This window comes from Populus nigra, chromosome 13 (genome assembly GCF_951802175.1).
Source record: "Populus nigra chromosome 13, ddPopNigr1.1, whole genome shotgun sequence".
In the NCBI taxonomy this organism is placed as follows: Eukaryota; Viridiplantae; Streptophyta; class Magnoliopsida; order Malpighiales; family Salicaceae; genus Populus; species Populus nigra.
This window is the reverse complement of record NC_084864.1, coordinates 11,640,339-11,764,520: the sequence shown is the minus strand read 5'-3', so window position 1 is coordinate 11,764,520 and position 124,182 is coordinate 11,640,339. Positions and strand designations below refer to the sequence as shown.

Sequence of the window (124,182 nt, the reverse complement as noted above, 5' to 3'; positions counted from 1 at the left end):
AACAAAAACCAGTTCAAACTGGTTTGGCTCGATTTTTTTGGTTTGGCTAGGTTTTTTTTGTTTGGGTTCAGTTCAGTTCTGTTTTTCAATTTCAAACTTATAAAATAAAAATCAAACAGAACCAATCAATTTTTTTAAAATTTTAATCGGTTTAATTAGTTTTTTTTCATGATTTGATTTTTTCAGTTATTTTTTTATTTTTTTTAATTTAATTAGTTTTTTAATATTTTTACTCACTCCTTATATACTGCGTTTGGATTAGAACTCGATACAAAGTTGAGGAATATTTTCAACTAAATTAATCAAATCCTAATATCCCTCCGGCTAATTGAGTTCAGGCAAGGAAAACTTGGGTCACGTAAGAGTATGATAAAGCCAAAAAAAGTTACATGCATTGTTAACATTGTTTTCACCGTAGAAAAATTAAATTGCAAAGTAAAAAGTTAATACATGTATTTAATAAAATAAATTAAAAATTATATATATTAATAAAAATAACTTGGAAGGATTCAATAGGAAAAATTAATATAATTAACTTTAATATTGCCAAAATGATTATAATTCAAGCATCATATTTGTTTCTAGACATTGCAAGAACCCATATTAAGCCAACATAAACAAATCACCAAACCCAACCCTAAATTAACTTATATTAGGATTGAATTGAAAAAAAAAATACAAATAACAAAAAAAAAACCCAAAGTGAGTCACTGTTTATATGAGCAATATTTTCACTTGAAGTTTTTTAATTGTATTGATAATTAATTTTTTGTTTAAAAACATAAAGAGGTAAAAAGATACAGTATGAGAATTTTATTTATATATCTAGTAATTTTTCAAGTTTTATAAGTAAAGGTTTGGTAGTTTGCAAAATACTTCAATAAATATTCTAATTTTGACAATCAATTTTAACCTAATCAATCCAAAATAATAAAATAATAGAAATTCTCTCACATAGATAACTTGTATCTTTATCTGTATCTACATTATGATAATGATGGGATAAAAAAACAATTTATATTATAGGAGTGTTTGATAGTATTATAATAATTATTTTTTAAAGTGTATTTTTACTTGAAAATAAATTAAATTTATTTATTTTTATATTTTTTAAAAAATATTTTTGATATAAACAATTTAAAACAATCCAAAAATATAAAAAAAATAAAAAAATAAAATTTAAATTTTTCATGAAACGCTGGAACACAGTTCCAAATTTCTCCTTTGATTAGTTTGTGCTGAAACCGAAGGCACGTTTTGGACTCTTTCTAATCTTATGTTTTCAATCACTATAGTATTAGGGGTCCAAGCCGGCGAAGCATCGACGAAAACCACCAATTACTTTATCATGGCCCATTTGTGAAGCTTACAATTCGATGATCTTTGCCCATTTCTTGTTCCAGAAAACAACTTGTGATAAACAAGGCATTTGTCTTATTCATGTCGAGTGACTTTTAAACCTTCTTGGCAAATCAAGTGGGCTATTTTATTATTACTTCTCAGGAGACCGAGCACGAAGAAGATCAATAAAAACAGAAAATGGCATCTTTGGTAGGTGTGAGATATAAATAAATGCTTTTATATCTTATTTTTGTACGCAAGTTCTGTGGAAATCGGCTGCCAGACCGATTCCTGCTCGCCGCCCGGCAACATCATGATGTTCCTAATGCTTAAGCGAGGAATCTTATCACAGGCAGGTGTATAGGTATTTGAGAATTCTGGACCTGCAATTTGCTTCCTTGTTCCTCACAGACAATGGTTCAGTGGAAAACACTGGCTCTGAGTAAAACGCCTTGCATGGTGCCAGCTTGAAGTTTGGCGTGTTCTATGATGAGATAGCAGCTAGCCTGGTGGACTTGTGGAGATTCACTAGAGACTGCATTTCCCTCGCATCTCACCACAAGCATAGTAAACATCGAATTTGAACACCATTGTTGAAAAGGGATATGTTGTTTCAAGGTTTCGAACAACAGACTTGAAAGTCTGTTTCAAATGTTAATATCTTAAAGCTTCTACCAGCTTATTAGGTGAAGGAACATGAACTGAATTAATATGTCTAGACTGCTATGGTGTCAGTAAGTTTATCTTTCTGAGCTACTTGACTGAATGAATAGAACACACAGATTAATGCTTTAAAATATGGAAAGAACACATACATAAAGCATTTGGAAGCATCTTAATTGTCTGTAGATCTGTATGCAAATCTGGGGACCATGAAGGCTTATTCACTATTTAGAGATTTGGTTACATTTTCTCTTGAAGCAGATGGTATTTTCACGAATGTTTCATAAATTTGTTCCAAATTGACTTCTGATGTGCCTGCAAAAACAAAAGAAGAAGCTAAAAGGCTTCATCCAGCTCGCTTGGACTCAGCCTAGGCATGCACAAATCACTATTAAGTCTCCATGAACATTATCTTGAGATACTGTAACTAATTATTTCTAAGGATCAAGGATTTTTCTTAAAAATATTGATAAATTTACATGAATAAATTCCAAAAAAGGAAAAATTTGTAAGGTTTGTCTTTAATCTTTTGTCAGTCGTTAAGCCTTTCAAACATCTTGTCTGAAAGGTTTGGGAGCAAATGATGTGCCAAACAAATAAAAAAAATAGAAGCCAAAAGACTTGATGCAATTTTCCTGGGTCAACCTTGGTGAGCTGGGCTATCTCAAGGTAGCAACCTACCTACGGAAAAACCCAAACTTTTTTTGTGCTTTTTTTATGTATATTTTTATACATATTTTCTCTTACTACTTTTTTTTATTGTGCAAATATTTTTTTTATTTTTCTACACACAATTCCATAAATTCTTTTCCTTTCTTTTGCACACAATTTCATAAATTCTACTTATTTTCATGCCAAAACTTTTATCGAGAAAGAAGTATGATAAATCAGGCTCCATTCTCCAAATCAATTAAAGCTCGCCATGATATATGTTTTACTGCCTCTAGTTTTATTTTTGGAAAAACACAACCACTTGCCTTGCTTGCTAGAACTATCATCTTGAAAAATGTGAGCTATTGAAATTTTTTATAAATATCAATCTTTTTAGGGAAGTGCGAAATGGTTATGAATCTTAAAAACTACTTGAAAGCAAGGTTATCAATTTCATTTTGTTTCACTTAGAATGATTGAAACATTACATATAAATTCAAAAAATGAAACAAAACGGAACAATTTTTATCTCATTTTAATTCTCGGTCTGTTCTAGATTTTTTAGCTAAATTTCGGCCGGAATGTTATTGTTTCATTCCACATGTTCCGTTCCGCTCTTGAAAAGCCATTGAATCAAATTGAACCTAATTCAATTTAATTAATTAAACCACCCAAGTATAAAAAGCTATTTTTCATTACTATTTTCAATAACAATGATAATAATAATAATATTAAAAATTATTATTATTATTTTCATTAACAATGATATTAATTTTTTAAAATTAGATTTATCACTAATATATATGGTTTATGAATTGTTTTTTTTTTCATATTTATACTTTGTAGGAATTTGAGCAAAATAAGGGAAGTTTTAGATTCCATTAGCCTTGATAACATTGACCTAACTTTATATTTAAAATATTTTACTTTCATAATATTTTAATATTTTATTTAAGTTGAATTACTTTAAGTTAAAGATCTATTTAATCTTGACTATTTAGAAATATTTTAAATTTTAAAATTATATTTGTTTGGCATTGTGTCTGTATTGCATAATTTATAATTAATTTCTCTTGAATTTGAATTATATTTGTTGAATATATATATATATATATATATATATATATATATATATATATATATATATATATATATGAACAGTACAACTCTGAAACAGTACGCCGAAACACTTCAAAACTGAAACATTCCATTTCAAGTAAGAAAATGATACACCTACCAAAACAGAATTGACAACCTTCCTTGAAAGAGAAAGAAAACATTTTTTCATAATTATTATTTATTTATCTTTAAATCAACCTAACATTTAAAATTAATTTAAGTATTAGGAAATTCTCATTAAAAAAAAAACAATTTATAAGCTCAATCATCTAGAAAAACTCAGTTGGATTTCCGCCGTCCATGAGCCAATAGAGATTTGATAGAGATTAAAGGAAGTTGATCGTTTCAACTTTTTTTTTTTTTTTCAACGGGAGAGCAATTTTGGGAATTAGAATTACAAGTAGGGTGTAATTTTTTTAAAATAAACGGGCAAGGCTAGCCCACCATGAGCAGCCCAATTCGAAGCCCAAATCCAACATTCCGTCGAGCTAAGGGAAGCTGTTCGGCATAGGAATTGATTTTGTAGAGTAAAAGGTTAAAATCTTTCAACCCTAGAAAACAATTTTTTTAAAAAAATTGATTGTTGATCACTATTTCTTTTTATAAGGATGACCCATTTCCATGGATTTCCATACGGTTTGGCATGAAAGTTTCTTATTCAGGGTTTTTTCTTTTCAAGGAAAGGATTAAATGATCACGTTGTACCTTTTTTTAATTTAGATAGGAAAACCTTCACCATGTTCATGATTTTAAGCTTGAAAGGAATCATTGTACCTTTTTTTTTACTTATTCAACAAATGCAATTTTTAAGCACTTTTAACAATTTGTTTTCTCTGATAAACTTCAATGAGGCCCTTGAAATAATGAATCATTGCCCACTTTCGGCACTGGCTGGTGTGGTTCGAAAGCTATGTCTGAAGTGCCTGAATACTCATTCAGGCACTGTTATTAGTGGAACTTGAGGGCTCTTAAGTACCCGTCCAAGTATGACCAAGACAGATTCATTGTGAATGGTGATTTCTTGGATCATCCACAAAGATTAAGAAATTCCTGGGATCGGTAAATAGTTACTCTCTTGGATCATCCACCACCTCTATTGCCTCTCCAAATAAGATATTTTTCTGTTTTCTTGTCACCTCTCTCTGTCTCTCAGCCCTATTATGTGCTTTAAAGAGCCTTCTTGGGATCTCGAATCATGACTTGAATACACAATGAAAAGTCTTCTGATCTTTTGAGTACATATGTGGTAATCATTTTACAATCATATATCATGATGTCTAATCCCTTCGAGTATAATCCTTTTAACAAGTTGAACATGGCAGATGAAGGAAGCATGCTCTACTTATACTTTATATATTTCATATAAGTTCTCTTGCAAAATCTCTAGCTGGATGAAGATATTGGAAACAATGTCCAAGGAATATCAATTATTTGTTCAGTTTCTTTAAGATACGGCAATCAAGGCACCAAAATGATTATTATAGATGCCACCGAAATGTGTTAACAATATAATTAATCGTCATAAATGCTGTTCATATCTGCAGGCACATGACTAGTTTTATTACAAGTGTCTCTCGGACTCTCCAAAAAAAAAGAGAGAGCAACCTAAAATCTTTTTCAGGCATGTAAGAATCCCACAAGGAAATCTGGTAGCATGAAGGGATTCATTTTCAGTTACCTAATTTTGAATGGTTTAGCAAGAGATGCACTTTTTTCATGTGGCTAGCACCATGCAAGAGACATGATTAAGTAGTTGGCATGCATCCCATGTTCAACATATGGAACTATGCATGTAGGCAGAGAGAGAGAGGTGAAGTGTCATTATGCACCAAACTAGATGATCAAAGTTTTATGAGAAGGGAAAAGAAGAATGTGACTTTATTGCATATTTGATGCTGAAAAAATTATGACAGGGGATATGAGGGAACTGAGGATGGACTATACATCCCAGAAACTCGCCCACAGGAAATTTTGTACTAACCCCTCTATTATCCAGCTACTTGGACATTATCCCTCCAATGGCACAATTTTCCCCTCTATATACAATCTGGCCATTCAAAAATGAACCATTATAAATATTTTAGTGAGACTGCTGAAGAAACTCATGGATGAAGTCCCTGGTTCTCCTTGAATCCAACTCGACGCAAGCCTCTGCATATAAGTCTGCAATCTCCATGGAATATAAATTAGGGCATCTCCTTTGATGGATATGCACTAGCACCAGGTATTATTAAGGATGACCATCTCATTGGCATGACTAGGTTCATGAACTTCTCAATGGTTCATCTAACAGTTGCAAACACTCTAGTGGATTGGCATAGAAATAATCTTCTTCCTTTGGTTTATCTGGTATAACAACCCGTGCCTTTGGACTACCCATCCGATCAGCATGAGCTTCCTTCACAGTAGAAGAGAATTCATCCCAGCTCAATGAGCCTTTGTTGTATTGATCAATTAAACCAACCAGAAGCTTTCTGTCCAATGAAATAGTCTTCTTGAATCCTAAGAATCTGAAAGTCGTCAAAAGACAACGGAAATTAACCATCTTCAATTGATGTTTTCTTTCTTTCATTCATTTTTCTTTTGGAACTCTAGACACTACAAAGTAAATTAAATCTATCAACTACAAACTCCAGATTATTTAACACCAATAAGTCCTTCTTTAGTTACTTCTTTAGTTACAGCTAGCAGTCCTCTATTTTTCAGATTATACCTGAATTAGTGGCAAGGACTTTTATGCTGTACGTGGTATAATGGTTACAACAGATGTTCATTTAGGACATTTTTAGTTCATTCTTTATAGCTAAGCTCTCAGTTCAGTTGAGAATGTGTATTAGACATAGCAGCAATGAATTACCTGCGATGACCTTCAACAACTTTAGCCATATTGCCATTATATGTAGGAACAAATATGTCACTCTCCAAGGACACCAGATAATCTAGTGCTGCCATTTGAGATGAATGATTCTGGAAAAACTTCAAATCTGATGGTCCCAACAGAGTTTCTTTCCTGACCTGTTTCAGGTTAAAAAGGTGGATTAAGGCATTCATTCATACAGATGTTAGAAGAATTTGTTGCTTCCTTCTACTAACCAAATTAGGAAAAGCGGATGCCAAAGCCTTCATCCTTCTTTTTCCACCATATATTTCTCCAGCAGCAACATAAATTTGAACATTACGGTCAATTCCAAGTGCACTTAACACAAGGGCAGTTTCCTCAGGTGTCAAAGGACACAAACCTTCTTTCCTTTTCATTTCAGAACTAATATCTTTTTCCTTCCACCAGGGATAAGCATATCTGACCAAGTGACGTTTGCGAAAGTTAGTTGTGTTTGAAATTAACAACATATTAAGAAAATAATAAAGAGAAAATTACCTCATTCTTGTCAGTTGTTCTGTTTCCTCATCATTGCAACCGTGAGTGCAGCCAGAGAAAGCCAACATGTCCATTTCATATCTGAGATGAAGCACCAGGAAAGGGCCTCTCTCCCTCAATATCCTAACAACCCTTCTACCCAGTTCTTCTATCTGTGATGTAAACTTCAAAGCATTAAAATTTACACGGCAGCGCAACTTTTGAATCTCAATAGGAAGTCCATTATTTGCAAGACGAGCATCTGTCTTGTTCAAATGTACAACTTTGTACTTTTGCAGCAGAGGAAGAATCTGTTGGCAACAACATTCTAAAATTAGTCGCACTAGTCCAAATACATAGCAAAATGAAAAGGAAAATGAAAAGGCTAATGCTCGCTTTAGAATTCTAGTGAACTAACCTGATGGGTGTAGTAAGAAATGTTTGACCAGCTAACAGGAGGTAATGAGTAGAACAATCCCAATTTTACTCGTGTTTTAAGCCTAGGCGGTAGCTCTTTCAATATTCGAACTTCATCCCTCAAGGAAGTGATGAAATGATCAACATCAAATATGTCTTGAAACTCACTGCCCCACAGTGAAATCAATGGATTGATCAGATAGATTACAAACATTTCTGAATTGAATTTGGCAGATATTTCAAAGAAAGAAAAAATCAAGTGTTTTTCAAGACTTTATACTAGTAAACATTACCTTGGGTCATTCCAAAATGAGGATTTATCCAACTCTGGGACAACAAGAGTAACATTTAGATATCTTGCAATAGCGACCATGTCACATATCTGCATAGCATGTTCAGAAGTGTCAACAACGCAAATGGTTATAGCAGCAAATTATAGAGACCATTCAGAATCAAAGGCGATTTCAATATAGATAATTTATGATAAGTAGCAGTCAACTCACTGCTGCTCGCATTTGGTTGAGTCCTCCATTGCAGGAAACCATGAGATATCCATTATTCTTGTAGATTCCTGCAAAGCAACAATTACCAAATTTAGAAACTAGAGAAGAAATTTCAGAAATTTAAAGGGAAACTAAAACAACAAAGTTAGAAATGATCTATAAGATGAACAAATTAAAAATCTTGATTTTAGTTACAGGCAAATCAACAATGGTGCAGAAACATTAATTATAGTCATGATCAGGAAATCAATCCATGTCAGAAGAAAAAATGTATAAGCAGAATGAAAGGCAATAACTCAATAAAGCAATTTTATCCAAAGAATATTTAGTACAAACGATGAAAATAAGGGAATATATAAAGCAAAGCACCTTACACCTCTACTTTAGTGAATATCAGCAACTTTTTAAAACTGTGTCATTTCTCAACAATAATTAAGCTGAGAATGATGAAATTATGAACTTACTCTTCGGAGGCAGAACAAGTTTGGCAGGAACAGAAGTTAGCTCAGCATCTTGATTACTAAAACAAGAAGGCCAACTCTTTAACAATCTCGGCCCCCAAATCTCTCCCAAGGCCAGTAAATGGACCACGCAAGTCCATAACAAGACAGTTGTGATTGCCCTTATCATCCACAGCTTCATTGAAGACCTTGAAACCACAGAAGTTTTCAACTTATCAACCTTTCCACCACCGAATAACTTCACTTTCATCTCCCATTCCTCAACAGAGTCCTCTGTCTTCCACATTTTTAACATTTCTTTCCCTCCAATATCACCAAACCCACTTTAACAACTCCCTCAATACGAGTCAAATTAAAGATTTAACAAAATAGATGCTCTCTCTTTCCCTCTCTCTCTCTCTCTCTCCTTACTTGATCTTTTGTATTTAAATGTATTGTCGGATATTGCTCACTCTAAAGGAAACGGAGGGATTCTTTGAACTTGATTAAGATGATGAAAACAAAAAAAACCTTGAAGGTCTAAAACCTTTCCTTGTTTCTATAAAAAAAATTCAATCAAAATAACCAAAGACACCAGCTTCATGTTCTTTCATTACTTTAATCTCCAGAAACACCGAACTCCGTCAGCTTACAGAACTCCTAAGCAAAGAACTACACTATCCAAAGAAATCCCACAAATGATATGCAAGGATTTGAACAAAAACTTGACAAATAAAAATCCCAGTTTGAGCTCTATATTGACAATCTCTCATAAAAAGCTCGCTGATCCGGCAATGAAATGTGGTTCGACTTGAAAAAGAAAATGTGGGTTTTGAAGAGTGAATGATTTGGAGAGAGAGAGAGAGAGATTTGTTGTTATTATTTCCCGACGAGATTCCCGGCGATTTGCCAGAGAAACTTGTCGGAGAATATGTGTGTGTGTGAGAGAGAGAGAGAGGCAATGCTGTAATGGGAGATGGAAAGAGAGGAGAGAGCCGGTAATTAAGGAGGAGAGGTGAGTGTTGAGGTTTTTAACTGCTCTGATCTACTGTTACGTTAATGTTGAAACCGTATCCATTAGGATTTTCTTTTACTTCATCATTCATTTTGTCTTTGTCTGTCAGAATAAGTTATGACTCTCTTTTCTTAAAAAAACAGAACAAAACATTTCGCAAGGATTACCAATTATATATCTCCTAAAAAAACAAAACAAAACAAGTTATAAATCATAATTTTTTTATTTTAAATTAATCTTTTTAGTATTTTTAGATAGTTTTCATTTATTAATATCAAAAATAAATTTTAAAAAATAAAAAAATATATTATTTTAATATATTTATAACTAAAAAATACTTTAAAAAACAACTACAACTCCAATACCAAATAAGTTATAAATCATCTCTAAGAAGATATAATAGTTGGCTTCACTCCATCGATAATTAATTAATATTATTTGGAAAACTAATTTAAAATGAATAGCATTTAGACTATGAGTAAATGCAAAGTGTAGGTTAAAAACCTTATGAATTTTTTAAATTATGGATATAATGAATATAAATTCCTCGCTACATTTAGTTTCCGTACGAATGAATAGTCTTTTTTTTTCCCTTTAAGATCAATTGCCATTGATTATGATGAGATGGAACTCAGAATTCCCAACTTTTTTTTTATTTTGCAAGATAAATTTATTAACACGAATAATTTTATTTTTTCTCTCTCTCTTTTTCACAGACCGGGACGATGAATCCACTGTGAATGGTACACGTTACAACCGACCATATATATATATATATATATATATATATATATATATATATATATATATATATCACAGTGCTTTCCATCTATATTTCGAGGGTGTATAAAATTATTTTTTAAAATATTTTTATTTAAAAATATATTAAAATAATATTTTTTATTTTTAAAAATTATTTTTAATATTAACACATCAAAATAATTTAAAAATATTAAAATAATATTAATTTAACTTTTAAAATATAAAAGTATTTCTTACAGAAAGGGGGACAGAATTACAGTACAGTTTTTTTTTTTATTCTTGGTAATTAAACCACTAAAACGGGGGTAGATTAGGAAGGTGAAAGCTGAAGAAAGCAAGTGGCTTGGGGAGGAAGGGCCCACCAAAAGAGAAGTTGATTTTCATTAAGGTTGGAAGCATTGGACAACACGTCAGCAAATTATTGGGTTATGCTGTAGCTTTTGTAATGGCTGACCATGAATGATAGAGGTGCACTACTCTCTTGGGATTGCGTTTGACACTGCATAAAATCAAATTAGATTTAATTTAGGAAAAAATTGAAGTTATCGGAATTATGGTTGTTTTTTAAAATAATTTTTTTTAAAATATATATTTTTTAATTTTTAATAATTATTTTAATATTATCATATGAAAATAATTCAAAATCATATAAAAAATTAATTTTAATTAAAAACATTAAAATTTTATAAAATATAACTTCAAAGAGCGCCTAGAAGAAGTTATTGAGAAAATGATAGTAGTTTTTGACACTGCGGTTGGAAAGTGTTTCTAAAAATTTTAAATTTTTATTATTATTTAAAATTAATATATTTTTGATGTTTTTATATCATTTTGATGTGTTGATGTCAAAAATAATTTTTAAAAAATAAAAAAAATTATTTAAATATATTTTAAAATAAAAAACACTTTAAAAAACAATCGTTACTATATTCTTAAATACCCTTTAAATTTGTCTCTATCTACCGACTAAATCTCCTTTTCTTTTAGATGACTAAATACCCAAGTAGGTCCTTCTCTTCTTAGCTACATGAAGTACAAGAATTTTTATAACACCAGCGGAGTAACTATTTATACATACTTTTGAAAAGAGATAGATAAAATAAAAATGTATATATTTTCGGTTTATATAAAAATATTCTTATCATTTTTAATAAATTTCATATTTAATTTAAATATTTATACTTACTCATTGAGCATTATAAAATATTGTTAACGATGAATGGATGGAAAATACAACTAAGATAATTGATGAATTAATTTTACTAATTGTTGATATGGCAGAACAAATCCAAATCAAATTTAAGAATCCAAGAGTACTCTAGGAAAATATATAGTGATGCATTTGTTTCTCTTAATTTAGTGATTGGTTTGGGTATGAATTAATTATTTTTTTTATTTTTAAAAAATTCAATTCCTAACAAATATTTTTTTTATATATATATATATATATACATGTGTGTGAGCATGCGAGCGCGTGAAGAAACACGGATGCCTCGGTCCTACTGCAATAACAGTGGGTAGTGTCACTCGTACCAAAGAAGAAAACTGTGGTGCAGCATCATTATTATGAAATAAATGGAGATCCTAAAAAGAGAAGAGATGGTCCTAATCCCATGTTAATTGATGTCTGCAGGTGGAATTACAAATTGTGATAGACATTACAAAATGCTATACACTTTACCTTACAATTGCTACAAATGCCTGGCTGGGATTCTCGTGCAGGGTCATCTCCAGCAAACATCTTTCATCAGTAGATTGAAAAGCTGCTTAATTAGCTAACTAGTTTATTCATTAATTGATATATATATATATATATATAGCAATTAATGAACAATATCCAGTTAATTACAAGCAAACAGTACTTAGAGGTTGAAAAATGTGCATTATCCTTCACTCTTGAAATTATAAATGTGTTGAATCGTCTGTGTTTTTATTGTGATTGATGACACTCTATAAGACTTGATAACACAGTGACACAATTTCTAGCAACTGTGATTTTTTTTTGTTTGTCTATATTAAAATTTTTAGATTTATTGATAGAATTTTCTAGTGGTATTTATATTTTTAGTTTATTGGCATGAATTTATGTGGGTAATAATTTTATTGATAGATTTACTAACGCAAAAGCACGTTAAAAAATTTCACTTGTTTTATTTTTTTGGTATTTTTATTAGTATTTTTAAAACCAAGTGTTGAGTGGCCGGATTTATAATGAGATGTTGATTTGTGATAAATTTTGAAAGGTGATGTTTGTTGCATAGAAAAATGATAGAAAAAGAAAAAAAAATGAAAGAGAAAAATAAAAGAATCGGTCGTCAGATTATAAATTAAAAATAACAAGTTATCACGCTTTTTTTTTTCTTTTTTTCTCCTCCTTCTATATATAGTTGACTTGTGATATGAAGGGTAAAGCTTGGGATATTCTAAGTGAACGAGGCTAACTAGATGTAGATAAATCATTTCATTTCACCAAGAAAACCAATAATCTAACATGTACTTAAAAGGGGAGTGACTATAGAATTCTACAATGCTCTGCCATGTCTTGCAAAACGATGTTATTCTCTGAAAAATAAATGAGTTTATGTTGAATGAGCAGTTATAAGTGAAACAACGTCCTTTGGCTGTGATTTTTTTTCTTTTGTTGTGATTTTTGTTTCAATATCTATACATAAAAGGGCCAGTTAAGAGTTTATATAGAATAGTCCCTTTCATGGCTGCATATAAAGAGAAAGGAAGGTGGTAGGAGAAATAGAGAGCAACCGGGTCTATGTTTTCCGGCCAACTGGGAAGCAATTTCAACCACCATCTGAAAAAACTAAGCCTTCGGAATTCAGCGGAGATGTTTAGGGTCGCGAAGAGGGCAGGAAAGGGGGCTTCGAATTGGAAATGAGAGTTGAAAAGTGATTTGAACATTTGTTCTTTAAAATTGAATAAAAATGGACTTTTCTGTCTAAGATGGGTTAGTGCAGCTTACCTGGATGAATGGGAATGATCAAAAAGCCAGTTTTGGGGTAAAAATCTACTGAATTCTGACTATGATTGTCGAACTCCAACCAGAGAAAAAACATTAGGCAAGACTTCATAGGACATAGCAAACACCACGTTATCTTTCTCTCTTTTTTTTCAAGGCTTTATTCGGCTTTGTGTTCTAAATGGGGATATGATAAAATTGGATTTTTTAAAAAAAGATATTTTTTATATTTTTGGATTGTTTTGATGTGCTGATATCAAAAATAATTTTTTTAAAATAAAAAATATATCATTTTAATATATTTTCAAGTAAAAAACACTTTAAAAAATAGCTACTATCATATTTTCAAATATTTTTTTAATCTACTCGAGGTTGAACCTCAACAACGCATGAGAGACTCAAAATTTATCATATTTAATTCTTTTGTTTTTATCCGTTCTTTAATTTATACTTTCATGTTACATTTCAAGTAAAAATATTATATTATATTATATTTTTGGATTTAAAAAAATCTCACCCCCTGAAAAACATATTTTTATGAGTCCAGGTGAGCGAGTAAAACTCTGCCTATCCCAAACTCTTACAAGAGATGCACGCCCTGACTCGAACTCGAAACCTGCTGTGCAGATTTCAAGCCCTTTGCCATTACACTACGCTCTTTAGGGACTATATTTTATTTTTGTTATTACTAGAAATTTAACAAATACAAATAAATATTACATGGATGAAATTTTTCCATGAATAACACCAAAGTGATGATTTATACTTGGATAATCTATTGGATACTAAATCACTTTGATTCCAAACTCAAATTAAGAAAAATAAAACGCGGAATAAAAAAATTACGCTCGGATAATTTATTGAATCCGAATGTCTTTGGATATCCATGAGGCCATTATTTTGCTTTTTAATAGCTATGAGTATGATGTGTTTCTAGATTGTTTATTCGATATTGAAAAATCAATGTTTTTAAAGAATAACATTTAATTTAATATAAGTTTACCATAATTAATTCATAAAGAATAATCTCGAAGACATTAAACACGTGGGCACACTTGCTATTTCAAAATAAACGAGAGGCCGCCGACCCAAACTAGTAAAGTTACGAAAATCAGCAGTCGCCGTAAAGAGAAGAGGCAAAGGATAGTGCAAAGCGAGGGAGTCGTTACTTAAATCAAGAGGGGCACTTATAGCTTCTGTATGCAATCATGGAAGTGCGAGTTTACCTCATCTACAAGGAAGTGAAGGTGACATTCCTTTGTAATTGGTTCGTATGTATCTCTGTGGGATCCCTTCATATGCGTGTAAGATTTGATTGATGGTGAAGGAAGAACTGGAATAAGTAGTGAGACTTCAATGGCTTTCTTGAGTGCTCTCACATGGCCTTTAATTTGTTCCTTGCAGAGATCTACGAGAGGTACAGCTCCTGTGTTGGCAAGGAGCCTCCATGTTAAGCACAGGCTGTCACACTCTTTATTATTATTGAATTGAATTGAATGCGGGTGTTGTAATTCACACCTACCAAGGTTATTTATTCCGTGGTGATGGCATTCTTCACTCCCTTTTTTCAAAGAAGGTTAAAAAGAGTATAGATCCTGGTAATTTTGCTCAGTGGAGAATGATGTAGGCAGCCATTAGTTATGGCCTGGAGATGTTTTGGAGCTGCTTGGAGTCCGACCCTGAATTGGGATTTTGGAAGAGAAAGTACTAAACAATCTGAAGTCCAATCTCCATCAGGAAAATGAAAAATATTCCTGCTAGCTTTTTCAAAGTAGGTTAAAAAGAGATAAATCCCGGTAATTTTGCTCAGTGGAGAATGATGTATGCGGCCATTAGTTATGGCCTGGAGATGTTTTGGAGCTGCTTGGAGTCCGACCCTGAATTGGGATTTTGGAAGAGAAAGTACTAAACAATCTGAAGTCCAATCTCCCTCAGGAAAATGAAAAATGTTACTGCTAGCTGCTGCTGCTGCTCTATGAGCTACCATGTGGAAGTTTGTTAAAAAGAGAAAGAAAGCCGGCCAAGCAAATATGCAAGAACACCACCCTAATGGTCTTAATTATCCATATTTGGACCTTTTCTCTTGGGATCTTCAGTAAATTATAATGGAGAAAAAGGATAAAATATAAAACCGGCCGTTTCTTCATCTAGGTTTTTTTTAATAGCAGGGCTGGGAACATGATCCCAACTAAAAACATTTCTTGCAGAATTGTTAAGGAGTTTTTTTCTTCTTCTTGAAAGTGAACCCAGTCCAACACTTTTCAACAATTCTTATATTTAGAGTAAAATAGTGCAGGTGGAGCATAGGTTATAAGAAATTATTGAACTTTTGTATTTCTATCTATCTGTCTATACACACATATATGTTAAATTGCATGCTTTTAGATATAATTTAGGTTCTGTTTTCTAGAATGTTGTGATTTTTTCTTAATTCTATTGTCACTTAGTCTAGAATAACATGTTTTTTTATTGATAATATCATAATCCAATTTTACATTCCTCAAAATTATCTAAAAAAAATAAAAAATGGACAAAGAAACTTAATCAAAGGTTGAAGAATCAAATTGAACTGAATGGCCGAGATTGGGAGCTCGATTGCAATAATGGAGAGTCTAATTGAAGAAAACAATGAGAATTTAGGATTAAATTAAAAAAATATTGAAGATTGGAAGAGAGTTGCGAAGTAATTATATTCAGAGACTTAATCAAATTGTTGATGAATCTAATTGATTTAATCAAGGGCTTGATCAAAAGTGAAGTTAAGTTATAAAGTTCATTTGGATAAAATTAAAAGAATTAATTAAGTGTAAGGAAATAATTAAATTTTTGATGGGTCAAATTAATTTTATTAAGAATTTAATTGTGAAAAATTAAATTTAAAAACTTAATTTAGACTTAATTAAGAAAATTAAAATTTTAAAGAACTAAATTTAACCTCTACAAGTTTAATCAGATGAAATCAAGGATGAAAGTGTAAAAACCACAAATTGTGAGGACTAGATTTGAGGTTTTATAAATTAATTGACTCAATTAATAGTGAAATTGATTGGATTCCCAAAGGTTAGGTTGAATTGAGAACTTAATCGTAAATTTTTAATAGTTTAAAAATTAAATTTTAATTTTTTTTGTTTTTAATCTTCAAGTTCTTTTGGTTTTTTTTAATTTTTTTAGTTTATTATAAGCCCACCCTGTTTTCTTGACAATAAAATAAGAAGTCAAATGATTATATAATTGATTATATGTCGGTCTAAATTGTTAAATAATCAATCTCAACTTCAAATCTAAATAAATTTAAATTATTATGCTACCAATCTTAATATAAAATTTAATTGAATTAAAATTATAAAATTACCACCTTCAAAAGTTAAATCTAAATGGAATTTTAAAAAATCTAAACAATTAGAAATCTTTCAAGCAAAGTTGCTCTAATTGTTTTAGCTGTGCTTATCTTTTCCATTAATCATCAAAAAATATATATGCTTCATTATCATTATTTTTATCAAGAGCTTTACAAATTCAATTAATAAAAAAATTTATTATTAAATAATTTTCCTTCTTGTTTTTTAATAAACCACCTTTCTTGTTTTATAATCATTACTATTATAATTACCATTATCATAACGATTATCATTCAACCATAAAAAAAAATTTATTGTATGTTATTATTATTATTATTATGAGTATCACAAGGAACTATCATTTTTTTTATAACCGTCACTATTATAATTACCATTTGTATCACAAACATTATTTTTTTTTATTATCACTCAAAAATCATAAAAATTAATTTATTTTATAGAGAAATATTTGTTTTAACACGTCTAAACAATATAAAAAACTCATTTTTTTATAAAAATATTTTTCATAAATTTTTTTTTTGTAAAACTAATGGATCTAAGTTTTTACCATGACAAAAAGACTTCATAGTTTTCAAGCAAATCATCATTTAATAAATTTATATCCTTATTTGTTTTTTTCTCTGAATGAATTAGCATATATGTTTGACCCTAATGTGCTTATAACTAGAACACCTTGTTTACAAGAGAAGTAGGAGAAGATATGTTTCTCCGGTAATCATTTTTTTTTTACCTAAGTATATTTCATGGATAATAGTTTCAAAACAATTTATATTTTATTACACCAAAACTATATTAAATAAAAATATGTTGGAGCTCCTAAAAAAAGCCCAAGCCCTTGATTAAAGCTTAACTCCTATTTGCCCTCCTACTCCTAAGCCGAGAAGGCAGTGAGCAAGGGGCCTAGCCATAAAGCCGTCGGTTGGAGATAGCGTGATGCGCCCAGTACTTGTTATTTTAGGGTTTAACGCATACATCCAGAAATACCCTTCTTGGAAATCAAGATTTTAAGAGGTCACCAAGACAGCTTCCCCTCTGCTCCCCTCCGAAAAAGCAAAAGCAAACAGTTTCTTTAGGGTTTACAACCGGTCTCTCTTTGCAGATCCGTTCTGTATTGTTACAGCAACAGATTCATAAAAAATGAGGAAGCTTAAGTTTCACGAGAAAAAGCTGCTCAAGAAAGTAAATTTCTTGGACTGGAAAAGAGAGAACAACCATAGAGAAGCCCATGTTATGCAACGTTACCACATCGTTGAACGCGACGATTACAAGAAGTATGTTGTGTGCATTGAAAAAGGCCCTTTTGTGTTGTTTCCTGACCCGTGTTCTTTTAGTTCTCTCTAATTTCTTATTAAAAAATGCTCTTTTTTGTGTTTCTTGAACTGTGACTGTTTAAGTTTCCCGTGTTTCTTGAAATGAGCTTATTTAGTTTTTCTCTAATTCTTGGTAAAATTGTGAAAATGCAGGTATTCTAGTGTGTGCCGGATGGTGCAGAAGCTGACAAATATACTGAAGCAGATGGACCCTAGAGACCCTTTTCGTGTTGAAATGACTGACGTGCTTTTGGAGAAGCTGTAAGTTCGTTCGTCTTTTTTTAATCTTGTCATTAGTGGAAAATGTTATGTTTGTTAGTGATAACTTGAGCTAATTGATTGTTGAGACTTTGATATGGTAAAAGTATGAGCTCACGGGGTCAAAATTGTTCGATAAGCATCTTAATCTTGGTGGAAACAAAGTAATTGGGCTGCTCTTGATTAAACTAGTAGCAAATTGATGTCACCCTTTTCGAGTCCTTGATTTTTAAGCTTCGCTCTTCTAACGGCAATATGTATCGTGTTCAAGTTCATGTTTTGCTTCTTGGTTTTAAGGTTTGAACATGAGACAATAAAAAGTCAAAATCTACAAAGATTGTCTTCTTAGGTTGGTCTTGCAAGTGATGTTCGAAGCAGTTCCCTTTTTCTTTCATAGTTATTGCTCTGCTGATATTCTGGTTGTTTCTTTGTGAATGACAGCTACAACATGGGTGTTATACCGAGCAGGAAAAGCCTGGCGTTGTGTGATCGCTTGTCGGTGTCATCCTTTTGCAGGTAGGATAAGGCTTCCTGAAGTGAATTCATTTGCTGTTCAATGAGACCCATTTGTTCACAGCCCTCCCCCCCTTCTTTCCTCATTCAGACGATGTGTACAGAAAATGTACCTGGTAGAAAATGTTTATTTATAGTGTGAAGAGAAATCCCAAACTTCCACTGGAATTTAGCATTCTCCATAACTATCTGATGATACTTTTGCCCTTACTGGTTGCTTGGGATTTTGTTCTTTCAATTCCTTGTGAATGGTGAACTTTTTTGCACGCACCTATTCTGTAATTGTCTTGTTGCTACGCTGAACTACTTGCATAATTGTTTTGTTAATGAGTGTGTCTTGTTGCTCGCAGACGTAGGCTTTCAACTGTTTTGATGAGATTGAAGTTTGCCGAACACTTGAAAGAAGCTGTAACATACATCGAGCAGGGGCATATTCGTGTAGGTCCTGAGACAGTTACCGACCCAGCATTCCTAGTAACGAGGAACACGGAAGACTTTGTTACTTGGGTAGATACATCCAAGATAAAGAGAAAGGTGCTTGAATATAACGAGAAGGTGGATGATTATGATGCAATGAACTGAGAGAGCCATGAAATTGCTGCGCAATTTTTTTTATAATGTCTTGTGTCTCTGGGTTTAAATGCTGGGCATACATGATTACAGCATGGTGCAAGGCTTATATCTCAGAGCTACTTTTACTCTAGTGCTAAGATCAAGAATTTCTGGTGTTACAATTTACACTTATTTTGTGCTTGTGAAATCTTATTAGCGACCTTCTCTCCTTATTCTATACACAGCAGAATTGCTTTTTATACATATGTGTATTAAAATAATATTATTTTTTTTACCGTTTAAATTTAATTTTGATATTAGAATATTAAAACAATTCAAATTCTAAATAGCAATCCCAGTCGGGAGTTAAAAGTTCAAATGCATATAATTTACACCAAGTAGTATTTTATAGATTCCTGATGCCAGCCAGCAGGAGAGGGATTAGCCGATGCTCTATAACGCACAAGAGAATATTAGAGGGAATCAGCCATGAGTGAGTTGAGTTCGACATCGTGGAGAAAGGACAGACTGGTAAGAATCAGTAACGTAAAAATGAGACCACTAGTCTTTGGGGAAAAACAATTTCATTAACAAGAGCAAATTAACAAGAGCAATATGTGTTCACCATATATTCGTTGTCCATTATCTTATGAAGATGCTGGAAACACCCAAGTTCGTAGGATTTGGACAAAAAAAAAGAACAGAAAAAAAGATACAGATACAAGAAGAATATTGGTAAAAGCAGAGAGGACAAAGCTTACAACACAATAGAACACATAGCATGCTCCTGATTATCCCTGCACCTTAGCTTTTCCCCGCGTTAATTGCAGCATGCACAAAGTCCTCACACCGTGCAATCCCGCCAGATAATACATCAGCTAGAACACCGATAATATCAAAGGCTTCCTGCAAATCAGTGGCCGAATTCATCTCATCTAGCCACGACAGCAGCTCCTTGGAGAACCCCACCATTTCTCTCACATTTAACAGCCGCTCCTTCATTATGATCTCCCAACCCTCCAAACTTCCACCCTCATCTTCCCCTTCTGATCCTGTAGAAGTTCCTTCAGCCCCAGCAGGTGGCACATTTGATGACCTTTTGACCTTGAAAAAGTGCTGCAGCTGCTCAATCACGCCTGCGTAGACAAGCATAGGTCGAACGATAGAAAATAACTCATCAGCTCCACCTTTTTCAGCTGCAGGGCTTCCACTGGGACTTCCAGATTCTATTCTGACTGTGCTTGATGAAGTGGGTGATGCACGACTCGATGGACGGCCATGAGTGTGCTGCATGTAAGCATGGTATATTCCACGTTGCAAGAAGGAACGGCGGTGTTGCAACCATGATTCATAGGACTCTGAGAGAAGGGAATTCACCATCATAAATTGGACGGTTTCCTCGGTTCCTAGAGCAGGTTGTGCTACAGGAGTAGAAGGTCTGAAATCCAAAGAGGAAGATGCTATATATGATGACACAGCTTTTCCCATGCTACGGCGCTGGGATGGGCTTCCCTGTTCAAGAAGGTGACGAGCCATTTGGATCATGAAAGGCAAAAATCGAGAATTGCTTTCCCTTCCACCACCTCTACATTCTGCACTGAATGATGCTCCTGTGGCAAACCGAGCTAGCATCTACAGAATAATAAGTAAAACTATTAAAAGCATGAGCTCTGATTATGAATTGTTCATGATTTTTTTTTTCAAACTTCAATATACAGGATGAATATAAAACATAATGGAAGGGGAGAAGATAAATGATGGTTCCTTACCAGAACAATGTCATAGGTCAATAGCCGCAGCCGGCTTCCATCAGCACGTCCTAGAGCATTAAGGTTATCCCAATACTGGTCTACATAGCGGATATATTGTGCTAGTGGAACAGATGGCCCATTAACAGGAAATAAAGAATTGCAAAGAGATTCATTATTTCTGAGGGTAGCCCCCTCCCACTCTTTCTTTGGATTCTTCAGAGCTGCATCTGCTCTTTTTGCCTCCTGATGACATTGGAAATGAATAATGTTAAAATAACTGACAGTGGTGTAAACACACTCCCCACGAGCACTTCCTGAACTGCCAACACCCAGGTTCACTCGTTTGCTGAACGAGTAGACACCCAGCAAATCAGTGGGCCTCAAACTGTATCCCTCTCGACACACCATGCATGCCAATCCATCTTCTTCCTCCTCTACATCTTCCAGACCTTCCAGGATTGGTCTAGCAACAACAATTCGCTCACCACCATCCGAAGCCAGTTCTTGTCTCATGCCAAGTCCCTGTTAGAATTAACAAAAGAGAACACAAGAACAATTAAATTGCAAGCAATGTTAGATTCTTTCATGTTATTATGACTAGCAATACAGGGAACACTGGTAATCTGCTGTAGATTTTGAGTCCCATTTTCCTTTTCTTTATAATGAAACACAGCCATCTGAAAAAAAATACAACATAGCATAGCAGTTGGTGGGGCAGGACATTACCTGAAGCAACTCTTCTCTCTTCCTCAAAGCTCGGCGCCTCATTTCATCTCTAGTGGCACGGCGCAACGTACAGACCTTCTCCTCCAAGAATCCATATCCTTCTCCCTCCTTATTAGATAATGTATCTAATAAGTTTTCAGCTCTCGCCCCAATCTCATTCTCTCCAGCGACTCCTTCCAGAGCATGAAGCAGTGGTAAGATCCCTCCCTCATCAATACTCCTTTGTGTAGCCAGGTGCCCCATTGACAATCCCCTCAGCATGGACAATATATGAGGGACAGATGGCAGTTTTAAACCCAAGGACCATTCAGCACTAGATTTGAACCCAGCCTGCCCAGTCACTGCAAAACTGTCCCTAAGATGTCTAACAGCAACATCTATGATACCTTTCTCAAGGATAATATCCTTTAGGCGCTCTCCACAGGAACTTGTCTTCAGTGATTCAGAAACTCTAACAAAATTTTCCACAGTAAACCTCTGCTTGGCTGCTTTTTGAGCGATGTTCTCATCTTTTGGGTTTTCTTGATGCTGTTTCTGCAACTGGTCAAATTCCCTCCAGTCTTGTAAATTCGGGTTGAAATGCTGAATGAGGGCTTCCATTGCAGCAGGTTCACCATATGTCAGATATGGCAAGATTCTTGCAACCATTTCTGTGTTCCTCTGCTGCTTGTTTGACTTTTTTAGTCCTGAAGGGTGGCACAATCTTTCAAGGAACATGACAACTATTTTTTTGGCCTGTTCTCCTGTCCCAGTTTCCTCGCTAGAAACAGTAAGAGCACTCTGTGCAATATTAATATTATCACTCTCATTAGCCTCCAATGTCAAGCTCTCCACAATCAAAAGGATGCCTTCAGCTGGCTCCATGGCATCCACAGAGAAGGCACGCCTTGCTGTTTCAAGAAGAAGGCCCAAAGCTCCTAGCCTTAACAAAGCTCGTCTATTCTCTCGTATTTTGCAGCAATGCATTAGGAGATTAAGAACTGCGACCAATTGCTCCTGATTGGATTTGAAATCATCTCGCAAACGCTGTACAGTCAACTTAGAAGTCAGACATCTCAATAATGAAAAGAAATTTGAACGAACTTAGTTAACTTTTATAATTAAAAGCCTATATACATTTCCTTGAAACAACAAATAAAGAATGCAATCAAAGTCAGACTCTTATCAGATAATTATGGTCTGATTAAGAAAGATTATATCTTACACAACCATACATTCCTCGCATGTCTTTGCATGTCTTTGTATATCCACGATAATACAGAATAATAGTCGCGTTGTAATTCAGCCAAACATTAAGACTTTAATTTTGACAAACAAACAATAAACAAGCAGCTAAGAACATGAGAATTTCAAGATCAGCATGAAAGTCATGTACTTTGATCCAGATGTGCTTGTAAATAGAAGCTGTTTGAAAAATTTGAGCCATGCATAAGGCATACATCAGTAAATAAAAGGAAAAGGAAAAAAAAAACTGATTAAAGACAGATATAGCAAGTCACATAACTTGATTTTACACCTGTCTCATAACCTAAAAAAGCATACAAGGAATCAAAAGAAAAAACTTTTGAAATACTGAATTCATGCTTGAGTTCATCGTATGACAAAAGTCACCAACATCATTTCCCAAATGAAATTATTGGCGATGTTTTTCCCTATATAATAAAGCAACTAGCATTTCAGTAGTGGATTCATGCTGTTTAAAACCCCTGTTTTTTTTTTTCAGTCGTACAGATAGAGTTCAAACTGTAGATGTTCCAGTCTATGGCATATTCATGCTCACCTTGATCATGCCCAACAGAATTTCTAGTCCACCACAATCTCGAACTGCACCTGCTATTGCAAACTCAACTTCTGGGTCTTGAGATTCCTCTCTATCTTCCTCCAGTTCTTTAATCATAGGTTCAGTTGCTTCACCATCTAATCCCTATCAGATATACAAGAAAAAGGATGGGTTGAATATAATATCCACGAGATCAAAGTCATAATACATACTAAACTTTTGTTCTCAGCAAGGACATAAGAACTCAATCAAAATAAGATGAGGAAGGGATTTCAAGGTTTCAATGCATCTTATCCTCAAATTCCTCATCATAGCACCAATTATGGGTCCAAGTGTTGGAGACATACTTGTTGGACCAATTTCAAGATACAAATTCCATAAGAAAAAACCATGCCAAGGCAAACCACAGTTATCAATGACATAATGCAATGGTTGCTTATTATTTTCAATGGCACACCCTCGCATCTCGCATCTCTCATCAACAAAAAAAATATATTAAATATGAACAGTCGTCAATCAAGATGGTATTAACAAACCTGAAGCCTATAAGTCACAGTCATGGGTGGGCAATCTCGGGCTGATGTAACAGCACTTGCAGATAACAAAGTAGAATTAGCCACGGCATTTGAAGATTGACTATTTGACTTCTTCCAAACTTGCTCATAAACTTGAGCAACGCTCAAATCAAGAGATATAATATTCCCAGCAACCAGCAACTCCATCGCATAGTCATCTTCAAGAAGGGCTAGCAGATCCAATTGGTTGCAAATTTTATTTTTAACATCACGCATCAGCGGACCAACTTCAGTGCTGGAATATGGATTCTTAGTCATGGATCCCCTGATGAACTCTTCTTGTGTGTGTGCCTTGTTTAGAACCAACAGATAAAGAGACTCTGGTTTTGAAGGGCATATCAAATTGCAAAGCTGCTCCAGGATAAACTGTACAAACAGAAGAAATTCAAATGGAAATGAGGATTTTTAACGACCCACACATATTAAACTATACACTTGCGAATGAAGAAGAAATGGCAACTGATATGGAGTATAATTAACTATATACTTGCAAAATAGTGATCAGTTACACCCTGGGATTGAAGTTATATGTAACTGGATAAACAAATTATGCAAAGTGACAGAGCAGCACATATATGAGTCAACAAGACAAGGTAATGCAACTCATTAATCCATACCAAACAAGCTCGTCCTTTCCTCTCTTCTCCATGGATTTGCAGACCACAGATACAAGCGTGGATAAATTGTCGTTTATTTTCACTGCTTTCCAGAAGTAGACTGTCTAGAAGATCTTTCAGAAGGCGATTGCAATCACTGATCAACTTTGTCTTTTGCACTATCAAGCCACGGATGACTATAAGAGCCTCAAGGACATCAGACAGCAGATTATTTCGCATAAAACTGCCATCAAGATCAAATTATTTAAAAGATAAAACAAACAGTATAATCACAGAATAGAATAGGCAAGCAAGCATTAATACCTGGATCTGATATTCGGAACCTCCAAAAATTTTCCAAGTAGTTCTATGAGCTTGTGGAGAATGAATCCCTGTGAAATGTCTATGTGCAAACTTCTTTCCAGAGATTCAACATTACCCACTTCTTGGGTTATCAATTTACAAATGCTAGTTAAACATCCACGCACAGTCAAGAACAGACGAGCATCTTCAGAATCGACCATCTTGAAAAGCAATTCAAAGTACTCTGCTGCACTTTCCCCAGCAGCAAGAGTAGCTGGTAGCAAAGCCATCAGTAGGTTTAACAGCCGGAATCGTCTTGAGGAACTCTGAGCACAAAGTAAATTAATGAGCATGCACATCTCTGATCGAATAGATTGTGAACAAGCACTCAGAACAAGTTCAGTCACCCAGGAACCCAGCTCAAATGCAAATAAACCACCTTTAGAAGTCTTACTAGCACGGCGCTTCCACCTAAGGCCATATTTGAGTGCCAGATACTCATTTCTCTGGGTCCTAGATCTCTGGCCTAAGCCTTTAACTGCTTGAGACACCTTGTACTGCCTTCTGACAAAATCAAGATATGATGCTCCTTTTTCCCACTCTGAATAACTTAGTAACTGAATATCCTGAGTCTTTTTAGAAGCATCCCAATTTTTTTCTGTATGTTCTGGTGCAGACTTGTTACCACTCACAAACCCACTCAAAGATCCAGAACCACTTGCGTTATTTTCATCCTTCAGTTGTGCTGCAGAAACAGACTTCCCCGTTCCTTGCTCTTTGTCTACAGTATCAGGTTTTGGAGGAGTACAAGCCTGAGATATAATTCTCAGACAAGGGAGAATAATATGCTCAGCTATTGCAGGATGCTTGGCACCTAATTTAATTGATGAAAATAACAGCTGGAAAACAACACGTAATCTTGATTCCCAAAATTCATCAGCCAGTGAACATACTTCTGAAAGCAATAGCAACTCTTCACGAGTAGCTAAGGCAATGTCCATGGAGCGATGATGTTCAAGACAGTACATGACTTTCTTCTGTATTAAACTATTTAATTCAGTTACTGCATTGATATCACCTTCAGAGAAAGCACAAAGTACAGCTCTAGCTTGGACACGAGCTGCTTTTGGACCTTGATGAATATTATTCTCAAACAATTCAGATAAGATGCCAGCTGTAACAAGTTGTTTCTTCAAATTAGGAAGCTTTGATAGCACCTGTAATATCTCCAAACACTGTGTAACAAACGTAGTTGCGCAGCCATAGCAATTATTTGGAGACCTTGAAATCACAAACCTTGATGCTGCAACTGCACCATCAGATTGTTTTTGGTGCAGGTAACTCATCAAAACCCGACGAAGCCCCTGCAGTGTCTGAACACTTTTGCTGACAGAGTCAAAAGCAGCTTTGCATTTTTCACCATACAAGACACCAAGAAGAGCAATCTTACGATTTATCTTACATGACGGTCCAGGCAGAGATACCATCATCTGCTGAACAGAGTCCTTCTGTTGTGAATCCATTTCATTCTCACCAATGCTTGAAACAATCTTAAGGAGGGGCTTTTTGAAGCCCAGAAGTTGCTGGTATCTTCTGTGAGCATTTTCTGATTCCAATTCAATGGCTGCCAACCCCCTCTTCATATCATCATCATTCTCCATGCTATCAAATGTAAAACTTGGCTTTGCCATGAAGTTGAACTCAAAACGACCATATTTGCTGTATCCACACTCATTGCACAAAAATGAATCCAAATTCTCATAATTTATGTTGCGACATTGCCTGCACTGATATGCATTTTCATGGCAATTGCCGCAAATTCCATGCTTATCAGTGACAGGTCGACTACAACGTGGGCATTGCAGTGGTTCAAGGGATAAAGCCTGAAGATTTTCATAGAAAGAATCCAGTTCAATCATGAAGTTACAAGCAGTGATTGGAATGGGAAATTCCACTTTCAATTCAGTCTGGTTGAAAGCAAGATGACAGCTCTTTGCACGCTTCCACAGGGACCAATTATTTTTCAACTCCGACAAGTCAGCCACAGGCCGATTGTTGTAGTACAGGTTCAACACTTTCACTGATTTAGACTTGCGTGCATCGTGAACATTCATCGTCACAGTTTGGATGGTGTAGCTTCCAGTGCATTTAACTATGATACGATTATCAGTAAACTTCGTTTCAGATTTCAAGCTCTCCAGCTTCATTCTACTATATGGTACCTCAGGAGAACTGCAGGCAACACAAGGCTCACTCTCAAGATAGTAACCATCAAATTCTACCAGACCACTTAAAGTATTATATATGCGAGAATTTGGATGGTTAGCTATGAGCTCATTTTGTGAATGAAGTGTCTCAAAGATGCACCTAATGACATCAGGGGTTAAACATCGGTCAATAAGTCCAGTGCTCTGTTGCTTTGAACTGTTATCGGGGGCCTTCCCCAGCAACCAGGTGACCAGTTCAGTGAACTCAACAATGTTCTGACCATACATTGGCAAATTTTTCACCTTCTGCAAGAGGGCCATTAACATTGTTTCCTTGAATGGTTGTTTCCCATGATGCCATGCACCATAAAGAACTGACTTGGCCTCTGTACGCACAGAGCTTGAGTTCCATTCCAGTAAAAAGCAGTCAATAAATTGCCCCAAGACATCTCCACCCTTGTCAGAAAAGATATCTACAACTGCCTCCATATCCAAAAAGGACTTCTCCAGCCCAGACTCAGTTCCATCTTCACCCTTCTTCTTCTTCTTAGAATCCAGAGCCTGTGCCACTGATTTATTTGTACTTGTTCCAGAGTCCCCTGATTCAGCTTTCTGCAAGGAGTGGCTCATGTCTTTTCCTGAATAAAAGGCCAGATTTAACAGTTTGAGAGTCTGAATGACAAACTCTTCACCAAAATAGAACACTCCATTCATGAGAAATGATAGAACATCGCCATGCTTCAAACAGTACTTCTGCCAATTTCGAGGCCTTGCAGCAGCCACCTCAGCCATTGTAGACAAGCACTTCACAATTTTCACACTTCGCTCATAAGAGATGGGACTTTGAAGGCCACCAGATTTGTTTATGTGCTTGTAGAATTTTTTCACTTCACTTGAGAACTGCCATGAATCTCGAACACTGTAATAGTGGGTTTTGCTACCACACAGATGCAGAAAAAGCCTCCTTGCATATCTTCTCACAAATGCAGTATGAGGATTATTGATGTAATTGCAAAGGACATCTTGATATCCATCTAGCTTCAAATCCTTTGCAGATGATATCTTGTAAACCTTCTCCTTCTCACCAGTCTTGTCTTGCTTCTCTGGTCTAACTAAGGTGTACACCAATCGAAAAGCATTCTCCAATAATAGCCTGTGGTAGTCCATAAAAATATCACTACGGTGAGCTTTTGCATACGAATCCGAGAAGAATGGAGCGAAATTACCCGCTGGTAAATCTCTCCGCACTGTTAATAGAGCCCCACATCCAGAACTAGTGTTCACACCATGGGTGGCCTCAAAATTAGCAGTAGAGGACTTAAAAACATGAACCAGCTGCTGCAGTATGTCCATAAGATAATTGACAAAATTTTGGTTCCTGAGAGAACTGCAGGCTTGTAGCAGCTGAGATGCAAAGTCATTTTTCTCTTGACATTCCAAGGTATACTGAGAAGAAACAGAAGCCGCCTGCATAATGTTCTTATCATGAGTTTCTGTGTTTCCACTTGATTTCGGAACAGAGGCATCACTCCCAGGCTGGTGCCAGTTCCGGAGCATCAAGGTGAAGAACATGAAGACAAGGATTGCAACCTCTCCAAAAGTGGAACGGGTTCTGGCAACAAAAGGTTTGTCGAGATCAATTTCATCCAAGAACCACCTAATTAGTTTCTCTAGATCTAAGGTCTCAGGCTTGGAGCTGTTCACAAAAGGTCCTCCAGCTGCAGATGACAATCTATAGAACAGTTGCATGACAGGGATTGCCCGAACACCAGAGGTTGTCTCCATCCATCCTTTCAGCTGCTCAAGAAATTCAGAAAGAAGCAAGGAATTCACAGCTCGTTTTGAAGCAGAAATTGAGACAGTATCAGTCACCGAAGCGGAAAAGTCTCCAGATTCATTGGGTTCTAAGACATGAATTGATGGAGTGGAACTCTGCATGCTTACATCTGTAGTGGCTGGCAACAAGCTCGAGTCACTTGCATCATCAGTGGAAAAGTGTATTTCATTGCCATCTCCTCCCAAAGATTCCATTTCAATTGGAATAGCAGTCATAGGATGATCTCTAGAATGGGGTGGAGGAAGCCGATCTGCATCCAGAACCTGATAGCAATTCTCACACAAATCAAAATCGGGACAAACAGTGCAATGCCATCTTCGCCTGAGAATAGGCACAGTGGAACAGCCATCACAACAATATTGAACTGATGACGTAATAGAATCTTCTTCAATCATTACTTGTGCATTTCCCCCAGCTGTCTCAGCTGGTCCAGATGCAGAGACCATGCTATCCACAACATCATCTGTTGCTAACATAGTTTGCTTTGGGAATGGAACCTGGAGCAATCTTGATGATATAGCAAGGCTGGAAAAGCAAACAAAAAGATACACATGATGACTTGAATACCTGAGGAATAAAACTTAATAAAAAAATGGGCCAAAAAAAACAAGAACTGCAACCTGCTGGAAGTTCGAACTGCTTCATTGGGGGAGAACAGAAGTTTCTTGAACAATAGGACGGCAGGGGCAACAGAGCGCCCTGTTGTGTCTTTTCCATGTAAAGCCAGACATTCAGCATAACAGTAAATGAGTTCTACAGAAGAGATAACAATGTTGTTCAGAGTTTGAGTGTCAGGCTGCTCCAAGTCCAAAATTCCCCAAAGAACTTGCATAAGCCCATCCACCACTTCAGAACCTACAACAGTTACAAAAGCAAATGTAGTTTGTATCAATTTATAAATGTAAAAGTGCGTATAATCACTACTATGTGCACACACAACCCACTCTCCTAGGGAACAAGGCTTGAGGAACACTGCAAAGTAAATTTTCTGGGGATTGAAAGATCATGTGACACAAGAAGGCCCGTGGAATCTAGATATGAGAAAGCATTATTTTCATTGGCAGGGGTATGCAACTTGAACATTGAACCCCACCAATTATGACAATATACATGGAATTTGTAAGAAATCCGTTGAGAACAAATACCAGGCTAACTAGGTTTGTCAAATAGCATGTAAAAGAACTGTTGTGTTACATGTATGACACTTCATAAATGTTAATGGTGCTTGGTAGAATGAATTTAGTATTGGTACAATATCTGTATGAAGTGCAGTCTGAATCTAATTTATGACATCATGCTTGTGCATGGCTGCATGCCATGGGTTCAGACAGATATAAAAAGGGGTTTGTGATACCATTCATCTCCAGAAAAAAGGCTAAATTTGATCGACGGTGCAATGCAATCTTAGATACAGCACGCATCTGAGCAGTGAACTCTTCAATAATCCATCCTCCAGTATTTCCTCCAACTCCTAATCTTGAAGAAAGAGCAGAGGTTGATTTCACCACCCCATGAAGCCGCATTGCATCCTTGACCTAATACCATCGTATTTATATTCATGAGTACTTGGAGTGCGCACACAAATAGAGGGAAAGGCGTAAACAGTGTTACATGGAATAATCAAGTTATGAGATTACCTGGTAATATCTCTCTTTCTTGGGGAAAACAGCCTGCAAGACACAGCAAGCAGCGGCTTGCAACAACGGTTCTCTGTCACTTTCAAATATAGTTTCTAACAGCAACTTGCACTTGAGTTCACTAAGCTCCAGTTTTACTTCATCTTCTTGTGATCTACGCAGTGAATATATTCTTGATAGAAGCTTCAGACCATCTGATACAGCCTGCTCTTGAACAGAAGTAGACTGCAGCGACCGACACTTCTTTCCAGACCCTGCAAGCAATGAATTGGAGCCAAGCACACGAGCTTCCATGTCCAGCACTGCATCCATTTTCTCCTTCCATCCAAATTCATCTTTGGCTCGGCCATATACTTCAAGCGAGTCAATTCTAGGAAGTGCAGTGCCATTGAAGGTTGGCCCAACAGAGATCGTAAATTCTTCATCAGCAAGGAGTGATTCGGCAACAGTAAATGGTATATCATACCAGGATCGCATGCCCTCATCTAATTTAATTGCTCTCTGGAAAATGGTAATATCAGAGGGTATATGACTTGCTGATATATTCCCCACATACACTCGAAAGCCAACCATAACAATATCAGGGTTTGAATTGGATACAGATATCTGAAAAAACAAGGAGCATGTTATGAAAGAAAATGCCAATTATAAGATCTGAAAAAACTAAAAAAAAAAAATCAAAGGAAATAATGATTATAAATAACGAATTGTGAACTAGGATAAACAGCAGTGACATTGATCACCACTGACCTGCAAAAATAGTATGATATAGATGCCAAGCAGAAACTATAACAGAAAAAATACTTTAACAGCTGATAACCAAGAAAAGTACAAGCTAATCTTAAGTCTGCACAAGTAACAGAATATGTAGATCCCCCTTTAGACTTGGAATATGCTTCTTTCAACAGAAACATCATTCTGAATAATCATATAAAGTAAAATCAAGTTTCTCTTTTCCCTTGTTTGACAAGTGACATTCAGCATTATCGCACACACTTGCCGTTGTGTCAAGCAAAATGTCAAAACAAAAGTACACTTAGAAAAGGTGCTATTTGCCACCACTTGAAAAATTTGCTGTCCAAAATCCAATGCTAATTACAAATTATGAACACTAACACTATAATCTTGCCTTTAAAAGGCTAACTAGACTTACTATTGATAAAACCAATTCCCCATGTGCATCATTATCCAGCAAATTTTAGCACCATAGTGTCCATAACAATAAAAAAGAAAAAACCCACCAACATATCATCAAATCTTCCAACACTGCTAAGTGGTTAAAAGCTGACTTTCAAATAATAGTCCAAACAAAAACATGATTTGGGGGAAACAAAAGAGAAAAATATAAGGACATAGGTATAAATATTTGGTGCCACTAAAAAAGGTATGTAAAATCAATAACCATAACTTCATGAGCAATACCTTAAATCCTGCAGGACTGGGGCTTTCTAAAAAGCCATCCTCTGAAGCCAAGGTGTGCTTGGCTGCTTCAGCATCACCATTTCTGATGGCATCACCACCCAATTTAACATCTGCTGTGATGCAGACTGTTTTCTCAAAGAAATCGAGGGGGAATTCTGGCTTCACACCAGCATAAGCTTTATTGAGAATACCAGAACCCAACTTTTTTACTTTCTCAGCTGTCACACTTGCAGTAGTATCAGCTCCTGCAGGGACATGTGAGTATATCTGAAGGCTTCCGTCATCATGTAATACAAGACAGTGAACTTTGTCTTTTGACAATGGCTTATAAGCAGTTAATCCAACTAAAAGCAAGGTTGATCCCACTGTATGCCGCATGTTCTGGGAATGTAGCTCATGAGGCCCCAAGGATACAGCAAGTGCAGCATTTGATTTCATGCTGGAGAAGCAAACAAATAATCCACTTCCAACAAGCAACTCTTTCCATCGATGCAGACCTGCTGGTGACTTCCTACCATCTTGTTCATCCTCATAAACAAAAGAGATTTCAGTTAGAGATGTTGCATCAGGGCTTAGCCGGCCCATCAAAGTAGTGCCATCTTGATAGGATAACATGAGTAACTTATATGTAGTAGAGAAGTATAAAGATGAGCCCTTTGCATTGATTTCCCTGTCCTGAATTGCAATAATGTCCTTCAATGGCGTGGCCCCAACATTACCTTCCAAAGATAATTGCAGCCTGAACAAGTTCCCTTGTTCTGAGAGTACAATAAGAAACATCCTTCCCTGAGAAGCCATAATAAGGGTTGCATCCACAATCATCTCATTTGGCAGTGTGAAATAGTGCACTGGACTTATGTTGTCCTGGGCTAGGTCATATATTTTAATAAACCTATTAGTTACCACCATTAATCTAACCTGAGAACCCAGAACCCAATCAACCCGCCTAATGTATGCACCTTGCAGAGCAAGTTCAATGGCAAGCCGGTCAGTTACTTCACCACGAGGATTCAAAGTGAGGACATGGCAATCTTCATATCCTGCCACAGCAAGATAATTCTCTGCCACTGAATTGAAAGCAAGATGTACAATTTCAAAGCGAACAACATTTCTTGAGAGAGGCTTGACATTAGTCTTATCTGCCGTTACTGGTGCAGTGGTGGCTTGTCCAATTAATTGCCCAACATCAAATATAGCAACTTTGTCCCCTTCTCCAACAGCAAGTCGACCTCGATTGTTGACACTGAGCAAAGATTTGAAAAGAGAACCACTAGCTAAATGTGATCTGAGTTCCTTGGCATTTGAATAATCAGCCTTTATTTTCAAGTCCAAAGACCCACTTTTATACGCCTTCTTCAACTGCAACAGTTCAACACCATATGAAAGCACCTTGTCTTTCCCTAAAATAACTTTTTTATCCACGGACAGATTTGGATCTCTTTTGCTGGTTATAGAAGACAACAATGAAGAGCAAATTTGAAGCACCTGACCTTCAACATCAACTTCTTCAAGTAACATTGGCATCCTATCCTGAAGCTCTCTCGGAATAGATAACCTGAGTGAATTATCTGCATCTATAGCTGCATCCTCATCTAGCTCAGAATCACTCTCTGGCAAATGATCTGCATCTGCGGTAAAGGGCAGAAAAGACTGAAAATTGCTTGTATTACGAATAGGTGCACTGTCACTTCCAGTGAATTTTCGAGCTTTCAAGCATTGACAGCTGCTACCCCTAACACCACCAGCTCCACAGTCACAGAAAAAACGACTTGAGCGAGAATAAACAACACGATGACCACGGTGACAAACTTTTGCACAGACAGAACAACAGCCTTTTGATCCTGTCAGGTCACAAGTATAACAAAAATACCAGTGTTGTTCCATAAAATTGCTGCCACTGGATGTAAATGTACATACTTTAGAGGCAAGGGCCCTTTCACTGTTGGTATCCTCCTCCTCATCTTTGTCTATGCTAGCTACCTCACCATCAGATGTTCCATCATCCTCCTCATCATCTACAGAATTTGCATCACATTCAAGGGCCGAGGATCCCCCTTCTTGATTTGCAGAAAGAACCAAAGTGTCAGAATTCTTTCTTGATCCGAGTGATTTAAAAGCGACAGAACCTGCTCCAAGACTACCACTCAATACAGGCTTCCCTAAAGACTTCTCCAAGCTGCTCGTAGTGGATCCAAAATCACTCAAGAGAGATCCAAGAAAGCCAAACAGAAATTTCAGTCCTGGAAGCAGATGTTCATCACCAGCAAGCTTCTCCATCAGCATTATGGTCCTCTTCAAAAGCAACTTCATTGAATATTCCCCTCTCGATAGTTGAACAGCAAAATGGAAGTAGGACTTTGCAATATGAACATCAAATAGCAAAAATGCAGCATCGAGTGAAGCCAGCACTGCTTCAAATAAATGACTGTGTTCCATCAAATGTGCCTCAGAGGGTGAGGATACAAGAGAGAGAATAAAACTCATGGTTGTTTCTCTGAAAGAAACAGAATTCCCTTTTGCACAGTTGCCACCCTCTGAAGCTTCCACCACACAACCTAATAACCGCTTCTCCAACCATTTTGACAAATCATGCAAATCCATTCCAAAGAATTTTTCCCTTATCTTCTGTTTGAGATCTGGACAAAAATCTCCAGATAAGATATCAACAAAGAAACTAAGCACCTTCCCATTTACTGATTCAGAGCAACAATCATCCAGGGAATCAATCAGAACTAACAAATCACCACGTTGCAACCCACAGAAATCCTTGAGCATTTCAGGCATATCCTCTGCACCAAGATAAAACTTGAAGATGACAGATTTTATAGGATCTTTTTTAAGGCTATCTGCGGTATTGATGATCTTAGTAATAATCCATTCATAGATACTGCTGTCACTCACTCCTCTGCCATTGATTTCTCTTAAAAACCCTTCCATGTGCTTCATCATAAACAGGTCAGTATAATCTGACAGTTCTGATCCAGTACCGAGGTTACGAACAATGTCTTCACATTTCCCTTGAAGGCTCTCAAAGATTCTATCGAACTTGACAGTCATCACTGAATCTAGAATCTGGCGCATTACCTCAGTCTCCAGGCTAACTTTTTCTCTCAGATCTTCTACTCTGAACAACTTATCTAGAAGGAAAATGATGCCTCTTATGGTGAGAGTACAAGAGAGAAAGACTGCACTAGGAGTTCGAAGATTAGAGGGAAAACCATGCAGCATACACTCCCAAAACACCTTACATTGAATACCTGGAGCCCTTTTGTCGACAACCACATCCAACTTTGATAGGAGATCAAAAACATAACCAAGATTGCAAAAACTGGTTCCATTCTTGAAGACTTCATCGAGCAGGCATTTGTCAAAGCTGGAATGTTTGAGAAGCAGGAGAGACGGGAAGCTTTTCACATCATGCTGGTCATTATCAATAATTGCAAGGAAAGCTTTCTGATAGGCCAGTAAATATCTGCTTAGCAAGGTTGATAACATCCTAACCAGCACTGAGACTTGGCCAGCTTCAATTAAGCAGGAAGTCAGACCTTCTGCAACAGCGACAAACTGATTGTCACTTGCAGTGTTTTCAATCCAGAATGGAGTCACTCCAGGGACTTTAATCTTCATGCAATATCTGCAGAGGCCAACATTGAACAAGGAAAGTACTAGAGACAACCACGACCCAGTTCTTAAAAAATCCCATCCTAGTTCCTTGATGTCCTCGGGTATGTTCAAGGCACAGATTTCGTGCAGAACACCAACTATAGCATCTGTAAGGTTTGAACCCTTGCCAATATTATTGCCATGGCCCAAAAGTGAGCGACTGAAGCAAAAGAAATATGCCATATTAGATATGTCCTGAGCTAAAGGCTCACTCCCAAGTGAAAGTTGATCGTCTGCTGCAGAACTCATGGCAGGAATATCTGAGCAAAGTGAGAAAATATATCTTTCAATTATAAGGTCTTCTACAGATGAAGCTCTTTTACCTTTCCAGAATCCCAGAATCCATGAGAAGGTGGCATATATATCATTCCAACTCAAGCATAAGGATTCAATGGCCAGTTCATCTCTGCAAAGTGAAGGAGGAAGAGCAGAAATGTCAACCAATTGATTGATCAAGGTACTGACAAGAGGCTCTTCCTCAGCACATGCACCCAATAAATTCTTCATGGCAATCGACACCCAAGACAACAACTGATCATTAACCCTATTTGGCAGAAGTGAACCACAAATTGGTGCTTCCCTCAACTTTGAACGCAAATCAAGAAGAAATGATGAAGGGCAATTACGTGGATAAAACATCATATGGTGAAGCAGCAAGATCAACCTTGAAACAAGTAGAGCCCAACATGACAATTGTGTGCTACTAAAACCCACAGATGGAGCATCAACTGCTCGAAGGGAAGAAAATATTAAGTTTGCATGGGCTGCCTTTTCCCCTGTGGATGATAAGTGGAATGCCATTAGAAGAATCTCAACATGAAACACTGATGGAAGATTCGCAATGAGTTCCTTAAAGCAAGGACATTTTGAACCAACAATTTTTGCCTTGTCAACAATGAAACCTGCAAAGCCTTCATAAAGTTTGGTTCTCAACTGGCTACCAACCACACCCACTCTGGAAAAAAGAGTGTGAGCTAGTAAGGTGAGGGTCTGATCATTGTAAGCAAATGCATCATTTTCAACTTTCAGAATTTGCTCAACAAGGTACTCTTCAAGAGAATCAGACAAAGCATGGTGAGTAAGAAGATTCCGCAATAGTTCAAAGCAAAGTTCATGGATGTGCCTAGTTTTTCTCTGTTCATGCAAATTAGCACAACTGTCAGAAGAATTATCTTCCAAAAAACAACAGCCCTGACAGTTGAGTATAGAAAGCAATGTATCAATATGGTTCTCTTGTAGCCTTTTGCACCCATCCTCAAAAATAGAAGGAGACCATTCATGAAAAAAGACAGAATCCTTAAGAAAGCTCAATGTTTCAGTAGCAGCTTGCATTGGCAGATTGCAATTGCTGGAGAAAGAGTTGATGGCTGCTACTGGTTGCTCATACCCATCCACGGATCCCACCGACCGACCACTTTCGGAGAAAAGGTTCCCGAAAAGGGCTTCATCTTCATGGCAAACTGCATTTTCCAGTTCTGCGGAGCAATTAGCTTTTGAACAACTGGAATGAGATCTCTCCACTTTTGGCCTTAATTTTACTCCTTCAGAGTGCAGAAAAGAAATAAGATCCATCAAATTGTCCATCCACTGAGTTGATGGAGAAAATATAATTCTCAATAATTCATCGGCTGTGAACCTTTTAAGCAAAGGGACACGCTCAAAATGAGCAAGGCATGAAGGGCAATCATGTAGAAATTCAGCAGAGCTACCAACAAGATCCGTGTCAAACTCCTTCAAATCAAGAGCCTGATGTGCTTGTCTCTTGATATCCAGAATAAGATTTATTACATAAAGGACAGTTCGAGGAAAGTATACCAGAGGAGGCTTTATATTAGTAGCAGATTTGTCGTCTCTCCATATAGAAGAGTCCAAGTTGTCCAATATAGAAGCAACCACACATGCTTGGATATTCTGAAAAGCACTGGTATTGCAGAAAATAACTTGGACCACATGAAGAAACTCTTCCAACAGAGACAGGATAATACTCTCCAAATTACCCTCAACAGCAGTGTGACTATTTACAAAGTCAAATTGAAGTCTAAACAATTTAGGGAATGCATCAGCACATGAAGCACCCTCCTGTAACATTGAAGCATCATATTCAATGTAAGGGACGTCCTTTATCAAATTTCTGAGCAGCTTCAATATCCTCAAACCAACAGATAGTCTGTTGCAGAAATCTGGACCTGCAATTTTTTCACCAGGCATATCTGGCAACTCTATCAGTTTGTGACAGCATGACATTAGACGTCGGACGCAATCCACATGAACAACAGCCCAGTGCTGAGACAGGAAGATCAAATTGTTCAAATCTTTGTCATGCCCGCTGATCCCAGAAGCCTGCCACTCAGGCTGAATGCACTCAGATTTTAATTTCATTAACAGCCGGTCCACTGGTTTCTCCCCTATTGAGCAACCAACTCCTTCTCAAACAGAGAAAACAGCAAAAGAGAGCTTGTCTTCAGTACAAAATCAAAGCATCAGACAAAATCAATATATATATATATAACTGCATTGAGCTCAGAATACCTTGAAGACTACATTTTATGTGATCATCTAACTCAATACCACAACAATCACCAGAAACCATCGGCAATTCCAGAATGCTATTCTCAGAGCAAGACTGCAATGTATTTGTGACTTTATCTACTCCATCAACCAATGCCAACTCCATAAGCAAAGCCATATTGTTCTGGAAAAGACAAATCAACCAAACATCAGTTAAAGAAGCTTATATGTAATAAAGGTAATGGAATCCCTAAAGCACAACAAATCAAGAGGGGGGCAGGAAGGCTGGAGCACACAAAACCACTACCTGAAAAACAAAGAAAAACAAAGAACACAACATCCAAACAAATTATCTAAAAGAGATGATACTGAGTGTTGTAGCTAAATATCACTACAGTATCAATAGTCATTCTAAATGTATATCTAAAGTACACATGAGAAAGAAAGAAAAAACAAAAATAAATCTATATCTTCAAGGACTCAACCAAAATGGGCAAGATGATTCTCCACACAATTCACCGAGTACAAAATGACAAGCATACAATATCCTATCCTTTGATAAGAGGAAATTTTTATATGTTTATGAAAATGCTAAAGGTCACAAAGTTAGTACAGAGAATAAATCATCCTACTAAATAAAGCAACAAAACAGAAAATATTTAGAAGTGCATCTCCATTTCCTTTGAATATCACCCAAGAATTCCCCATCACCACCACCACCGGAAGTGTGGCATGACAGGGATGCAAGGAGAACTATTGCTTGCCAAAAGGAATTCTAGGAATAACCAATTCAATATCTCTGTTGTTCTTGATTTCTTTTTTGCAAAGTTTTTTTATGTATATTCCCTATGAACTAGGTCTGGATCACCATAGCATTAATTATTGCAGGACTTTTTCTTACACAGCATTAAAGACAATCCTTAAACCTTTGGCAAACAACTATAGTAAATTTAAAGCATTAGATTTCATGTCTATCTCCTTTGGAGCATAGATCGACCTGAACGCTGATCCATTCTCACATCTTGCATAGTGCTTGCAAGAATCATAACATGGAAAGCATCTCAACAAATTAAGCTCAACTAGTAGGCCACGGTTTGGTTCCATAATGTTCCCACCAAGACAAGGTTCTACAAAACCCAAACAACAGGGTTTTGTTGGTTAGCCTGAAGTTGTATGGAAAACATACAGCAAGAAGCGTATGGATATTGTTCCAAAAAATATTCCTACGGGTAAATATGGAGAGTTGTTAAATTCTGACTTCTCAATTTATTTCAGAATGAGTTCTTGAATATATACAGCATCTACAGATCAGCTTCAAATCTGCCTTAATTACTTCAGAATCTTCAACAGTAAATTATGTGTTTTCTTCTAGAGCCTGATGCATTGGGGCACAAGGTTCTCCAAAGCTATGTGCAATCTTCAGCTGAATAGCTAAGAAGCCAAGCTTGGATCTTCTGCCACTAATGCAATTCCTTGGAAATTCATAATGCTGATTTCCTCATTTTCCCCTTCAATACAATAAAACCTTGGTAATGTATATTTGATCCATTTTTTGCATTGACATTTGAAGGGGAGGGGATTGGTTCCTTGGCTTTATGATATGGATGGATTTTAGCTCTTGAAGTTTCCATTTCTTTCAGAACCTAAATGAGGGGGAAATACACTATACCTTCTACCTCTTTAGATGCTAACATTTTCTCACATGTTGACGTGGGGCAGTTTTTTCATTATTCCTGGCATAATAATGTTTATTTTATCATTTCCTTAATTGTTAAGATTTTCTAGGTTTTGAAGAATTTGATAAGAGTACAAGTCATAGTTTAGTAAAACAAGCATAATTTTTAATCCGACCACTAGCTCGAGCTAAAATTTTGAGAGAAAATTTTGAAGGCCCTATTCTCTTATGAGTTAAATTTCATGATGATCAAAGATCAACAAGGCCTAGAAGTTATTGTTTGGGACTTCTTATATTTTCCTAGTTGATTTAGGTTTTTTACATAGTTAGATTAGAAATCTTTTATTATTTTTCCAACTTTGTTTAGAACTTTTTATTAGTATATAAGCAGCCTAGATGAATAAAATAAACCTTTCAAAGTTTCTCTACAATGTTAGGGTTGTAAACTTAAGAGCTTGAAAACCCTAGTTTTATCCACACTATAAGGAGTGTCAGTTGGTATCAAAGTAGATTAGCCTCTTTGATGGACCATTCCACGATGTAGGAGTAGAGGCCTTCTGGGGTGTCGTGTAGGAGTAGAAACTAGATCATTGGAAACAGAGGTTTGGTCACTTGGATCAAGCCATAACAGATCTAATTTGGCTAATGGGAGACGCAAACAGGAATCGCGAAGTGGGGAGAACGTGCCTGGAGACTTATCTCGAGGTCGGCCCAACCCTAGACCTATTCCTAAAAAAATACAAAGTTATAGACAACCACTTGTCTATGTGATGGATTTTGGTAAACAAAAAATTACAAAGTTATCGATCACATTGAAGATCACGTGGTCAAGGAGGGAGCTGAAAAACAATTTCAGTCTTATGACGTCAAGTTGAAGAATACAGTGTTCTTTCAAACATGGATAAAGATCTTGCAATCAACATGAAGGACACTGTAATTTCTTAGTTAACAAGTGCTTAACGAACTTGTGCAAAATCTTGCAATGATAATCCCTAGATTTTTAACTCTTGCCATGCGCAGTATGGAGACTTGCATTCAAATAGTACTCTCTTTCTACACTGTCTTTCCAATGAACTAGAACACGTGGAACAAACTCTTTTGGATTTTGCTAAGACTCGTATGTTGTCACGAGAAAGGTTAGAGAGTTCGGTTTATGTACTCAATAGGTTTCAAGTGAGGCGAGAATAAAAACAATCTTAAATATATATGGTATCTTACGTAGTTAGAGTATTTAAATGGAGCAAAATTCACTAAATCCTCAAAATTTGCATCCTATCAAAACAATTGTTGTGAGATGCCAGTTCTTGCATTTCTTAAAATGTCTTGCTTCCTAGTTTTCAAGGAGTGTCAATAATGGATTTTTAATGGGAATGGCATTTGAACTTTTCATTTCTTTCATGAGATTGAGAATCCATAATCCTTCAATTTCTAATTGTTATTCCCCTTCCTAATACTTCTTCTGCTTATATCCATCCAAATATTATATATTTCCAATAATAAGTGAGCCCTTTCAATATCACCTCTTCTTTCTCCACGAGGCAACTTAGTTTTATGATTGGTTTTTCTTCAAAAAAAATTTCCCATGAGACAACAATATATCCTACATTGGATTGAGTAATTCTTTAAACTGGGTGCGGTGCAGGTTTTTGGGACTTCCTATTTTTTTACTATTTCTTAAACCAATCACTCTTTGAATGGAATAGAATTTCTTCCTCGTTACTTCAAAGATTATTGACCAGCATCTCTCTTTCCATGTGAGATCTAAACAACAATTAACTTAGAATGAAGAATTTAGTTTCTCTTCTTATTGATGTCCTCTAAATACAAAATTATTTAGTACAATAAGCAGTTAGCGAAACAGATTTTTTTACTTTATCTTTGGGATTTTAGCAAGCTATATATAAATTTTGTAAACCATATTGATTAAGCGCTTGGTTGAGTTCTTTTGGCATTCCTGGGTTTTTTCAAACTTGGGTTTTGAAAATAAATTGGTTAAAAGAGACGTTCTTTCACCTGGTTAATACCTCACCACCCAAAAAAAAAGACAAGAATCATAAACCATGGTTCAAGTTCAATGACATTTTATTCCAATTAATATATAACATAAAGTTAATCGCTTCAGCTTGTGATCAAACACACCAGTAAATACCAATAACTTCCAAACTAGGCAACAAAGAGTAGCAACATGCACCATGCACTATTCAAAGTCAGGAAAGAGAGATTATGAAATGCCATAGCTAAGAAGCCTTTTTTTAGATATATAAATACATTTCCCTATTTGCTTACAGCAACCACATTGATATATTAAAAGACTAAGCCCTCGAGCAAGAACAAGATAACTTCCTCGAGAAGCAGAAAGGGTATGCTGGAAGTCAAATTCCTACTTCACAAAGGACTATAAGGTCATACCAATATCATCCAAGAAAGATGATTGGACATGGATATTCCTTTTTAGTAATATGGTTCCATTTTTTGTTCACATAAAAGAACAACAGAAATAAACCAAACGCAATCAATGAAGGCACACAGCATAACTTAACGAATATTCACATACCTGGATACTGAAATCATTGCCACTGAACTCAGATTTCTCCAGATAACAAACAGCAAATTCCACCAATTGGTTCACAACAGCAACTACTATCGGCTCTGCTTGCTCTACTATTTATGCACACAAAAAAATATTTAGAAAAAATTTTTTTAAAAAAAAGAACTGAACATGTTAACTACTAAACTGCTAATTAAAATTCAACCATACAAAAAAAAGCGAATTAAAAAATTATCAATAAATAAAAGAAAATTGAAATTATTAGCAAGTTAACTACTGAACTGCTAATTAAAATTCAACCATACACAAAAATGAATTAAAAGAAATTATCAATAAATAAAAGTGGAAATCGAGTAAAAAAGACAACCTGACAGAGATCTAGAAGACGAAACGATGGCGATACCGAGTGAAACGACAGATTGAATTTGCGAATCGGTCCATAATTGAAACCCTAACTTCAGTTCACTATTATTAGCATCATCATCGATCAGTGAAACGCCGCGTTTTAGAATCGAGTAGAATCGTTGGAGGGCTGACTTGATGGAAGTATCAGAACGGAGTTTTTGTAAGAAGAGATCGGTGGCAGAGAGTTTGTCTTCGAAGAGTGATTTGTGAAGTACTGACAAGTCGTCTGCTTCCATGATCAGAGAGTGAAGAAATTATGGAGATCACTGCATTCGAGAGAGAGAGAGAGAGAGAGAGAGAGAGTTCGCGTTTGGGATGTTTGGAGAAGAGGAAAGGAGAAAGAAAGAGTGAGGTTTATAACTTTGTGAGGAGACGGAGAGTGAGGAAATGGGTTTTTGTAAAAGGCTGTGTGATGGTGGAATCTTTTTATTATTATTTATTTTTTAATTTTATAAATGCTGTTAAATGCTTCTTATTGGGTTTAGGGATTTCTTACTTGGCAAGAAAAGAGTTATTCTTCTGTAGGATACTCTCTCTTTCCCTTTCCTACTTTTGGGATTTTTTCAAAGCAATAGTTTGAGGTTCCAAATCTAGAGAGGACGTAAGAAAATAATTTTATTTTTGTAAATATATAGATTATGATGGGGATAAATTTTTGAAAAACCTAAACATATCTTAATTAAAATCCAAGAAAACACTTGTGATTATTTTTATTTATGTTTGTAATTTTTTTATTAATGTGGGTGTCTAAACTATTTTATGCGCACCTTGATTAATCTCACGAGCTTTAAAGTTAACGACTATATAACTTTCTAGTGGCTATCATATGAGTAACTACAGGGCTCAAACCTGAGATCATACAAAGAACAAATTCTTTAATCTTAAACTCTTATTACTAGTCTACCTTCTACATGGTTATGTTTGTGATTTGATTATAAAGGAAGGTGATTACTACATTCAAATAACTCTTGGGATTTTCTTTGTAATTTTTTATACAATTTATATGAATTTTACTTCTTATATGATTTAATATCAAGTAATTAAAATAGTGTGTGTGTATATATACACACACCAACAAATATTGTTGTTCACTTATCACGGGAAAAAAAATAGTGGTAAATCATTTATTACAATATTTTTTATATATAATATTAGGGGGGGTGAACATAATTACAAGATTACACAGCATTATATAACATTATAAATAGGTCAGAAATAAATTTATCAAAAACAATTGCAAGAAAAAAAAAATAATAGAATTACAAGAGGAGTTGCTCAAAGATCCAAACAATGTGTTAGGTGAGATCACGAGTTGAGTTCATTATGAAAGCAAATCCTTTTGTGTTTGGTTTAGAGGTCGCTATTGTAGTTATGTTTTTAAAAACTTGTTTTATAAAAAGTATTTTTAATTGGGATTGATTTAGAAAAATATATGTTTGGTTAAAACTGTAGTTAAAATTGAAATTGAACAAAAAGTAATTTAATGTGTTTAATTAAAAAAATGCTTCTCAAATTGAGGTTATAACATAATTTAAAAATACATATTAATATTGTAGATTAAACTACAGTTATTATATCATGAAATAAATAATATTGATATTAATTTTTTTTATTATTCCATTAAACTATATGCAATGTCATCATATACAAAATCTATCCAACAAAGACTATATTTTTCATGGTTTCTTAAGTGCGCAACAACAAAAATTGAATTTTTTTAACTGGGTTGGACCTGGCAAGAACATAATTGGAATTGCGATCAAACTCCACAAATGCTACGTCATTATGCGATATCCTTCTAATTTATATAGTGTTATAAAATAATATTAAATACTAGTTTTTCGAGTCAAACTTAATTTTAAAAAAAAAACAATTTTATTACGTACAAAATTCATTCGACAAGAACTACAGTTTCCATGATTTTCTAAGCGTTTAATAAAATTAAGTAAAATATTATCAGGAATGAAATTTAGATTACAATACGAGTAAATTTAATTCACCTTAAACTAATTTTTTTTAAAAAAAAAAAATTATTCACATGAACAGTGCGAGTGAAATCAATTAATTGCACTAGTTTTTCAGGAAAAAAAAAACTTTTCAAATGAATAGTGCAAGGGAATTAATTTACTCGCACTGGTTTTTTAAAATAAAAAAAAATTGTTCACTTTAGTGAACAGTGTGACAATGGGTCCTACCATGAGAAGCAACAAAATGATGCTTCTCAAAACCCGTGTCACAATCTTTGATTTTAGTGGGTTCTACCAGCATAAAGCATTTTTTTCTACGTGACTAAACAATATTATGTGTGGCTGCGGGTGAATCTCACCCGTAACCACGTTACCAAACTAACACTTGATAGATAGCAGATAAATTGTTTCGTGTTTCTTTTTTTTAAACAACCAAAAAAAACTAAGGTACGTGGGTCTCTCTTGGGCCCATATGTCTAAGCTTGTTAACAATCCATGGCTTTTTCTGCTATTTATTTTGATTTCTTGTATTTTTTTTTAAATCTTAGACTTTTTTTTTCTTAGGTTTTTTTTCTTTTTATCATTTTTATCAATTTTATTTTTTATATAAAATTTTTATTTAATTTTATTATTTATTATTGAGTTTGTGGTAAATTAATTTTTGTACTTTTTATCATGTGATAAAAAAAAATCAACAGTTTTTTTTATATATATATATTTTTTAAAATCTCATCATTTAATATAAAATTTTTATTTTATTTGGGTTCTTAGACTTTTTTTTCTAGTTATCTTTGGTTTTTTCCATTTCCTTCCTTTAAAGAGGGCTTTTATTTATTTTTATTTTTAAGTGTTGGGTTGATTTTTTCTGTAAACTTACTTATTAAATAAGTTATGTTGAGATAATTTTCATATAATTTAATTTAAAACTTGACCTTAATAAATATTCGAGTTAAGAATTTTTAAATTTAAATCGTTATACTGAATTTCATTATAATGCTAAAAAGTTTCCTACAATCCAGATATTATTGTTTTACATTAAAAAAAAAAAAGAAGATACAACTCTTCAACACGGCATTTTGCATCAATCAATTTAACTTAATTTCCTATTTTTGTTACTTGAATTAAGATCTCGAGCCTTCGAAAGAGAGAAATTACACTCACGAGAGATCCTGGGAAGTTTCGTAAGAGGATTTGTTTGGACCCCTTCGTCCTTTAGACAGTAAAGCAATGCATCATGCTCAGCTCAGTGTCATTGTCACCTCTATTCTCTCTGTAGTACAATCTTTTAAAGCCAAATGTAATTTCATTGAATTACAGAGTAGGAGTTAATATTGGAGTATGCTTCTTCCTCTCACAATAACAGAGTTTATAATGGCTAACTTAATTCGACATGTTTTTGTTTCACTTAAAAACATAATAGGGACATATGACATGCTATCTATTTATTTATTTTAACATGAATATCTGGGTTAGGTTACGGGTATCTCGACTAATTCTACGGATTCTGGAGTTAACGATCATATAAGTTTCTAGTGATATTAAAAAAACTCGAACCCATAATCATTAGAGAATAAATTTAAAACGTGATTAGTTGAGTTACCCTTCAAAATTACATACTATCCATCTTTTAAAGAAGAAAAAGATGCACAAGGGCAAGACCTTCAAGGTCCAAGAATGCATAGGTAGGTTTTTAATTATAAATCAAAATCACAAGCATATTTTCCCAACCCATGCGCTCTTAGCCCTTCAATTTTCTTATTAAATTAGATTGTTTTAAAATAGATTTGTTAAAATGATATATTTCAAATAATATTAGTGTCTTTTATAATACTATTAACCATTATATGTGAGCTTATGCAAAATTTTCTAAAAACTTTACTCATAACATTGAATGCAATTGAGATATCTATCTTTTCTTATTAAAAGTTTTATATAATTTTTTTGAAGTTTATTATTTTTATACTTGTTAATATATCTGGGTTAAAATTATCAATTTATTATTTTATATTTTTTTTATTATAGAAACTTGCTTCTATAATTATGATAAGTTTTTATTTAAAAGAAATACTTTTGATAAAAAAATGTTTCGGTAAAAAAAAGGAACACTTCAATAAGGAAAATGGGAAAATGGTGTGTGTATATATATCATCATTATTTCAAATAGTTGATGTTTTTTGGATATTTATTTTAATTGCTTTAGTTTTATGCAATAAACAACATAGCTAAAAAAGATATGTTTTTTGGTTAAAGAAATACATTAATATGAAAAGAGGAATTTATACTAAAAAAAATAACAATTTTCTACAGGATTTAAATTATTACTTTTTTTATAAAAAAATATATTCTTATTAACATGTAATTAAATAAAAAAATGAAAGACACTATACATAAAGAGATTAATTATCTTCATGTGTATTTATCTTGTGCTCTTTAAAAGAGGTATAAGCTAGTTATTTTAGCATTGAGTTTGCCTTATTAACTTTTTTACTATTTATTAATTCATACATTATTCAATTTATTTTATTAAACATAGGCATCAACATGTTCGCATTCTTCTCTAAAAATTCTAGAAGGATATCACTTAGCTAGTTAGATGCAATCTTATTTTGGTGATGTGTGCCATACAACAAGGATTATTTACTAAAAATATGTTTCCTTGTACTATTTATTTTAAAAATATAAAAATTCATTCAAAATTATTTAAAAAATATTTTATATTTATATTTCTTCAACCAAACAAACTTTTATCACCATTAACTTTATTTCCTTTTATTCTAAGATTTTTGTTTTAATTTCAAGAAAACAACAAAACACTATCCAAAAGTTATCATTACAATCACAATTGAAAACACTATTGAAATCATATTCTCTCAAAATTTATTTTTATTTTTGTAATTTTTTATATTTTTATATCAATTTAATGTATTAATTTCAAAAATAATTTTTATAAATAACAAAATATTATTATATATATTTTAAATCGTAACCACTATCAAATTCCCGAAGAATTCCCGAAAAAGCCAGTACCACAACAGAAGGCTGGCTGTCATCATGGGTCCAAAGACACCTAGGAAAAGTACTTGATCGATCAATTCCAGAAGGATGTTTCTGTTCAACAGTGAGAGGTAAGCGTGGCGAATACTCCACAAATCACCACCGCCCTTGTACTGCTGCTTGGATCATACAGCCCATTTTCCGGAAAGTTATTCACAACAAAAATTTTAAAAACAAAATAAAAAATAAAAGCATGCAAGTGCAGGTTTTCAATCTCTCCATCAAAAGCAGGCATGTTACCCATGGTAAAGTATTTCAACTACCCAATCAATCCAAAACTTGATCGCAAAAACAATAGTGAAATCAAAGGGGAACAGCAAAAGCTAAAATAATCTAAGAAAATTCCTTTCGACTATAGCTTCTGTCCAAACTCCAATAGCTTGCTAGAAGCTCATGACATTCTCTGTGCAGCCTCCTTAGCTAAGACTCTCTCCTTTGCTTTGGTCTTAGCCAGAGATTTGGAACCCATGATGCCACCACCCCATTTCTTTCGGTGCTCGTCAAATTTGTCGTTGAAGTTAGCCTGCAATTGGAGGGATCAAAAGTGGAAGATGAAAAGAAAGAAAATTTGAGAAATAGGTAAACAAATTACAGGATATTCAATCAGTAACAAACATCAAAAGCATTACTGCTGGACAGATTCAGTTCACTGTCAGATAATCAAATCAAGTATCAATTGCCTAAGCCTGATAACAAAAGGCCACTCCTAGGAGGATTACAAAAAAACTGAGACACTCATTTACTTCTTTCAGAGGGTTGTGACTTTAAAGAAAAAACATGTGAGATACCCTGGATAAAGAGCAGGCGTACGATAGTAAACATGAAAGGCAATCACACTGTAGTCTTTGGGCATATAGATATTACCTTGACTGCCTCCAAAACCTTGCTAAATTCTAATTTATCCTCGTTCTTCACTGATGTAAGGCACAAAACTGATGCTGTTTTCTTGTGGACAATCTGATTTAAAACATAGAAGAGTCAAAAAAATATATTGATACCATAGGGTTTGTTTTCCAAAAAAATCAATGGATCTTTTAATGCATAGGAAGAGAGTAGAAAAAATCACCGCTCCAAGACGTGACTTGCCCTTCACGATTGCATAAGGAACCTCCATTTTCCGGCACAATGCTGGCAACCAGACAACAAGCTCAATTGGATCCACATCATGTGCGATGACCACCAACTGGGCCTTGTTCTACATGAATCATGTAGAGTCTTAGGAAAAATATAAGATAACCTTAAACAAGAAGGTATTAAATCTGGCATGCATGTTGTTAGCATCCACATCTGATGACAACCAAAAAAAAAAAAACAGAGGGACAAAAAACAACACAGAAACCAGCCAAGTGACTGAAAGAAATGAGAGGAATAAGAGTGGGAGACGAGAATGTGAAAGTAAACAAATTGAAAGCCATCTTCTCCTACACAGCCATAATTACAACAGAACTCCTACATAGATTGATCGAACTAGCTAAACAAGGTACCAAATCATCCATCATCTTATTGCAACCTAAATAATTTACAGAGTTGACCACCAACGCCATGGAAACCAACATCCGTACCTGCTCAATGAGGTAAGTAACATGGTTAAGACCATATTTAACGACAATAGGCTTCTTTGATTCCACAGTCTTCCCCTCCTCAGCAGCTTGTGCTCTTTTAAGAAGCCTTTCCTTCTTAGCAGCCTTGTCCTCAGGTCTATATTTTAGCAACAACTTAAAAAGTTGTGTGGCTGTAATACAAAATGAAGAAAGTATGACCACACATTAACATGGGACGAATCATCTGCAGTTATGGCTAGGCATTGATGAGAATGACGCATGTTAAATTTAAGCCTGCACATCCATGATCCTCGGGTACAAAGTTTGCTAGCTTTTCTAAAATAGGGATGAAAAACTTACCAAGGTTCTTGTCAAGGGTTTTTGTGAACTGGTTAACAGCAGGAGGGACCTTCAAACGCTGTTTCAGAATCCTTCTTTGTCTCTGAATACGAACAACATGCGGCCACTTTACAAATCTAGTCAAATCCTTCTTGGGTGGAAGGGCACCACCAATTCCAAACTGCTTTGGTCGCTTCTCAAACAAAGGATTCACAACCTTTTCCTGTAATTAATCAACATAAATGCACACAACTTTAGTGGAAAAAGGAAAACACATAAAGGCCAAAATTGACAGGGGGAGAATTATGATCCATCACATGCAAGATCTAAGAAGTAGGCATAATCTATACACATTTGAATTCTTGATTCCCAAGAATTTATTGTTTCACTAACACAAGCTTATTTTGTGTGTGTGCATACCAGAGAGAGAGAGAGAGAGAGAGAGAGAGAGAGAGAGAGACATACAGGTTTTTTCTTTGCTGCTAGCGGGGCCTTCACACCTCTTTTGGGAGCCTGTCGTCAACATAAAAACAAGCTAGTGAATCAAAACTGGGAAAAGAAACTCCAAGAACACAAACTTTTCAATGAAAATTTCATAGACACACCATTTCAATATATACGGGGCATTAAAAGTACTAATTCAAACAACACAGAAAAAAGCAGCAGAACCTAACATATATCAAGTGTCTGTAAATATAACTATTCTACACATACATAATTCCACCTTCTCAAAAACCACATAATGAATTTGTTGAAAATCCATCTAAATAACAAAGTTAGTGAGCTAGGACTTTTAGCTTAACTTATAACCAGTACAATGCATTTTCTCACAGCCCACTTTGAAACTTCTACTGCTCAACTTTTAATATAACCTCAAGCATATACTCATTGCTTTTCAGGGGCAACTATCAATTGCAAGTTATTATCAATAAATTGGTCATCGTTCACCAAATCATTGCCACTATAAAGAGCCCTACATATAAAGTCATGTTAAAACTTCAATTCAACTGAAAAAGCAAAAGCACCAAAGTTCCTTCACTCCAACAAGTTTTTAAGCTATATGGGTAACTTAAAATAAAAATCCCGAATGAAGAAGAAAACAGATAGAGTCCTCCATTCACTAAGAAACCAACAGAGCCATCATGAAAATAGCAAACTATATCCCAAACAAATGAAACCAAACAGAAAAAAAAACACATTATATGGACGAGAATATGAAATGGGGATGCAAGAAGTGAAGTGAATATCATACCATGTGGAAGAGGAGATCGAAAGAACCCTGGCAGATGTGTTTGTGAAGGAAGGGTGAGAGCTCTCTGGAGCGTAGCGGAAGCGGCTGGTTTGGTAATTAGGGTTTTTATTTTCTCCATGTTGCGTGGGACTGAAGAAGGCAAGCCCATAAACCTCCCAAGCCCTAATTTCTTTTTCTAATCGGGTCATCTTTGTTGTTTGCTTACCAAAGTTTAGTCGTATTTTCTACTTGTTTTAATCTTGTAGCCTCAAACTTTTATTTATAGTTTTGAAATCCAGCTTATCAGGCTGATTGGGATTGAAATCGAATAGGATTGAAAAATAAATAATAATAAAAAAATTTAGTGTAATCTGACGGGTTGATCCGGTTAAAAACCCGATTACAATCCGTTAATTGTTTTTTTTAACTAAAACATCGTCGTTTTAGTTAAAAAAAATTAATCCGGGTGACCCGATGACCCGGTTAAAACTCGGAACCCGGGTCTTGAACCGGGTTGGATCTAAAAACCATACTTTTATCTTTTGTTTTTCTTTTATTGATTTTATGCAATGAAAAAATATTGTTTATATCAAATCATTTTTATACCAGTTTCATAAGTTCCCAATTATATTCTATATACAAAAAATATTTCTCTTTTAAAAAAAATCAAGAGTAAGAATTCTTTCAAATTTATATCTAGAACAGTGACAAATATAGATAATTTATAATAAAAAAACCTATTTTTACTTAATCTTTAAAAACTCTGAAATAGATTTCTAAAAGCTCAACTATTAATTTGAATTAATTAATTTTTAAACTGATTAAATTTAATTGAGCTATAGATAAATGCTAATAAAACAATTAATCTAGAGCAAAGAATATAAAGCTATATATTTACCTTAAAGTTACCTATTATTTTGTTTGAAAGAACACTTTCCTTTCAATGCATTGTTCACACCCAAAATAAAATCCTCAAAATAATTGTGAGTAATTGGGCTAAATTGCAAGAATTTAATCAATAAGAACTAAGATGGATGTTAGCATCCGTTGCCCAAAGAGATGCGAATGCGGAGGCATTCAATCTTTTGACGTTGGTGAAAGACCAAACCCCCCATAAAGTTAAAACAAGAGTTTTACATTGGGCCAGATAAAAGTTTATAATTAAAAGAATTTTTTTATATATAATTTTAGATTTAAATTTTATAGTTGCTAATATAATAATTATTTAAAGCTTATATAATTATTAATTTCAGAACTCATATAATTAGTTAAAATATGTGTAATCTGACTCGGACATCCATATTAATAATTAAAAAAAATAAAAATTTTACAATTTAGAAAATATTTTGACAACTACATGATATCAATAGCAAATTCGGAATCAATATTAAAAACTTTTATTCCTAAATTTTATTTTATTGTTTAGAAAAAAAATATTGTAATAGTAAAATTTATATTTTTATTTAGTACCATTTCTGTTGTGCTTTGCAATTTGTTTTTTTTATTTATATATAATCTTATACTTTATTTTAATGCAATTTACCTTTGTAATTTTATTATTTTCTTTACCATTTTTCCTAGTGTAATACCTCATTTTCTTTGATTTTTCTTTTTAGTTTATTAAGTAATTGATTTTTTTCCGAATCTTATCCTTTGAATGTTCTTTTTTAGATTCAATTTATTGTTTCCTTTTTTTTTTTGGTAACCCAGGGTGTCCGGGCCAGCTTACACGCACCACAACTAATCCCCGAATCCACTGAACACCATGTAAGCCCAGTAGATAGATAAGATATCGTGGATGTGACAAACGTGCACGCTGAGGCTCGAATCCAGAAAATATAGGTAAGGAAATCTTGCCAAAACCATTAGGCCACAAGCCTTGGTGCTCAATTTATTGTTTCCTCGGTGCTCAATTTATTGTTTCTTGTTTATATATAAAGATAGAGATAGAGAGAGACGGGGGTTATTAAGAATTGAATTTTGTAAATTTATTTTTTATAATGTTGTCTTAATTTTATATCTCAGATTGCTTGTTAAATAGATTAAAGGTTTATTTATTTATTTTTTATTTTTATTATTTAATATTAGTTTGATTGGAGATTAAGTTTTATAATTTATTTTGATTTGTTTTTTATAATGTTATCTTAGTATCATGAATAGTGAGTGTGGTGGATTATTCAAATTCAATCCTTAAATTTCATATATTAACATTAACAAAAAAATAAAAAATAAAAAATAAAATAAAAGAAGATGCTCTCACATTTCGCACTTCCATTATTGAACTGTTCATGAACAGCAGGCAGTTGTTGTTCTTGTTTCATCATGTAGTTTTGAGTAAGGTCTCCTTTCAACTAGGAAGGATGACAATGGGGTAATTTTGTTCTGTTTCCTTTCTGAAGTGGCTACACCAAAGCATTCAAGAGACGTAATGAAGGTTGAAGGGCTGGCGAAAGTAAAGAGCCGTTTACAGGTAATAGAGGTTAACTTTCAACAATTTCCACTTTGAATATTCTGGTGTTCTTGTGAGAATTTCAATTTTCAAGAGCTCAAAATCGTCAGACTTCTGTGGAATTGCTCCTTGTGTCTACTCACTCTGCCCTCTCCAATTCAAATTTCCTTCATATCATTAAAAGACTACTTGCAGTAGAGAATTGGGACTGACATATGAGCCATTAATCTTGATATCCCTCAGGAAACCATTTGCAACTATGCATTGCACACAGATTTCTCCACGTTTTGGCACCTAACATGTCATGAAGCTTTTGCAGGATCTTTATTGTCTTATAGTGCACGTTCTTTTTTCCTAATCTTTTTGGAATATGTTCTTATGATTGATTACAGAAGCATCGGCTTAGTACTAGAAGAGCTTCAGCAGACATTGCAGATCCTCTGGGAAGTGGGAAGCGCAGAGAAGTATCAGGACCCAAGGCAAGATATCAGAGAATGTTATGGCATAGTTTTGATGTTACCAATCTAGAAAGTGTTTCATAAACCTTAAAATAGTATTGGTTGGGTTGTTGTTGTTGTTTCGTTTATGAGATGTAAAGAACATTTTTTCATATGTAGAACCTCAAGACTCACATTTCCAAAACCTCTGATAATTTAAAAGAAAAAATGGAGAGTTCAAGTGGCCTGTTTATCAGACAAGCTGTTCTCATAGACTACCGAATTATCTACAAAGAAATTGCGGTTCAACAAAGTAATATTTCCATTCACAACAAGGCAATGCACCTGGCAGCATTCAGAAATTGCAATGAGTTCACAGATTGCGCCGTAACAGTTGACTGCAATTGATAGAAAAGCAAGATCCATATACTATTTTTACCATATTAGAGTGGTTAAGCTTCTTTTCTGAAGCGTTGTCCTGGCTACATTTCAGGACACCAAGAGAGGGTTGATCACAGCTCCGATGAAGAATGTCATTCCTGATTTCTCCTCCCTGATCAAGAATAAGAAAGGATGGTCAGCTACAAAACTTGGAGGATTCAACCGGCGACTTTGTCTAATCAATCTTGGAGCAGTACTAGCTGCTGCTTCCGTGCCTTCTTCATTAACCTCAATACAGGACGCATGAAATACATTTGACAAGAACAGGGACTTAGCAGAATCAACCATCTCCGACAGTTCTCCAACTGCCTTGAAAGGTAGTTCCAGTCCCAATTCCTTCATAGTTTTTGAGGCTTCAAACTTGAATGAGAACTTAAATCTTGGAATCCAAAACTCAGGAAGATCCTCTTCTCGTAACTTGAATTGCATAGTATAGAGTTCAGGGCTGGATTTGAATACTTGAATCAGACTGTGCAAGCCATCTGTTGCTTCTGGAAGAAAGAAGTACATGGAGAATTGCCTGGTGTCTTGATCATTTTGGTAGGGAATTTTGAGAATCTTATAGCCATCAAAGCATCCATAAAGATGTCTCTGGTATCTCTTGCTGGTCATGAAAGGAACTTGAACAATCTGTCCACCAAGAAGATGGAAGTCATTATATTTAGTTTTTGATGCATCGAATTTCCGATCCCATGTTCCTTTGAAGTAGAGTGCATTTGCAAGGACTAAAGCTGTATCATCGCCCAAACACTTCGAAGGGAGAAGGTTTTTGATGATTCCTCTGGTTTCAGTCTCCACCCACGAATTAATATCATTCAACACTTGATTAGCCTTCAAAGAAAATGATCTAGTGTCAATTGCCAGTATCAGCGGGAAGAAAAATGTAGCTATCCATGGCCAAAATTTAGAACTTTGTAAAATCACCTCCAGATTTGACAAAGCTACTGAGTTAAACTTGTCAGTCGGATGGATACAAATTTCAATCAGCTGGCAGCTAAGTTGCCAGAAATCCAAAATTGCCATGTCTCACAAGGATATACTATCAAAATGTGGATACTGAAGTTTCAATTCTATCAAAGTGCTATTCTTTATGATCTTCAATGGTTTGACGAAATCAAAGACATACCACAATCAATACTAGAATAGCATAAAGAAGCATGAAAGTGATTGCAACATTACCTCATTTACAAAGTCACCCTCTTTGGTTGTAGCACAGTAAACGCCTTTCACCACCTCCTGAAAGGAAGGCTTCAAACGATAACTTAGATCCACCCAAGCACCATTGACAAATGACACGATTGGACTTCCGGTTTGGTCCTCGCTCCAGTTTGATGGCAATAATACAGAAGTGATAGCCTGCGAAGCCAAAGATTTCAGCTCATCGAGGCTTTTCAGTTTTAGAAATGAAAGCAGCTGCTCCAGGGTAGACCCACTTGAGCCTACAGCAACAAGGCCCAACATACAATGGAACGAAAAAGGCGAGAACACAAAGTTTGATGCGCCGTCAGCTTCTTTCAGAAAAATATGGAATGCCATATCCAAGCAGAAGCTAGTATCAACATTTCCTGATGGGATCTGTACTTGGCCCTCCATTGTTATGTCCAAAGTATCAAGTTAACAACAATTTCTTTTACATATGTTTAAACATACAATTGGTAGGTACATTGTAACGGAGCTTACAAAGTGTGTTTATTTAACGACATTGTCGTTAGTACGAGTTGATGCAATTCCTGATGTTTTGCCGTGTCAACAAAGCAGACAAATGCACATATAAGATAATCCATAAAAAGCTAGTCGGCAGAAAATAAATAAAAAACTAAGTATAAAATAAAATATAACCTTGGAAGCCTGCCGAACCAAGCTTAACACAAACAATTATACTTAAAATAACATCCATATGAAACAAAATGTAGCAAATATAACCTAGAAGATTGCCAAGCCAAGCGTAAGAGTGTTTGATTGTGAGGTGCGCTGCGCTTTCATGCTTTTCCTCTTAAAGAAACACACTCTAAATATGGATGATCTTAGTGTCTCATAAAATTAGAAATTTATTTCCTAGATTTCTTTTATTATCTGAATCTGCTCATTTAACCACATGTTTTAGCACTGCAGGAACTGCTATAAAACATTCTTCTCTATCAATGAGTATCTAAGAAATTGAGATATACACATCTTTTAAGCAGTTGGGCACAGAAAAAGAGTTGAAAACATCCATCTAAAACCCTTGCTGCTTAAGCCAGTCACCTTTAGCAACAGGGCTATGAAAAAAAGATGTCTTGATGTTAGAGATTCATTGCATATAAAATAATTAATGTATTTCTTGTCCTGCCTCCTACTATTGCTTCTTCTGTGAAAACCTCTGCAAAAGAAAATTCATCTTTGGTGAACTTTTTTTCTTCCACGTTCTTCCGCTAAAGTAGATTTTTGATCTTTTAAGCGTTGGCCTAGATGAAGTTCAAGAAACCAAGAGAGGGTTGAACAAAGCTACCATGAATAAAATCATTCCTGATTTCTCCTCCTTGATTATGAACATGAAAGGATGGTCTACTACGAAGTTTGGAGGATGCAGCCCGCCACATAATTAATAAATCTTGGAGCAGTACTAGCTGCAGCTTCTGTTCCTTTCTCATTCACTTGAATAGAGGACTCATGAAATACCTTAGACAACACAAGTGACACAGGGGAATCAACCATCTCAGAAAATCCTCCAACAAGACTAAATGGTAGCACCTTTCCCAGTTCCTTCATGGTACCCGAGGCTTCAAACTTGAATGGGAACTTAAATCTTGGAGTCCAGAAGTTCGGTAGATCTTCTTCTTGCAAATTGTGTTTTTCATAGAATTCAGGACTGGACCTGAATATTTGTATTAGAATGTACAAGCCATCTCTAGCATCTGAAGTAAGAAATACATTGAGAATTGCGTGGACTCTTGACCTTTTTGGGGCAATTTTGAGAATTTTATAACCATCAAAGCATCCATCAAGATGTTTCTGCTATATGCTTTGCTGGACATGAGAGGAACTTGAGCAATCTGTCCATTAAGAAGATGGAAGTCTTTGTATTCAGTTTTTGTTGCATCAAATTTTCGATCCCATGCTCCTTTAAAGTAGAGTTCATTTGCAAGGACAAGAGCTGTATCATCGCTCAGACACTCTTGTGGGGACTGGGGAGGAGGTTTTTGATAAGTCCTCTGGTTTAGCCTCAACCCATGAAATGACTTCATTCAGCCCTTCACTAGTTTACAGAACTGAAATTTTCTTTTAAGTTAACAAAAAAATGTCCATGCTATAAGAAATTATTTGATATTATTATTAAACTCGAATATTTTAATATTAAATTTTGTTTATCCGGCTCCTTGTCTAATCCCAGCTAAAAATCAAATGATATAGGAGCTGGCCTGATATGAACATTGTGATGCAGTTATTGTTCTGTTTGTCCGTGGCAACAAAGCAATCTAACAAACAAACACATATACAATAACAACATAAAAACAGAAGGCAGGAATTAAAAGGAACGAGGAAGGAGCCAGGGAACCCCAATGAAACCCGATGTGATGTAGAAGATTCTCGAACAAACTGAACTGTAAGTTATCGTTGACTTGCTAGAAGTTTATGATTTGATTCTCTACGGAAGTGAACAACAGCTATGAATGTGATTGACTTTGCTTGGTGTCTTGACCGTTTTGGTAGGAATTTGGGGGACTTACAACCGTCAAAGGACCCTTGTAGATGTCGCTGGTGTGCCTTGCTGGTCGTGGAAGGAACTCGAAAAATCTGTATATTGAGAAAGTGGAAGTATAGTACTCAGTTTTTTTATGTATTGAGTTTTCGATCCCATGCTCCTTTGAAGGAGAATGCATTTGCAAGGACCAAAGCTGTATCATTGCCCTGACACTGCTGTGGAAGGAGCTTTTTTATGAGATCTTTTGTTTCAATCTCTACCTAGGACTTCATCTAAAACTTGATTATCCTTCAAGAGAAAGCATCGAATGTCAGTTATTGGCTTCTCATGATTATACTTGAAACATGAAAGAAAGATAGATACTGTTGCGATCTTTGTAAGGTCACCTTCACATTTGAACACAAGAAAGCTACCCTTAACCTCACAGTTGGCTGACTACAAGACATGTGATTGCAGTGATGCTAGTGCAGATACAATGGAGAGCCTCTTTGTTATTTCTGCCTCAAAATGCTTGCCTTTGAATTATTCAATTTTTTCCCCCTGAAAAACACTTTTTAATGCTAGAGTTACATCAAAGATGCAAATAGCTAAAAAATAACCTTATTTACGAAGTCAACATCTTAGCGTGTGCCATAGTAAACACCTTCCATCACCTACTGAAAAGGGGTTCAAACGGAAACTTGGATCAACCGAAGCACCATTGCCAAATGACACTAGTAGACCTCTTGCAAGGCCATGGCTTTCATTTGGTGATAATAATACTGCAGTAAGAATCTATGAAACCAAAGAATTCAACTTGTGGATACCTTTGAATCCAAGAAAGGAAAGCAGCCATGCAAGCAGCTGGACCTATTGTCAAAATAGCCTGCAAGTGTCTGTCCCATTTCGATGTGCAAAGAATTTGTTTACTGTTTACCGTTTGCTAACCTTGGGAAGCATAAGGTGGCTTAGACCTTTCAAGCATGTTATGATGTAATTCTTCTTCTTTTTGGTTGCTAATCGTCACATAATTATATATAAGAATAACCATATAAGAGAAAAGGCAGAAAATAAAGAACCTAGAAGATTGCCAAGCTTAATTTTAACTTCATTAATTGTCAACAGGAAGTAAAGTTGTGTTGAGGTTAATGAGACAGATGCAGCCAGCATATGTCGTTATGCCTAGACTCTAGAGGCTATATTGGCACCAAAGAGTGGCGGTCTCAAATTAAAGCTGCTGTATATCTGCATCTGATACGAGTAAATTACAATTTTCACAGAAAATTATGCATTACTACTAATATCTTGCTAATGATTATATATATTGACTACTAGATAAATGACATAAAATCGAATAGTAGGTTACAAAAAAATAATATTCTTCGAAGAGAGCATTCTCAGTGAAAAAGAGGTCCCAGAACCAAAAAAATTGTTTTCAAAGGGCAAGGTTACAGAAAAAGTATTAGCTCGATCATTTTTCTGTGACAATAACTGCCCTTACGCTTCCTGAACCACGACCACAAAAATTTTCCGGAATTGCACAACCAAAATGCTAAAATACCAAATAAAAATTCAATCAGTTTACGAGAAACTGAGTTTGTTGGTTTTCATTCTTTCCATTGAATATCTAAATATTGCTCATGATAAAATACTTCCTACTACCGATACAAAACTTGTCTGTGACAACATAAAGTGCAATCAAAAGGGAAAAACATGAGCTTAAGAACATCTATGGAAGTTCCTCTCGACTATAACTTCTGTCCAATAGCTTGCTAGAAGAAGCTCATGACATTCTTTGTGCAGCCTCCTTGGCTAAGACTCTCTCCTTAGCTTTGGTCTTAGCCAGAGATTTGGAACCCATGATGCCACCCCCCCATTTCTTACGGTGCTCATCAAACTTGTCATTGAAGTTAGCCTGCAGTTTAAGGGAACAAAACTGAAATATGCAAAGAAAACAGAAATTCGAGAAAAAGGTAACAAGATTACATATATTGAATCCAAGGAAAAAAATCACTCCATTCAGTAAACCACACAAAACATCATAAGCATTACTGTTAGACAAACTCTGTTCACTGTGGGATGAGGAAATCAAGTATCGATTGCCTCAGCCTGATAACAAAAAGCTATCTTCTAGGAGGATTACCAATAAAAAACACTTTTTTTTGTTTGAGAGGGTTGTGACTTGAAAAGAACATTCCAGAGATAACCTCTGGATGACGAGCAGGGACACGATCATAATATGATATGTCATCATTGTGTAGTCATTGCTCATTAAAAATATTACCTTGACTGCCTCCAAAACCTTGCTAAACTCCAATTTATCCTCATTCTTCACTGATGTAAGGCACAAAACGGATGCTGTTTTCTTGTGGACAATCTATTTTAAAAACATAGAAGATTCAAATAAATATATAGATACCATAGGATTCGTTTTCCAAAAAAAGCAATGGATCTTTTAATGCACAGGAAAAGATTAGGAAAAAATACCGCTCCAAGACGTGATTTGCCCTTCACAATTGCATAAGGAACCTCCATTTTCCGGCACAAAGCTGGCAACCAGACAACAAGCTCAATTGGATCCACATCATGTGCAATAACAACCAACTGGGCCTTGTTCTACATGCATCAAGTATAGTATTAGGAAAAATATAAGATAACCTTAGACAATAATGCATCAAATCTGTCATTCATGTTGTCAACATCAAAGTCAGATGACAACATGAAATCTATAAAAAAGAAGAGTTGAAAGGAAAGAGTTAAAAAAAATAAAAATAGAGGGATAAAAAACAATGTGCAGCTTCCAGCCAAGTAACTAAAAGAAATTAGACGAATACAAGTGGGAGAAGAAAATGTGAAAACAACCAAATTGAAAGTCATCTTCTCATACACAGTCATAACTCAGATCTGGCCCAAAGTCTGATCCAATGAAGGGGAAGGTCGCTGGCTGAAAGAGTCAGCCCATTTTCTTTTTTACTTTTAATGAAGCACTAAAAAGACATGGATTTGAAATCTTTTTTTTACAAATTAGGAGTTGACTGGGACTCCTCATTTGGTTTAATTGCAAACCCGGCCTAGGTGAAGCCTCAACCCTCAAGTACTAGAGGGTCAACTAGCTAGGCAGGGCCAATTTTGATAATTATGGTTATAGCTCATTTATGAGTGAACTCTTTCTATATAGATCAATCAAGCTACCTAAACAAAATACCAGATCATCCAAACTAAAATTGCTACCTAATTATTTAACAAAGTATGCCATAGAAACCAACATCCGTACCTGCTCAATGAGGTAGGTAACATGGTTAAGACCATATTTAACGACAATAGGCTTCTTTGATTCCACAGTCTTCCCCTCTTCTGCAGCTTGTGCTCTTTTAAGAAGCCTTTCCTTCTTAGCAACCTTGTCCTCAGGTCTATATTTTAGCAACAACTTAAAAAGTTGTGTGGCTGTAATACAAAATGAAGAAAATAAAACGCGAGAAAAATCATCTGCAGTTTTGGTAAGATAAGAACGATGCATGCTAAATTTGATCCTGGACATCCATGATCCTCAGGTACAGAGATTGCTAACTTTTCTAGAACAAAGATGAGAAACTTACCAAGGTTCTTGTCAAGTGTTTTTGTGAACTGGTTAACAGCAGGAGGAACCTTCAATCGCTGTTTCAGAATCCTTCTTTGCCTTTGAATACGAACAACATGTGGCCACTTGACAAATCTAGTCAAATCCTTCTTGGGTGGAAGGGCACCACCAATTCCAAACTGCTTTGGTCGCTTCTCAAACAGAGGATTGACAACCTTTTCCTGTAATTAATCAACATAAATGCACAACACCTTTAGTTGCAAGAGGAGAGCACACAAATCCCAATTTTGACAAGGCGCATTGGAGAGAATTACAATCCCTCACATGCGATTTCTAAGAACTGGGCATAATCTATAAACATTTGCATCCTCAATCCCCAGAAATGATTGTTTCACTAAAAAAAAGCTTATTTTTGCGTTTGTGTGCATACAATAGAGAGAGAAAGAGAGAGAGAGAGAGGCATACAGGTTTTTTCTTTGCTGCTACTGGGGCCTTCACGCCTCTTTTGGGAGCCTGTCATAAATTACATAAACAAGCTAATGATTCAAAAATTGAAAAATAAACTTTTCAATGAAAATTTAATAGACACAACATTTCAAAATACAAGTGACAATAACAGTACTAATTCAAACAAACATATACAAATGCAGCTAAATAACGAAAATTGTGAGCGAGTGCTTCCAGCTAAACTTCCAACCAGTAAACTGCATTTTCTCAAAGTCGATCTTGAAACTTCTACTGCCCCACTTTTAATATAGCTTTAAGCATGTACTCATTGCTTTTCCGGGGAAACTATCAATTGATGGATTATCATAACAAAATTGGTCATCATTCCACAATTTCTAAGCCACATCGTTCTCACCATAAAGATTCAGTATCTACAGTCATATTGAAACTTCAATTCAATAGACAAACAAAAGCACTAATGTTCCATCACTTCAGCAAATCTATTTGGGGTCACTTAAAATAACAATCCCAAATGGAGAGGATAACTGATGGAGTCTCCATTCACTCAGAAATCAACAAACCCATCATAAACAAAGCAACTTCATACCAAACAAATGAAACCAGACAGAACAAAAAACATTAAATGGATGAAAATATGAAATGGGGATGCATGAACTTAAGTGAATGTCGTACCATGTGGAAGAGGAGATCGAAAGAAACGCTGATAAATGTGTTTGTGAAGGAAGTGTGACTGCTTAGAAGCGCAGCTGAAGCGGCTGATTTTATAATTAGGGTTTTATTTTATAAGTCATTCTGTTATGTGGACTGAAGAGGGTGGTAAGCCCACAGGCCTCCCAAACCCTAAAATATTTTTGTTTTCAATTTGGGCATCTTTGTTGTTTACTCATCAAGGTCTAGTCCTAGTTTCCACTTGTTTCATTTATTATGCCCAAACTCCTCTTAATTTGTTGATTATATGTAGCGGAAAAATATTGTTTTTATATAGTTCATTTTATACGAATAAAATTATTTTTTTAAGAAACTAAATATTATTTAAAAATTTTATTGAAAAAGGGAAAATCGGAAGTCAAGAATCTCTTACAGAATTATATCTAGAATAGTGGAAATATAGATAATTTTAAAATAAAAAAACTATTTTTATTTAATTTACAAAATTTCTCTGTGCTCAACTTCTACCATGAATCATTAAGATTTTAAATTGATTAAATGTAATTGAATAGTAACTGAATTATTTATCAAAAAGTTAGTTCATCGCACATTGAGTTATGTGTAAAAACCTTATGAAGTAAATTGTTACAACTATCTCGGAGATACAACTATAAATTTTGAATCCAAGATGAATCGTTTGGGTGTTCATAAAAATTTTAAAGAATATTTTTATTTTAAACTTAATTATTTTTTAAGTTTAAATCATTTTATATGGTGATGTCAGAAATAATTTTTTTAAAAAAAATATTATTTTGATATATTTAAAAATATATATTTTAAAAAAACAATTACTAACACATTATGAAACACCTCGTAAAAACAAACAAAAGCAAGGTTTTGGATATCTTATTAAACTTTTATTTTTATTTTTTATGGAAAAGAAAAATCGTAACTGATTCAAAAATCTATTTTTAATAGAGGATCTTAAAAAAAATAAAGAAAAAAATGATCTAAAAACATCCAAAAAATATTAATTTAAAATAAAAAAATTATTTTTTAAAATTATTTTTAAAATATAAAAACAAATAGGATTATTCTTCCACCTAAATTTGTCTACAGACCTCATGGACATTCTGATTTTTGTTTGCTAGCCCATATTTCTTCTTTTTATGTTAGGCCACGAAGCCTCACCATGCTCATGAGTATTGTGTTAGTGCAAGTGTTGTAAAATTGTGTCTGCCTTTAGATTTATCCAAAATGATATTATGTTATTTCTAAGGAGAATTTTTTATTAAAAAAAATTTTAAAAAAAATATTTGAAAAGAATCCTGGAGTGGTAGTGCTGAAATTATTTTTCTTTGAAAGGTCTACATTTGAAAAAAAATATCGGTTCTTAACTTTATAATTATTGTATTTTCATCAAATTTTATTTAACAATGGAAAATAGAAATGTAGCGAAACATGGTTTATTTTACTTGATTTAAAAATTTGTATAGCAGAATGATCTAATTTCATTTCAGGAAACTTTTACCGACAATTTTAGAGGGTGTTTTGCTTGGTGGGGTACAACTATAAATTCATTATTAAAAAAAAAACATTTGTTTAAAATTAATTATTTTATATTTTTGAATAGTTTTAATCATAGTTATTAAAATGGGACTGATCCGACAAGTTGATCCCGGTAGTGGACCGATCCGGGTAAGATAAGATCAGGATGAGTAAAAATCCAACAAAACCCAGTTGACCAATGACCCATGCAACCGCAAAAATCCGGTTGAGATTTTTATTTAAATGTGTTTTTTTTTCTGGTCAGAAATCTTTTTTTTTATTTTTTAGTTGGTTATTAACTATTTTCAAAGTTTACTGTATAAATATTATAAGAATATTTTATTTTTTAATATAGGATTTAAAGTCATTTAGTATATATAATTCATGTTCATAAAAAAAAAATATTTTTTCAATGTAAAATAAAAAATTTTCTTGATTTAAATATTTCAACTTAAAACGATAACATGCTAGCATAGTTTTTTTAATATGAAATAAAAAATCTTTTGAAACAATATTTTAAACTTCATTATTTATAACATTAATAGTTTATATTTACATGAATTATTTTTTAATTTTTTCATATAAAACATTTAAACTTCAAATATTTTTTTATTTTTTTGGATTGAATCGGGTCAACTCATGTAACCCAGAACCCGACTCCTTAGCTGGGTTTGATAACTATAATTTTAACATGTTGATATCAAAAATATTTTTTTAATATATTTTTAAATAAAAAATATTTTAAAAAATAATCACTACCTCATTTACCTCCTTACGTGACCTATCAAATACTGAAACCTTACAAAGTGGTTGAAAGTTTCAGAACAAGTAGTCTTTGTTCCAATGTTATTGGGTTTGTAGATGTTCCATGTAGAGGTGAGCAAAAAAACTGGAAAATTAAAAAAAATTAAAAAAAAAATAACTGAAAAAACTAAACCTTGAAAAAAACCGATTAAAAATTTGAAAAAACCGGCCAGTTCGGTTCCGGTTTTATAGGCCTAAAACCGAAAAAATAAATTCAAGCGAACCCAAACAAAAAAACTGAAAAAAACAGAGCCAAATCGGCAAAAAACTGAGCTAAACCGAAAAAACCTAGCCAAACCGGTTTGAACCGGTTTTGTCCTAAAAAACCGAACCGAACCGAATGAACCGGTTTCGGTTTTTTTTAAAAAATTTCAATTTAGTTATTTTTTTGATAAAAACTAAATCAAACCGAAAATAATCACCCTTACTTTCATGTTTCATTGGCCACAAGTCATGATAAAATTATGTTTCATTGACCTCTGTCATGTTTATTTATTGTTAATAATTTTAATTCAATTCAATAAATTAACTCTCATGTTAATAAATTAGCTCCTATATTAAATGACAACACAATTATATTTTTAAAAGTTTAATAGGAATTTTATTATACAAATACAAGTTTTTAGTACTTGAGCTCGCATACTAAAATATAACTTTTTACTCAAGTAAATATATCATTAAATCATAAGCTTGTCAAAGTTTAGAAGTACAAAAACCCTTTTAAAAAAAATTAGTAATGCTTTTTTTATCAATAACAAGAGATATTTTTATTTATTTTTTTGTATAAAATAATGCAAATTATTTTAGAAACATATTTAGATCTATCAAGTCTAATAATCTACATAAAAACTTGTAAAAGTAATACATTTATCTTGATATTCATGTTGATATATCTATCTAGAAATTTTATACTAAAAAAATTAATTAATCTACTTAATTATATTTATTATGAAATTTTTAATAATTAATTGATTTTTTTTATTTCATCTTATTTTATTCGTTCATTTTAGAAACAACTTTGGTTTTTAAATTGAAATTAAATTAATGATTAACTTGTCTTTATTTATGGTTTGAAAGTTTGGTTTATGATGGAATAAGTTTCAATAATTACCATGAATATAATGTAGGAATAAATTGAAAATCATTTATGCCAAAAATAAATATATATTTTGGGATTTTTATTTTATATGTTGTTCTAATATTTATTATAAATCATTAAAAAAATTAATTTTTAATCATTTAGGGCTATTCATTTGTTTTTGGGGCTGTGTAATTTTAATTCATATGATTGTCACTTTAATTTTCTGCGTGGTTTATTTACGTAGTTTTATTTTTGTTTTGTTCGGTGCTTATTTTATGAATAGTTTTTTTAAAAGCATATTATTTTATATTATATAAAATTATGTCTTAACTTAATGTCTAGTGACCTAAATAATTTTAAATGATCAGGATTAGCCACAACATATTTAATTAAATAAAATTATATGTTATGCCATGTTAAGTTCACATAAATAATTATAGACATTAATTGAAATTAATTATACTAAATATAATAAATATTATGGCACAAGAATTTTTTATATATTTATATAATTGATTAAAAAAATATCAAATTATTTTTATAATATACCTACATGAAATATAAATTAATTACATAATTTGATAGTTTTATTGAAAGGTTAAGGATAAAATATTAAATTATTTTATTGCAAGGAAAGAATTCTCCTTCATATTCATTTCCAGAGCTGTACAAACAAAATGCTAAAATTCAAATAAACAATCAATCAGTTCATGTTCAAGAGAAATTGAGGCTGTAGGATTTCAGTCTTTCCGTTGAAAATCTAAATATTGCTCATGATAAAATATTTCACCTGCCCAATAAATAAAAAAACCTGGCAGTAAAAACATAAAGTGCTATCAAAGGGGAAAAAAAGAAGCTTAAAAACATCCAAGGAAGTTCCTTTCGACTGAACTTCTGTCCATCAGCTTGCTAGAAGAAGCTCATGACATTCTTTGAGCAGCCTCCTTGGCTAAGACTCTCTCCTTAGCTTTGGTCTTAGCCAGAGATTTGGAACCCATGATGCCGCCCCCCCAACACCAGTCATGGAGGGAACTTGAACAATTTTCCCATTGAGAAGGTGAAAGTCTCGAAACCGTGTCTTGGACAGATCAAGCTTTTGATTCCATGCTCCTTTAAAGTATAGTGCATTGGCAAGGATCAACTCGGGATCCCTTTTTACAGATAGCAATGGGAGGACTTCCTTGATCAGTCCTCTGGTCTTTCTTTCAGCCCACAAATTCACTTCATGTCTTGCTTCATCAGGCTTGAGGGACAAACATAACATATGATTGTTGCTAGACCGAACATTTTTTCGCTCATTTTCGCCATGTATTGTTAACATTCAAAACTTAAGGAAGAAAAGCACCTTGTTTAGAAAAACAACTTCTTCAGCTTGAGCATTGCAGACCTCTCTTACAATTCCTTCGAATGACGGATTCAATCTGTCACGTTGATCGACCCAAACACCATTAATGAACAGCAATGTTGGGTCTGATGTCCTGGCATGTTTCTTTCCAGTTTTTTTTTCTGCAAATGAATTAGTGTTAGCAAAATACCTACGAAGATAAAATGCCTTCGGCTAAAAGACAGACCAAGTCTGTGGCCGGGGAGAGAAATCAGAGTTTATGGAATTGTATAAAACTAGCTTTATTTTTGACTTGGCTTCATAGCCAATATGCCATTAGAGTTGGCTTTTAAACCATCTCTAGTGTTGTTATGCTGAAACATTTTCTATCAGGTCCTGCTACATTACTCAGGTTATGTAAGGATGTAATTTTTCTCCTCAACACCTGTGGTTAGGTGGTCAAAATAGCTCTAGGCCAATTTTCTCTCTGCATGGAGGACTAGATTGCTAAAAACAAGTTAAATAGGAGCGTCCTCTATTCTCTCTTGAAAACAGAACATATCCCTGTAACTTTTAAACTGATCCGATGACACAGCCTATATTGGATAAAAACTTGATTAATGTCTGGCAATAGGTTAAGTATAGTCATGTCAGTGTTCAAGGATTACAACTTACAATATGCAAATGATTTAACCAAAGAAGCTCTTGTGACAAACATTTCAGATTATGTCATGGAAGTTTACATTGTAAAGAAAGCATGGCAGAGGCAGATGATTGAAAAAGCTTATTATATATATTATAGTACAATAATTTTTGTGATCATTTATTGACAATAGAAGAGAAATACAATACTTGCTACTAAATAAACAGAACTCCACCAGAAAGAAAAATAATAAAGAACAAGTAAATTTTGGTTTTAAAAGACATAGCTATTATTGGAAGTTATACAGTGCTATAGCTAGATAGTATTCCGTCAAGGATAAGTTTTCTGTGAAGATGAAGAGGCTGGGGGGATTCCTGGGATGAGAGGAGGTAAATGGGGGAGAGGAGGTAAAGGAGGAATAAGCGAGAAGGGAGGTGGTGGTGGAGGAGGATGAGGAGGAGGAGTTAGGCCAGGGATTGGTGGGAATGGAAACAATGGTGATGGAGGAGGCTGGATTGGGTTAGGAGGAAATAGTGGAGGAGGATGAGGAGGAGGAGTTAGGCCAGGGATTGGTGGGAATGGAAACAATGGTGATGGAGGAGGCTGGATTGGGTTAGGAGGAAATAGTGGAGGAGGATGAGGAGGGGGAGTTAGGCCAGGGATTGGTGGGAATGGAAACAATGGTGATGGAGGAGGTTGGATTGGGTTAGGAGGAAATAGTGGAGGAAGCTGAAAAGTGTTCGGCGGAAAAAGTGGTGGTGTTGGAAAGGAAAACTGATTAGGATGGTGCACTGCTTTCTGATCTGGTAATGTTGTGCTTTCAAAAGATTCTGAAGTTTTGGTCTTTTTGGTATTTCCTGGAATAGGTGGAAGTAAAGGTAGTCCTGGAAGAGGTGGAAGAGGAGGGAGTTGTGGTAATGGTGGCAATTTTGGAAGTACAGGAAGAGGAGGAAGATAGTTCTGGTTCAAAGGAGGGAGATAAGGTGTTGTTGGGTCTTGAAGTGGAGGTAGGACTGTTGGGTTATCAATAGAAGGTAGAGAGGCTTTTCTGGAACTGAATTCCCCGGAATTTTCAATACTTGGTTTTTGATTGCATAAGATTGGCTGTTTTTCAGGCTTGAAAGTGAAAAAACCAGCTGAAAATATATGTGTTCCTTGCTTTCTTGACTTGAGATGGAGCGATGATGAAGTTGCTGATGATGCCACAGCACAAAAAGGCTCACTGCTGCTCAGTAACTTCACCGAACATCCCTTGATTTTCTTTACATGTTTGCTCACTGAGAAAGGCAAATGAACTTCGAATTCCCCGTGCTCATCTGTTTTCACTTCTTCTCGAAAACCTGGCCTTGATTCCTCATCTTTGCATTCTACCGCAACAGATGCATCTGCACACAATACCCCACAAAAACACATACCTATATCATACTGCAAAACAGAACCCACTGAATGAATGTCAGTCGCAGTTGTCTAAAAGAACCTGAAATGAAGTGACTGTTCCTTGAGAAAGCCTCTTGGAAACATGTGTCACAGAAGACAGTGCCAACAACAACTGCAGATGGAAGTTTCTTTCCATGGCTAGCTTCTGCTGAGAGGTTATTAAATGTGCAACTAAGAAGGAATATTATGAAAAACCAAGGCATTTAAGTGTTCTTCGCTCTCGATGACCTCCTGATTCAGAGAAGAATAAGAGCTGGAAGAGTCTACTTTTTATCAATTAGGCTAAGCTCGACACTTGTTCTCTATTATTATACCATGTCCTTTGTCTCCTTATAGCTGTTTGAGATATAAAGATATTTTATATAGTCTTATCAACTTTCAATCTTTCATGGCCTTACCCACCAGGCGTCTTAAAGCCATTCATGCAAAAACCAGTCAACTACAAACCAGCAGTAGTGAATGAGGGTATGTACATATCCTACCATTTAACAGCTCAAAAGGAAGGTAAATTGGCAGGTAGACAAGGAAATACTCTAGCTCTACCCTTCATTGATTTCTTACTTCATGTAACAAAAACTAAATATTACGGGGAAATTATTTTAAATTAAAAGATATTTTATTGTAAATTGTAATAATAATTTTTTTTTGCAAGATGTTTTTTTAGTTTTTCTTTTCTTCTTATTTTTTTTTTCTGTCACTTTAACGTCTTAGATTTGACTTGGTTGCCGCAATCATGCCAGACCTAAGATACTTGAATCTGATAACTATTTCAGGTCTAGACACCTTGGGTCTGGCATGGTTCTGTTGGACCCGTATATCTAAGCCTCACAACCATGCCAAATCCAAGCATTTAGGTCAAAAATTTTAAATTTTTTTTAAATATGATTGGACTGCAAAAACAAATATTGTCTTATCAAATATGATTTTTCATTCATATATAGTAGAACTTAGTTTCAAAATCTTTTTTATTTGTGCAATTTATTTTATAAATTTATAATATTCAAAGAGGAAAAAATAAAATAAAATGTTAGGTTCTAAGTGATTTATTTCAAGTCTTCAAAAATAAACTTTTTTTTCTTGTGTGCATTGTGGATGAAAAATATATAATGAAATTAAACATATATAATTCAGTATTGTTAAAAACAATATAAAATAATGTTATCGTCGGTGAAGAATCACAAAGGACCACCCATTAAATAAATATTTTTTTTTGCGTTGAGTTTGATTAAAAAAAATAAAAATTTATAAAAAAGAGAGAAGATAAAATTTTTATTGAATGAATAAATCCATAAATATAAAAAAATAAATTATTTCAATAGGAATGTATAATTTGAATTTTTATATCTAAAACATTAAATTAGATTTTTGTGATGATTTGTTGTTTATAAATAATTTCTGAACTTGATTTCTATTTAAGATAATTTAAATGTTATTTTATAAAAATAAAAAAATATAATTCTTAACATTTTAATTATTACATGTTATTTAAATTTTTTGAGTTAGATATGAATGTTAAATTTAAGTCGTTTGAGTTTGATATAACCATTAACGTCACATTTAAAATATTCTTTATATTTATAATATTTTTTTATATTTAAAAATAAATAATATTAACCTGTTGCATTTATTGAGTTTGTTCTTTGATGGTTTCAAAATACCAATCATAGATGGTTGGGTCCCTGCTGGTTCACGAGACATGCAGAGTTGACACAAATTTCGTGCCCATACAGTACTCTACCTAATACCACCAAATTCGAGGATGGAGATTGAATATTGTTGAGTACATGCCATTGACCTTCTGAACAAAATAATGTATGGAATGTGGGTTTATTTTAAAGATTTATATTATTATTAATTTCACACCATAAAATTACTTGAGATACACATAAGTTAATTATAATATATTAATAATAATAATAATAAAATGTTATGTACAGACGTTGTTTTACTCCTGGGAGATTGAATGTGGTTCATAAGAGTAGAGTAGAGTGATCAGTGATGAGGATGAGTGATGTTTGCAGGAGCTACAAGGATATCTTTCACCCTCTTTGAAGATCATTGTTGCTCACTGGCATGGCTTACCATTGCCGATTCTGTCATTGGAGACGCCTGTGATCCTGCATGTTTTATAAGAATTTATGCTGGATGATTTCTTCTCCACCCATTAAACACTTGTTTCTCCATTGAATTTCTTGGCCGCTGCTTTCTGCAATCACTCAATCATGCCATTAGCCATTATCATTAGAAGAATCCTCATGATCGATCATTATCCATATAATCTATTTATCTCTAAGGTCTAATCATGATTTTCATAAAATTTAATATTTTTTAATTGTTTTAATATTAAAAATATGTCTAAAAAATATATTACTTTAATATATTACTTGATACATGGTAATCTATAAAGCAGAATAACGACAATAATTACCGCATAAAATACTTGAGCATGTGATCTTGAGAATCGTACTAGAGATACAATCTACAAGATACAAATGTCTTGTGAGAGTGAAAGAATTGTTCTTATATAAAAGAGTCATCTTCATGTCTAATTCCAAGCTCCATTCTTTATCTTCACGGGTGCTTGAAAATGGATATTGTAAAACTGTAAATGTAATAAATCAAATACATGCTGAAGAACTAGACCTAATTCTGGTGATACTTGAGAGCATGTCGCACATGGTGTAGCCATGCACTATGAACTTCGATTAATGAGAGATCAATCATGGAGCTAATTAACATCCTCATACATTTATTTCCAAGCAAAAACTATGGCAATGCCTGACGAGCACTCTCCAGTTTCTCAAGGCCGAGTGTAATTGAGCTTATAAAAAATTATTCATGAAAGTAAAGAAGCATGAACATGCTGAATCCATCAATCATTTCTGAGAATCGAATCCAAATAAGAAGGTGAGTAGAGTGAAATGCTTCCTATCCCTATACTAGTCGCTTCATGGGTGGCCAGTATCAAAGAATATCGAATAACATGGTGGTCTGCAGCATACTCAAAAGGCAATATTGCTATTTCTCTCCGAAACTGGTAAGCAATTTTTCATTACAGCTATATATTGAATATTTCTAGATTATGCAATGGCATCTAATGAAAACGATGATGATTCATGGCTAGATTCCTTCAGCTCTAAGCCCTAATTAGCCAACCTGGTCCAGTACTTTTTTGCCTACAAAAAATAGTTTGACCTTGTATTACATTAACTTTTCTCAAAGATTAGATTCCCAGGAACAAATGCTCATATTTTCCTTTTCTCCCCCGTTCACTGTCACAGCAATTAGAGTGGGTAGCATCGGTTCCACCGATCAGCGGGCAATATATATATATGAATATACGTGGGTCATATCTAATCTGTTTGAGCAGTGAACTCCTTTCAAGAGCAAATTAAAACAATTATTGTTTCTTGGTGAGAGATTCTTGTATCAGTAACGTGAATTCTTGTTCATGTATTTACTAGCTTCAAAATCTTTTTGACAAACTAATAATCAATAAATGTTATGCTAACTAAATATATCCTGCAGTATTCGTGTAGTTTTGATGGAGAATAATGGAGACTCAAACGAGGACTATGATTCATCACTACCAGCGGAAAAATGGTGCGGAGATGAACAACTTTATCAATGGAAGGGCTTTTGGTTCAGACTCCAATACCTGCCAGGAACTCGACAGGTTCTTGACAACTTCAAGCCTCTTCCTAGTGATGTTATCTTAGCTTCTTTCCCAAAAACTGGCACAACTTGGCTCAAAGCTCTCTTATATTCCATCATCAATCGCTCTTCTAGAGTCTGTTTGAGAACCACTCATCCTCACATGCTTGTACCAACATTAGAAGTTCAATTATATGGAGCACAACAACAATCTTTTAGTACCTTCGCCAGCACTAGTTCACCAGCCAGGATTTTGGCAACTCATCTGCCTCACCAACTCTTGGCCGACACTGTCAAACCATCAGATTGTCGCATGATTTATGTTACTCGAAACCCCAAGGACACCCTCACATCATTCTGGCAATTTGTGTTGAAGTCTAGGAGTTATGAAGAGCCATGGCCGTTGGAGGTGGCTGTCGAGAAGTTTTGTAGTGGGGTGGTTCCTTTTGGACCTTACTATGATCATGTTCTGGGGTACTGGAAGGAGAGCTTGGAGAGGCCAGAGAAGGTGTTTTTCATTACTTATGAAGAACTCAAAGATGACACCAGGACTCATGTCAAGAGACTAGCAGATTTCTTGGGGTGTCCCTTTAATGGTGATGGTGAGGAAGAGGTCTTGGATGAGATAGTGATAGGCTGTAGCTTTGAGAAACTGAGCAACTATGAGGTCAACAAGTCCAGTGAGCATTCACAATGGATGAAATTGCCGTTTAGTTCCTTCTTTAGGAAAGGAGATGTCGGGGATCATAGGAATTATCTGAACAACGAAATGGTGGAACGCATTGACACAATTACTGCTGAGAAATTTCACGAGTCAGGTTTCATGTATGGAATTAATTAGCATTCCATCGGAATTTTAGAATTCCGATGAGAAGACAAATAAGCCTTCCGATAAGTTCTTTCTCTATAAAAGGATCGAGATGTGATTGTCGATTACTATAGAATTTCGTTTCTTTTCTTGTAGCAAATAGTACTTTATATTATATCATTTCTTTTCACATAAGAGTTAAAACCACCATGACATCACATATGTGGCCTGTCCTCCCTCTTTTTTTGTTGTTGTTTTTTTGAACAAGTTAGTATTATTCTCTCACATCCTTAGCTAATTACGATTAAAATTTATGTTATTTGGTGAAAAAAATTTAAGATTAAAGAATTTATTTCTTTATAATTTTAGATTTGAATCCTATAATAATTAGTAATATAATTGTTATTAGAGATTTATAAAGTCGTTAATTTAAAAACCTATAAATTTAATTGAAGTACATATAAGCTGATCCAGATATCCAAAAAAAAATTTAGTGTTTGCTTGAGATTAAGGAGAAATGAGTTTATGATGTTGGGTTTTTTTTTATATATAATAATTTAAAGTTTTAAGCTAATTTGTGTTTCAATTGAAAGATAAATCGATAATTTTGGCATTAGTAGTTAATTAGTTATTGATGAAGTCATGAAGACTTCATACTAGTTTTGCTAAATTAATATAATTATCAAATAAGAGTAATTGACTCCTGCGGTACAACTATCCAACAGTAGTGAAATTGTGAATTTAGTTTAGTGAAGTTGTTTAACTGAACACATTATTGCTGGTTTCTCTACAAGTCTTTGCATAAAAATGAAATCCATACCCGTACTTTTATTAGCTGGAATCCACTCTGAGAAGCTTGTTGATGCTACTTTACAAAAGAAGGTAAATTACTAAAGTGTTCTTTCAAATTTTATGCTGCTGTCAAGTTGCACCTTTATTAAAGTATCTGACACCTCTTCGAGTTCATAATTGCATGTTTAATAGTTGCAATTAAATTAAAAAAAAAAAAAACAATCACAATTCTCCCATCCCATCAACCCCACGAAGCCTTGTACCATACCAGTTATGGAGAGTGAGAAAATTGATTATTCATTCCTGCCAAAAGAAAAATTCCGAGGAGATGACTATCTATGCCAATGGAATGGTTTCTGGTTCAGGCAGCCGTTCCTGGAAGCAGCCCACCAAGTCTTGAATCACTACAAGCCCCTCCCCACTGATACAGTCTTAGCTTCTTACCCCAAAACAGGCACAACATGGCTCAAAGCTTTGCTATATTCCGTCATCAATCGCTCTTCAAGGGATTCCATCCTCACCAACCATCCCCATATGCTTGTTCCCACATTAGAGATACAGCTATATGGGCCAAAAACAGCGTCTTTTGATTCTTTTGCTGGCACTGCTAATTCCTCATCCAGGATTTTGGCTACTCATCTGCCTTACCAGGTCATTTCTGGCACCATCAATTCAACAGATTGTCGGGTTGTTTACATCACAAGAAATCCGAAGGACACCTTGGTATCATCATGGCATTTTTATCCAAAATCAAAGGAGGTTAAAGATCCATGGTCTCTAGAGGATGCAGTGGAGAAGTTCTGCAATGGTGTTGGCAACTGTGGACCTTATTATGATCATGTTTTAGGGTACTGGAAAGAGAGCTTGGAGAGGCCTCACAAAGTCTTCTTTATCACTTATGAAGAACTGAAAAGTGACACCAAGACTCATGTCAAGAGGCTGGCTGAGTTCTTGGGGTGCCCATTTGACGGATCTGGTAAAGAAGAGGATGTTCTGGATGAGATTGTTAGCAGTTGTAGCTTTGAGAAAATGAGTAACTATGAGGCCAATAAGTCTGATGATGGCCATATGGGCTGGCTTAAATTTCCACTCAGTTCTTTCTTTAGACAAGGAGGGACGGGAGATCACAAGAATTACTTAACTCCTGAGATGATAAACCATGTTGACAAAATCACAGCAGAGAAGTTTCATGGGTCTGGTTTTATGTATGGCATTTAGCAGCTTCATTGTTGGGATCTTATGGAGCGAGTTTCGAAAGAGTGTTTCTTCAACTTCAGCTCTGTTCGATGCTCTTGCCTTAATTATATATTTAGTTGATCATTATATATATATAAATCCTATTATGTTGAACAGATGCTAGTGAGCATGCGAAGATTTTGTGTGCTAGCAGTGGATTGGGTGTATGGCCATTATTTCTTAAAGCTTTCGATTTCCTTTTTTAAATTTTTTTCTTCTAAAATAACATATCAAGTTTGTTCATCGTTTATACTTTGATAATACAATTAAAACAGTCCATCAATTTATATTGGAAAGAATCACGCATGAAACCAGAAACAAATAAAATGACAGCTGTCTACAGAAACAAACATTAACCTGCAAAAAATTGGAGTACATCAAGCAAATCAGCCTGCAAACTCAAAAGCTTCCTTCTACATCAAATAGCAACATTACAACACTTTTTTTAATGGCAGTATTCAAGCATGAAACTAGTGAAAAATCGTAAACATACCCATAACTCAATAACAACAGATGCCCTATCATACACTAACCATTCTGTACAAAATTAGTGGGAAAATGGGAGAATTCCGCAATCAAAAGGCAGTACAGAAACCCGCTACCGCCTCCCTAAAATGTTCTAAGCCAATGGAGGATCCCTTGATTAGTTTTCCAAATCGATGATGCTTGACTACCTCTCACCACCTCCATGTATGAAGCTCTCAGCTCGCATACCAGATCCAACCACCACCCCCCACCACCACTCCTGCTAACAAAATCAAAGGACATCCCTGAAGATCTCTTCACATTGCCAAGTGTATCCCTGCTCCAAACTGGCCCAAATGTGATCTTCCATGTTGACATGCATGTGGTAAAAAATACAACCAAACAAGGAAAAAATGCACGTTGATCTTATTCACAAGAGCTCTTTATCGTAAAATGCAAGAAGTTGCTTGACGTGATTATGCCAAGCAGCAACATTTTGTCCATCAACTGTAACCCAGTCAACAACAGTAGACGCCGGTTGCTCCCACCACTCGTCAAGCTGCAGAACAATGTCAAGGATTTATAGCTAGATTTAGAACAGAACAATCATGGAATTCTAGGCGACAAACTTCTGCAATTAAAAGAATACATTTGACAGATAACCACAATTAACAGAACTGATCGATTCTTTCCATCACTTTAAAATGAGTAAAATGACAAGTCGCACAGGAAGGGGCAGAAAAAAACATTACCACAAACCTAGACATTACGATATGAACCGAATTGTGACACAAAACAACAATTGAGTCCAAACATAGCAAGCACTCTTAAGCAAAGTCGGAATTGTTACCGCAGCCTTGTGAGTGATCATTGATGGGCAAGATCCTTCTTTTAGAACAAAATAAAGGATTTTATCCTTTGATTTAAGAAACAGATACAAACAACATTTATGTTTGCCTAAGCATTGTGTTAGGCAGTTATTTCTGGATTCCTAAACTCTTCTAATATTTGCCTCTCGAGGGTCCAGCTGGTTAGCTCTTGGAAAAAAAAATGTTGCCCCTGTCCATACACTTTATTTAAGGTTTAAGATGAAATAGAAAAAATATTAGTGCCAGTGACTAGACACACAAACCGGTCCATCTACTCAACTCTATCTTGACTTTAACATTGTTATATCTGCCTGCTCCTCACTTTTGATTCTTTTATAACAATGAAAAGGTGGCAACACCACAGGCATGCAACACCAGTATCCAAAGGAGATGTTTTATATGGCCACTGCACCTCCAACATCTTATCTTGTTAAAAACAGCTAACTAACAGCTTTTTCTTGGCCTTAGAAGCAACCTTAGCCTTCCACATTTGATTCACCAAAAGAAAGGGCCAAGAACAAGTGCTTTTCCTAATGCAATGACACAGGACTCTCCTTTTCTCACTATCTCAACTTTCTGAACAACTGAAAGAAAGAAAGAAAAAAGGGGGTTCCTCCTACAACCATGTATACAAGAAAACCATGAAAAGACATGAGATATCATCCAAAGAATTAACACTCCATCCAATCCCAAAGCTACTATGAAAGACAATCTAAGTATGTTTAAGTGATCCCAACAAGGTCACAGGTCAAGTGTGAGCTAGAAATTCCAGAAATTCACTTCATTAGAGAGTCGTATGACATCAGTACTCTAGTCCCACTAACCCACTACCAAATAAAAGAGCCTAGCAATCTCAACAGCTACAGCGACATTAACACAATACAAAGCAAACATACTTCTGCAGACATCTTCAAATTTTGCTTAAATGACATCAGTACTCTAGTCAAAGTCCAATTTCAAATCAAGGATCAAGAGATGAAATGGATATTCAAGACATAACTATCTTCATTCCAACCCAACCCAACCCAAAATCTCACTCTCTCTCTCGAACAACATGCAGGGAATGCAATGAAAAATCAATAAATTTTCGGCTACAGTTGTTACTCACCAAACCTCTCACGTATTTGCAATCTTCCAAACACTTTTGGGCATTCAAAACTGAAGTCTTAAGCTCAGGTAGCCATTTCTCCGAGACAATCTTGTCTTGCTCAGTGGCCAAATTCAAGCATAAATTTGTTGTCCTGCATGACACCAGCAAATGTGAAACATCTCATAATGTTAAAAAAAGAAGTTATGATAGGAAAGGAAATAGGGTCTGGCTAACAGATGTCCTTAAGGCACACCCTTTAAGAGATTATTTACTGGTGATCTAATTGTAATAATTAGATAATTTAGAATTTCAAACTTTTCTTTATCCAATAACGTTACAAATTCAAAAAAGATATCTTATTTCAGATAATTCACAGGTTGGGTAATGGTTGTTCCTAAAAATTTCAGAATTTAAATTTGTCCAGTCATCACAACATTTAAAAGTTCCATTAGTTACCATAGTTAGTCTCTTAAAAAGTGCCTCAAGGACACTTGTTAGCTTTTCCCAAAGAAGGTAAAAGAGAAACCACATGCATGTCCATGTGATCTAAATGATTGTTTGCATGTATGTGTGTTAGAAATAGGGATGCAAATGAGCCAAGCCACTCATAAATCGCTTGAAGCTTGGCTCGCTTAGGGCTCGGTTTGAACTTGTTTGTTTAGGTATAATGAGCTTATTCAAGCCTATTTTTAAAGCTAAATGAGCTTAGTTAAGCTTAGCTAATTAAGGCTCATGAGATGGCTCAATTAAACTTGTGAATTAGACTCTAAGCAAGTTTGTTTAAAAGCTTGGAAATAGGATCATTTATATGCATGTTAAAATTTAAAACGATAAACCACTTGTATAAGATTTCATAATATAATCTAATTTAATAAGTAATCAAAAACGTTATTTTTATGAAATAAAATTTAATAAAAAGATTTATCAATTATATGTGTGTGTTATATGCAGGAGTTGAGAAATGTAGATATATTTTGTTTAAAAATCCATGAAACAAATTATGTTTTTAAGATCTTTCATGATAATGAAATTATATAAAAATTTTATAAGCATGTCAAAGGTTAAGCCTAGCTCATTTATAGGCTCATTAAGCAGAGAAATAAATTTGAGACGAGCTTGAGCCAAGCAAATTTTAGACGAGCCAAGATTGAGCCTCATGCTTTAGGTTCATCATGAACATGACACGAGCTTGAGCCTTGCTAAAATTAGACAAGACAAGCTCAAACACATCAAATCTCAGCTTGGCCCGGCTCATTTGCAGCCCTGGTCAGACAGAGAGAGAGGAACAGAGCACATGTAACACAAAACATACTCATGGATTAGAAGTAAATTTTATCAAGGATAAAAATCAGGACAAGTTAGTCAGCTGACATAAAATGATAGAAACTAGAAACTTAGGGAAAGGTTTTCAAAGTCTAAGTCTAATAGAGGAGTTCAATGTCAACAACTGCGCAATTTAGAATAAACTTTTGTTGTCAATAAAGAAGAGAAGTGACAGCATAGAAAATCTTTACTCAAAATGCGGACCGTTTGGATAACTACAATATCACAGTAAAACAAACATGCACAAGTTCAGCTGTACCTTTCATATTCTTGTTGAGAACGGTATGCATGGTTCAACAATGCATGACCACTTTCAACAAGATCATGCCGTATATGGACCAGATTGATTGCCTTTGCCAAGTCCTCCAACACACTTGCCTCAGAACCACGAAGTTTTAAACAGAACTCAAGGGACTCTAAAACTGATGCTAAACCAGCATCTGAACCCTCCAAACCTATTTGTCCATTGCAAGTCATTTGATTTGAACATAAGGAAATAAAACAAATGCTCATACTTGGGATGTCAGGTCACTGAATGCATTTCCAATTTCCTTTTATTTTACGAAGTTAAACCAAGTTATAGTCGACAAAATTGTAGGCATAAAATAACATGAGAAGCAACCTTTAGCAGACTCAGTACTCAGAAACGCATGTAGAACAGACCAGATTGCAACTAATTGGAAGAAGTAATCAACTCAGACACTCATTTCTACTAAATATATTGCCAATGCTCAAACTAAATGATGGGTATCCACATAAACATTCAATTTATCATTATAGTAGAGACCAAGGCACAATAGTTCTTATTTAAACAACTAATGCTCAAAGGATGGTTGACTGTTATGCATTCTGATGGAATTATTTATCTTTGACTTCAACAATTATTATGCTTGAATAGTATGACAAAAATCTTAACTTTGAATGCAATCAACCAAGCTTTAATGAACATTCACTGCAAAAAACACCTTATGAACTTTTCTTTCTTGAAAAGTTGATATTAGGATATCATAGAAAAGGCACAATTATGTCATGCTATGACATGTCCAGCTCTTAACCCAAATGGATTTTTTCCTATTCAAAGATTCTTCAAAATTATTGCTCTTTTACTTTAGCAAGAGAGTGTCTATGCAAATCTTCCAACTTGTCAGATGAATCTATTTTATTTTTATTTAAAAAGATTAAAAAAAAAAAACTTTTGCATGGCAGGAATCCTTCAAGTGGATCCTTGACAATCGAGTGTCCCAACTCCCAACATCAGATATCACACCTGACACCCTGCCCAAAAGCTATCCAAAAGGATATACTATGACAAGCTTCGAAACTTCTACAGACAAGTAAGAACTTACCAGCAGGATACTGAAGGGCAGCAGACACACGGCATATTGATGGAATTGCTGATGGATCCCTAGCGCCAGCTCTTGCTGTCAATAAAGCAGCATTCTTCTCCGCAGCAGCAACAGCTTCAGGTCCTGTAGATCCATTAGAACCCATGGACTCCAGCAGTGCCTGATAGAATTCAATCACGAAATAACTTTATTTTAGCACGAATGTACAGCAAAATTTACTGCAATATTTGATACCAGAAAACATGTTGCAGCAATTTCATAAACCTGTGGAGTTGAGGGAAGCATGTAAAGACTATTATCAGGACTTCGCAAGAAAGCATTAACTTCTTTATCAATAAGATCTTTTGCACTGTTTGCAATCTCCGCAACAATTGTGCATGCTGGAATGATAGTAGTTGATGCATACTCCCTTGCAACCAGTGGTTGCTGTTTCCAGAATGCAGCCGCATCCTAAGAGACAAATGAAATTATTATAAGTGTTAATTTATCCAGTGACCACGTGTTCCTTAGAGTTGATAAAGGCTGAAATGCAATGGTTAACATAAATGGCATGGAAGCGACCTGAAAATTAACAATAAAATGTAACACATCCCACTGCTCACATCCATTTCTAGTGAAACATGGATAACTTATTGGCTGAAACAGTAGAATTATCCACAAAGTTGAGTTTTAGCATACAAAAGGAGTTTCTACTCTCGATTTGCACAGATAGCCAAAAACAGTAGAATTATCCACAAAGTTGAGTTTTAGCATACAAAAGGAGTTTCTACTCTCGATTTGCACAGATAGCCAAAAACAATTACATATGTTTAATTGCACTCACTCATTCTTGTGAAACATTGAAAATTTAATTGGCTGAGACATTAAAATTATTGGCATTGTTGAATAAGAGCATAAAAAAAGGATAAATTGAGTCCCATTCTTGTGAAACATTGAAAACTTAATTGGCTGAGACATTAAAATTATTGGCATTGTTGAATAAGAGCATAAAAAAAGGATAAATTGAGTCCCATTCTTGTGAAACATTGAAAACTTAATTGGCTGAGACATTAAAATTATTGGCATTGTTGAATAACAGCATAAAAAAAGGATATATTGAGTTATGCTACAAAAGCATGCAGATAAACACACACTCGCAGTAGTGATCTCCATGAAAAAACATTTGACCTGCAAGGCTTCATTATTAATTCCAACTCATAAATTAATAATAACTACAGTCATTCAATGGTTAATATAATGTCAAACAAACTACTGTTTTGAGTTCTTTAAAAAATTTCAAGATCAAATACCTCCATGATAACCTTCAGTAGAGCAGTATATATTGCTTCAAGTTCAGATCTTCGTGCATCGAACTCCTCAATCTTCTTCCACTTCTTTCTCAAAGAATCTTCAGCCTCTTTCCTCTCTGCACACAATTTATTTAAGCGTTCTATTTCAGACATCAATGTATTCAAGCTTGCCCTCAGTCCAGCAGCTTCTCTCTCCTTGGCCCAAACCTCCAGCTGCACAGAAAATATTGGAGAGTCCACAATTTTAACATGTATCTTTAGCATGATGAACGGATTACAAGTGTATTGGATAATAAAAATATATGGCACATTTGCATTATGATGTCTTGGGTGTAAATTTATGGCGCGTTTAATTGAAGGTACAACGGCATTAACTAGTGTTTTTTAAGCTTCTGTGAGGTCAATGCCTTGAGATCACACTAAAGAAATATGTAAATGAACTTCAAAGTGATGGTGCTGAGATCAAGTGCAGCCAGTATGGATTGTTTGGGGGTTGAGCATAAGCTTTGTTATGTTGTCTCCTTCAAGAAAATAAGTTCATGCGTGTGAATGACCTGTCACATCAATAGTTAGAAGCACTATGGTTGATGTGAGATTTTCAGAGCAAGAAAGAAAGAATGGTTCTAGATATGGTACAATTGGAAATCGGCACTTTTGCATGCCAAGTTTATCTAAAAATCACAATCTGTAGGACAAAGTGACGGAACTGCTTGATGAAATACTCAAACTTCCATAACCAAGCACTGACAACAGACTAGAATCAAAAGCAAGGGTGCAATCCAACATTTCAGCATAGCATGATTTAAGGAACCTTGGTAACCATTAACTGCAAAACAAAGAGAGCAATTACCTCAAATTGCCGCAGACTGCCCATGTTCTGTGTTGTGACTCCAATACCAATTGAGTGGGAAGAAACTACATCACCAGTTCCATGCAATCGTTTTAAGAGATTCTGGCCCACGTCCCTGGCTTCTGCAGCTTTATTAAGTGCATCTTCAGTGGCCAAAAATTGCTGAACATGGGCTTTCTGTTAACAACCACACAAAACAATGTCAAATGAAATGCTCCAGATGCAAGAGAGCAGATATAAAAGCATTAGCATAAAATAAGAGCACAAACAAAACTATCAAATGCTCAAGCACCCACTATATATCTTTTTACAAGGGTATCAGTTTTGCACCCAAACCCCTTCATCACAATGGAATAATAACTTAAAAGAAGAGGAGGTAGGAAAAAATCAAATAAAAAGGATGAATTTATAGAAAACAGATTTTTATCAATAAAACATTTTAACCTGTTAAAAAAATCAAACTATTTTATGCTACTGCTTTATATGAAAACTAAAAGGTAAAATTGAAATACAAAAGCTACCATCTACAAAGGAAGAAAACCTGTCTTTCCAGAAGCTGATTTTGAGATCCTTTGTAAGGCATGTCTATTCCAATCGTCCCATTGCCATAAAGTTGATGGTGCAATGGTGAGTTTGTGTCGGTAGAAGAAACATCCATAACTCTGTTGTTTTCATATTTGTATCTGATCAAGCAATTTAAAATTATTGATCTAGTAAATGGAACATTAATGTCAATAAAGCAACTGTAAATTTGTACAACTGACATTTACAGGAATAAACAACAGAAATCCAGTAAGGAAGCATCACGAAACAGGATACATATTCTTTTAATGTACCTTCCATGTAACAATAACAAATATTAACTATAACATCTACGTGTAACAAAACTCATAGTCTTTTGCATGTAAATACAACATGAATGTGTGATGCGTGATGGTCCTCATCAATTTGAGGAGAATAAAAATAATCGCTTTGATGCAGCAAGTCAATATTCTGACCAATGCCTCGTCAGAAACAGCTCCAAAACAGACTACATCTCACATAATATCCTTTGTCAATTCACAATCTACTAGCTAAACATACATACATTACTAAGAAAGTACAGCTTTGGTTATAGGAAGGAGCAAAGCAAGCATGTGATTGGCTTTAGGCCATTTTGTAATGGCCACAAAAAAAAACATTTATCTTGCAATTCGTTGTGTCTTATCTCCATCATATGCACTCGAAGACCAAATTCCAATTCAGTCTGTAAGCAATTATGCATCAGTGCACATTTAACACGTACAGAATGATCAAATGAATTACAGCAACCAAGCAATTATTACACTACAAGTAACAAGAAATTTTGGAGTGAGCAGGGTAAATGGACACTCGAACAATCTGAGGAAATAATGAACAAAAATTGCACTTGCATGAACCAACATGAAATGGAAAGAAAATATTAGCATACCTTAAGAGTTCAGCATCAGCTCTGACATCAATTTTTTCAATTTCTCTAGAAACCAAAGTTTTCAGCCGTAAAGTGTATGCAGTAATTGCCCGAAGTAAGTGAGGAGGGTTCTTCAAGCAATTCACAATAACAGTTCTTACATCATCAGGTATATCTCCATCAAAATCCATGCCCAACTTGGCTGCTTCTGATTGAGGATTCAAATGAATACCACTTCCTTCATAAGCAGGAAAAGAGTTGCGTATTCTCTCGACCATATAAACTGCAAGAGATTCACATGCCTTCCGGATATTTCTTTCCCAATTTGTTTCAATAAGAATGACATCATCAGCAGATTTGGTTCCCTTAACAGTTGAATAAACAGCTTCCTTAATACTGTTTGCACTGAAGCTGCTAACTTCTTCAAGAGAACTGTCAATGCTAAACCTTTGAGCATCCCTTGCTTGATTAACATATTGATGAAGACGTTTATGGTACTCTGCAAATATTTTTGCTGCCTCATCACATTGTTGGTCATAAGCCTCCAGCATGACCTGCTTGTGCCTGCAGCACAGGTGAGCGCACATTAGTAAAGGACACATCACAAGAGTTGGGATGGATTACATCCTTGTCAAAAGGATCCCTTCTTAACATTGTTACGCAATAAAACAAAAGAAACCACTGTCACTGCCTAATTGTCCTATCTCATCATAAGGCGGGGTTTGCAGCGTCCAGACATCATTAGATCTCCAATGACTATAATCATGTCAGACTGTGAATTGCTATGCCTTTCCAAAATAATTGAAGTTCAATATCAAGTTTTACAAAAGCGCTTAAAACTATTATCATCAGAAAGGGAAGGCCTTTATGCAAAGCAGCAAAATGTTGGCTTCTACTTTCAACCAAGAACTGTCATGTCATTGAAATGGCCATGTACTTGATATCCAAGTACACCAAATTTCTCCTAAAGAATTTATAGAATGAAGCGAGAAATATTTCAATTTCAGAGGAACAACATGGTCCATAGCAGTGCAATAAGAAGCAACTGAAAATGATGCATTAATAATCCTACAGTTCAATATAGACTTCAACTAAATATGTATGACGAACAAAGGAACAGCAATAAACTGATGCCAACCGTCAATATAGGTATACATGCTTTGGAATCATCAATAGCGACAGAATTCACGTAATCCTAGTTGATATTGTCGCTAACACGCCCTCTTGAACTTTTTACTTCCAGAACTGAAACATAGATTTTTGTAGCACAAATTTTACATTGCCCATGTATCTAGAAACGAGAGGTTTCAAGGTGATTTCGAGCAGGATAAAAAAACAAAAATCTTGCATTCTTCACTATGTATGCATAAAAAAAAACATGTTAAACAAACAAACAAACCTATTCTTAGCACGCTCATCAAGCATACGCTTCCTCTCGGCCTCCTCCCTCGAAACCTCAATCATTCTAGCCCTCAAATCCTTCCTCTGCCTCCTAACAATACTCCTCAACCTCTCAACCTCTTTCGCTGCTATTTCCCTCTCTTGCAATGCCACCTCCCTACTCTCCGCAGTACTCGACCCACCCCCACCTTCCCCACCCACCTTCTCCTTCCTCCTCCCTCCTTTACTCCTCCCCTCGTCTTTCCCAACATTTACCAAACCGCCACTCTCCCCGCCACCACCACCATGTACCAGTATATTCTTCCTTATATTCTCCACTGTTTTCTCCGATTTCACTCTCTTTATCAGAAACCCCCAAATGGGTATCATATTTCCACGACAAATCTTCCTTACGGCATCAATTGAGGGCAATTGAGATTTGCTAGTGGCCGCACTCTGTGGCCCTAATGGCCTATACCCCATCTCCTTGTGCAACCACTCTAGTATGGCCTCTGGTTGCGCTACTGCGCCCGATGACCCCTGCATTCTACAAAATATTTCGACACCTTCAACACCGAATTCTACTAGGACGACAGCAGCATTCTTCCAATTGAGATTTGAAGCAAAACCCAAATTTCAATTACACACAACTAGATCTGACAACCAGGAGAAGTAAACCCAAAGAATTGCAGAGAGAGAGAGAGAGAGCTTCGGGGTTTTTTTGTTTGTTTATAATTATTTGAGGGTGTTAGATTGGAAGAATTTAAAAATGGAGGTCCCGCTCTATAGTTTCATTTTTACTTCGATTTGGTGGGGGGTGTTTTTGAGTAACTGTTAAGATATGTGGGGAGTGATTTGTATTATTGTTGTATTATTATCAGTTTTTGAGTAACTGTTAAGACTCTTTTTTTAATTATTATTGGAATTATTTTTATAATTTTACATATATGTTTTTATTTTGATCGTACACTAATTTGTAAGGTCTTATAACTTTATAATTTAATTCTTTTTCTTTTTTTTTCTTTTTTTTTAAAAATATCTTTACCATCCTATATTCTATTCATTTTATAATATTTAAAATTCTTTGTTGATCCAAAATATAAGATATAATTTTCTAAATTATAATGGGCAAATATAAATTAATTTTTTCTTTTCTTTTTCAACACGGTAATCAACTAATTATTATATTTACATGTTTTTTGTTTCTATAAATTCCAATAAAAATATGAACGGGGGAGATGAGGTTTTATTAGAGAGAAGAGGGAGAGAAAACGGCTAGGGTTTGTTATTTCCAATTAATTATATGTTAATTAACTCTTATAATCTTAAGGAATGTCTATTGATTTTACTAATTTTATATTTTATTTTCTAGCTTCTCCCCTCATGATTTATTTCTCTCTTGTTATATACACAAGTGTCCGTTTATCCGTGAGAATTACCCCCTTTTTTTTTATTGTGTTCATTTCATTTTGTTATGAAGATCAATTGGATGTGCCCGGCAAGGACATTTTTTTGTAATTATTATTGGAATGCTTTTTATAATCTAACATGTATGCTTTTATTTTCATCGTAAACTAATTTGTAAGATTAACTTAATGACTTAATTTTTTTTTTCTAAAAAAATCATGCACAATATTAATAACCTTATATACCTGTTTGTTTTTATATTTTAAAAATGTTTTGATATGTTAATGTTAAAATTAATTTTTTAAAAAATAAAAAAATATATTATTTTAATATATTTTCAAATAAAAAATGCTTTAAAAAGTAATTGTTATTACACCTTCTAATATAAAAAATAAATATTGTTTTTATCAATTTAATTTCAGCTTACACTCAATCTAATAATTCAAGGTTACCCTTTACTATGAAATTAAAAAAAATGCAAAAGGGGCAGGGATTGTTTGTGTTTGAAGTAAATTTTGTGGAGACAATATGGCATGTAAATGTAAAATCTATGCAACATGACATCCATAGACATTACAATTTTTATTTATTAATATAAGTATTTTAGTTAGTTTGCACGCAATTCAATTAATTTTATATATTTTAAAATTAATGATTATATAAACCTCCAATCATTCTGAAAAGATTCAAACTCATAATAATTAAAAAATAAATCCATGAACATTATAGTTTTTTAAAAGATAAGTTACATGTGGCTTTGGCACCGTCCATCTAATTTGGTAAAAAGAATGAGTGTACGTACACTCTATGAAACATAGAAAAGATTATCATAATGTTTATATCGAAATCAAAACTTACCATCTCTATGAAGATAGCTACCATAACGGTAGAAACATTGATATGAGATTGCAATTTTGCATTTAAGAAATATATGATCTTTTTGGATTAGCAATCCTGTAATTATTAATAATTATTATTCATGTTATAGTTTTAATCAGTTTGAATTTTATATATATATAAAATACTTGGATCTTTGACTTCAAGTCCATAGCTTGATATACAATCAAAACAACACAAAAACGGAAGAGATAGCAATATCCTACCTTTTTTCACACAGGCATTAAATTTGAGATATAAAGGGTTGTATGCTTGAGTAAACAAAAATGATCCAAGTAAGATTTGAGCCCGTCACTTCAATTTTAAGGGTTACAACCATTTAATTTGATTTTACATTTTAAAAATATTTCTGAAAAAAAATAATTATTTTTACTTTAAATTAATTTTTTTATGTTTTCAGATGATTTTGATGTATTAATATTAAAAATATTTTAAAAAATAATTACTATCATAATATCAAAGAGATTCATGTACTAATCTTGCGAGGTAATTTTTTTTTCACGTAAATTATAATTAACATCGTTAATGTTTTAGTAATAATCCATAAGTGAAAATAAATAAAACATGTGGGTGGTTGATGTTCTAAAGAGGAGAGAATCACAGAGAAGTAAATACGAAAATCCTTTCTTCTCGCCTCTAGATTTGAGATAACCATGGAAGGAATGTATTACGTGTGAATTACATGAGAATCTAGTCATTAATTTGAATTCAATCGTTCAGAGATATTCAACAGAAATAATAAATCATATTCCGAGCATAATTAATTAATTAGTTTTTCCTAATTCCATAGTTAATCCAAACTTAGATAACGATATGAGCACGTAGGACTGAGTCAGCAATTATCATTAATATGAAGGCAAACAGCTTAATCTTCCAAGTTATTTATTTACTAATTTAGAAATCCAACTCGACCATACATGGAATTCAAGAGTAATCCAATTTGTCAAGCATTTTAATTAATTATGAGGACTCCAAAGTCTCGTAAATTATTGCAAAGGGCTTTTTATCCCTTATAAAGAACACCACTCTTATACCTAGGCATGCAGTAGTTACCTTGTTTCAATCCTTCAAAGATGACTGTCATTGTTGAGAATCCTGTCGAGGATATAGAGCTATTTGGTATGTATCGATCTTCTCCTTTTCCTTTTCCTGCCACCTTCATTATCTTCTGAGTTTTTTTTTCCTCTCCATGGATGCTTTTGGCGTGCTAAGATTTCTTCTTCTAATTATGATTGTTACCCTTTCTTGCAAGAAGAACAGAAGAAGGAAATCCATATCGACCCCGATGAGTTGGTGTCTGATGGTGGATTCACGATGCCAGATAGTAATGCATTTGGCCAATCATTTAGGTCAAAACATGTTCTAATGTTTTCTGGATTTTCAAAAGTTAATTAATTCCGAACTTGTTCATAAAGGGCATGCATGGATATCTTACACGAATTGTGATTGCAGGGACTATGAAAATGCAAAGAGTGAAAGGCACCAGATTGTTGAACGAACATACAGGCTGCAACACATTAACCAAACATATGATTACGTGAGAAAATACTGACACATACTGCTGTACAAGAACATTTTATAAATATAATCCATGTTGTAATTGCACTTGGAATGGAAATCGATGCAGGTCAAGAAGATGAGGGAAGAATATAGCAGACTGGACAAGGCAGAGATGAGCATATGGGAATGCTGTGAGCTTCTCAATGACGTTGTGGACGAAAGTGATCCTGACTTGGATGAGCCACAAATCATGCACTTGCTGCAGTCAGCTGAAGCAATCAGAAAAGACTACCCTAACGAAGACTGGTTGCACTTGACTGCACTTATCCATGGTATATATTATACAATTCCTTGCATGATTTCCCTCTGGTGCTAGATTACAATAAATGTATATATATTAATATTACTATATTGATTTGCTTGGGACATGCAGATCTTGGAAAAATCCTCCTACTTCCTCAATTTGGAGGATTACCTCAATGGTCTGCTGTAGGTGAGCTACTTGTTAAAATATGAGTGCCTTTATTAATTTATTTGTGTTTTTTTTTACTTATGAATCTCAATATTCAATCTGCAGGTGATATATTCCCTGTTGGCTGTGCTTTTGATGAATCCAACGTCCATTATCAGGTATTAAATTAATGTCGAAAGGCTCCATTATCTAATTAACGTATATAACTTAATAATTAATCCTGATTACGGTGGAGATAAACATAGTCAAATTTGTGATTAATGACAAGTAATCTACACATGACAGTTTTTCAAGGAAAACCCAGATTTCAACAATCCAAAATACAACACCAAGAATGGGGTTTACTCTGAAGGATGTGGACTGAGTAACGTGTTGATGTCATTTGGGCACGATGACTACATGTACTTGGTAATAAAAATATATTAAGATATCAGAGATTAATTAATTTCTAAGCATATTTATAGGGCCAAATTGCCAATTAAAAAACAATACTAATTAAAGAGTATATTGATCTATGTTAACTGTAGGTTGCAAAGGAAAATGGCACGACCCTGCCTTCTGCTGCCTTGTTTGTTATCCGCTACCACTCATTTTATCGTAAGAACTACGATTAAAAATTCTATTTTTTGTTGTGGGTTTTATGCTGTTATACATGATTAGTTTAAAAATATAATAATTGATCATTTGAATTAATTATTTTGTAGCATTACACTCATGTGGAGCATACAAGCATCTGATGAATGAGGAGGATGTGGAGAACCTGAAGTGGCTTCAGATATTCAAGTGAGATTCTGACTGCCTTTCTCCTTCCTTGTAATTATGATAAATTCTTGCCTTTTTTTTCCTTTAATTACATTAATTCTAAGTGATTTCTATCACTAAAGCTATTTTTTTTTAACATTATATACTACAATTGGACAGCAAGTATGATCTCTATAGCAAGAGCAAGGTCCCAATTGATGTTGAAAAAGTCAAGCCATACTATCTTTCCCTCATCGACAAGGTGCGCATCGTTCTTCACTTTCTCAATCAATGATTTCTAGCCTCATAACGTATCATTTCCTCTAAATTTCTTCCTTTCTTCTTCTTCTTCTTCTTCTTCTTCTGCAGTATTTCCCAGCAAAAGTCAAATGGTGAACCTTGGGCATTAATGGCAATATGGTGGTTTGCTTCTTCGAGTTGTTTGATAAATAAATATGCTGGAAAAAAGTAGCTAGATATGGCATGGGAGGTCGAGTGTTCTATGCGTCTAGTTTAGTTACAATTTTTTATTTATTTATTTTTACCTTGCACACAGTTATGGAGCAATTATCTCTCACAAGCCAACTTCACGTACAGAACACTAGAGGAAATATTCTTTTTTTACACAAATGATTGTGTTAAATTTTGGTTTTATATTTATATTTTCTCTTAAAATTACAAAATTTTCCTCAGGGATGTTTAAATTTTACTTTTTTTAATCATGGCTAATCACCAAATTTAATTTTTTTTGGAAAAAATATATAAGATAGTGCAGTACATTTCCTTTTAAATATTATCTACCAATGAAATATCCACTTCAAAAAAATTAATAGAGTAATTAGAATTTTAAGAAATCCAATTTCTATTTACTTGTTTTTTTTATTAGAATTAATTCTCAACTTTAATGATTAGAAAAAAATAATCTTATAACATTTTGATACAAGAGAGTTGCTTTAATTATTAGGCTCCTTGCTTATACAGGTTTAGTTCAATCTGCGTCCACGAGGTTAGATCAGGGGGGAAGCTCGACCGTCCCCTCCACCAAGCACCTTCAAATTTTTCTCATAAAACCCTAGAACTTTCCTAACAGCGTCAATCTATAGCAGCAAGTCCCTAGATTATTGGCAAACGAGGTCTTCTCTTCCACGTCATCCTATTTATCAATATCTGATGACACCATGAAAACACATCCAAAAAGCTCGAAAGCCCACGTCATGTGATTGTGTCTTTGTTTAATATTGTAATTACACTTATTTTTTAAAATATTTTTTATTTTTAATAATAACATATTAAAATAATTTAAAAACACTTCAAAAATTAATTTAAATTAAAAAATTAAAAAATATTTATTTTAAAAATATTTTTATAACACAAAAATAAACATGTTATATTGGTCAACTCCGCGACCTAACTTGTCTTTGAGAGATGCATGGTCTGAGTTCATGAAACTGATGCACATTCACCATTATTTTTTTATTGGTTATTGACCTAAACCAGGTTGCAAAACCAGACACGGAAATCTACTTTGATAATAAATCCTGCCTTCACACTAGTTTTCGCAGCTCTTCTCGAATCACTTGTTTCATCTCTTCAATAAGCGTCCTTTCTTCCTTTTAACTGGTTGATATTCAGCTTTGGCACAGCCTATGTGTGTTTAGAGACCAAATGAATATATTGATGTTATTTCTCGAGTAGCTTTCAGAGCACCTTATTAATGAAAATGATTGTTTTTTAAGGTTTTTTTTTTAAATAAATTAAATAAATTATTTTTCATATTAATATATTAAAATATTTTAAAAAATCAATATAAAAATAAGTTCAACCACAGCCCAACATGACACTTAATTTTCTTTGAGACATGAGCTTCCAAACCCACTGTAATAGTTACATTCTCTTTTTTTATTTTTATTAAGTTTAATGTGGGTGTTTGGGCTAGTTTGTATGTATCTCGATTAATTTTACGGGTCTTAAAATTAACAATCATGTAAACCTCTAGTGATCATCGTATAAACAACCACAAGATTAAATCTAAAAAATAAAATAAATAAATTTTTTAGTATCAAGCTTTTATTAATAATCACCACTTCGATAATTGTGATAGTTACATTCTTACTTAGATTGGAGTCATCGATGGAGACGAAATAGAATTATTATGTGGCGAGGGCAAGTCTTCTATTTATCATGGCGCTCTGTCAAACATCAAGGATGTTAACCAGAAAAGGATCTCTTCTTTCCTAACTCTTTTATTAGACGACATCGTTTGATTTAGGGCTTGATAACTTCTCGCCATCCCAATCAGCCTCGACAGGAAACTTCAATCATCACCTGACGACATGTTGAAGCCACGACTTTTAAGTTTTAATGTTTTTAAATAATTTGTTCATCCCAAATAGCATTGTACACTAAACCAAACTATACGCTAATGTGGGGAATTGTCTATGAAACCATGCATAAGAACACTAAGTCCTTGTTTATTTGTTGTATAGTAAATTTTTTTTAAATAAATTTTAAAAAAATAAATTATTTTTTAATATTTGATAATATAATAAAAAATAAATATTACCTACTCCTAATTTCATGGGATGAAAATAATCATGATTCAAGGCACTTGGCCTCACTCCCATATCTACCATTACCCTTTTCATCGTTAGATTTGCAATATTGGTTATTATAACTACTTAGATCATCCAGAGAACCAGGTCCTCTTTAAAAGATATGTTTGTTCGGCTATCATCATACTTCGAACTAGCTATTTACTCGTGCTATATTGTGGGTTCATTTATTTTACATAAAAAAATATTTTAATGTTATAAATATGTTATATAAAAAAAATACAAGACTCGGGTGTCATGCAAGGAGAAAATCTTGGGACTAGGTCAAATAAATTGATTTTATTTTCATTAGACGAGAAAAAAAAAAGTAACGACAGCTCATGAATAAAAAAAAAACAAAAAGATCATAATAACATGTGAAAAAAAATATTTTTTTTTAAAAAAACAAATATTATAGCTTAATTCCCAACCCATTAAATACGAAAGGAAAAAATTGGGTGAAAAATATACCTAAAAAAAGTTATTTGAGTCAACTCAAGTTAGCATAGCAAACTTGTAACCTTAGTAATTAAGGTTAAGCCAGCCTATATTATCCTACCAAATTCACAGCACAGATCATGAAATCAGGATAACTAAAAAAAAATAATCATAAAGTTTTTTCTAAAAAAAAAACAAAAACAATATCAACCTATATTAATTTTTTAAACATGCTAGTCACAACCCTTCATAAATCTTGAAATAACAAAAAAAAAAAAAACATTATGGTGAAAAGGCGCCATCTGGACATATGGTTTAATTTTTCTGATTTTAAAGGCAAAATCTTTTATTTTATTGTGATTGAAATTTTAGAAAAGATACACAAACCTCTTGTCAAAGCTTTAATAAGGCTTATAAAAAGATTAAATTATCCCTACCACCAAAGGTTTTTTTTTTTTTTTAAGGGGGTTTATCAATAGACACATGTCGTCTCCCTTGATTTCTCCCAATGCAACCTCTCGCCAAGTGGACTGAAATGGCTCATGGTCTGTAAGAAGATAAAGTTTCAAAGGGAAGGATCAAAATATGTGTCGTCTGATGGAATATTTAACCATACAAGTTTGACTACTTAATGACCATAACCATGGCTACCGCACACTCCAAGCCTGAGTAAATTACACTGGAAAACAACCTTGCCCCCTTCAATTAATTGGATTTCTCCATTTCCTCCCACTGATTTGATCCCTTTTTTCTTAATAATTATTTGAGATTATGCTGCATAATGTTTTTTTATTTCAAAATATACTAAAGTTAATGTTTTTTTATTGGTATCGGCATATTAAAATTATAAAAAAGCTCTAAAAATATATTTACGGTAAATTTATGAGATTTGAAATTCAAAATTCTAAGTTTTCCTTGCCTATACTACTACATGTGAAATTCGAATCCATTTCCAGGAAGGAAAATGTCGAGCTTGAAATTTGAAGCATAATTTTCAATATTATAGCACTGCTTGGGAATGCGGTGCAAACCGCGTTCGATAAAAATTTAATTTTTTTTATATGTTTTGGATTGTTTTAATGTGTTGATTTCAAAAATAATTTTTAAAAAATAAAATAAAAATATAATTTTGATGTATTTCGATATGAAAAATACTTTGAAAAACTACTACAACTATACTCTTAAACTGAAATTAAAACTTAATACAAAATTAAATAATTCATAGATGGTCAAGATGCTCACGTGCCAGCACCACTTGCAACAATTGTTTAATGAAAAAAGGCAAGTGAATCCCCACCTCTTAATTTATAGCAAGAGAATCTTAGTAAGTAATTAACAAGTAGCACACTTTAATTATAGCATGCCGGTCTAGCAAATTATCATAATTAGATTCCAAAATTTCACATTCTATTATACTTGCATAATAGATGAATCAATTATAGCATGCCGCTTGTAATTTTAATTCCAAGGGTATTCATAGATGGTTTTTTTTTTCCGGTTTTGGTTTGGTTTTTTTAATTTCAGGCCTATAAAACCAAAATCGAACCGAACCGGTCAATTTTTTTAAAATTTTAATAGGTTATTTTTCACGGTTCATTTTTTTTTGTTATTTTTTTTTCTCAATTTAATCGGTTTTTTAGTTTTTTTGCTCGCTCTTAATAAAAAGATTAAAATACCCCTAACACAAAGACAATTGACTTTTTTAGAAGGGTAAGAATATCATTTTATTACTATAGTGAATAATAAAATAAGTATGAGTAAAAAAATGTAACAATGCTCTTTTAAAATGGCCTTGAGAAATATATAATAGTTATCTCTTGTAACCTTAGGATTCATTTTATAGTGTGTTGAGTTAAGTCAAAACCGTGTTTTGCTGTAATTGTAATTTTAAAAATATACAATTAATTAATATATACTATAATTTTATAATTTTACACGAATTCTATTTAATTTTTTTTTTCAGAACCTTCAATATAAAAAATATAATTTATAATTTCTGTTAAACCTATTTATTTTTACGAAATGCCAAATATATACTTGGTATCAAACCAAAAGGAAACGTAAAAAAGAAGAAGGATGCCCCACAATTAAATAAATTCATGAAATAATAAAAGACAAAATACATTAAAGAGTAAGCATAAAGACGATAATAAATGATAAGATGACACAGAATTGTATTAGTATAGGTTAAAGTACTATTATTGTGTAATTTACAAGTTGGAAGTGGATTGATTCCACCACCCACCACGCACAGAGGACAGACAAAGACTCACCTTTAATCCCGCAAATTCATAGCTTTTCTCGCCGAAACTGATATCGAAATATCCATTCCCTCTTCTTTTCTACAACTTGTCTCAGCTCTTACAAGGTGCTTTCTTTTTTACATCATTCTCAATTTCCTTTTCTTTTAAGACCTCAAATTTGTCTTAAACACGTGAAAATCTCAACGGGTTGTCTTTCATTTTAATGATCCATGTCTGTTTTTGTGTTGACCCTGTTGTTTTCACTTGGTTTTTTGATGGGTTTTGGACGTAATTGAGAAAGTTTTTTTTTTTTTTTTGCTTGGTGATCGTTTATGGGGGATGTTTGTGGAGGTCTGTCTCTTGGTTTTTCAATTTCAGTTTTTGATTGTTCAAAATTGTTTCTTTCTATTAAAAGAAAGAACCCTTCATCTGGTTTTGATAGGAAGTTTTGTAAAGAGCAAACAATGATTGCCATTTTTCTTCCTGGAAAAAGAAAGAAAATTCCTGACTGACAATCCTCGGTTTTCTCTGAAACTTATCAAACCAATTTTTTTCACCATTACCTTTTTAGTTAATTTGGTAGTTGATTGAAGATTCTTTGTACTGATCATGCTCGTACAACTTGAATATATCTATCAATTGAAGTCATTTTTTATTCATGGAGAAAGTCGTTTTTTTAATGTCTATGATGGGGTATCTGTTTGTAAAGCTGAATTAATTGAAGAAATCAAACTGCTTAATTTAGCTCTCCAATTTGCTCTAGTGATATCATTTTAGTGAATCTTTCTGATTTTTATTAGTGACACGATCTTTTTAACATGATTCTCTCCTGATTTACAGGCAGAAAAGTATTAAGCCCCACGAGTTGTTCAACAAAAGGAAAAAAAAAAGGAGGCTATAGGCATTTGTTAACTAAGACAAGGAGGATACTGGTTCGTGGAGGCTACTGAACTCCTACGAGCTTAGAGTCCTCTCTCATTCTCTATATAATGTGCAAGAGAATACTTCTTGATGCTTATGGCCAGTGGCATTAATCTTTGTTGGTGATATTCGAGAATTGCTGTAGCGAGTGAGATTGGAACTGACACAATGGGTTCTGTTTGTTGCTGTTTGCATGTCGATGATTTTGAGGATTATATGAATCCTGAGAATTCTGTATATAGAAACTGCTTGTGCGTCAGTTGCTTTGTCCAGAATTTCCTACATGTGGTATGCGTCCCCTCCTGCATTTCCTCATGGCAATAGGATTAGAGGTCTTATGCGGTGTATCATATATTACTATATTTTTTTATGGCTGTTGACTGGGTTTGTTATTTAACCTGTGAGGTATAAAATGGATGAGTGAAAGAGTGTGAAGGAAAGAATGATGCCTAAAGATGAAAGGCATCTGCATTGTTTTGCTCTTGAATGTTGGTTCTTAATGGTTGACAAATTAATGATTGTTAAAGGCATAGATATCTTAGAGATCTAAAGGACGAGCTAAATACACCCATTAGCTGGTTAAGGTACTATTATTTTTACATGTGACATTGTTGCTGCCACTTTTGAGCACATGACTCCTCTATATTGCTATTGGTATCTACCACCATGGTAATGCAATGGGTGGTAGAAGTTGGAAAGAAATGAAAGCATATTGGTTGTTGCGCTTCTTACCATTGAGAGTCCTCCAGATTATTAGTTTTAGCTAAAGTGAATTTTTTTACTGCAATGCATTTGTTTGATTTTATTTGTATGAGTATCACGTTTATATGAAAAAGTGTTTATTCAGAACTTCCAAGTTGATTTGCATGGAATTAGAAATGCAATTCAATATTAGTTCATATTCCTTCTAATGGAGTTCTAAATATTTTCTTTCTTCTTTCTTTTCCCTCAATGTTTGTAGTATACCTCAATATTTCGTAGAGGGCAAGTGCATTCTGTCCCTTCATCCATTCAAGGGGCAGCATCTCTGACTTCTTCATCTCTTGACAACTCTCTTGCTGAAATGTACCGATCTCCTCCGTGGCCCTTGCCCTATGATGCTGACCCCAGATGCTCGCGCTTGCAGCGTGATGGTCTGGTTTCAAGACGAGAGAAGGGTTCCAGTCATTCACACGAGGAATCAGAACCCTTGAGAAGTGATAATGATGCTGATTCTGAATCCTTCAGCACAGGAGACAAATGGAACGCATCTGCTTGTGAAGGAGGCAAGGAACAGCGTTCTAGATCCTCATTAAAGCTCTCATCAGCAAAAGCAACAGTTGGAATTGGATATGTTTATTCTTCCTCGGAAGAAGAGGATGTCTGTCCTACATGTCTTGATGGTATAATTCTTGATTTAGCTTTAATAGGTTCTGCATCCATTATTACATTCTATGATAACTATGTTTCTGTTGATATTGTTAGTCTAACATTTCTTGAACAATTTTTTTTCTCCTTCCTTGCTAGCTTGTTGAATAAGTATTTCATACATCTCCTAGCACAAGGCAACCCACCTTGTATTCTTTTTTACTTGTTTGTCTTTCGATATCTCTGTCTTAGGTGGGAATAGCATCCATCATTTAAATAGTGATATTATTACCCTATAGGCATATTGAGAACCCCACCTTCCCAACACCCTATACCAAAGCTGCTTTTAGTGATAAAAGACATTGGCTAGTCTTTCTAGTTTAAAAGCTAAGCTAGCTATCTGCATTTTTAGCTGATTTTATCAAAACTATAGTGGGAGATGGTACGAGTCTGAACCAAATAAGATGGAAGCTTTGAGCATGTCAGAATTTTGTTCCACCATTTTGTAGCTGTTCTTCCATTCCATGTTTACCTTCCACATCAATTGGTTCCAACCTTAGAAGCAAACTCTTGTAATTTGGAAGTTTGAAATTCTGTTAAAACCATGTTGGAAGATGCTATGAACTTCAGAAAAAAGGGGGAGCTATGAGCATGTCACAATTAGTTTTTAACAGACTGTAGATTTCTAACCAGTCCTACTCTCAGAAAAAAATTGGATCCAACCTTAGAAGCAAAAGTCTGGTAGTTAAGAAGCTGCTTCTACAAACATGCAACCTTGGCCATCAGTGGCAAAAAAGTGAAATCTTGGATCAAAGCCTGCGTGCTGATGGGGAGTGACTCCTTTTTGTTAATGTTTTAAAGATGCTTAAAATTTTGCTCTTATGGACTAGGAGTATTAACAATTTGTCATTGTTTTCACCCACTTACTTTACACATGCAGAATATACTCCTGAGAACCCAAAGATAATGACAAAATGCTCTCACCATTTCCACCTTGGTTGCATTTATGAGTGGATGGAAAGAAGTGATAGCTGCCCAGTCTGTGGAAAGGTAACTATTGTTGCGTTATTTTCTTCAAACTTGCTCATTCAATTTTCAATATTCATTCTGGAAATATATCAATCAGTACATTTCCTAATTCTGGAAATATTTCAATATTGCCTCCCCTCTCCTCCTGGTTATTGGAATCATTTTTATGAAGCCGAGACTTGCGAGGTTTACAGAAAACCTAATTTTTTTGTCCCTTTTTGGTCATTAAGTTTTGAGAAAAACTTTAGGTTGTTTTTTTTCTTTTACCCTCAAATACAAGTATGCTTGCACGCATTTTGTTGTGAGGCAAGCCAGAACAGGTGAATAGAAATTTTCTTTCTTGCCAGTGGCCTTTTGCTCAAGTGGCATAGGCAGCAACAGGTGGGAGGAATTTGTGGGGTGTGAGGGGTTAGCCAGCGTTTGTGCTTAACAGCCAAAAAACTAATTAACAAAAGTGAGATTTAGGATGTGATGTATTCTAATGCATACCTTAGTAAACTGAAGGGGCTTACATATTGCTTACGAGCCATGAAAGGCAGCTGTGCCACAAGTTGGTTTGCCAGCCATGGGGCCTTGAGAAGCCGCAATTTAAAGAAGATTCATTTCTCACATGATTTTACTTTGAGTGATCACTTATCATGTCTACTGAAGCCATGTAAGCCTCGATAGTTTGGCTGAAATGTCCATCTTGTTTACTGCTTGTATTTGTTTATACTTGGAATCCATGGATTACTGGATGGTCAAAAAATGTTTCATTGATTCTATCCGAAGATATCACCATGTCCGATATGGAGTTGAATATTCAGAGATTAGTCTGGAACCTCAAATCAGCCATATAATCTGCGCTCTCTTGGTGAATCCATTTTGAAAGCATTATTTGGACACCTTCACCATAACTACTCGCATGCAACTTCAACATTTAAATATGAAAATGATTGTTGCATGCTTTTATTAAAATGAAAAAAGAAAATTGAAGTTTAATATTATGGCTTTTTCCCAAAATCTTTTCTATTTTGACTTAACAATGTCTCTTGGTTGGATCCTCCAGGTGATGGTATTCGATGAAACGACTTGATCTTGCTTCAAAGGTTACTGTCATCAATGAAGCAAGCTACAAGACGAGAAGAAAACAAAAGAAGACTGTATAGAGTTCTTTGTGAATACCGCGAGTGTTAATTTGCTGTCTATAGTGAAGATGAACAATTGCTCTTCATAACAATTGTTACAAAGCACATTCTCCTGGAAAAGCCCCGTTCTTAATTTTTTTTCTCCATCCATATGAATGAGAAATCTGCTTATAGTCGCTCATAAGCATTAAAAGACATGACTCGATGTTTGCTGTGTAGTTTTTTGAGGATAGAATCCAGCAAAAGACATCCTTTTGCCAAGCTAACATGGATTCGAGTTAGAACAGGCATTGAAGGACTGAAGATTCGATGCCTCCTCTGGTTGCATGCTATCATTACACCCTTCATTTACTGGTGAGGTTTCAATTTGGTAGCTTTTTACTAATTTGCACCAATTTAGCTCTCAACATGTCAAGATGGTCCTCAATCTATCTTATTAAAATTCAAATCACACGAGGAGGTCACGTGCCCTTCATTCCTTCCCTTCTAATCCGTTAAATCTTATCTACTCTATTTTATTCTTAAAACTAATAGTTATTTTATAACTAAATAACAATTATCTAAAAATCTTTTATTTTCTTTTAATCCACTTTTGTACCAAAATTAGAATACTTTAGAACATATATAGATCAAAATTGAAGGTTTAAGATCATGAAAATTGGAGATTGGAGGTGAATTGACTCTCTTCTAATCATATTATTGAAGATTTTTAAATTGTTTTAGCTACAAATTATTATTTTTTCAAGTTTTTTTAGATTGTTTTGATATTAAAATTAAATTTTAAAAATAAAAAATTATTTTAATATATTTTTGAATAAAAAAATTTAAAAAGTAATTTCTACCAGACTTAAATAGGTAAGGAGCTAGCATATGGAGCTAATTAAAATATATCTAATAAGTTGAGGACGATATTGTAGTTTCCTAAAAATTAATGGGAAGGTCACTGGTCAACGTCAGCGGTCAGATCTCATAGATTGGCAGCGGACAAAGGGAATAATGAGGGTCCCGATGACGTCAAGTCAAAGTTACAGAATTTTTTTATTTAAAAAAAAAGATTCGATAAAAAATCATCATATATTTTGAAAATTTAGTCAACTCAACGCTATCAAACTAAATTATATTAAATTGAAACATGAATACCGATTATAATTTAAAATAAATAAATAAATAAATTAAGAACTAATTTTTTTATTATATGTTTGAAAATGTTTAAGGAAAAAAGTAAAATGTCATTAAAAAAAAACATGTTTTAAACTTTATTTGAAGCGTTAATAAATTCAACTGGCTATAACCAACAAATCTATTGTGGAACAATGTCTATAGAATTTCTTGGAAAAAAATAAGTGTAACGATCAATTTATTTCTTTTTTTGTTTGCACGTGAAAAAAAAGTATAAGTAGTTCGAGAGCTTTGTTCGGTATAATTTTTATTTTTGTTTTTAAGTACTTTTTAAAAGTAATTTTAATTTAAAAATTATTAAATTAATATTTTTTAGTATTTCTCATGTTTTTAATGTATTAATATAAAAATTATAAATAAAATATAAAAAAATTATTTTAATATATTTTCAAATAAAAAATTATTTTAAAAATAACCGTGCATCAAAATCCTAATTTTTTATTGAAGGAATTAATAAATGGAGGATTTAAACCTCAGAGGCATCAATCAGGTTACAAACCATGTTTTAAGGCTTTGTTTGGGATTGGGAATGCAGCCGACTGGACAATTAGTTGTATTTTCAAATGAGTTTTAAAAAATTTATTTTTAATATTAATATATTAAAATTATTCAAAAATATTAAAAAAAATAATTTAAAATAAAAACAAATTTAAATTTTTTCAAAAACACTTTTAAAATACAAAAATAAACCGGCTCTCTGTAGCTTCACACTGTACTTCCATTTAGTTTCTATGAGCCTTGTATAGCAAGACTAAAATGAAACCCTCACAAGAGTGAAAAATGTTGCCTGCTCTATAGAAATGCATTGCAGGGGAGTGGAAGGATGCTTTGAAAAAAAAAAAAACCGAAGTCTCTATTTATTGTAATCTATAAACTTTATGATTGTATTTGCAGGACATGTAAAACACGAAGGATCGTGTATGGAGTATATATTCTCCTCTAGCAAGCTTATTGTTTCTAAGGAAAGCAGATGTTACATTACAGGAATATAAATTTTTCGTAGCAAGGTACAATCATTTTGCGGAAACTTCAAAAGCTTTCTGGAAAACCTCAGGGGGCTGGCCACCACTCAACTTCTGTTTCCCATTGATCTGCTCAAAAAATTCCATGTCAACGGACCTCTTGCATGCCGAAACAAAGATCTAAGCTAAGTAAGAAAGGATGCTTTATGACTTACCACGTAGAATGGGACTCCTGTGATATGTGCTGAGTACTTCTCAAGCTCCTCGTTAACCTTCAGATGATCATAAACAGAAAGTTCAGCCCAGATCAAGTTGCTAGTCAGGCTAGTTTTCAATTTATGAGAATAAGGAAAGGTAACAAAGGCAATCGATTTCATCTGAAGAGAGCTCATGACTGGTTTGATTGTGAAAATATGTAGTAAAGTAACATATTTTAGGGGAGTTGTGCCTGCTGTCAATCAGGATTCAAAAGAAGTGTGATGGAAGACTTGGACAATATTCCATTCCATTGTTTTTCAGAAAAAAGAAAGCAATGAAATTAAACCTCGAATGCTTCCCAAAAAGAGAAAAAACCAACAATCTTTAAAATTTGATTTCTTAATTTTAGCTATTTTCATGGCAACCAAAGGGAATATTAAACAATTAGGGGGGAAAGACCTCCTTGACTCCATTATTAGGATCTTCAAGAAATTTAGCTGCTCCCTCTACCCCAACCTTTTGAGCACATTCTAGAAGAAATTCCCTGCATCCAGTTGGGAGCGTTAGAGTATTCCATAATGGGATGTAAGGATGAATAAACACTATTAACTTTGTTTTACTTTTTCATGATACATCTCAATGGCCTAAGACTGTTATATTAGGATAAGAAGACGTGCTATCCTTGTTAGAATGCAGAAGCATAGACAAATCTTTTTATGAGACAGCAAGACTAGTGAAGGCTTAGCGGAGCCCCTTTCAACTATCTGAGAAAAGCATAGAAATTGAACTGCTTTCTCAATTACCAAGCAGCAACAACCATACTAATAACAAACGCCTCACAAAATTGGGTTCATCTGCCATTTGTTCATGTGAAATGCTTTAAGGCTGCCATCTCATTTGATTCTGAACAATTCAACAATCAATTTATTGATAATGCTTCTTAGACAACGTCATGCTGTGTCGAGGTGACTTGGTTGAATTAAAGCTAGAAATCTGGTTGAAATCCTTGAGTAATAGATTCCACTTGCAACTTCTCGAAAACTATGAGAAAAAAGTCTTGGAAATGCAGCTATGGAGTCTTCTGAAAATGGTTAGTCGCTACAAAGTATTTGGAAACCATAAACACACAAATGCAAAAGAAGATATGATAGGTCTCATGTGTGGAGGTGAAAAGTTCTAAGATATGCACTTACCTATCACCAACATATTTGGCCTGAGTGAAGTATCCAAGAAATAGCTCCTCAGCAAGTTTATGTTGCTTATCAACACCCTGTTGGCCGGCAAAATTTATAAGTCTGTGGCTGTCTAGAGTATTGCCCCTGTTCACAAGACAATTCTTACAGTTTCACCATCAAATCAACTACTTGTACTTGTTTTTCTTATATGACAATGTCCATTTATAAATTCAAATTGAAATCTTACGTGAGTCCAGACATGTTATATTCCAGACCAAGACCTTTAAAAATCTGCAATGATCATAGTGACACAATTACATTCTAACCAAACCCAAAGGCCACACAAACAGTAACATGTACGTAAGAGGAGAAAGAAAAAATGGTAAAAAACCTCAGTCATCCGAGCCAAGATTCCTTCAGCTCGAGATCCAAACTTTTCCCTGTAGAAATCTAGCTTATTCACACCTTCTTTAGGCGCAGAAGGATTAAGAAAAAAAGGATGCCATTTGATCTGCAGAGTAAATATGATCTTTAAGTTACACTGAAACTCCAACGCAAGAAAGAGAGGCAGAGAGAAAGACAGAGAGGAACCTCAAAATCAAACCGATCCTTAGAAGCAGCTATAGCTTTGTCCAAATTTTTCTTGCCAACAAAACACCATGGGCATACAGTGTCTGAACTGACATCAATTCGGATAACTTTCTTCCCAGTGTTGTTACTAACTGACTCAGCCATGATGCTTAAGTATCTGCGATCTTTAAACTATACGAAGTACAAACATAGAGTCAGGTTCACATATTTTAAAGATTCGAAAAGACTAAGGTGGTATTTCTTCTGGTTCCCAAAGCATTGAAACCTAATACGAATTCATTAGAAGACCAGGAACAAAACGCTGCAAGGGAAAAAAAATCCTTCCATTGTCTTTTAGCTGTGAACTAATGTAAGATCGATTGTAACTATTACAGTCTGTAACAATGAATAAGCTTGTTAGTTTCTTATGGTATTCTATTTAGTTGCCTAAAAGAGGCAATAATGTCTACCTTTTCTTCTCTACTTCCTAAACTGGTGCTTCAAGCCCACCCCACCGATTCCTCTTAATTATGTTCCACAGAGAAACTGACTTGTTGGATTGTCGAACTATTATACTATTATATCATTCCTATTTCGACACAAAATGGAATGGTTAAGCTTTTTGAAGTCTTTTGAAGGAACAATCCCAGACTAGCCTCATCCAATTTTACTCGTAGCAACTACCATCCCTTTATCAAATGTTTATCCTTTCTGGATCAATTAAAAGCTACGAACAAAACCAAATGCTAAGCCGAGAAATGAAGCAGAATAACCAAATTCACAAGTTCTTCATTTATGATCGCATTAAAAACTGAAAGAAAAACCGCATAATAATAGAAGGGTTTGCTTTATTTCATATTTTTTTCCCCAAATGCAAGAATAGGATTGCCAACCCAGTTCAGAGATAACACCAACATCGCCAAAAACAATAATAACAATGATGAAAAAGAATAATTTCAATCAACTAGGGTAACTCAAAGAACAAAAACTTGCCAGTCAACAAGGAAGAAGAACGAGACTTGGTAAAATCTATTACAACATGAATTACTAAAATTGGAATAAAGAAAGAATTGACAAAAATGGAAGAGAGGTTTGGTTTCTGAAAGAGAGAAAACGCGTGTACCTGGAAGAATGAAGGAGCTGTGACCTTCTCAAGAGCTACCAAACAATTAAGAAACATGGTGCTTATAAGTAATTTTTAACGATAAAAGTGGACTTTGGATCATTCGACTGTTTCAAGTGTTTTGTCACCTACTGGAAAATTCAGCTGATTAAGAAAAAAAAAAAAGTATTTTCACCAACCCCTTAAAATGTGACAAATTGTCAAATTTTAACAGTTTTTTGTTTTTTGGAAATTAATTTCACACCACACGTTTAAAGAAAATGGTTAAACATTACCCGTCCGGTCTTGACTCTGCTATTTAATCTCTGGAGGCTCAATATGAAGCTATGAACACAAGTGTTGATGAAAGATTCCCTTCATATGCCTTGCACAAATTACACACAAGCATATGACATTCCTGGCACGTAAAATGCTCATAATTCTCAAGGAAACTGGTTAGATTTCACCTTTTCTCTTGGAATATTAAAACAAATAATAATTATTTATCTGAAGTTGGGTCATAATCATATGTTCTATAACTTATTTTTTAGCTTAACTTAATTTATATTGCTAATTATAAAAAAATAATTTTGTTTTTATCAATTAAAATGGCTAAAAAGAAACAGAAGACAGAGTTCTTAGTTCAAGATTTGCTATACAAATTCATTTTAATTTTATATCATTTTACAATTAATTTGACCTATCCAATTTATACAAACTCCTTACTTTTTAGGAGATGAACTCTATAATGAAGTTGCTAGTGAATTATAGTTAGTTATATTAATATCTCATATTTGTTACAATTATGGAATTATATAAAGTTGTGTTTTGATAGTATTTCAAAATGAAAACATAAATAAAAGAATAAACTTATAAAAATAAAAACTTAAAAATAAATGGGATAATTTTAGAATAAACTTATTTATTTTTAAAACAAAAAAAAGAATATAAATGTCACGTCTCTCATGTATTTCCTTTTAAAAGAACAAAATTTACCCAAAAACTATCTCAAATATTAAATTTATTACCATAAAAGATTTTTTGGGTTAAAAAAAGAGATAAAAAAGGAACACATTTATGATTGAAAAAAACTTCATTTGAATACTCTTATTTTTGTATTAAATGTGCAAATTAAAATTTGGATAAATAATATTGAAAATTCAACTCTATATATTTCTTAATTTAAACTTAATTGAATCTAAATGATTTTAATTCTCAATAAAAATCAATTTTCTCAAATAGAAAACAATTATAATTTTAATTAAAATAATTAATGCAAAAGATATATAAGATTACAATTGTTTTTTAAAATATTTTTCATTTAAAAATATATCAAAATTATATATATATATATATATATATATATATATATATATATATTTTGTAATTAACATATCAAAAAATAAAAAATATATAAAAAAATAATTTTAAATAAAAAATTTAAAATTTTAGAAAAAACACAGTAAAAAAAGCAACAGGTACAAAAGCCTTCAAATGCCATGAAAAAATAGTAAAGAAAAAACAGAAAAAGTCAACCATATAACCTGGTTCTAGAAGATTCATGGCCCATACAGCTCTGGAATATAGAAAGCTCCCAATTTCCGCAAGCAATGTCGAATGTGTTCCTTCACATTCTCTCCACTTTCTCCGAAAGACAACTCCATACATAGTACTCTATAATATCCGTACTTTATTACAATATTACATCACATTTTCTCAACAAAATCTCACTGTAATAACGAGAAAAAAGGTATGCTTCAATTGCACCCTTGCTACATTTTTTCTTTTCTTTTCTCCTCCTTCAATTGTCCCAGCAATCAAACTCACACTTTCACCATGATCCATTCAATCTTTGTATCAAAATTTGAAGAATCGCAAATGGGTCATCAAGAGATTTGGTTTTTCCTAATGGGCCATCAGAAGTTTAGATTTTTTCTGCCTTTTCATTAAGAACTGATGAAATTTCCATCTGTCTCATTTTGGGTTTATTTGTTGGTTTTACTGTTAGGGGTTTTTAAAAGACGTGATAGAATAGAAATGGATATAAATGAGATAGTAGGAGAGACGAAAAGGTCAGTGAATTTTCCAACAAAGAGTGCAATTTATGTGTGGGGATACAATCAGAGTGGGCAAACAGGGAGGAAAGGCAAAGATGGTCAATTGAGAATTCCAAAACAGCTTCCTCCTGAGCTTTTTGGGTGCCCTGCAGGAGCTAATGCTAGGTGGTTGGATATAGCTTGTGGCCGTGAGCATACTGCTGCTGTGGCTTCTGATGGGTCACTTTTCACTTGGGGTTTGTTCCCTTCTAACTTTTTTATGGTATTGTTTATTGTATTATCTATCCTTTAATCGCTGTTCATAGTGGATTTTTGTGTTCAATTTATTATGCTGCACTGATAAAAAAAAAAGCATGGATAATAGGGTTTTTTCTTCTCAATGAAGCTGTAATTCCTTGTTGCCGGGAAGCATACTTTGGCTATCACTTGTGAACCTTTGTTCTTTACCTGGGGTTTGGGAATAATATCCTCATTTTGTTCAATTCCTTGGTGATGATTGTGCCTTGGAATTCTTCTAACATGTAATTGAAAATGTTAGTGATTTACTTATTCCAGTGTTTTTTACTGTTATTGGTTGGATAGCGGATTTTAATATTTTAGCAGAATAGCTGTATAATAGTTTTTCTTTATGGATTTAGATGTTTATCTTCTCAAATTTGTTTTTGTGCCTATATCTATTTTCTTTTTTCTTGCATTAGCAATGTACCCTGGTTTTGGGTGCTTGTTCAATATATCGTATCAAGGATCACATTTGATAGTGTACGTGTATTTCCTATGAAGAAAGGCATTATATACCTCTCTGTGAATTCAATCAGGGGATAACGAATTTGGTCAACTGGGAGATGGCACTGAGGACAGCAGGAAGTACCCGAAGAAAGTGAAGCAACTGGAGACAGAGTTTGTGAAATCTGTATCTTGTGGGGCACATTGTACTGCTGCTATTGCAGAGCCTCGTCAAAATGATGGAACCATCTTGAGTAGACTCTGGGTTTGGGGACAAAATCAGGTTGTCATTTTATTCCAGCTAACTTTGCTTTCCTATAAACATCAATAGGTATTAATCCGTTCGGTTTTATTATGTTTTAATGAATTTTATACTTCTCATTACAGGGATCAAATTATCCACGTTTGTTCTGTGGAGCCTTTTCACCAAACACGGTATGTTAAAGATCAGAGTTTGCATTTTCAGTTATAAACAACTAGTTTAAACAACTGCTGGTATTCTAGTACTTAAGCTTATTCATTATGAAATGCAATATATTCTATAGTCCTTCAATACACTATTCTTCTTACTTGGATATGGCATTTTGGCCATTAACTAAAAGTAATTTCAGTCTCAGTTAATCTTTAATTTTTTAGTTTTTACCTATCATCATAAATCTGTTTTGTGTTCATTGATAAGAAACATCACTATCAAGCATCAGCTGGATATATCTTCAATTTTTTATCGACTCTCAATTTACTGGATTAATTTGGATTGTGTACATCAATTGTTTCAGATCATCCGCCAGGTGTCCTGTGGTGCAGTTCATGTGGTGGCTTTATCAGAGGATGGCCTACTGCAAGCTTGGGGTAAATGGTCTTCTGGTTGAATGGTCTTCTGGTTGCATGAAAAGCTATTGTGAATTTTTCTAAAAGAATGTGGATTTTTTGTTGTTGTTTTGTTTCCATCAACTTTCATATAATGTGTCGATGATAAGGCTTAAGAACATCTGGTCAGTATATGCGCCAATTTTTAATTGGTTGACATTTGATCTAAGGAAATGGAAGAATTTGCACCATTCTTATCCGACCTATTTATTAATCAGTATATTATTGCTCTTCTGATAAAGCAGGCTACAATGAATATGGTCAACTTGGCAGAGGTTTTACTTGTGAAGGACTACAGGGGGCTCGTGTAATAAATGCTTATGCAAAGTTTCTTGACGAAGCCCCTGAGCTTGTGAAGATTACCCAAGTGTCATGCGGGGAGTACCACACAGCTGCCATATCTGAAAAGGGCGAGGTGTAAGTTATCTGAAGGACCTCTTAAATGGAGATAGCTCTACATTTAAGCATGAGAACTGTGGTTATCCGCATGACACATGTAACTCTCTTTGAAGGTTGGGAAATATCTTCATATGGGAATCTCATGTCTAGTCAGGAGATGGGGTGCAATGGAAATGCGATGCATTCTGATCCACAAGTCTCTTTCCCCAACCACCTTGGTTATCCCATGAAAAACATAAAGTTATTGTTGATCCATTATTTCTTCCACTAACTTGTAGCTTTAGTTGTTTCTTGCGTTCTCTACTATGATGCTCAAGCCACTTTTCCCTAGCACAAATCTGTCACAGATTTTTTTTTCTGCGACTAACTTATTGTGTGGTCTAGCAATTTGTAGATTTCATGTGCTTAGGATTGTTACATTATCAATCATAGTTTGGTTCTACTTAGCAGAGAGCTCAGTCATAGCTGAAGTGGAACATAATATAACTGAGAAATGGGGGTAGAAACTAGAAAGCTAATATGTAGAACTAGATATTGATTTATGCCAGGAGATGGAAATGGGTTATGAGTTTTGCGTACATGCTGCTCACAAAACTGGTAAAGCAGTTGCAGGAGGTGTCACATCATCCAGGATGACTAGCATAAATTAATGTTGAGTGGCATATGAGTTAATTGCATACTTACTAGATAAGGAGCATATATACAATTGAAGACCCTTAACCAAACATCTTAAGCATGTGGTCTGTATCAATATTTTGTCCAACTTGTTTGTTGAACTTGCAACCCCCTCAAAATTTGACTTATCTCAACTAAGTCACTTTCCTGAAAGGTTCAGCATGTGGTAGCACATGTTTCCGACTGATGCAGATGTCGATTCTTCTGCTGAGAGAACTTCTTCATGTACAGGGACTGTTTCATTAATGTTTGTGTAGCCTTGAGCATACCCTATCTGATGTCCTATCACAAAAAGAAGAAGAAGAAGAAGCAGCAATTAGCATCTGTCTCTAAGAAGAAAGATTCAATATTTAGCCCTTCGCTGACATCCCTCTCTCATCCCTTCTGTATGATGGTCTTTAATCGAGAGAAATCTTTTAGTTTTAAAAGCCTATATTTGTTTGAATGGCTTATCCTATGGCCATACTCCAAAGACAAGTCATAGAAACAATTGGATTCATTCTATATACCACTATCTTTGTTTCTGTCTGCAGAAAATTGATCATTCATGATTGTTAACTTCTTGCCATGCAGCTATACTTGGGGGCTAGGAAACATGGGCCAACTTGGGCATACTTCTCTTCAGTCTGGGGATAAAGAGTTGCTGCCGAGGCGAGTGGTTGCCCTTGATGGAATCTTCATCAAGGATGTTGCATGTGGAGGTGTACACACCTGTGCAGCGACTCAGAAGGGAGCTCTTTATGCTTGGGGTGGTGGTCAAGCTGGGCAATTGGGCCTTGGCCCCCAAACTGGATCTTTTTCTTTCATTCCTAGCGAATCTGAATCCTTTCTGCGAAATATCCCTGCTTTGGTGATCCCAACTGATGTGCAACATGTTGCTTGTGGACATTCTCACACACTTGTTTCTATGAGGGATGGAAGAATACATGGATGGGGTTACAATAGCTATGGTCAGGCAGCGAATGAGAAATCTACTTACGCATGGTATCCATCACCAGTTGACTGGTATGTTATAGCTAAATTTCTTCAGTAGCTTCTGTTGATTTATTTAGTCCTGGATTTTGATGGAAGTACCAAATTGCAGGTGTGTAGGGGAAGTGCGGAAACTAGCAGCTGGCGGTGGCCATTCGGCAGTGTTGACTGATGCTTGTTCCTTGAAAGAGTTGTGCGAGTTTAGACTTGCAGAGAATGTAACTTTATCAAATGCATCTAAGATTGAGGATGTTGCATCCAGAACAGGAGCAGATGCTTTAGCACGCCTCTGTGGAAGATTGAGGTATTCCTCTTTTGTGTATGGTTGATAGATCTGCCTCTGACGTGTTATTTATAGGGTTAACCACAAGAATACATGAGGTTGTATGTTTACCCTTCTTCAATCACATCCATTTTACTCCTAATGTTACCTAAAGTTATCAATTTCACCCTCCCTTCCACTTTCCATCCAAATCTGTTAACAAAATCTTTTACACCCCCATGCAGAAACTTAGAAATTTCAAGATTAATTGAATTTTTTGTTTAAAAATAAAAAGTTAATGATAAAAAAGATAACAGTTAATTTAAACTCAAAATTTTGAAAAACTTGAATCCCATTTAGACTAAAAATTTAAAGTTAGTTGTTAAAAAAGAAAGAACAAACAACCATTGAATCCCATTTAATTCAAAATTAAAAAGAAATTAAAAATTGAATGTTTCAAGTTCAATTTTTTTTTTCCAATCTCGTACTGTTATTTTTCTTGTTCTGTTCTAACTTTGATAAATCTTGAAATTCTGAGTTACCACATGGGTATTTAATGGAATATGTTAACTGATTTGGATGGGAGGTGGATGGAAGGGTACCAATTAAAAACATGTGGTAACCTTAATGGTATAATTGATGGATGCAATTGATGAAGGGTTAACATTGATAACAGCCCTACAGGTAAGGGGTATTTTTGTAGTTAGCCCTTGTTTCTATTTATTCTTTCTATCTGGTTGCTTTACTCTGGAGTTCTTAGTAGCACACCATCTTCTGCTTGTAAAGATGTCCACAATATGCTGCGAGTCACTAGAATTTGATTGGAAGCTGAAATTCTCTAAAATATTTGGAGTGACATGGGATGTGATCTCATGTATTTATATTTTACACTTTCTAGAGTGGCTGTGATGTGAATTTCATATTAATGCGACGCTTCAATGCCAACCTTCTTTAAAATACCGAGTCGAGCTACTGTCAATTGACTCATTGTTTACATTTTGTTACCACTGCTCGTGTGCAGTTTATGCCACCGTGAGCTTTGCCACTTTTATCATTGCGATGGCTTGGATGTACTATCTCGTCATATTCCTATTGTTTCATTTGGAGATGCTTAACAAAACAGTTCTTTTTACCTGCAGGGAGCATTTGCTTGGTGGTGATTTAGATTATGAAGATATCAGCAACAGGAAGGACGAAACAAACAATTAGGACTGGAGATTGCTGCTCACTGTTGTGGTCTGTATTTTCGGTGGTGATCCAATTAGGACTGCAATTAATAACTATATTATTGAGATGCCAATGGGGAATCCCTGGTGCTCTATGTATCACTTCTCGTAGGTCACCTTGATGATCAGTCTGGTTGTGACCATTGAACCAAAACCACATGCTTGATATTGAAGTCGAAATTGAACTTCTGATTGAAAATTGTATAAAATTCAGTGGTTGTTGGACTTAAAGCATATGCAAAAGGATTCTTGCTGTAAAATGTTGCTCGCCTTGATCATAGATAAGTGACGTTGTGTTATGTTAAAGATCTAGCCTCCTGGGAAGGCTACGTTAAATTAAATTAAAAGAAAAGAAGCTCAAAAGCCATACAAAACTTGCATTTGGTGGTAAAACCATCTTGTCAAGGCGATGTAATATTGCAATATTGATTAAGGATAAGTTGGTTTATATATTTTTTTATAAAGTTAAATGATTTTATTGTCTTTAAAGCAAAAAAAATAATATGCAACTTTGATTGCTTTTGTCTTTTACTATTATTTGCATATTAAAATTACCGTGATACCTATAAGATAACAAAAAAAAACATTAAATTTGCACAGGAGGGATTTTTATATTTTTATTTTATGAATAATGAAGTTATGAGATTGCCTTTAAAATAAAATAAAGGGCATTTTTGGTTTTTTATATTTTTTTGTTATTTTGAGCTGACTTAAGGGCTGTTTAGTAATTTTAAAAGATTGAATATTATTAAATTTTTTTTTGTTAATGTGTGCAACGATTCCCGCACCCTTCTATCCGGTTACCATAATTAGTTATTTGCAACCAAGTTGTCCTTTTCATTAATTCGGTGGAGCGCGTGTAAACGACAAACATACAATTGGAATCCAATATTTAGTTGATTTGAAATTAAATTTAATCATATTTTTTTCCAAGATTATCCTAGTTTTATTATCCGGGTGACCAGTTTGACAGGTTAACATGTCATTTTTTATGTTATTTTTTTAATTTCATCATTCAATATTGGGTTAATTGAGAATTGAGCCTTATAATTTGTTGTGACTTGCTTTCTATCAGGTTATCTCAATCATATGACTCGGTTTGTGGGTTTGAATCAATTACCCAGGCTAATTCAAGTTGTATGTTTTTGGTTTTTGAATTGATTTTTTCAATTTTATCCTATCAATATTAGATTTGATTAAAGATCGAGTTTTACAATTTGTTTTGATTTGTTTTTTATAATGTTATTTCGGTCTCATGATTTGAGTATTGAATTTGAAATGTTAACTCAAATTGACCTAAGTCGATCAAATATATTTTCGTCTTAATATTTAAAAAGAATATGTTGTCTTGGAATTTTTTAGTCAAACTATATTTTTAATAGTTGTCTGGGTTGTCTTTGCCTTCGTCAAGTTGACTAGGTCATATTAGATTAACCTCCACACAGTTTAATTTTATTTTTCTATTAGAAAATATATTAATAATATCTAAAAAAAATTTTACATTAAAAAAATTAATTTGACATGTAGCATAGCACAAGGAAATGATCTTTTTAACAATAAACTAAAAGAGGAAGGGGGTTTTGTTTTTTTCTTTTCTTTGATTTTTTTTAATTAATATATTTTTTTCTTCTAATTTCATCCTTTAAATTCAAGGAAATTTTTTTGGGTAAATACAAGTCATTTTCTTGAGCCAGTTAATTATAATTTAGTTATTTTAGTTTATGAAAACAAATTAATCAATCCATATAATATATAAAAATAATTAAATAGTCTTTTGATTTAATAGTATTTTATTTAAGAAAACAGTTTTCTTTCCTCATTCTCGAGCTGGTATATCATCACAGACAACTTCGATTTGTGGTTTACCATGTCGCAATTGGAAAATTGGCATCACTGGAGCTGTAGCTTGTGTGTTAAGTTGACTCATGAGGTGACCACTCACTACTAAATCTAACCCCCACATGAAAAGCAAAACCAAACAAGAAGGGAAAACATAGAATTCTGTCTCTTGTTCTGCGACAATAGGAGTCAAACTCTTTTCCAAGTTTATTGTTTATAGATAAATTAGTTCACATGTTCATCTTGGCTAGGCCAGCGATGGCAGCGTTGCCACCAAATAAGTCAAGATAAAAGCTCTTGATCATGATTCATGAATGAGATTTTCAGCAGCCAAGTCAGGGTGGACTAAGCTTGTTGAAGCAGAGATTATACTTGCACACATGCAAAGTGGAATCTTTGCCTACTTAAGGGATATGACACGACACGGAGCTGGTTTTGGTCTCGAAATAGTTAAGATTACAAATTCAATTATTGTGAATAAGCACTTGAAATTGTCAGCATATTAGTAGAGATTATGCGATGGATAAATTGACGGCTATAAACGAAGTGATAAATACTCTTCTTCTTCACCTCAAGGCCCCATTGATTTTCTGATCTCCCATCCCATGTCTCAAATTCTATCATTGACATGGCGAAGCATCCAATGTGGCATGGTGCTAGGTTGAGTTTGAACTTCAACATCCTTGTTACCGTTCAGGAATCCTCTAATCTGGAAACTGCCACTGCATCATTTTGCAACAAATGGTTATTTTCTAGTCTGTAAATCAACTAGCAAAGCATGGAATTATAGTATCCTCGCTTAAATTGACCACGCATCCTTTTTTCCCTCACTTCCATAGATATAATTAATGTTTCTCTAGAGCAAGAAGGGAGAGAGCATACCCTATAGTTGGTGGAGGATGTGATAGCATCGACGGCTGCAGTGGAGGTTGTGCTTGTGGTGGCATAAAAGAGGACGAGTTCTGGCCAAGGTTTTGCTGCTCCCATTGTGCTTGCTCAGTTAGCGCCTTCAGTTTTTTCTTGACCTTTATTTTCCTCACAAAATGTGCCACTATCAGTTTTCAGATATAATGCAATATAGCCTGTTTGAGTATGAAAGACCAAACCTGACAATCGTATTTGAGTGACTTATATACCTGTTCTACTAGTATGTTGTTCTGGTCCTGAAGTGCCTTTTCCTGCCACAAGCTTGTGCGTTAGATGACACGTACCATGAGTATGAATTAGGGCTACAAACCCTAGGCTCTTGAGCTAGTGTTTTGGTAACAGGCTAGTGCTATATTAGTGACTTTTATGCGGCTACTCAAACATAAACAAAATTTTCACCACAACAGTGAATAGAAGTGCAGAAATCTTACTATATAAAAAAAGAAGTGCAGAAATCTTACTTTTTTCTGCATTTCTGCAAGGGATTCGTGGACGAGTTGGTTCTGCAAATTCGAGATTAACTTACACCATGAGCAAGCATTACAACATGTATATCTAAACAAACTAGCATCTCACAACACAAACATCTTGAACTTCACCTTTCTTGATCGTACGCTCTTAAGAGCAGTATCTATTTTTTGCTCCAGGTGTTGAAGTTCTTTGTAACTTAAAGGGTCCAAATCTTGTCCTGTATAGTTCCTAAATAGGCAAAATGTGAAATATATCACATCATTTTCTTGATTATTGGCCAGTACTGCTGTATTGCCATGTGAGAAACAGTACAAAAAGGATGGTTTCAAGCATCTTGGAGATTTTTTTAAGGAAAAAGAATCTCAAAAACCAGTAAGCCACGGTTCCAATACCCTTGGAAAAAAGAAGAAGAAGTGAACGAAATCCTTTGGTTGAGTATTTTTGTATAGTTGATACAGAGACTAAGACTTCAGCATACCACACGGATAAAAGTCATAATTTATGACTTGACAAACATTACTATAACTCAAATGAAATCATAGTAGTACCTTAGGTTTCTCTGCAAGAGTTCAACCCTAGCCCTGAGCTTTGGGTGCTCCAAAAACCAGCTTCCCTAAAAAGGATTCACAAAAATATCAAGAAACTTTGACACATACAATATCATATTCAATGTGAAGATATGAGATACCATAACCAACAAACACACAACCTATGAATCAGGTCTTAGGCTCCTTAAACAAAACCTAACTTGCTGAAGGGTCGATTGGCCCTTCTCCGGTCCAACCACAAAAGTACAAGATTAATAACTATGGACTCAATCTAGTAGATCATATTCATATAATACCTGATGTTCAGGGCCATGTGGTACAAACTGCTGCTCTGCATACGAGCATCTTTCGTATCTTTCAAGGATCGATTCCATGCTGCCAAAAATGGAGAAGTTCTGAAGAATGCTCAACTAAGATTTATGCAGATGAACTACAAGTTTTAATATTTAAGTACATCCATGAGACCTAAACAAGAATGACTATCCACCCAAAGAAAGAAGTATTTCCTTTTTAAGAAAAGTATTACATGACATGAGAATCTAGTAAAAACAATCTTAAGATATGATTAACTTATTCAATCTATGACCTTTATTTAATGTCAGCATTGCAGTCAATTCGAATGTTAAAAGGCATGTCCTTGGGATTATCCGAGAAAAATACTTGATCTCTATTGATGCATGCGTTAGTTCGAAGACATCCCTTATCGTTGAATAAGAAAAAATCATAGTTATGCAGAATTTTTGGAAGTAAAAGTACTTCTGTTGTCTAGACTAGAAGCAATGCCGACAAAACACTATACCATGACGAACTAGAATATCAGTTCAATCTAAGAATTTAAGTGGGAGATATTAGAGGGATTGAGTTATGGAGATGCAAACAAAATTCGACCAGAAATGTTAAGCAACTAGATGGACAGCCATTTCACATTATAATTTGACAATAATAATTGAGATGGAACTAGAGGTCGTGGTCAAAATTGTTGTAAATGAATTCCTTTCTTACAAAATCTCATTATTTAAAAATATTTTTTTAAAAAATAAACTAGATTTAAATTTAGCTACCAATGCATGTAATCTTAACACATAAACTGGATTTAAATAGGGTAGCTATTGTATTCCAATTTTTTTTCAAATAATGAAATTATTTTGTAGTTTCTAAAGATAAAATCAACATAATTCTCTTACAAAAACTTTTTATTATTATTTTACGTTGTTTTAATAGTTAATTGTAAGGTTATCAAGGAGCATTATTGTAATTGACTACTTATTAAATATTATTCAAAACATATGTTGGTGTGTGTATATGCCAGCGAGTGGATGACCCTCGAGCGATTTTTGAGTGGCGTATGCATGGTTGTCCAATCACCAAGCCCTGCCTTCCACGAAAGCGTTCAAAAAGCCTTGGTGCCCCTTATGTGATGGAGTGGCGCGTGTGCAAAAGGCATCTTTGGGTTGGCATTGAAAACTATTTTTTTTTCCTTTCTCTCATTTTTAAGCTTAATTTTAGCCCCTATAAGAATTCAGACCAACCACTGCAATTTATTTTTCCTTTACATTTGATTCATAACCTTATGATTACTATTTATAAAATTTTAAATGATCTATAAAATTAAAAAAAATGTTTTTCAATTTCATCCCTTATTATTTTTTAGGATCCTTATTCTTTCGATATTTTTTGTTTTTTGTTCAATTAATTTCGCTTTTCAATTTCACCCTTCAATCAAAAGTAAAATTTATTTTGAATTTAAATTTTAATCGTTGTTCTTTTAATTTTAATTTTTTTCTTTTGAATCCTTTTGTGTAATTGATTTTTTTTTCCACTTTAATCTTTCAACATTTAATTGGTTGAGAATTGAGCTTCGAGGTTTTTCCAGATATAGTGTTTTCGTTCTAATTTCCCGGGTTACTGGTTTGGAAAGTTAATCCGGGTTGATATTTTTTATTATTTTTACTTTATTTTCCTTTTAGCTTTGTGATTTTTTACGTTTTCTTTTCTTTTTGGTTATCTTGATCTTATGACCTGAGCTGCAAGTTTGGCGGGTTAAGTAGAATCCTAAATTTCACAGGTTATGAGTTTTAGAAATTAAACCAGGTTTAAAAGGATCACTTGGGTTTGCTTGTTTTTTTTTTTAAAAAAAAATTGATGTTTTCTTATTTTATCTTTTTTTTTTAGAGTTTTGTCTTGTTATTTGTTATGATTTACCTTCTATGATATTAGTTTCGAGTTCATGACCAAAGTCACTGGTTTCAAAACTTAACGCGAGTTCACTTTTTTTTTCTTTTTTAAATTGATTTATTTCAATTTTATCCTTCAACTTTTATTTTTTGGAAATTGATCTTCACACTTTTTTATCATTTTCTTTTTATTGTGTTATCCCATTCATGTGCCTATAGTCGCAAAGTTAGTGGATTAACACAAGTTCATTTATATTTCTTTTCATTGCTTTTTCTAATTAAATTTCTTTATTTGATTTTGTTTTTAAATATTGGATTGTTTGATAATTAAGTTTCATTATTTTATTCAAATTTATTTTGAACGTGGATACCTTGATATAACAACTAAGTCAAATATTTTTCATCTTGACCTGTAAATGCTAGAATCAAGTTGTTTTGAACTTTTTTTTAAAATTATATATTTTCTTTAATTTTCATCCTAAAACATTTTATTTGCTAGAGATTAAGCTTAAGCTTCTTTTTTTTTCATTTTGTTTTAAATGAAGTTATTATGTTCTCATTTGATCTAATAGAAATTAATCTTCGAACTTTTTTTCCTGTTTTTTTTTTCTATAAGATTATTTTAATCTTATATCTATTATTACAGAGTTTACAAGTTAACTCAGTTTTAAATTTTTTTTTTAAAAAAATTCATTTTCGTCCTTCAACATTGAGTTTTTAGATACTTTGGATGAGCTAAGTTTCTTTTCCCTTTATATTCATTGTTATTTTTTGTTATTTATTTATTTATTATTGTTGTATTTTTTTTATTTATATTATTTAAATCACCAATTGAATCAATGACTCTACTCTTGATTTGTTTTTTCCTTAACATTCTTTTATTACTAGCTAGCATGTAGCAAAGCACAAGTAACAAATCTAGTTCTTGCATATAAATACAAGTGTTTTGTTTGGTACATCTACCTTGTTTTATGCTCATTTCTTCTCTTTATTTTCGTCCTTCAACATTGAGTTTTTAGATACTTTGGATGAGCTAAGTTTCTTTTCCCTTTATATTCATTGTTATTTTTTGTTATTTATTTATTTATTATTGTTGTATTTTTTTTATTTATATTATTTAAATCACCAATTGAATCAATGACTCTACTCTTGATTTGTTTTTTCCTTAACATTCTTTTATTACTAGCTAGCATGTAGCAAAGCACAAGTAACAAATCTAGTTCTTGCATATAAATACAAGTGTTTTGTTTGGTACATCTACCTTGTTTTATGCTCATTTCTTCTCTTTATTTTCCACATAAGACAAACAAGGTAATCATATTCTATTTTGAGAATTTGTGTTTTAATAAATATATTTTCTTAATTTTCAATTACTAAATCCTTATAAAACAAATAATAAATTTAGAGTTGGAAGATAAAAGGCTATTATTTAATGAAAAATAAACACTTTCTAAGGTTTTTTTTTAATGGAATTCAACTAATGATTTAAATGAAGTGAAAATGTTTTTTTTTTAATAAGATAGTGCTGGGATGACATTTATATCAGCGGTGTCGGGAAGGTGGCGGCGGAGATGATAATAGTTATGTTGTCGTGATAGATTATAGCAGCATTGACGAAATGCTGCCGATGAAGGCGCAAGTGGCGGCGATGATCATTGAAATGATTAGACGTAGATTTTTATTAAGAATTGTATATCATCTCTGAATTTTGGGTATGGATTTACATTTTTCATTATTTGAGTCTTGCTGGGCATTATTTTCAGTAATTTTTATGGGTTAGGTTTGGGTTACATGGGCTGAATTTTAGACTTCTGCACAAATTCATTAATGGCAGTTTCTACCTTGGCAGAATTATCTTCTTCCCCACCCCATGATTGTATCTATAAAATTAGCTTGATGAATCCCAACGTTATTAAAGCTTTTTTTTTTAAGGAAACTGAATCGAAAACTACAGAAACCACGATTTGACTTAGCCGAATCTTTTCCCTTGACAAACCGCTGTTCCCTGTTTTCGTGGGTCTCTTTTGGCCGCATTTTTTTTTATTTTCTTTTTGTTTTTTTTACTAGTTTTCGCATTTATAGTGAAACAAACACATGAATTGCTTGATGATAAATTAAACTGTATTTCATGCTCCGGTGATTACTTAAAAAAAAAATTAAGTTTGAAATGTAGTTTTTATGCAATAGTGTTTATATATTTTTTCAAGTGAGTTACCAAACATTATATATATATATATATATATATATATATATATATATTTTGTTACATATAAATTTTAATTATAATTTTTATTAAACATATATTTAAATTCAACTAATTACAGCTAACCCTACTTTTTTAAAATTTAATTTTTTTAATCACAACCACGAAAGATATCTAAAAAACAAACATACTTGATTCACCTTTCCTCATCTACCTCTTCCTAAAGGAAAAGTAGCTGATGTACAACTTCTAGGTTTAATTTGGACTTGAAAACGAATAAAAAAAACTATAGAACTGGATATTTATCAGATTAAAATTATATATGGTTTTTTTTTTAACAAAATTCGTTTGATAGTGCCAAACTTTTTTTATGATCTAATATGTAACTCTAACTACTAATGATATCTTTCTCCTCTCAAAAAGTCTCAAAATGGAATCTCTAGTTTGCTTAAACAACAACCAGAACCATATATATGTCCCCGTATCCTCGTATATATGCTAATCAAACGGTGTCGTTGAAGCACAAAACCCCATGCACAGAGCTCTATGGCCTTTGGCTAGACCTGACCTGCTACAATTCTATATGATCTTCAGCTTATAATATATGGAAATCCATGTCACTTCCTATGCCTAAAATACTGCTACTTTGCCGCTACTAGCTTCTTGTAGTATATAGACATGGGAAATGACAGACAGTACTGCCGAGATGCACATGCAGGAGTCAAAACTTCAAAATGCACAAATTTGAAGCTTCTCCTTCTCATCATTTGATTGAGTGATTAATGCCGTACGTGTACTAGCTCTAGATGCAAAGAAAACAAAATTGACGAACAAGACAAAAGGGAATCATAAAGGACATAAAATAAAAGAAGGGCGACCAGGAACTATAAATATTTATATAAGAAGATAATTATGAATACCAAGGATTTTTCCACAGAAAAAACTTATAAAACAGTCAACAGTATGTGATGTACACAACTGTCACTGTTCATACATCTACAATAACATCAATGTTCTCTATAGCAAGAAAAATGTGTACTGTAGCATTATTTCTTGTTTGTATCTGTGTTTGTATGTAACAGACATCAAGACTCAAAGATTGTTGCAAGGAAAGGTGCAATGCAGACCTTGAACAGCATGAAAAATGATTACAGGCAGAACCATACGAGGGCGAAAAATAAAGAATGTGAAAAACAAGTACTAGATAGTTTACTATAGAGCAAGATCAACGTGCAAGAACAAAAGTGGAGATAGTTTGAGCGGAGTTAAGCAAGAAGAAAGAAAAAACCTGGAGTCAGTGGAGTACTCAAAGAGCTTCCCTTTTGTAGAGAAAACAATCACAGCGACATCAGCATCACAGAGAACAGAGATCTCATGAGCTTTCTTTAGTAAACCAGTTCTTCTCTTGGAGAATGTCACTTGCCTGCTAATATTGTTCTCGATCCTCTTCAACTGAACCCTACCTCTCCCCATTTTTATTATTTTTCACTCTTTTCTTCAAAGTTTCTATTTCTGTGATGGTATGGTGAACTATCAAGCCAAAGCCCTCCTTTGTATGTATATATGGAAAAGTGTGATGTGGGTCTCGTACTTTTAGAGGGGTGGTTTTGCGAAACAGAAGTGGTTTTAGAGCTGTTTTCTGTCGATCTGTGATTGGTGAAGAGTCTAGCTGTTGGTTGACGTGTCGTTCAGAGCCACAGGTTAATGGAAGAACAGTCTGTGCACAATCTTGTCACCCATGGCGTGGAAACCTCCCTGCTTCTATTTTTTATTCTTGGTTGTTTTAATGACGGCGATCCTTCTACCTCTGTAAACTTCTTATTGCCCCCTTTGCTTTTCACGTTTGGTCACACATCTCAATAATGCTTGTGTACCTATTTTCGTGTAATTTGCATGAAAAACAAAACTCGTTTAATATTATTTCTTACATACTTTTACTTATTTATCAACATACAATAGTGTAAAGGGATTCTTAAGTGTGGGGTCCACGTGGACCATCCTAAAAAACCTCATCCCCGTATATTAATTGTGGTATTAGCTAATGATCTGCATTATCGGTTTGTTTTTCAGAAATTACTCATTCAAATTTTATAAATTTTAAAATTATTGAAAATTTACATGATTATTAATTTTAAATTTTATAAAATTAGTTAAAATACGTACAAGTTAATCCGAATACCTCTATTAATCTAAAAACAAATAATAGTATCTATACAACCTGAAAAGTAGTTCACCTAGTCAGGTCTTGAGTTTGTTCTTTAATGGTCATAATTTCAAATCCCTCCAGGGCTACTGAAAGTTTACATGATCGTTAACATTAGAACTCATGAGATTAGTCAATATACACGCAAGCTGGTCCGAACATCCACGTTTAGTAAAAAAATAATGGTTTTTATACATTTTCAGTTGTTCTTTAAATAAAAATATCATTTCAATATTTTTAATTTAAAACACAAGTTGTATGGCAAATGTAACTGCAACTGGATCCCAAAACAAGCTTTAAATTTCAATAACTCGATGTTCAAAAAGGAGTTAACATTCAATACTGTTTAAATCATTGTATTTCAATGAAATAAAAAAAAAATCCTCCAAGTAAAATCCAATGAGTACTAAAATTATTCACATCATTTCAAATTACTGAACGAGATTTAATAATGGGTGAGGTGCCTCAAATGGCTTTATAATAAATCTTTAACGTGTGTGTGTATAAAAAAGTAAAATTAATTTTAATTTTAAACTTGCATATATCTAACAAAACTTTATACTTAATTTTAATTTAATTTAGAATTAAAAATGATGAAATTCAAACTCCTAAACACTTGTTTACAAAAACTATCATATTATATAACAAATCATTTTAAAATAAAAATAAGATCTCAATAATTGTTTTATATCAA

At 34.0% G+C, this 124,182-nt stretch overlaps 16 protein-coding genes and 1 long non-coding RNA gene across 21 annotated transcripts; 6 read left to right on the top strand and 11 right to left on the bottom strand.

Annotated features, from left to right (window-relative positions):
- Window positions 1-5,621: 5,621 nt before the first annotated feature.
- LOC133671680 (rhamnogalacturonan I rhamnosyltransferase 1-like) lies at window positions 5,622-9,490 on the bottom strand. The gene is made up of 8 exons (XM_062092504.1): window positions 8,514-9,490; window positions 8,050-8,117; window positions 7,840-7,928; window positions 7,548-7,713; window positions 7,151-7,440; window positions 6,868-7,072; window positions 6,632-6,789; window positions 5,622-6,284 (listed from the first exon to the last, which is right to left on the bottom strand). Exons 1-8 carry the CDS (start codon window positions 8,803-8,805, stop codon window positions 6,038-6,040), a joined length of 1,515 nt encoding a protein of 504 aa, XP_061948488.1. The 5' UTR covers window positions 8,806-9,490; the 3' UTR covers window positions 5,622-6,037.
- Window positions 9,491-17,467: 7,977 nt separating this feature from the next.
- On the top strand, window positions 17,468-19,462 carry LOC133670733 (uncharacterized). The gene is made up of 4 exons (XM_062091316.1): window positions 17,468-17,867; window positions 18,060-18,167; window positions 18,606-18,680; window positions 19,028-19,462. The coding sequence occupies exons 1-4, from the start codon at window positions 17,734-17,736 to the stop codon at window positions 19,257-19,259; spliced, it is 549 nt and encodes a 182-aa protein (XP_061947300.1). The 5' UTR covers window positions 17,468-17,733; the 3' UTR covers window positions 19,260-19,462.
- On the bottom strand, window positions 18,293-19,066 carry LOC133670734 (uncharacterized). Its single transcript, XR_009834154.1, has 2 exons — window positions 18,949-19,066; window positions 18,293-18,790 (listed from the first exon to the last, which is right to left on the bottom strand). It is a non-coding gene; the product is annotated as an uncharacterized LOC133670734 (long non-coding RNA).
- A 334-nt stretch (window positions 19,463-19,796) lies between the features above and the next one.
- LOC133671145 (auxin transport protein BIG) lies at window positions 19,797-43,238 on the bottom strand. Of its 2 annotated transcripts, none has more exons than XM_062091795.1 (14): window positions 42,825-43,238; window positions 42,464-42,570; window positions 38,256-38,418; window positions 32,064-38,149; window positions 30,642-31,247; window positions 30,359-30,539; window positions 29,625-29,859; window positions 24,982-29,529; window positions 24,679-24,901; window positions 24,023-24,427; window positions 23,487-23,630; window positions 21,707-22,732; window positions 20,999-21,502; window positions 19,797-20,861 (listed from the first exon to the last, which is right to left on the bottom strand). In XM_062091795.1, exons 1-14 carry the CDS (start codon window positions 43,096-43,098, stop codon window positions 20,034-20,036), a joined length of 15,330 nt encoding a protein of 5,109 aa, XP_061947779.1. In that variant the 5' UTR covers window positions 43,099-43,238; the 3' UTR covers window positions 19,797-20,033. The 2 variants fall into 2 exon arrangements, with proteins under 2 accessions (XP_061947779.1, XP_061947780.1); XM_062091796.1 differs by having other exon boundaries at window positions 42,464-42,567.
- A 4,824-nt stretch (window positions 43,239-48,062) lies between these two features.
- On the bottom strand, window positions 48,063-51,171 carry LOC133670726 (large ribosomal subunit protein eL8y-like). Its single transcript, XM_062091308.1, has 7 exons — window positions 51,016-51,171; window positions 50,229-50,276; window positions 49,785-49,986; window positions 49,446-49,615; window positions 48,950-49,078; window positions 48,748-48,840; window positions 48,063-48,406 (listed from the first exon to the last, which is right to left on the bottom strand). The coding sequence occupies exons 1-7, from the start codon at window positions 51,016-51,018 to the stop codon at window positions 48,275-48,277; spliced, it is 777 nt and encodes a 258-aa protein (XP_061947292.1). The 5' UTR covers window positions 51,019-51,171; the 3' UTR covers window positions 48,063-48,274.
- Window positions 51,172-54,113: 2,942 nt separating this feature from the next.
- LOC133670452 (serpin-ZX-like) lies at window positions 54,114-55,949 on the bottom strand. Its single transcript, XM_062090947.1, has 2 exons — window positions 55,501-55,949; window positions 54,114-55,152 (listed from the first exon to the last, which is right to left on the bottom strand). Exons 1-2 carry the CDS (start codon window positions 55,912-55,914, stop codon window positions 54,370-54,372), a joined length of 1,197 nt encoding a protein of 398 aa, XP_061946931.1. The 5' UTR covers window positions 55,915-55,949; the 3' UTR covers window positions 54,114-54,369.
- Window positions 55,950-56,868: 919 nt separating this feature from the next.
- LOC133670807 (serpin-Z7-like) lies at window positions 56,869-57,545 on the bottom strand. The gene is made up of 2 exons (XM_062091413.1): window positions 57,244-57,545; window positions 56,869-57,175 (listed from the first exon to the last, which is right to left on the bottom strand). The coding sequence occupies exons 1-2, from the start codon at window positions 57,543-57,545 to the stop codon at window positions 56,869-56,871; spliced, it is 609 nt and encodes a 202-aa protein (XP_061947397.1).
- Window positions 57,546-59,518: 1,973 nt separating this feature from the next.
- LOC133671324 (large ribosomal subunit protein eL8y-like) lies at window positions 59,519-62,849 on the bottom strand. Its single transcript, XM_062092044.1, has 7 exons — window positions 62,700-62,849; window positions 62,025-62,072; window positions 61,579-61,780; window positions 61,257-61,426; window positions 60,470-60,598; window positions 60,267-60,359; window positions 59,519-59,897 (listed from the first exon to the last, which is right to left on the bottom strand). Exons 1-7 carry the CDS (start codon window positions 62,700-62,702, stop codon window positions 59,766-59,768), a joined length of 777 nt encoding a protein of 258 aa, XP_061948028.1. The 5' UTR covers window positions 62,703-62,849; the 3' UTR covers window positions 59,519-59,765.
- A 5,379-nt stretch (window positions 62,850-68,228) lies between these two features.
- LOC133671323 (leucine-rich repeat extensin-like protein 5) lies at window positions 68,229-69,851 on the bottom strand. Its single transcript, XM_062092043.1, has 2 exons — window positions 69,553-69,851; window positions 68,229-69,460 (listed from the first exon to the last, which is right to left on the bottom strand). The coding sequence occupies exons 1-2, from the start codon at window positions 69,713-69,715 to the stop codon at window positions 68,406-68,408; spliced, it is 1,218 nt and encodes a 405-aa protein (XP_061948027.1). The 5' UTR covers window positions 69,716-69,851; the 3' UTR covers window positions 68,229-68,405.
- A 2,246-nt stretch (window positions 69,852-72,097) lies between these two features.
- On the top strand, window positions 72,098-74,194 carry LOC133671158 (cytosolic sulfotransferase 6-like). 2 transcript variants are annotated; one of them, XM_062091814.1, is made up of 2 exons: window positions 72,098-72,549; window positions 73,041-74,194. In XM_062091814.1, the coding sequence occupies exons 1-2, from the start codon at window positions 72,434-72,436 to the stop codon at window positions 74,005-74,007; spliced, it is 1,083 nt and encodes a 360-aa protein (XP_061947798.1). In that variant the 5' UTR covers window positions 72,098-72,433; the 3' UTR covers window positions 74,008-74,194. The 2 variants fall into 2 exon arrangements, with proteins under 2 accessions (XP_061947798.1, XP_061947799.1); XM_062091815.1 differs by lacking the exon at window positions 72,098-72,549 and adding an exon at window positions 72,587-72,925.
- An 845-nt stretch (window positions 74,195-75,039) lies between these two features.
- On the top strand, window positions 75,040-75,984 carry LOC133670806 (cytosolic sulfotransferase 5-like). The gene has a single exon (XM_062091412.1). It carries the CDS (start codon window positions 75,040-75,042, stop codon window positions 75,982-75,984), a length of 945 nt encoding a protein of 314 aa, XP_061947396.1.
- Window positions 75,985-76,388: 404 nt separating this feature from the next.
- LOC133671258 (AUGMIN subunit 5) lies at window positions 76,389-86,802 on the bottom strand. Its single transcript, XM_062091975.1, has 10 exons — window positions 86,063-86,802; window positions 84,685-85,227; window positions 83,776-83,917; window positions 83,235-83,411; window positions 82,385-82,597; window positions 81,360-81,545; window positions 81,096-81,255; window positions 80,009-80,204; window positions 78,445-78,577; window positions 76,389-77,026 (listed from the first exon to the last, which is right to left on the bottom strand). The coding sequence occupies exons 1-10, from the start codon at window positions 86,587-86,589 to the stop codon at window positions 76,898-76,900; spliced, it is 2,406 nt and encodes an 801-aa protein (XP_061947959.1). The 5' UTR covers window positions 86,590-86,802; the 3' UTR covers window positions 76,389-76,897.
- Window positions 86,803-89,270: 2,468 nt separating this feature from the next.
- LOC133671706 (inositol oxygenase 2-like) lies at window positions 89,271-91,684 on the top strand. Of its 2 annotated transcripts, none has more exons than XM_062092547.1 (11): window positions 89,271-89,466; window positions 89,603-89,696; window positions 89,800-89,884; window positions 89,975-90,179; window positions 90,281-90,340; window positions 90,425-90,477; window positions 90,605-90,727; window positions 90,847-90,916; window positions 91,024-91,102; window positions 91,241-91,322; window positions 91,430-91,684. In XM_062092547.1, exons 1-11 carry the CDS (start codon window positions 89,421-89,423, stop codon window positions 91,454-91,456), a joined length of 924 nt encoding a protein of 307 aa, XP_061948531.1. In that variant the 5' UTR covers window positions 89,271-89,420; the 3' UTR covers window positions 91,457-91,684. The 2 variants fall into 2 exon arrangements, with proteins under 2 accessions (XP_061948531.1, XP_061948533.1); XM_062092549.1 differs by having other exon boundaries at window positions 89,405-89,466; window positions 89,608-89,696.
- Window positions 91,685-96,291: 4,607 nt separating this feature from the next.
- Window positions 96,292-100,953, top strand: LOC133670548 (E3 ubiquitin-protein ligase At3g02290-like). 2 transcript variants are annotated; one of them, XM_062091060.1, is made up of 5 exons: window positions 96,292-96,457; window positions 97,173-97,541; window positions 98,215-98,635; window positions 99,541-99,650; window positions 100,678-100,953. In XM_062091060.1, exons 2-5 carry the CDS (start codon window positions 97,422-97,424, stop codon window positions 100,702-100,704), a joined length of 678 nt encoding a protein of 225 aa, XP_061947044.1. In that variant the 5' UTR covers window positions 96,292-96,457; window positions 97,173-97,421; the 3' UTR covers window positions 100,705-100,953. The 2 variants fall into 2 exon arrangements, with proteins under 2 accessions (XP_061947044.1, XP_061947045.1); XM_062091061.1 differs by lacking the exon at window positions 96,292-96,457 and adding an exon at window positions 96,478-96,683.
- Window positions 100,954-102,768: 1,815 nt separating this feature from the next.
- LOC133670584 (uncharacterized) lies at window positions 102,769-106,123 on the bottom strand. Its single transcript, XM_062091104.1, has 8 exons — window positions 105,964-106,123; window positions 104,862-105,032; window positions 104,662-104,781; window positions 104,518-104,561; window positions 104,289-104,414; window positions 103,555-103,639; window positions 103,113-103,169; window positions 102,769-103,026 (listed from the first exon to the last, which is right to left on the bottom strand). Exons 1-8 carry the CDS (start codon window positions 106,018-106,020, stop codon window positions 102,949-102,951), a joined length of 738 nt encoding a protein of 245 aa, XP_061947088.1. The 5' UTR covers window positions 106,021-106,123; the 3' UTR covers window positions 102,769-102,948.
- Window positions 106,124-107,501: 1,378 nt separating this feature from the next.
- On the top strand, window positions 107,502-113,383 carry LOC133671559 (uncharacterized). Its single transcript, XM_062092333.1, has 9 exons — window positions 107,502-107,692; window positions 107,951-108,235; window positions 108,815-109,005; window positions 109,110-109,157; window positions 109,499-109,571; window positions 109,835-110,006; window positions 111,237-111,668; window positions 111,748-111,939; window positions 113,037-113,383. The coding sequence occupies exons 2-9, from the start codon at window positions 107,980-107,982 to the stop codon at window positions 113,104-113,106; spliced, it is 1,434 nt and encodes a 477-aa protein (XP_061948317.1). The 5' UTR covers window positions 107,502-107,692; window positions 107,951-107,979; the 3' UTR covers window positions 113,107-113,383.
- Window positions 113,384-115,572: 2,189 nt separating this feature from the next.
- Window positions 115,573-122,758, bottom strand: LOC133670535 (truncated transcription factor CAULIFLOWER A-like). The gene is made up of 8 exons (XM_062091043.1): window positions 122,574-122,758; window positions 117,205-117,283; window positions 116,909-116,973; window positions 116,489-116,588; window positions 116,351-116,392; window positions 116,099-116,140; window positions 115,845-115,987; window positions 115,573-115,684 (listed from the first exon to the last, which is right to left on the bottom strand). Exons 1-8 carry the CDS (start codon window positions 122,756-122,758, stop codon window positions 115,573-115,575), a joined length of 768 nt encoding a protein of 255 aa, XP_061947027.1.
- Window positions 122,759-124,182: the final 1,424 nt, after the last annotated feature.

Coding starts and splice junctions, on each gene's coding strand:
- LOC133670733 (XM_062091316.1), top strand. CDS start 17,734: ATGAGGAAGCTTAAGTTTCACGAGAAAAAGCTGCTCAAGAAAGTAAAT. Junction 17,868..18,059: donor GAACGCGACGATTACAAGAA/GTATGTTGTGTG, acceptor GTGAAAATGCAG/GTATTCTAGTGTGTGCCGGA. Junction 18,168..18,605: donor GACGTGCTTTTGGAGAAGCT/GTAAGTTCGTTC, acceptor TGTGAATGACAG/CTACAACATGGGTGTTATAC.
- LOC133671324 (XM_062092044.1), bottom strand. Junction 61,781..62,024: donor TAGCAGCAAAGAAAAAACCT/GTATGCCTCTCT, acceptor GATTAATTACAG/GAAAAGGTTGTCAATCCTCT. Junction 59,898..60,266: donor AGGTTTTGGAGGCAGTCAAG/GTAATATTTTTA, acceptor CTTAAACTGCAG/GCTAACTTCAATGACAAGTT.
- LOC133670584 (XM_062091104.1), bottom strand. CDS start 106,020: ATGTTTCTTAATTGTTTGGTAGCTCTTGAGAAGGTCACAGCTCCTTCA. Junction 104,782..104,861: donor AGGATCGGTTTGATTTTGAG/GTTCCTCTCTGT, acceptor TTTACTCTGCAG/ATCAAATGGCATCCTTTTTT. Junction 103,170..103,554: donor CTAATAATGGAGTCAAGGAG/GTCTTTCCCCCC, acceptor GATCATCTGAAG/GTTAACGAGGAGCTTGAGAA.
- LOC133670806 (XM_062091412.1), top strand. CDS start 75,040: ATGGAGAGTGAGAAAATTGATTATTCATTCCTGCCAAAAGAAAAATTC.
- LOC133670807 (XM_062091413.1), bottom strand. CDS start 57,545: ATGAAGTCATTTCATGGGTTGAGGCTAAACCAGAGGACTTATCAAAAA. Junction 57,176..57,243: donor CAAAAAGGTCAAGAGTCCAC/GCAATTCTCAAT, acceptor ACAAATATTCAG/GTCCAGTCCTGAATTCTATG.
- LOC133670548 (XM_062091060.1), top strand. CDS start 97,422: ATGGGTTCTGTTTGTTGCTGTTTGCATGTCGATGATTTTGAGGATTAT. Junction 97,542..98,214: donor TCCAGAATTTCCTACATGTG/GTATGCGTCCCC, acceptor CAATGTTTGTAG/TATACCTCAATATTTCGTAG. Junction 99,651..100,677: donor GCTGCCCAGTCTGTGGAAAG/GTAACTATTGTT, acceptor TGGATCCTCCAG/GTGATGGTATTCGATGAAAC.
- LOC133671145 (XM_062091795.1), bottom strand. CDS start 43,098: ATGGAAGCAGACGACTTGTCAGTACTTCACAAATCACTCTTCGAAGAC. Junction 30,540..30,641: donor AGAAAGAGAGATATTACCAG/GTAATCTCATAA, acceptor CGATGGTATTAG/GTCAAGGATGCAATGCGGCT. Junction 24,902..24,981: donor GTTCCGAATATCAGATCCAG/GTATTAATGCTT, acceptor TCTTGATGGCAG/TTTTATGCGAAATAATCTGC.
- LOC133671323 (XM_062092043.1), bottom strand. CDS start 69,715: ATGCCTTGGTTTTTCATAATATTCCTTCTTAGTTGCACATTTAATAAC. Junction 69,461..69,552: donor GAACAGTCACTTCATTTCAG/GTTCTTTTAGAC, acceptor TATTGTGTGCAG/ATGCATCTGTTGCGGTAGAA.
- LOC133671680 (XM_062092504.1), bottom strand. CDS start 8,805: ATGTTAAAAATGTGGAAGACAGAGGACTCTGTTGAGGAATGGGAGATG. Junction 7,441..7,547: donor TTTCTTACTACACCCATCAG/GTTAGTTCACTA, acceptor TGTTGCCAACAG/ATTCTTCCTCTGCTGCAAAA. Junction 6,285..6,631: donor GTTGTTGAAGGTCATCGCAG/GTAATTCATTGC, acceptor GACGACTTTCAG/ATTCTTAGGATTCAAGAAGA.
- LOC133670726 (XM_062091308.1), bottom strand. Junction 49,616..49,784: donor AACCCTTGACAAGAACCTTG/GTAAGTTTTTCA, acceptor TTTGTATTACAG/CCACACAACTTTTTAAGTTG. Junction 48,841..48,949: donor GCAAGTCACGTCTTGGAGCG/GTGATTTTTTCT, acceptor GTTTTAAATCAG/ATTGTCCACAAGAAAACAGC.
- LOC133671706 (XM_062092547.1), top strand. CDS start 89,421: ATGACTGTCATTGTTGAGAATCCTGTCGAGGATATAGAGCTATTTG. Junction 90,180..90,280: donor CTTGACTGCACTTATCCATG/GTATATATTATA, acceptor TGGGACATGCAG/ATCTTGGAAAAATCCTCCTA. Junction 90,341..90,424: donor ACCTCAATGGTCTGCTGTAG/GTGAGCTACTTG, acceptor TTCAATCTGCAG/GTGATATATTCCCTGTTGGC.
- LOC133671559 (XM_062092333.1), top strand. CDS start 107,980: ATGGATATAAATGAGATAGTAGGAGAGACGAAAAGGTCAGTGAATTTT. Junction 110,007..111,236: donor ATATCTGAAAAGGGCGAGGT/GTAAGTTATCTG, acceptor CTTGCCATGCAG/CTATACTTGGGGGCTAGGAA. Junction 111,669..111,747: donor TATCCATCACCAGTTGACTG/GTATGTTATAGC, acceptor ACCAAATTGCAG/GTGTGTAGGGGAAGTGCGGA.
- LOC133670535 (XM_062091043.1), bottom strand. CDS start 122,758: ATGGGGAGAGGTAGGGTTCAGTTGAAGAGGATCGAGAACAATATTAGC. Junction 117,284..122,573: donor GAGTACTCCACTGACTCCAG/GTTTTTTCTTTC, acceptor CATTTTTGGCAG/CATGGAATCGATCCTTGAAA. Junction 116,141..116,350: donor TTGCAGAAATGCAGAAAAAA/GTAAGATTTCTG, acceptor AGCTTGTGGCAG/GAAAAGGCACTTCAGGACCA.
- LOC133671258 (XM_062091975.1), bottom strand. CDS start 86,589: ATGCAGGGGTCATCGGGCGCAGTAGCGCAACCAGAGGCCATACTAGAG. Junction 85,228..86,062: donor GATGAGCGTGCTAAGAATAG/GTTTGTTTGTTT, acceptor CCTGTGCTGCAG/GCACAAGCAGGTCATGCTGG. Junction 83,412..83,775: donor ATCAGCTTCTGGAAAGACAG/GTTTTCTTCCTT, acceptor GGTTGTTAACAG/AAAGCCCATGTTCAGCAATT.
- LOC133670452 (XM_062090947.1), bottom strand. CDS start 55,914: ATGGAGGGCCAAGTACAGATCCCATCAGGAAATGTTGATACTAGCTTC. Junction 55,153..55,500: donor AGGGTGACTTTGTAAATGAG/GTAATGTTGCAA, acceptor TTTTCTTTGAAG/GCTAATCAAGTGTTGAATGA.
- LOC133671158 (XM_062091814.1), top strand. CDS start 72,434: ATGCTTCCTATCCCTATACTAGTCGCTTCATGGGTGGCCAGTATCAAA. Junction 72,550..73,040: donor GCTATTTCTCTCCGAAACTG/GTAAGCAATTTT, acceptor TATATCCTGCAG/TATTCGTGTAGTTTTGATGG.